The 113,478-nt window shown below is 37.4% G+C and overlaps 1 protein-coding gene across 1 annotated transcript; it reads right to left on the minus strand.

Annotated features, from left to right (window-relative positions):
• Positions 1-803: 803 nt before the first annotated feature.
• Positions 804-111,118, minus strand: MPP7 (MAGUK p55 scaffold protein 7). The gene is made up of 16 exons (XM_075143982.1): positions 111,020-111,118; positions 97,779-97,897; positions 67,208-67,285; positions 62,570-62,650; positions 46,420-46,551; positions 38,446-38,527; positions 37,423-37,508; positions 35,533-35,607; positions 34,747-34,943; positions 34,157-34,221; positions 14,668-14,838; positions 7,219-7,299; positions 5,292-5,385; positions 4,090-4,198; positions 2,467-2,610; positions 804-1,071 (listed from the first exon to the last, which is right to left on the minus strand). The coding sequence occupies exons 1-16, from the start codon at positions 111,054-111,056 to the stop codon at positions 892-894; spliced, it is 1,731 nt and encodes a 576-aa protein (XP_075000083.1). The 5' UTR covers positions 111,057-111,118; the 3' UTR covers positions 804-891.
• Positions 111,119-113,478: the final 2,360 nt, after the last annotated feature.

Raw genomic sequence — 113,478 nt, forward strand, 5'->3', positions numbered from 1 at the left:
ACTAATTGTTTGAAAATTTCTGATGGGAAAAATCTCCTAAAAGGATGCCAAAAATGTTGAAATCAATTTAAAGGGAAAAAAAAAAGTTACTCTCTACTTTATTGCTATTCATATCACTTTGTCACTGATTTTACAGAAGATAAATCCCACAGACTTTGAAGTTATATACATAGTAACTCACATTTTTCCCTATTTAAATAAATATTCCTGTGAGTTTTCTTTGTTGTGCCACAAAGCATGCATGAAAATATTTTCAATCCATGCATGCTCACAGCAGAGTATTTCACAATTAAGCCACTGAATACATCTTTCTTTCCATGACTATAGAAGTGCAAAGGAATACTAAAATGACTCTGTACATATAAGACAAGGTTCACATCTAGAAAAGTAAAAACACTTATCTTGATACGTAATTAAAACTACGATGTCTTCCTCATAAAAATGTTGGTCACTTTTGCCTGTTTCAGTTCTCTCAAGCACTTAAGGGGTAATAACTTCCAAGTGCTGACGTGCTCTTTATGGGAGCAGTTATGCTTAAAACCATCGAAGTGCTGATGTCCAGTAGTAATTAGTATCTTCTGCAAGCTCTCCGTTAAAAAAGCTTACCTTGGAAATAGACAGATGATGATAAAGAGGTGTTTGGCAGTTTTGTTACACTCTATGGAGCATAGTAAGACTTCACTTTAATCTGACTGTTCTGCCCCAAAATTGTGGGCAGGAGGATTGAAGACACAGGAAAACAAGACCAGTTCCAAGTGCATGAAGAGTGTACCTGCTGCTCAGGTAGAGTTAGAAAGCCCTCCTACCAAGAAAACGGCCATCGAGTAATGCCTAACCATGCCTCATATTTAGACGCGGAGACAACAACAGATGTTTTGTTTTAAAACATTATTATGAATGTAGCCAGCTGACGGGAACCCAGAAGGTCTCGGTCTCCAACCTGTCAAAAGTTGTTTTAAGCTCACTGTAAGCTGTAGCGAGGTCATCGTTGACTATCACCTTATCGAAAAGGTGGCCATACTGGCTCTCCATCACATGGGCAGATTTAATCATTTCTTGAAAATCTTCTTCCTAGTAAGATCAGTGCAAGGCATAGTCAGTCCATAGCAGGATCACATAAACTCATTCTGTGGTAAATGCAAAGCTACTTGCTTATTTCTCATCTCATGAGGAGATGGAAACAGTACTTTTACTAAAAAAAAATTATAGAAATTACCATTACAAGTGATCTACTTCTCATGAGTAGACTTTGCTCAACAGGCAATTCTTTCATCTCTCCCCTTGCAGTGACACAATTAGTCACTGCATGGTAATTAGAGAGACATTTTCTGTTAGCAGTACCAGTGGAAAATGTTTCTAGCTGTTTACTTTGATGATACATTTAAAGTTTCATTACTTAAGTCTCAGCTTGCTATTAGCATGCGATATATTACAGTGCAGCCTTTATTCTTTTAAGAGCCTGGTAGGAGCTGTGTTCCTATGCCTGGTTCAACCTGGCTCAGTGGATTTCTCTTCATGTTTGGGGAGTGAACAAATCTTACGAATTTAATTGTTTATGTAACTCGGAGATTAAACCTGTCCTAACTAAGCAATGTCCTGAAGGTTGTTCTTAAGAATGAACTCCTCTTACATTTTATATACCATAGAAGATATTCTTATAGCGCATTATTTCCAAACTATTTCAAATGCATATTCTGCACAGATACAGCCTGTATCTATAGCCGTGGCTCAGTTTGAAACAAAATCTTAAATATCCTAAATAACATCTGAATGAGGGAAAATGATACACACCGTAAATGTAGATAAAAAGTCTAATGATGATCAGCTTTGCTTTAGCTTCAATTAAAATATGATTTCATTATATTTCAAGGAAGTAAATAAGTTACTGTTGGGTAATCTGACTAATATTTTTTTCTGATTATTGACAAAAAGCAGCATTGTTACTTGCTCAGATTTTTCTCCTGCTTTCTTACAGTGTTCATTTCCCTATAACATTTAAAAAAATTGTTTCTCTTATCGACAAATATGGGCTTTTTATTAAAGTAGCATTTACTTTTTTAATTGATGCTTTATATTTGAGCTTTCGTCTAAATTTAGACCCAATAATACACTTGATAAAACAAGGAAATTCTTAGAGTTGAATAGAAACATCTAAGCCCAGATGCAAATTTTTTAAAGGAAATCCACAGCATTATTTCTCATAAAAATATACTTCCATTGTGGGGGTTCTTCAATGCCATAAGATCAGAGGACCACAGAAATGTAAATACCCAGGAGCATATCAAACAATGAAAACATCACAGTAAATTTGCAATGTGGGAGAGGCTGGGAAACAACCAGATACTATGTGTAAGCCCTGACAAGTACTGTCGATGAGATCCAGCGATCACCTTCATTTTCAAGGTAAAGCACTACAACAAAACCCTTAAAAAGTTCTCATGTTTTACCATGTCTAAATATACTTGCCGTAAAGGGTTTTGCAGTTCCCTTATCATCTTTACTTGAAATAATCTTGGCATTTTTTCTGGTCTCTCTCAAACGGTCAAGAGACGGAGGCTTTATAAATATAACAAATGGTTTAAATTCGTATGTCCGTAAGTGTTTCACTGTCTGGGAAGAGGAAAGGTTTTAATTAATTAGTTTATTTTGCACAATGGAATTTACCGTAATAAAAGAAATTCTCCACTAACCAAAATAAACCCATAAAGCACTTCTAGAAGGCTATTTTTCATTTACTGCCATCCCGCCCTCGTGACCGGCATTGATTCATGTAAGGAGAATTTTCACGCGAACGGTAAGAAAAGTCTCCGTTTCGCAGGGACTGCTGATGAACCCCATCAGTCCGGCAAAGGCACTGCAGTGCCACCGGCCGCCGGAGGATGGAGGGGAGGAAAAGTTCAACACATTTTAGCAGGAATAATACTTTCTGTACCCATGAAAAGTAGCAGGAAAAGGTGTCCGTGACACTCTGTCACAACAGGTCAATGATTTGTTCTCTTCACTACTGTGGTCCACTACATAACTGCTCACTCCTGAGCGAGTCGAGCGATGCTACGTGTGGAGTAGCTAGAGATAGGTCTACAATTCAGATTGCGCAGAGGGTGAAGCAGGGATGGGATGGCCAGCAGCTTTCTGTCCTCTTCACACTGCCAGGGCCCACAGGAAAATGCTGTGTTGGACAGTGGGATCCCAGAACAGTTCACAAGCCTGGGTCCCCGGGAGAATTTGGTGCTTCACTGGAAAACACGGCCGTGCTGGGCATGGAACGGTCTCGCAGAGCAGCCTGGCAATATCAGCCCCAGGAGCCCCTGCCCAGCTCCCCTCCTCCCCGGCGCGGGGTCTGGCTTCCCCGGACGCTCCTTGCCAGCGCAGCCCCCCGCCCTGCTCCTGTGGCACAGCCCCGCGTCCCAAACTGCCCCGGGAACGGTTCACAAGCTGCCGGGGTTCAGAAGTCACAGGCCGGCCACCCTTGGAGAAGAAATACTTTGGCTGGATTTGAACAAACTAGCCCAGCTCCTGGAAGCACTGTGGTTATTAGTAGCATAAAAATTCCCAGTGGAGCTGTTCAGTGGGGTTGAAAGACAAGGTCAGTGCAAGAACAAATGGTTTAGAGAGGAATGTTCTTAACCATTATCCAGCCAACATCACATTTAGTGCGTTCCTTGACTCGTGTCCACCCTGCGTGGAAACCCTTTGCACAAACGGTCTGGCTAAACATGTGAGAGAGAGTTGCTCGACAGGGTGGTAGCTCAAAGCCATTCTGAAACTGAAGTTTCAGAGAGAACCTCTAACCCAAACCAGCAGAAAGATGAACGAAAATATAGGAGCATTTTGTAATTAAATCTTTGGTGTTATGCTGCAGGCTTTCAATTCAGTTAATTACTGAGCTGAATACTCGCCAATATGCATTGAAGCTTCCTTCCTCTTCTCCTTTCAGAGAGTCTTGCTGGGATAAAGGTACCCAGCAAGCCCACTCAACAGTCATTCAATGTGGAATAAAATATACCTTTTTAGAAACACTTTTTTTTTCATAGAATCCCAATATGCAATGTGGGGAACTACAAGAATCCAAAAGACGTGCTTACTTACATGAGGCTGCACATCCAACAAACAAACTTTGTTTTTAGCCAGAACAGATCGAACAGAATCTAAACTTGTACCATAGTAGTTGTTCTTATACTCGCCATACTCGATGAACCTGTGGCAGAAGGTGGAAACAACTGGAATAATTTCCATTTTCTCCAGAAAAAAGCTTATCAGTTTGGTTTATAAGATCTAATTCAGGAGCAAAAATATTTTACTTTACATGAGAGTTTTACCGTGTTTTATAAAGGAAATGCTGTCAAGTACTTCAGCATGTCAATTTTAAGAAATCTTCTACTTTACCACTTTCAAATCAGTAACACCTGCTTGTATTACAGTTAAAGAGAAAAAAGTACTGTAGTCCAACAGCCCACTAATGTTTTCCATCACCTCTTTTTCTGAACTAATGCAATGCAATAAAACAGTGGATAAGCTAAACAATAGAAACTACTGAAATTTCATTGCACACTACAGAATATCCAAATTCTCTGTCTCAGAAGAGGAGGAGGAGCGACGATGGTGCTAATGGAAGCAAGGCGGCTGGTTATGTGCTATAAAAGTAAAAGCGCTATTTGCCAAAAAAGCAAAGCACAGTTTGAAGTTTCAATAAAACCCACAGCTTTGTGTCTAATACACTTTTGCCCTCTGAAACACTGGGGCAGAATTTCAAGCTATGGTATTTTACAGGCTGCTGGAGAGCACGATGCTACCATTGTCTTCATTTTAGTTTAATTTCTGTCGAGTTTACAGGCAGGGGATTCACGGTAGATCTCTAAATTCAAAAGCAGAGGAAGTGCCTGGCCTGAAAGAGAGCAGAACTACGCAAACATTGACTCAGGCACGTTTGCAGCACTTCCAGGGCCCCCCCTCCTAGAGCTGCAGTGCTTTATTGCTATGACAGATGATGCCCTATTGCCCTAGTGCTCCCCCATCCTGCACACCTACAATTTCCGTGTCTTCTTGACGAGCTGAAGTAATGAAACTATTTGGAAGCTTAGAAACATTTTTGTTTGCACATACTGCTTTTTTGCTCTGTGTTTTTGCCAGCTGCTTTGAACTGCTTATAGATCAAAATGTAATTTTCACACATCTTCAAATGACTGCAACTTATATCCACTTTGACTTATCATCTAAAATTACAACCAGCCCCATTTTATAATGAAGCCATTGTTTTAACGGCGGTTCTAGTTAAAATCTCTTCAACATACTTGTTATTCTGTACGTCTGTCTCGAACAAGTGCTTGGAAATGAAAATGTATTCGACACCGTCACTTTCTTGGCTTCTCCTTGGTCGGGTAGTGTCTGCAGTTTCATTAAATATAAAAAAAAAAAAAAAAAGGAAAAGATGCACAAAACAATATAATGCAAACCAGTTCAGGAAACATTGAAAAGCACACAACCCTCGTGCAATACTAAGCGTAGCAGTTCCCTCACTTCTGACGGACATAAGGCTGCTCTGGATCTGGTAGGCGGCACTCAACCACATGACAGGATTGAGTTTAAAAGCATGCAGGAAAAGCAGGAAAAAACTCACTGGACAAGTATCAGATTATCATTTTTATTAACTAGTGGAAAAATCCAATAAAATGAGGACAGCTGAATAATAAAAGGAGCAGCAGTCCGTAACAATTACCCCAGCCTTGCCACTTGTTAAACTTATTAGCATACAAGACCATAAAGGGAAACGAAGGTCACCAACTTGATTTATAAAATATTACATTCATTAACAACACTTGTAGCTATGGTATGTGAAGCATGATAATAAAAAAATGGGGTGTGAATTTTATGTTTTAGTGCTTTTCTTTTTCTGGTGATCAAAACTGAATTCCTTTTTCTTTCAGTAGCCTTGTAGTATTTGCACTTCTTACTTTCAAGTACTACGTATAAAGGTTTTGCTTATAAATGAAACTTATTTGTGGGGTTGCCACTTATGAATAACGAACCCATTCCAAAGTCCTATTTAATACATGTCGTATGTTACAGCATCATGCATTCTCTGTCACACAGGAACATACACAACCTGCTTGCAGAAACACAGTCCTGAATGCCATTTGATATCACACTCTTTAGGTTGACGCAAAGAGAAACATTTCCAAGACAAGAACCCCAGTTCCCTCCAAGTCCTGACTTACTGAATTTCAGGAAGAGGGATTTCTTTACGTGTTTGTTTTAAATTATAACCACAAATTTGGAAGAGAAAAGAGAGAAGGCAGCTTGATGAATACTGGCAATTTTTAGAGAAATATTTTTTGGCAAATGATTGCATATGCTTCAATGTGTTAAATATTTGGGAACATCTGGCTTTTTTTGTTGTTGTTTTCAATACCCAGCTGAAGCAAATATGTGCAAATGAAATGACTTGCCAAAACCAAATGTATTAATTTTTCTACCTAGCAAATTCATTCATATATATACTTTATAGAATACCTCTACTTGCAAAAACCTTGTGACATTATCTCCCACATTCAGAATGTTGGACCCAAATTTTTTTTAATGATCCCAATAGGAGGCACAGGTACAAGCAGAAAGCAAACCAAGGAATGAACGTCTAACTAAAACTGTCAAGTCCTCCACATTAAAGAAAACCCAATAAAGTATCGAAGAAGTTAATATAGCACCATGTTATTCAATGTTATAAAAATTACACTACTTGGTCAGATAGGGGGAAAGGGGAAAAAAATCCCCAAATCAACTTTTCTAAAGGTAATCAAAGGGATTTAATTAATTTATTCACAGGATTAAACTGCTTATTATCAGTCTGAATTTTTCAGCCTGTCTAATATATAAAGGCCATTTTGCTGCAAGCAAGCATTGGTAACAGGGTATGTTTCACTGCTTTACAGCCAAATCCAGGGTGTTCTTCAGCTGAGTTTCATTTACTAAACCTCGCTGACATCAATCATGTTAAACTTGTACTAAAAGTCTACTGCAATGCCTCTGAGCCAAAATGTCCTATCAGTTTAATCAATGCTATTTAAAATACCACTGCAGCAGCACTTTTAAAAATTAGAAAAGTACTTGGATGCCAAGCATGCATTTAGAGACCCAAATTTGAAAGTGCCTTAAGGTAATGCAATAATAAAGGAAAATAATGCAAGTATAGCATTAGGAGAATAGAAGTGTATTTTTACTTACGTGGCACTGTTACCCCGTAATGCTGGGTGTCACTGATCAGCAATTTCCGTTTAAGTTCATTCAGTCCAACCCCCACAGGACCTGAAAGAAAAAAATCATGCTGTTTCCCAACAGCCAGTTCTCTCTAGTCTTCAGGTACAAGTACTCTCTGAGGTAAGACTACGTAGCATATAGCTATAACATATATTGGCTTTTAATCAGAGTCATTTGGAAACGCCCATGGTTCTAGCCTCTCCTAGAATATAAGCGCTGACAAATTTCAGGGGATGTAGTTGGCAGTCACTCTGCTCTGACTTTACTGCTGAGGAAAAATCAGTGAAAAAGCTGACAGCAAAGCTAACTCTTTTCTACGGCAACTACCCACAATACGCACCTACCTCCATCCTCAGCCCTACTACAGACCCCTGCACCCTAACTTGCAGCTTTCCAGCACAAAATCTGGTTTGGCTCTTCATTTTGCCGGAATATCCCCAACTCACAGAGTAGAGGCCCCCAGCTGACCTGCATAAAGTCCCCCCCAAAGCCTCTGCACTCCATGTGTCATCGTGGCCTTTGCCTCACTCCCTCCAGCTGCTGCATCCCTTGTCTGCACCGGACGCCCCGGGAGCATTGCTCCCACCTTCTCCCCGCGCCCTGGGAGCACTGCTCCTTCCAGCCCCGGCTGCAGGCAGGAACACCGCCCGGCCTCTGCCTGGCTGTAGCTGCCACCGTCCACCTTTTGACTGGGCCAGGGCGGCATCGCACGGGGAGAGGAAGGAACGGCAGCGCTCCCCAGGTCACAACCCGTTTGGGATGTTTGGGCTTCTTTGTTGTTGATTTAAACTATGCTCGTCTGCTGCCTGCTGTCTGAACTGGTCAAAGCAAATGTTTTCTTCTTCACGTGGCTGCCAAAGAGAGACCACTCTTGGAAAGAGGATGGCAGGAAGAAACACAGACAGCTCGGAATTTTTTTGACCCATCTCCTCCACCTCCATTTGAGTACTGCTGTCCTAGAAGCTACTGAGCAGACGTTCCTCTTGTTTTTCAGGTTGTCCCTAACTCTCAGCCATTTGCCAGTGGTGCTTTAGGTCTCAGTGAGGGCACTCTGTCCTGTGAGGTCTCAAAGGCTCCATGGGCAGTTGCTGCCTGCCCCCAGGAGCCCTTCGCGCAGGGCTCCAGCCTGCCTGGCCCCTTTGGTGGTGGGGCCACAGAGTCGTGTGCGTGGAGGGGGCTCAGCTCTGCGTTTCTGACAGTGCAGTGGCTTCACTTCTGCAGAGCCAGGTCAACAGCAGAACGCAGAGGAGGGGGCGTCATTGGAACCATATCCCAAGCAATACAAGGATAATACCTGTGGTTTTGAGGAAAATTCCTGCTCTTCTAGTAGAAGTGATACACATTTTGCATGGAGCGCTTTTTAACAGAGACATTTTTACACATCAGGAATACAAAACCTAATAAACATTTTAATGAAATGGTGATACGTTGGTTAATTACTAGTGAGAGTCTGATAACAAAAAGCAAAGATTGATGCTTCAGCAGTTTCAGGTGCCTGTTTGTAAAAATAACTATCCGCCCTGCCTGAAGAAAGAAACACATAATGATGAAAAGCAAATGCTTGCCACTTTGCTACTATCCCCAGACTACGGTCCCTCTGTAAAATCTTAGGGTTTCTGCATTTATAATTTTTATATGTTTCCATAAGTTAAACACACAACTACATTTCAAGTTCCATCTCTGACCTGCCTGTAAATTAATCTATCAGTATATATAAATGTTTATTTAATATGGTGTACAGCAGCCTCTACTGGTGCATGTCTGCAGAGGAAAAAAATGTGTCATGTAGACAATGGCACTACTTTTGTTCTTATTTTTTAAAAAACATTTTTCCTCTTTTTATAGTATAGCTATTTAAGGCAAATACGGATTTTTATAGGAAAAGTAATTAAAATTCTCAATATATCCTAGCAAAGTAGAATGAAACAAATGGAATTCAAGTAAAAAAAAATCATTGTATTCCTTTCAAGCAAAAGATTTTCCCCATCAAATCTACACAAATATATTTCCTCTGTCTACACGCTGTCAAATCAACAATATGCTTTTAGCTCTATTTATATATAAAGAATCCAGGCTTCACTTCCTGCAACAGATGCTTTGGAAACTTAGATCAAATTTGTTTCCAGACCACAACCTCGCTATTACTTTGTCTTCCCTTCCAGATTACCATTTAAAAATCATCTTTAAATTTAACTACTGGAAGGTGTAGATTCTTCTTTTTCGGTGCTGTCTTTGCAGAGTTCTCCTAACTGTAGCATATGGACACTGCAAGCTGATCCTTAATTAGCAATGCCATCCATTATGCTGATTTTTACACTATATCTCCAGAGCGTAATGTACATTTCTATTCTGAATACTCTTTTCATTTTGATGCAACAGAGAAAGATGCCGGTTTCTAATAATCATGAATCTGAACATGATTTGAACTCAAGAAGAGAATAAAGCATCAGGATTGAAAAGGACAATCCAGATTCTTATAGTAAAATGCCAGGCATGTGGGATCCACGGCTGTAGCATAGTTTTGGTTTACTACAAATCACCTCAGGCAGCAATATTTAGAGTTATGGCAACAGATTTAGAGACATTTTGTTTATTTTTTTAACGGAACATTTATGTTGCTTGCTGTTGCATGTTGAGTCACCTAAGCTAAGTAATGGTCGAATCCTGCACAAATGGGCTGTAGTGCCTACCTCGCTTTATTGAGGGACGCTTGCAGAATTAAACCACCAATCATTAAAAATTGCATTAAATTTTGTACTATTCAGACATGGCTGAAGAAAACTGAAAAAATTGTTTGATGTAAGTTCAGGTCTCAGGATGGTTAACCCAACCAGCCATTCCTCACCCACAGATACATACTGACCTCCTAGAAGTCTAGTTGAAAGAAAAAAAAAAAAATCTTCAGAAAAGATTTTGGGAGTCAGGTGACAACATTCCTGCTGGGATCATAAAGACCCTGGAGAAAACATGCCTTGACAGAGGTTCTGTGGTTCAGTTATTCCTTCTCTAGTACAACTGATCACTATAATGCAATATATTGGACTGCACATGCATGCCCAACTGTAGCTCAGTGAGATATGCGGTAGGAAAGCAAAACCTCATTTTTTTGTGTTACAGTAAATTACAACTAGCAGTGGAAATGTACCTCTAGATTTGCTGTTCACTGAAACAGGATCAGTGATTTTAAACTGCTGTTCTCATGGGCAAGGCTAGCCAGTATGTTGCATCTTATGTATTCATTCCTGAGCCATGCTGACCTACCCATGCCTTCAACCAGGAAGGTTTAATGAAGATAGCGATTCTAGGTCTCTCTTGCCGTTGTCCTGATGGTTTACTTGAAGTGCTATGGCCATGGTAGGCCATTTTCCTGCACTACTGCTGTAGACCTATTAAGTCTCTGCAAGCCACTACCGAACACACGGTAAGTCAGGAGATGTAGAAAACTAGGAGCTATTCCCATTTCATCCTCCCCTGCTCTGAGATAGACCTGGCCTCCACATAGCTCCTTCATGATAAAACCAGAGGTGATAGATTTTTTTATAAATGTAAGCAATACAATAATAGAGAACTCTTCCAGTCCCAGATTCCTTTCCTTTGTAGTGGTGACCAGAAGGACACAATTGTGGAGAGTACTGGCAGCCTAATTCAGAGACAGAGAGCCTTTTCTGATTGTGTCACACACTATAAATAACTGCTCCTTTGTGGGCACACACCTCTGGTCCTTGCTTCCACCACTGCCCACTTTGGACAGATGCGTCACCATGGGTGACCACAGCATCAGAAAGGTGCATGCCTCTGGTGACAACACCGCATGCAACTGCGTGCATTCTGGGAGACACGCTCATGATTTTTTACAGCTGACCTTGCTTTATCCTAGCACTGACCCTTCGAAAGCTCTGACTTAGCTGATGCTACGCCGTGTAAAGTTATAGCATGCGGTACATGCATTTTGACTCAGGAAATAAAATTTGTGCTAGTCTGGCCCTCACAGTTGCTGAAGCAGAAGCCTTTGTGAGCAGGACTTTTTCCTCATTAATGTAAATGAAAATTCTCGTGTTTAAATAATACATTTCATATTAAAACATTCTGCCTTTGCCTGCAAGGTATCAGGCTTAGGATGCAGGCAATATTTCTGAAGGAAGACTTCAAGGATTTGTTGGCAGCCTGGGAACAGTAAGTTACCAGAAGATGACTGGTGACACAGTATTGGATAATTTTGTTTTTAGCAGACTCATCACATTCACAACAACTAAAAGCACAGCAGAAGCATCTGTATCGTTACTGCTTCAGATGATCTGTTATTTTAGCCCCAAGGATATGCAGGACTTTATTCATGAACCTGCATTTGCAGACAACGTAAAATCTTGACAAACTAATGCATCTAGCTGAACCTGAGAGTAGTATATATCACACTACAGAGCGCTAAGAATTACTGTGTGTGCAATTTGCATTCTGTAAATTAGACTAGACCAATTTAAAACAAAGCCAAAAGAAATTTCCACTTCAGAGTTGTCAAACTCTCTCCCCCTAAAAAAGGGCAAAACAAAACCTAAAAAAACCTTCCAACAGTAAATTATACATTTAAGCCTAGCAAAACACAACAGACATTTAATGCCCCCACCAATTGCAGCTATAAATTAATTATCTGTCCCTTTGTTTCCTGGTACTAATATGCAAATTATATTTGACGGATTATATTGAATGCTGCTACTGGCACACAAAAAGCTTTTTAAATATGTTCACTTCTCCTATACCTGCGTTGCTTAGCTCTGCTAGTTTTTCCACATTTTGCCCAAGACATTTTTATGGTATTGGCCAGACTTAAGCTGCTCTTAATATCCAGAGAAAAACATTAGAATTACTGAAGTCTGCAATAAATTTCTGAACTGCTTTTGTTACTGAAAAAGCACACTTTCTTCATTTGATTTATTACAATAAAAATCAAATGAAATCTCTAGGTATTCCTTAGATCAGACATATGCAATTTGTTATAAAAAGTCTACTTATCACACTTTTGCACTGCACTCTGTTGATGTAAGTGTAAAATTAACTCAACCATGTTATTACTTGTTGTATATAGCCCACAATCTCACAGTGATCACACTAGTAGGTGGCTGAATTTTAGTGCTGGAGAGTGACAAAACTGTTTATTAAAAACTAAATTTAATGTTCCCTTGGATATGAGCGATATAAAAACACAGCTACTCAACAGTTCATAACAGTCCCTGATAGAGGGTCATATTTCTCTGCTCTGCTGCTTTCAGAATGGAGGAAACTTTACTAATGAAGCATCAACCTATGTGCTACTGCAAAAGAAACAATAAGCAATGAGACATTACTCATTGGTAGTAATGGTTACTCATTACTCATTGGTAGTCCAATGGTTACCTTTGAAAAATTTAAGATAATGTATGTTCTCTTTTTTTAGGAGACTGAAGCAATGCATTTTGGTTAGATAATAAATGCTGTGGGGAACCCACAGCAGTGACAGATTATAGAACAGAAAGCTAACGAAGGATGACATCTTGAGTCTTCTGCAGCTATGTTTACATCCATTCTTGGCCTACAGAAGTCCACCTCTCATCCACCTTTCTCTCTAGTTGTCTATTTACTTATTCTAACACAGTAGATGGTTTTGTTTCTTTCCACTTATATAATCTGTCTTGGCTGACCACAGGTATTTATTCTATTCTTTTTTTCTTCTTTTTTCCACACAGATATATTGATTGATCTCTAAGAGCAGAACACTGACCTAATTCTTTTGAGTTTTAGTACAGCTTGACTGCCAGGTGCAGATTAGTAACCATGGTAGCTATATTTTAATGTAATCTCCTTTTGTTTTAGCAAGGCTTTAAACATGGTCTCCTAGAGCATCCTTATATGCAAGCGGGAACATCCTGTCTAGATGGGTGGACTACTAGATAGGTGACAAACTGGATGGATGATCATGTTCAAAGGGAAGGGGTTATTGGTCTGTACTCTACTGGGCAACTCATTACAAGTGGAGTTCCTCGGGGGTCTACCCTAGGACATACTCTCTTTCATATCTGTATCAATAACCTGGAGGAGGATGCAGAATGGGCCCTCATCAAGTTTGCAGATACTAAAATGGGTGATGCCAGTGACTTGCTCAAGGGCAGGACTTACATTCAGAAGGACCTACAGGCATGGGCTGGCAGAACTTTGGGAAATTTGATGAGGACAAATACAAAGTCCTGCATCTGGGATAGACTAAGCCCCACAGCAGTACCGGCTGGGGACTGACTGCCTGGGGAGCAGCCTGGATGAAAAGGACCTGGGGGTCCAGGTGGGCAGTGAGCTAAGCATGAGTCCACAGCACACGCTGGCAGCAATGAAGGCTAACAGAAGACTGGGATGCATCAGCGAGAGCCTAGCCTGTAGATAGAGGGAGATGATTCTTCCCCCTTACTCAGCACTCGTTAGACCCTGTGAGGAATACTGTCGTGGTTTAACCTGGCAGGCAGCCAAATACCACGCAGCCGCTCACTCACTCCCCCCACCCTCAGCGGGATGGGGAGAGAATCGGAAGGGTAAGAGTGAGAAAAACTCGTGGGTTGAGATAAAGACAGTTTAATAGAACAGGGAAAAAAAAAAGGAAAATAATAATGATAATGATAAAATATACAAAATGAGTGATGCACAATGCAATTGCTCACCACCCGCGCTGACCAATAACCAAGTAGCGATCGGTCCTTCCTGGATCACGCCTACCCTTCATATACTGAGCATGACGTCACATGGTATGGAATACCCCATTAGCCAGCTGGGCTGGCTGTCCTGATTATGTTCCCTCCCATCTTGTGTACCTAGCTCAGTCAGTAGGCACGGGAGCTGTCCTTGGACTAGGAGGGCACTTAGCAACAACTGAAAACATCAGTGTGTTATCAACATTCTCCTCATACTAAATCCAAAACACAGCACTAGGAAGAAATTTAACCCTATCCCAGCCGAAACCAGGACAAATACTCTGTCCACGACAGACCCTGCACTACTACAAGAAAGCTGTTGATAAACTGGAGCAAAGCCAGTGGAGGGCCTCCAAGATGGTTGGGAGCTGAAGCACATGACCTGTGAGGAGAGGCTGAGGGAACTGGGCTTGTCTAGCTTGGAGAAGAGACATCTTCAGGGGGACCCACCAGCACCCTTCTGATACCCTTGGGAAGATGGAGGCCACTTCTTTACCGAGGTGTGGGGTGGGAAGACAAGAGAAGACATGGTGGGAAGACAGGTTCCCAAAGTTGTTGTCATCACCAACCTGCTCTGAACCCAGTGTTAATCCTGCTGAGTGGGAGGCTGGACCTCCTGAGATCCCTTCTAAACTAAATGATTTTGTGGTAAGCATTGCGCTAACCAGCAGTCCTCTGTTTTACGAGAGAAAGAAAGAAAACAACTTACCGACCAAAACTACAAGCCTGTATTTGTCATTAGGTTGTCGCCTATATTTTGCAACTTCTTCATATGTTGGGATATCTGCTGTATCATACTGATCACTCTTCTTGCACTCATACATAGATTTGTTTGTTTTTTTATCTTTTCTGCTAAGACGAAAGCTTCTTCTAAAACCAGCTGCAATAAGAACAGGATTTTTTCAAAGTAAGAAAATAAGTATTCTCAAAATATTTGAAAACAGTTTCTTCCAAACTTTTGAGGATTGGTGCATGGAATAAAAAAAAATATTATATGTTTAATAAGCCAGGTCATTAGAATGGTATTTTCCCACAGTTTAAAACTATCAGGTGCCTATTCAAACTGCAAAATTAAGATAACCAATAAAATCATAACAGTTGCAACAAAAAGCTGTAAAATATAATTACAAGAAGTTGCTAACGTATTGAGATAATTTGAGTATCTTATACATTAGTATATGTACACAAGAAAAACATTCATGCAATCTGGACTCTCATACCATACTTAATGCATTTCTGTTAAATCATCATGGCACACAGACATCAAATACAACATATGGTAGAAACACATCTGGTGGTTGAAAGGATTAATGAGAATTAACTCCTTGAACAATATTTTTGTGCTTAGCTCCATGCTGATAGCATAAAAAAAGTGCACAAAACCTGTCCCGAGGATGTTTAAAGGTAAAACCAAACACTGTTAAATTCCAAAACACTGTGAAACATCTTAGACAATACAGTACCCATATTATGGATATGTTAGCATGAAATTAAAAGTTAATACTCCTATTAAATTTGCATTTACAATTGCATCAACAGTGTGACATCTACAGTGCCTATCTAGAAGACTGGAAATTTCATATAGCTTTTAATTACTCTCAAAGCAGATAATCATAGGCATTTTCAAGCAGAACAGCACAAAAAAACCTTCTACACTATATGCTAAAAACCAATTTACTCCTCTGTTAATGACTACCTTACAGTTTTTCAAATAAATCCTTTACATTGCATTACATTACATTTTACTGGTATCTCTATGGCACCACTTTTGTTCTAAAAGGAACTACAGGAAGGACTGCAAAGAAGGACTGCAAAGCTGATTTCACTATTTGGGGGTAATAAAGTAAAACACAAACTACACTTTAAATACTGGAAAAATCCCAAAACCTTTTTTTTTTGCCCAGAACATTTCATAGGACAGTAAACACATGTAAACTTTTGGTGACCCCAGATTTTTCAGCAATATGTTTTCATAAACTTGTAAAAGCACTTATGTTTAGGTGTTTGAGAAGTAATCATATTACAATTTTTCTTCAAAGGTAGTATCTGGCAAATTCAAGACTCAGTTCTGCAAATGTTTAGAACCAGATCTGAAGCGAAATCCTACAAGGCTTAGTTACAGGCTTAGCATTTTGCACACACACAGTTCCACTTAGCATAAATCTTTGTGGAACCTGGATCACAGAGGATGTTAACCAAGTTATTTTATTAATGTGAGCCCCTACACCTATAGGAATCTACAACACATGCATACACATAAAAGGGGAAGAAAAATTTCTTTGAGAATACAGTGATGTCGACCCATTCATATTCAAAATATGAATAAGTAAAAACATAATGAAATAAACTGAGTTATGTTATTTTAAAGACCACCACTAACGCTGAAGTGACGGCCGTCAGGAAAGCCCTGTTGGAGTGCCGATAGCTGCGAGCGTACACACCCAAGAGAGGGCCGGGGAGACCTTGTCTGCCCTAGGGTGAAGTCCGTCATGACACGAGGATGTTTTCTTGCTACGTAACTACACCTAACTGTATAGACAGTTATATAAAGAAAGGTTAAAAGTAACATTAGCAATACAGACACATGAAGTGAGTTACAAGTTTCCTGAGGCCTCACCTAAAGGGCTCCAGATTAAAAAAAAAAAATTCAGTTGCCCTAAAAGCAAGCTGAAAATTGTTCTGAAATTTTTTCTGTATAATCATTTTGGGGGTGGGAGGGAAGAGAAAAAAGAAAAAGAAAGAATAATTCTTCATCATTCGCTACTAAATGGTTTACAGGATAAAGAGCTTTGTCATAGAAACCAGAATCCATATATCTGGAAAATGTAAAAAGTAAGGGTAGCGATGAAATGAAGCTAAACCAATCGTCTCCATTCCCGTTTGGCGTGAAATACCAAGAACTCCGCGCCTCTGTGTAGCTGTCTCAGAGCACCATCACCAACAGCTTCTTAACCTCGGCTTACACGTCGAACTGCAGAATCTTTAGGAAAAATATCCTTTCTGGAAAATCTTCATATCAATTCAATCTCTGCTGTTAGGTTTTAGTAGGACCATTTGTAACTTGTTTCTCTTTTCTCCATCGACTTTATTCAGATTTCATTACCAAACTACCAGGTGGTGGGTTATTTAAGAATTTTCATTCCTCCTTCTCTCAAAAGAGGGGAAAAAAACCAGATTTTTTCAAAAAGAAGACAATCTTTCAGTGCTGTCTTCAGGCAGATTCATTCCTTGTCACTTTTACAGGCTGCATATAAAGCATCACAAAGGCTCGGGTGATACGGTTCCACTGCTAAAATGGGCTTCCTTGATTAAAACGTGATATTTCTGTGACTGAAACTCACTGGTAAAATGAAAATAGTAATGTTGTCCTGTATATTAAGAAGGTTTTTCAACAAGTTCAACTAGGACTTAGATATTACAGAAAAGCTATTATATTAATTAAAAAGAACAAACACGTGAGCCAGAGATAACGAAGCAGATTTCCAGTATGGCTGGTTTCTCTGCAGACTGCTGGTGAAGACGCTCTGTAGAACTACTGAATATTAAAAACCTGTGATATGCTGATTGCTTTGCCACTTTAAGACTATTGTCAATTTGAAAGTTGTTTTAACTGTTCCTCAAAGCACATGTGAATAGCCCTACAGAGAAACCCAAGAAAGCTTACTTTAAGCAGCTTTCAAAACCAAGGAAAACGTACAGTACAGAGCGAAAGGATGAGAGTGTTTCAAATATATCCAACATTTTTATGATACTGCTACTGCATTCCTGGAAACATGATTCTCCCTCTCTCACATCTGCCATTATATATCCTCACATATGTGGCTTAACTTCACTACCTTCAGAAGCTATTTTATAAAGAACTGTTAATAAATATTTTTTATTGAACTCTGCATTTATAATTGCATTGTAAGTTGGGCAGCTATGACTGTGCAAAAAGATTAAGCTGAACTGAAACAACATTGTACTTGCAAGGAATAAAAACATTTATGAAAAAGAAAATATTCTGCTAATGTTTGCATATTTTACAGTTTAGGAAAGTTAAAAACAAACTTTGTATATTTAAATTAACAATAAAGCATTATTAAAAATATAGTGAAAATCACTATGGAAAACCAAAACCAATACTGATATGCAATAGAAAAATAAAGTTTCTATAAAATGATTAAGCTTAAAAGTAAATTCCTTTAAAGAACAAAGGGAAAAAGCATTGCTTGCCCAGAATATTTGATAATATAAACCTCAATGAATATGAAAGGAGCTGCAGGCTATAGTGTCTGTGGAATATGGATATCAGCAGAGATTAACCTGTTGCCAAGTATGCAGACTATAAAATAAAAGGGGAAAATTCTGTCACTAAAGCAACATAAAATTCTGAACACTGAGAAGCTTGCACCAGCCCACTGGATTCAGCTACATGACTAGAAGCCTACTGAACATGCAAACCCATAAACTACTGCTGGAATGTAACAGTTTGGTGAAATAACAACAGCCGCTGGGAAGAAAATATGAAGAACAAATGTTCTCAAACTACAAATGTCTCCAAACCTTATAACACTTCTCAACATGAAATAAAAATCAAAGGCCGCTACTAATAAACTTAATTAAGGCCCAACAACAATCCAAGAGAACCTACTTACATCTCTAAGAAAAAGAACAAAAAAAACCGTAGCAGAAAAGTGTGATTATTCTTTTAACCACTAGCAATTTGGTCATGTCAGAACAACATCCTTACATTTACACAGAGAAATCCACTTGGACCTCACACAGAAATCCAAACTGAAAACAGGCAATGCATGAACCTGTCTCCCCTAAAATATTTTAAAAGGGTGCTGATGTAAAAAGCTGTGCTTATTTAGATTTAATTATAGAATTCTAAAGAAGAAGTGAACAAACGATTGCGACCAGGTTGTGTGAATTTAAATCTAAATATATTCATGAAAGTAGAAAGTTAATTTCTTAAATTCAGAGAAATTACCCTAACAGGAAATATTATAATTTAAACTCACCTACGCTTCATAAATTCACCAATAAGGCTCCAGATTGCTATAAAGCATTTACACATGCTTTTGTTCATTTTCTTGTTCATTAAAACAAGTGCTTAAGGATGTGTTTAAATTATGTATATTCTTCACTGAATTTAGTCTAATCTTACAGAACAGAAATCTTGCAGTGAACAAATGCTGTTTATTTCTAAATGCATTTGCAAGTACTTTTTGTATTCATATTACTGACAAAAGCAAGTTTGGCACCATGGTCATTATCTAGGTTTGTATGAATACAATATTTTTACTAGATATTTCTGGATTTTTTTTCCCACCAAATATTGGCATTTTTTTATACTGGCTCGTATGCCGAGTATTTCTATTGTTACACAGGAACTGCACAAACACAAAGCAGACTTCTTACTCTGCTTGCTTCTGGACTGATTCCCAGCTTGCACATTTAGACAGGGTTAATAAAAATTTAGATTATGTCTGGATTTTTAAGACAAAATTGAGAATAGTAAACAGATGATATTCATCTATATTTACTGTATGTTCATAAAGGTTCAAGTAATGTAACTAGAATTTAAGCTTGGCAAAGGCAAACTCCTAACGTTCTCCCCAGCAACTCCTCAGGAAATTACTGTAGAAACATACAATACTATATTGTGACTTAAATATTAGAATTTGGTAAAAAATCATGAAATTTATCCGAGTCACTTTAGAGGGGAGAGTTCAAATTAACAGCAGCATAACCTTGGACATAAAAGACCTCACCCCAGATGGTACAGACATTCTGCTTTCTGAAAGCTGCCTCTTCTGTTGCTCTTCATGACCACCTCGTGTGTCTAAAGTACATATCCTTTCAGAGAGGGTCAGATGTTCACAAAATATCCTGGTTCACAGATTGAAATGCCAACAAATACAGAGCCCTAAACCCATAACGAGCCATAAAATCGACTGAAAATTCACTAATTGATATTAGAATTGTTGTAGTTCACTTGATGTGATTACATACTATCAAAAGCAGCACGAAACATGAGTTATTCATTTTGGTTTTAGGAAGTAACCGGTGTATCCATGCTTTGAAAACTGCTTCTAGAATTTAGACACAGGAACGATTTACCATACTTCAACTTACCTTATACTAACTGCTCATATGTGTGAATACAACCTGCTGTAAATGCAAGGTAATACGGGTCAACTCCTTCATCAATGGTTAAGCTAACTCAGACTCCCTTGTTCTTGTAACAGGCTACAACATATAGACAGGCATTTAATTGGGTGTCACTAAAACACCCTGAACATGTTGGTGTGACCGAAGCCCTTCAGTGACAATGTTTTAGGTTTTGTTTTCAGTGTCGTATGTTTAATCAAGACCTTGTGTTATAATAATGAAGAGACTTGCCTAGAAATTCTTAGTTACTTAGTAATCAAGGAGTGCCATACATGTCTATCATCTTTCAAGAACATGCACATTCAGAAAAATTGAGACGCTCAGGATTCACTCCAAAAAACAGTACTGCAAAACACAGGTGGAGATTCAGAATAAGCTGTTTTCAAAAATCAGACATACTTGTTTTCCCACTCTCCGAAAAAGCAACAGGCAGGAAAAAAAAGTATCTTTGAAGGCCTTCATTACCCTTGGGGTTGAAGGAATATATACTCAGACCAGTCCACCTAAGCAGGAAGTTTGATATGGTATTGGCTCCCATGTACGTAACAGAGGGTTTATAAGTGTCTTTGCCTAGGACCCCTTTACCTTATAGACTACCTGAGTTTTATATCTTGCACAGCCCATAGGTAAAAGTTTTGTGTCCTCCCTGCAGCTGGTCAGCAAGTTTAGTTCAAATTATTACATGTTAGGCAGTGCCATTTGTCCAGCCCAGAAAGTTTTTCCACAGCAGTTTGTTCCTTGAGAAAATACAACTAAAAAATAATTCAGGAGAAAAGCAACCCTAAATGTGTCTGAATAGGAGTGGGCTCCTAATGTTTTGTGAAACGAGGAGACACTGGAGTGCATGAGAAAGAGTGATAACATCAGCTTTCAAAAGCCTACCTGCTTGATCTTAAGAGAGGATAATTTTTAATGAACGATTCTTAGTGAAGAGCTCCAAGGAACCTCTAATTTCTAAACCAAATAGCTAGCTATTCACAACCAGTGAATATACTTGTGTCCTTACTCCAAAATTGGTCCTAACCTTAGACAAGTCTTTTTTTCTCCCTGTTGTTCTGTCTTCTGGCTCTCCTCTCTGATACATCATTTCCAACAGCACAGACCCAGCATGAGAAGGCTGAAGGTACCATTCTCTGGACCGATGGCCACACTCCACCGCGTGGAAGCTCTCAAGAGATAAACCATTGCCTGCACTGTACAGCAGTTCTCCAATAAATTTTGTAAAGTTTTGCCTAAGTAAACTACATTCCATCTTGATTTTTTTGTTCTTTGCATCTGGGACAACAGTAGCTTCTTCCACAAGACACCTCCTTCCTAGAAAGCCCTATACTGAAAGGGCTCCAGCACCAGGAAAAGGTCGATTCTGTTTTGCCACCTTCATTCTCAAATAAAGCATCAGCCCACTAAGATCTGATTGCAAAACCATGATAGTCTGATCTTGAGAATTCATGCAATCTATATTTGCAGACAGAAAAAAAAGATGGGGGAGAAGGGGAAAAAAGGTCTTTTCTGTTTCAAAGAGAAGATTTGATAAGGAAAATGCAGTTCATCTGGAATCATATCCAAAATATCATTTTCCAAGCATACTACAATCTCTCAATACAATTACAATTCAACATTAATTTAGTTGATTAACTAACAAAGGTAAGAAGTTTATTTTCAGCATGATCAGATGACCGTTTGTTCCACAAATACGTGATGAAATTATACCACACTAAGGTTTTGGAAAGAAGTCAAAGTTCTTTCAATTACATAGTTTGTGTGTTCCTGATGTAGTTTATATACCACATTTAAAAACAGTATAGTGCAATATGAAAACCACCTCTAATTTACAGTACTGGTCGAGGGTGTTTCAGTGAGCCCAGTGGCTTAGATGTACTAAAGCACTTTGACAAGTTTCTTCCCATTCCTCTAGTAGTAGGAGGATGAAAGCCTTGGGAAAAGGGCTCGTTGCCACAAAATCTGCTCCAGCCAGCCTTCAGCTGGCAGGAATTCCGGACAGTTTCAACTAAAATATTTTTACATAGCTTTTAAAATGGCACAAATTAAAAAGTTGAAACATATCATGGAACATTCACCTTTTTTAAATGTTACTTTTGTTTGAAATTTGGAATCTTGAAGCTGAAGCCAAAGGACTCCTTCCCCTCCTTTTCCCCCCCTCCCCGCAACGATACATTGAGCTCAGACGAGCTTTAAAGCTAAATTTAAGCTATTGAGTTATTATGACTTATTTTATTTTGTAATGTGGAAAAAGAACCAGTGCCTGCAAATTTGCTCTGTACCCTCATTGAATCCTCCCAAAATTGTTAGATAGACACGTACAAAGAAAGTGTAAGCAAAACTTAGATAAAACCTTGAAAATGTCTTTAAAGACTTACTCAAATTTTTCACGATACAGTAACCTTTTTGTTTCATTAAACACATTGCTCACTTAATGTACCTTAAAGTCAATATTCTTCCCAAATTTATATATTATATATATAAATAAATAAAATATTATATATTTTTTATTTTGACTTAAAAATCAAACCAGTATTTTAGAAGCTTATGTTTAAGCAGATAAAGGTGTACGCTACGTAAACCCTTTATGTCAAATCCAATGAGCCATTTTTAAAACCTTAATATTCATGCTTTTCTCATGCAGAGTAAGGACATTTATATGCAGATTACCCCCAAAAGCAAAGTGGACACAGTAGTTCCAGGAAAAAGGAGCTGAAAGAAAGGAAGAAATTGTCTTTTGTAACCAATTGCTCACCTAGATAGGATCCACTGTTGTGACCAGCACATTCAGCATCTTCTGGACGAAGGGTAAAAGCATACAGAATAAGAGCCAAGAAATAAAGCAGAATAGTTAGAAGCCCAGCAAAAAATACAGAAGAAATTACTTTAAAAATGACAACTGTACAAAGCATAGCATTAAAAAGCCTTCAATAAGCCATTTTCTTAAAAACATAAAACAACATTTATTGTTTTATATTTTAGCTGGAGATATTCTGGAATTTTGCAGCATGCACACTGATCTTTTTACCTTTTCAAGCAAAAATTGTGATGACAGCAAACATTCTAAAAAGAATTCTAACACTGTGTTATTCACACTTTCTCAGTTAATAGAAAATATGATGCCACTTAAAAGAAAGCAAAACGTATTTGATGTAAATCAAGCTTTTTTTGTAAATTATATATTATGAGACTTTAGCTTTAAGTTTTGGCTCAGTGGATTAGACAGAAAGGTTTTTGATCAAAAACACATCCTCTCATTTGATATAAAATAGCTATAATGTATATTTTTACATGCCAGAGGCCCTTTGATCAAAAATATGAGCTACAATTTCTAATGCCTTTATAAACAAAGGCCTCTTAAGTAAAAAAGAAATAAAAAAAACCCAAGAGATCAGCTGCTATTACTTTAACATATGCTGCAAGCATAACAGTAACTGGCTATACTCAGAGGGAAAACAGTGATGATGATACGACATGGATGAACTTTCTACCATCTCAGAGAAATACTTCGTCAGTATTAATTAGAAATGCAAGACCTCTCATGGCCATGTAATTAAGTCGGAACAATCTCCTTCCAACCCAGCCCACCCAAGTTTTGCTAATATTATTTTATGATACTACTTTTCTATGCATATCTTCCAAAAGTTTAAGAGAGAGAGAGAAAGCAGGTTAAAACAATAGTCCAAATTACTGATCTTTACATGAAGCAACTAGGAATATTCTGGTATTTTTATCTACTTTAAAAAATTATTCAATGTATTTGGTGGCAATATAAAAGCATTATATGTATAACATCTCTTAGAAACGTTGGACTATATTCCATTTAATTCTAAACACATGTTCTCTAAATAAAATTATTGGGCTATGCAGGGAAACTTTTGTACATGTACCTTCAATTTCCTCTGAGAAGCACAAAGGAAAAATAGGAAAGGAAATCATTAAACGGAGTGAAAACATAACTTAAGAAAGAAAAGTTAAATTGAAGAAGAAAAATGCACCTACCACACTCAACCGCTTCCTCATCTTAGAACAGCCAAAAAAACAAAGTATTATTGTTTAATACTTCATAAATAGGAAAAAATTTAGCTATGTAAGCTACTCTAAAATCCTCTTGATAGCACCTATTATATTGAGGCATATACCAACATACCGGCACTGAGTTTAACTTACATGTTTAACTACACTCAGTTAGAAAAGGACCTAAAAAGACATTGAAATATTATGTGCACTTTAAATTTCCTATATGAGATTCTTCCACTATTCATTTGGTAGCAATGACCTTACCCAGCTGCCATGGAAGGTCTCTTTGATATTAAATGCAAAGTTTGTTAATTCCATTTAATCAGTCTTAACCTAGAATTTTGAAGAATCACTACCATGAACATGATCTCAGTATTTTTCTGCACATACAGTAACAACTGCTACTGCCCTTGGAGCTAGGTTTTGGAGACGTTTTTTGTATTTTTTTTTAAGGTCTATAGTTGTAGCTGAAAAAATGCTGAAAGAATTTATATACTCTGTCATTTTTTCTCTGACACTATCCTCATATAATACATCTACTTAATTTCTGCTTACCTATAGTAAGTCAATAAATTTTTCCTCTGTGATAGTGGAAAACATACATTTTTACAATCATTTTTGGGCTTGCACAGAAAAGCAACATATATATAATGAATTTTTGTTCACAAAGATATTATATACGAAGGTCTAGATTTATATAGAGATTTTACAATCTACATCTTATTCAAATCTCCTTTGGAATCTGGATAAATATGCTTAAAATATAAATATTTCAAAAGTGTTTCCATAAAGCATGACTTTCCTCAGATTGTGAAGAAATTACTCAAGAGATATTCTAAAATCTTTCATGTGTAACTGATGTACCAAACAAAGGCGAGGTCGAAACTCTCCTGCCTATCTGATTACATAGAAGACCTTTCCCCCTTTCATGTCATGAAATGGATACAAGAGTCTTTTCTGCCAGGGGAAGAATACTGTTTTGCAGAATCATTTCTTCATACCTTTTTTCCTGAGCACTTATGTTTTAAAATATTAATTTGGAAGACTTCTCTGAATCCTATTTAAAGTTTATTTCTGCACTCGAGGTGACCATATGGTTTTAGTAGGCTGGAAAGTCCTCTAAGGTGAGCACTGCTTGGTTGACCACATCTGGTGCCTTAAAAGAGTGCCGACAGTTTTGTGAGTTAAGAGTGAAAGCACTGGATCCTTCTTCCTCTCCTGACCTTAAAAGCTCCCAATTCTTGAAGCGACAAACGCCCTAAAGCTGGACCTAGATGGCAGGCTGGCTTCCAAGTACTATTTCTTTCTCCTTCTCTGTGCCAAGAGACCTCTTACACTTCCTGATATGTATGACAAGTTTTTCTATATTTCTGTTTTCCATGACTTTCAGTCAGTATTCTGTTTGGTATTTTATCATTGGAAACAGACAAGTCCTCATCTATGAACATGAAAGACTGGACCAGGAGAAAGAGTTCTGTATATACACCCAGGTATACACTCACTCAACCCTGACCACTTCGGTTGACCTGTAGGTATGGGAGATGGTGGAGCTACAGCAGCAGAGCTGAGAACAGCTGAAGGGAACACAGGCTTCTGGGCTACCCCTGCTAGGAAAGGCAACAGTCTTATCCATTGATGCTATACATTAAAGATGTTAGGATTCCCAAGTGAGCCAGCTGATGCCAGAGAGCACAAGCCAAAATGTCTGCAAGTTGAGGTTTAATGCTGAGATAAAGTGAAGGAGTTTTGAACTTTTTGTGCTTTGTTAAAAATCTTCTTTCTTAATACTGCTCTTGGCTTTCTTGGACTACTCCTAAGGTTGAACATAACAGTCTATAATGAAAAGATGTGGGAAATCAGCGGGTCTTCATAGCTTCACGCAGCTATGAAACAGTCATCAACATGTAGGTCCCAATTTGAACTTTACCAGGAATTTTACCAGGGCTACTGCCTGTCCTAGTAAAGCCAGAGGTTATTTGCCAGGAAACTTTGTATTGTGATTCACCGCTAACTAACCGAGCTCTGTCTGCCTGAAGCAGTTGTACACATGCAGCAGACATGTGCAGGTACCTGCCTGAAGTTTCGAAGTTTAGAGACATGGAAAATTGAGGTAGATCTTTTCAGGCCAATATAGTTTTACTAAATTAAAGCAGGGTGAGAGAGGAAATAGAGGTGTTTATCTGAAAGGAACAAATAAGGGACTAAAAGAGGACAGAGAGTAAAGAGGAGGAAATCTGATGGGAAGCAGGAAAATAAAAGCAGTAACAAATGAAAAAAAACCATAACGCAACGTGGAACAAATAAGACATTGAGAAAAGAAGAAATATGATCAAATAAATGTAGTGTGATAAGAAGGGAGAGGAAGTTACAAAGAAAATAGTCATGGAACAGGCTCATGAAACAACAACAAAGCAGTACCAAGACATAAATGGGAAAAAGAAATAGGAAACATAAGCGCAATGGAAGCTTAGGAAGTAGGTGTTTTTATTCATTTTAGAAAGATTTCAGCGTAGCCAATATGCTAAACTATAACAACGCAAACCAGTATCACATACACTGTATTTTTGTATGTATTTTAACTTAAATATATTTAGATTTTATTTTGGGGGCCTCACCTAAATTATATTGCTTATGAAGCTCAAAACCAGTGCCGCTCCAGGAATTTCCTCAACTCTTTGCAACAGTCCAGCACCAGATTAAAATTTTTAACTTTTGCTGACTTTCAACAATATTTCCATCAATCTTACCTAAATGCTTCTCAGTCTAAAATTCGATCCAACTGCTCTGTTCTAGTTTCGTATCACAGGCAAGTTACATTATTCCTTAAACTCTATTTCACTCTTGTAAGCAAAAAACTGTGACGTACAACTATCTGCATTACAGTGAATACATTAAACACTCCTGATTTTTTAGTGATGAACAGCCCCACATAACAATTGACATTTATACTGTTTTGCAGTTTTTCTATCTTATAGGGGTTTTTAGATATAACGATACATACATCCATGCTATAGGAAATTTAAGGTGATCTAATTAACATCATCAGATAACAGTATCTCTACCAAGATAATTTGGAAAATGAAGAAGGATAGTCTTGCGGTGAAGGACAGAGCAAGAGTTTATGAGATCCATTTCCACTTCTGTCTCATGTGACCTTGACTCAAATATCATCCAGCTTCAGGTTTCCTTAATTTCTCTGTGTTTAGGAGGAAGTTAATATTTGTAAGGACCGTAGACTTCTGAACAAAGATGCTAATGTGCTAATTTAACTCTACAGGTCTGGTTTATCTTTTGTGTTTACTCATAACTACATGCAGGGGGGCAATCAACTTTCAAATATGAACACGGAAAAATACTGAGAAGAAAGGCAGAGCTAAGATTGTGCAGCAATTATAACAAGCAAGAGAGTCCTACTATACATTTATCCTAAATGTTTGGTCTTCAAATACAAGTGGTACAAAGCATTCATTCTTTTAGCCTGTTTAAATTCTTTTGTTGGCAGAACACAATCTTCAATTCACAAGACACTCATCTGTGGATAAACTGGGTTACATCTTGTTTGAATGAACACCATTTGGCTGCAGTTAAATATTTCCTCTTGCTCATACAATGCCAATCACATATGGTAAATCAAAATTGAAAGTAAAATGGGCTTTAAGCCCTAGAAAAACTATATGATAATGGCTTTGCCACAGTAAGTATTTACATTTAGCATTAAATATACAGAACAAATGTATTTTCAAGGAAAAGACATCTCTGAGCAGCTCTGTCATATATGCTACATACATATACATATTTATATATAACTATACACGCAGAGTATGGATATACACATATGCACGTGCTGCACAAGTTAACAGAAGTTACAGGCTACACTAGTATAAAATATAAAGTTACCACTAATTTTCATACCAGAGACAACACATATATAACATAAGAATAAACACAGTAACCACTGTGAAAGCAAAATTATGCTGAAGGAATATAATGTCTTGGCCGATTATTGTAGTTTATAACAACTGCAGAACAGTAAGTTATTTGGTTGTTATTCAAAGAAATTTACTTTTTTTCCTCATAAAAATAGGTGATCAGTGTTTTATCTACAAAATAAAGTAAGCTACAAATGCAAGAATGACCATGTTTGTTGGCAGTGACTATTACAGTCAGAGCATGAGTAGTCTTTGTATTCAAGTTAACGGACTGGGAACTATTAATTCTTCCCCTTACTGAGTCTCACGTCACTCCTAATTAGCCGGGATGCAGTGATGGGAGAACTCACAGAACCAACTCTGGCTACAAAGTTGTGCCCAAGCTAAGATAAGTTGGCGGCCGGTCACGAGCGGTGTTCCCCAGGGCTCAGTACTGGGGCCGGTCCTGTTCAATATCTGTATCAACGATCTGGACGAGGGGATCGAGTGCTCCCTCAGTCAGTTTGCAGACGACACCAAGCTGGGCGGGAGTGTTGATCTGCTGGAGGGTAGGAAGGCTCTGCAGAGGGACCTGGACAGGCTGGATCGATGGGCCGAGGCCAACTGTATGAGGTTCAACAAGGCCAAGTGCCGGGTCCTGCACTTTGGCCACAACAACCCCAGGCAACGCTGCAGGCTTGGGGAAGAGTGGCTGGAAAGCTGCCCGGAGGAAAAGGACCTGGGGGTGCTGGTTGACAGCCGGCTGAACATGAGCCAGCAGTGTGCCCAGGTGGCCAAGAAGGCCAATGGCATCCTGGCCTGTATCAGAAACAGTGTGGCCAGCAGGAGCAGGGAGGTGATCGTGCCCCTGTACTCGGCACTGGTGAGGCCGCACCTCGAATCCTGTGTTCAGTTTTGGGCCCCTCACTACAAGAAGGACATGGAGGTGCTGGAGCGTGTCCAGAGGAGGGCAACGAAGCTGGTGAAGGGCCTGGAGCACAAGTCTTGTGAGGAGCGGCTGAGGAAACTGGGGTTGTTTAGTCTGGAGAAGAGGAGGCTGAGGGGAGACCTCATCGCGCTCTACAACTACCTGAAAGGAGGTTGTAGCGAGGTGGGTGTTGGTCTCTTCTGCCAAGTAACTAGCAATAGGACGAGAGGAAATGGCCTCAAGTTGCACCAAGGGAGGTTTAGATTGGACATTAGGAGAAATTTCTTTACTGAAAGAGTGGTCAGGCCTTGGAACAGGCTGCCCAGGGAAGTGGTGGAGTCACCATCCCTGGAGGTATTTAAAAGACGTGTAGATGAGGCCCTTAGGGACATGGTTTAGTGGACATGGTGTGTTGGGTTGATGGTTGGACACGATGATCTTAGAGGTCTTTTCCAACCTGTATGATTCTATGATTCTATAACCTCCTACAGCCAGGAATGCTGTTAAGTATTATTGAGGAATACCAGGTAAGCAGGTTTCTGCGTAGCTGGCATCAGCCATGGCTCACGAGCTCAGACACACCAAAGCTGATGCATGCAGCCAGGTACATGTACTGTACCTCCCTCTGCACCCCACAGGGCTCCCTCACACCCCACATCAAGTACACTGCACGTTCACCGTCCCAGCATGCGGAGGGGTAGTCCTACTCACACGATCTCATGCATCTCTAATCCTTTACTTTCATTCCATTTTCCTATTTTCTTCTCTATGCTGCTTCTTCCTATCATTTTTCCCCAGTATAATTTTCCCACAGTATTAATGCACAAGCAATACTGCTTTTTGCTGAAAAGGCATTGCTGTTAAGCATTTTCAGCGTTTTTCTCAATACTTGAGAGGTTTGGTATCCCTCCATCATTTCTGCACTAACTCAGAGCCTGGGAAGTAGCACTATCAATCTTGTCAGCAGGTCAGTACATCTAACTGCCACTTATTGCATGCTTTTAAAACTTATCAAATATTAATGTTGAACTTATTGAGGTTTTCTACCAATAATAAAAAACCAAAACAGGTCAGAGTTTATATTAGTAATTTTTGCATTCACCATTTCAAAATCTTTAACAAAAGAAATATGTTAGTGTTTGATTTCAATGGAATAAAGAAACAACTATAGTGCAAATACTGACTATAGTAATGCTCTTGCATAATACTGTTAATTGCACTAATTTAATAACTTCAAAGCCCATCCTAAGTGGGGTTTTGCCTAATGGGGTTTACGGGCAGCTTTTGTCCATCTGTTCTTCCATTGCCCTTGTTGCAATACTTTCTCCTTCTCTTCATCCTCAACACGAAATTTCACTTCCCTCCTTTTCCCTTTATTTCTTTATTCTTACTTTTTCGGGTCTTCCTCTCAATGTAAAATCATCTCTTGTCAGCGTAGGGTCCATCTATATTATAAATTTCCTGGCACCTTACACCCAGGTACCATCAAACTATGCATCCTCTCCATTTCCAAATGAAGAAGTGTGACTTCACTTACCTTTCCATATGGAATGTACATTGTTTTGTCCCCTCCTCCAGTTACACATGTTAAAGATTTTTCACTTTGACTGGTGCAATGTGACAAAGGTTCTCTTATCTCTTTCAAGAAAATAGCTAAATTCTGGGAGATGCGTATGTATGTATCTTCCACAAAGCTAAAACATTTACTTTTACTTAGATTCACTTTACACATAGACACAATGAAACAAGTTGACTTGGCTATGAAAGTGAAACTAAGAATTGGCATTTCCATTATAAACTGATCCTTTTAATAGTTTAGAATTAAGGTTGGGTTTCTGTTGTTTTCAGTGCAAATAATTCTTTCTGAAAAAGTTCCTTGGAAAATATCCTTTACTCCCTTTCCTTGACATGTGTATACATACAAGCATGGACAGCATCAGCAAAAAAGCCCACTTTTTTGCTTCCAAATTTATGAGACACAAATATGTGTACAGATTAACAACTTTACACAACATGCATTGCTATGCTGAAAAGTATAAAAAATTTAAAATTGGAAATATAAAGAAGGCTTCACAAAAGTAACTCAATCTAGCTCCTCGCAGGTTTTGAAACATACTTAATTAGCAAAGCAAATTCTGATGGATGTTAATGTTACTATGAATACAGCTATTGACTATGTTTCAGACTGCTCTTTATCTAGACAAATACAACAGTCCTTCCCAGTTCCAGAACTGGCTTGAGAAGAGAGGAAAAAAAGAAGTTCTCATATGTTATATGATTTTGACTAATTTTTAGATTAATTTTCAAGTAGAATGACACTACTACCCTGGAAGCCCACCTAAGAAACCAGAGCTGACTCACATTTTCTTGGTATCCAAGAAAATAGAGTATTTCTCCTTGATCCTCCCCATTAAAAACAAAGGCAAGTACCCAGGTTTCTTCCTCGTTACAGAACATGGGATCTGTGGAATGAGTTGACTGAACAGAGCACGCCGACATCTAGTGCTACTTACCATGTCTCAAGACAGCTTCCTAGTGCAACTCCCAGTCCTGTCAGGAAAGGGACTTTTATTAGCAGCTCTGTTGAAGTCAACAGGTTTTCGTCTTTGGGAAGCTATAAGAGTATCAGCTGGCAAATTGCCCTTTCCCTCCAAACTGCTAAGGAAATTCAGGTCATATGATTGGATGGGATCAACGGCAACAGCAAGCAACCTCTCAATATACAGCTAGTTCAGGAAGATCTACAGAGCATTCCCCGACACAACTACCCTTCCAAATATTGGAGAACCCTATATCAAGCTGAAGGCCTGTAGTACAGGATTAAAAAAGAATCAGACAAAGTCAAGCATTACCTCCTTACATGGGAACTGGTTAAATAAAACTTTAGAGGACAATAATCAGTGGGCTGTACCCCACAATACAGAAAAGGGCTGAAGAAATCAGACCCAGCAGTCCTTTCCAATTTTCTGTTTTCTATGTCACCTTCCTTACATGTTTCCGATATTGGCAGTATGTTGTTCATTCAGCATCTCCCAATTCTGGCAAAGTGATTGCTCTGCACAAATACAGACACGGTCTCCACATCTCACGGCTTCACTGCCGTGCTTGGTAACATGAAAAAGCTGCCTAACTTTAGAAAGACCACACAGGCACGGAGTTTCCCAGCTTATGTGGAAACTTCTTGAAAAGCCAAGCAAGTGGAAGGTTTTCCTGTGAGCAACTTGAGCAACATCCTAGTCGCAACATTTTTTCTATAGCTGAATTCTGGTCCTTAAAATGCCTCCTCTGTGAAGAATCTGAATTCCCTCCCAGCACTAAAAACATATTTAGTCTTTCAATGAAGGGATGGACCTCTACTCAGAACAGCACTTCCCCTCTTCCCCTGGAAATCTGGCAGAAGTAGCAGCAGATTGTCCTAAGAAATGGGGAAGAGAGAAAATGACAAACCTACATTACTCTGCAGTCTTTCCTCCTTCAAGAGGCACCATTGCCTTTTAGAGCGTATTTAGCGGGACCTTGCTTTGTTTAAAGAAAGTCTAAATGAGAATGATTATAGGCATACTGCTTGACCCTAAGGCTCTGTCATGTTTTAAAGGAAAGGGGAGGAAGAGAGGAACTCTTCTCCCTTGTTTAAGCTAGTTAAGGCAAAGTCAGTGGAGTCAACAGAGACAACAATAGTAGACATCGTACTGTGGGTCTTCTTTGGGTTGTAATTTTGGTAATTCCCAATCAAGTTCAGGCTGCCTATTTGAGGGTGAGATGCATCTTGTAAAACCTTTCACTTGAAGGTCACTAAAAAGATGCAGTCCATTACAAAAGGAATCATGCAGTTTTGCGGCAGCAGCTGATTTACCTCTTCAAAAGCACCAGTGCCACATTAATGGAAGGCTCTTGTTGAGGGTATTATCCAGATTCAAGAATAGGGGACAGAGAGAAATAGCTATACCCTGGGATCAGACACTTTTCCAAAACTGGGGCAGAGCAACTTAACCTAGAACCTAGAAAAACAACAGATTTACTACAAGCTGGAGGAGCTCCTCTTTGTTTCTAAGATCTATGTAAATTAGAAAAGCTATAGTGCAATCATATAGTCTGTTATTGTAATTACACAGCTAATCAAGGGCTTTGGAGTTAACAATAGCATTAGGCACACAATCAAATAGTGAAATGGAATGAAAGATAGAAAATGCATGTTATTAGAAAACTAACAGTAATTGTCAAACTTCAGAAAACAAAAGCTATCGCAAGGAGTTAGGAAAATTGCAACAGAAACTTTGGTGAGAATTTTTAAAGTTAAAAGCATTTAGTTTTGCACTAGTGTGCCAGCATCCACTGTTTGCCATAGTATCCATACTTTTTGTTTTAATGTTAAAGAATGAAAGATGGTTGGAAATTCAGTTTCTGAATATTTCTAGTTGAACTCACAAACATGTTTGTATTTAAGATTTAGATCCTACTGAAGCATGATAGTTTCTTACATTGTACTCACTTTGTTATGAGACTGTACAACTGAAAGAAATAACAGGTCAAGTAAAATATGCAATAATACTTAAAACAGATGTTGATGTAAATTCCAGTGGAAAGAAAATATTTGTTTCGATGTATGCGCTTTCTTAGAGCTTATTTTTCTTATATTGTGCAACTACCGTATTTAAAAGCAGACACTATTAAGAATGAATTTGTTTAAAAAACAGTAAGAAGTGGTTCTGTAAAAGCCTGTCAAAGAACTGAATATCCTGACTTTTAAAAATTTGTGCTGCTTCATAGGACACAAAAAATCACCAGCTATATGGGAGAGAGAAGGGGAGATTATCCGATCTTCTATCTCACTCTCAATATAAATTTCACTGTATCGATGCAGTCCAAATTATATAAACTGTTGAGCCAATTCTGTACTATTTCAACGGGAAAAGAACACTCTTCAACCTTTGAAATATTATATATCAAAACATTAATTGGGCTCGGTGCTTCAAAAACAAAGACAGAGGGTTGGGAAAAATTGTTAGCTGCTTTTAAAGCTGTTAATTTCAGCTCTTACATTTATTTTCCTACTGATTCAATGTGATCAAGAAGCTATTGTGCCCAGGAGAAATGAATTCTGCAGTCACAGGGCTGAAACAAACTGCTATTTTATACAGTTAGAGATCAGGAGTAGGATTTCTATTCCAGCTTAACAAACTTACATGATTTTCTGTTAGAAATTTTCAGTGGCTGAATCTGCACTTCTGGTCTTCTTAGTGCAAATCTCCTATAAAATGGGAGGTGGTAGGGGAAAGACACAAAGTCCTCAGTTTTCACTGCAAGATTGGGATTAATAAACACTTAACATCATGAGACTATTGCAAAATATACAGAAGATTTTGTAAGAAATTAACTTAAAACAATGCAATCTATTCACAATCTAAAAAATTAAATCCTCAGCCTCAAATTTTTGCAAGCTCTCCAAAACCTGCTGCAGTTCTTATTTCTGCATAGTACATCAGTGTGAATACAGATACTGATGTGCTATTTTCCATATGTTTTTTCTTTCAATCTGGATCAGCATTATCCTATCAGTTTTTGTCATTATTAATTCTAGCCAGACAAATAAGGAAATCCAAAGCATTTCAGCAACAGGTTTCCAAGTTCAGTTGTCTTGCTGCAAATGCAGGTTTTTCATACCCATGTAATCTATGAGCATTACATATGACAACTATGCTAACTTAACAACTCGGCAAATAAGTGTCTTCTCTTACTACAAAAAATAGTGAAACTATGCTTCTCAGTAGCTCACCTCTCCTGGAAATGCTTTGAAGGGATCAAGCCTGCTCTGGGATTGGCATCACCTTCGTGTTTGGCCTGCCACCAGGTTGCATCATCCTGGCTCATGATCTGAAGGATATCTCCTTTTCTGAAAGCAAGTCCAGCTTCTTTACAAGGAATTGCTTTATCCTCATTAGGTTCATAGTCAAATAGAGCTCTGATAAACATCTGAAACAAACCGTGTTTTATCTTTAGAATCAAAATATTAAATGTATTCCAAAGGTATTTCCCTTTTTTGCTTTTACTGTTCAAAACCATTGAACTAAATAATGAAAAGCAATAAACATTTACTGCTGTAAAACATCCTTATGGATGCCTAACATTAGAAGTTCATAAGGGAATGTTAAATTCATTGCGTCTGCAACCGCAATCCCAATGTAGAAGGGGATTTTTAAAAAAAAAAAAAATTTATACAAAACCCAAGGCAAATAGGACTTGGCAGATGAATAGTGTGCCCATACCGGGAACAGAAGAGAAAATACTTTTGAACCAAGGTGCTATCAAGGGTCTTCTACCCAGTGTACAATGGAAGAAAAGGAGTACTAGGAAGCAAGCCAGGTCCTCGCAGAAGACTGAATACTACCGGTGTCAACTTCATGGCTGTAGAGTTAGGGCCTACCCACTTGTATTGAAGTGTACAGCGCGCTACACATTGTCACATTAGAAAAATCACATTCTTGGTTCTGTCATCCAAGCAAACAATATATATCCTCAGCATAACAGCTACTGCAATAGCTTCTGAAATAGTCTTGCCTACCTTGCCTTCCTTCACTGGCATTTCTTCCTTCACACTGGGTATAATTTTAAATGTAATTGCTCCTTGAGACTGAGCCTGGTGAACATCGAAAAGAAAAAGCACCGAGAATTAAGCTGTACATTTCAAAGAAATCTTAAAAGGAAAAGAAATTCAAATTAATTTAAAAATATTTAAATATAATGAATCTATCCTCTCCCAAGCATGATCCATGGACTTTGACAGCTTCACCATACCAAACTCTGCACTGCAAAGATTAAAATACCCACTTGAAATGCTCAGTTTTATTTGCTTCACTGGTGGGCAGAGACGGACTGTTAAAAACTAGGACCTGCATGTTTCAGAGGTCCCACTTCTGCACTGAAAGCAGGAGCAAATGCTACAGCTAAAACGTATATATATTAGAAGCAACCGTTGGACTCCTGGCACAGTTTGGACATCCCTGGAAAAATCCAACTAACATTTCATTTTTCAAAAAAAAACTGATAGAAAAATTCAAACAGGCTTGTGCCATATTTATCATATAAAACTATTGGGGGGGATTTATTCTTTTGGCAACTTTAAGAAACTAGAAAAGAAAAACATTTTTGAATAGACTACGTGTACTAAATGGAAAAAAACCCCTCCACTATAAATCTTAAAACAAGTTAGCCATCATCAACCACCTCATCCATTCATCTTTCCCTATATCCCTCTTAAAGTGTGTCTGGCTGCATTTTACTTATTAACCACAATATATTCCCACTGCCTCAGTGACATTTTGCTATTGAAGGAAGTGCTAATCAGCTGGAGCCTCTGCTACTATTGCATGCAGCCGACAAGTTTCATAAAACTAGCAGAGTGCAACAGCCAGCCAACGATTTAAGCAAAATGGAAACAGGCCTGTCCACTACCAAGCGAGACATACTTCTGCCGGCATGTCTGAGATCCAAGAGCTCACTGTTTGACAAGCAGCAGCCAAGTTCCTATTTCACCAGCCGTAGGACTGGAATCAATAATTCTGTTACTTTTGAAACACGCTCTAACTAGCTTTTGATGTTTATATTGTACCTCGAGGAGGTAAATGGGGAAATTGTTCACACCTTTTCTAGTGCTGTTGTGTTTCTAGAGATTTTTAAATATTAATTTTTGCAGGAAAATATGTTTCTGTAGGGAACACAAGACCAGAAAGCAAATATGAATATCAGCGGGCTAACACTTGAAATGAATCATCTCGGTTATTGAACCAAAACTGTGAGACAGCCACTCAATTCAGCAGGACAGCAAGGTATTTATGTGTATAGAAACGCCTACACCTGAATTTAAAGAGCTGTCATGACCCTCATTGGTTTCTTTGCTGTAAAAGTATTAAATATTTCTGAGAAAGTCTAAATGACTTAATTTGCAATACTGCTCCGTAAGTGAATAATTAGGCTGGCTTTAGAGATCGCGCAGTTCAGAGGAGTGCAAACATAATCATATATACGGCTACATACTGAAAATCAATATAAAATATAATCTTAATATACCAGTTAGTTTATTCTATCAAGTACATGTATTATGAATTAATTTTAACATGGAGTTAACGCGTTAGTAATGAATACATTTAAAATAGTTTGAATTCAATAGATCATGGTGTGCCTTAAAAACTGTAGATTATACATTGAGGTCTGCAACATAGTTATAGCCATATTACTGTCATTAACTCTTTACAAGTAATCTGTAATTGCATATATATGTGATGTATGGAAAATCATTCTTTAAGAGAAAGGAAATAGAGGTTTGTAGATGATGGCACTGGAAGAAATGGCATTATTGTAGAATATACTTTTTTTAAGAAATACACCAGAAATTGTAAATCTAATTATTTTTTCTTGACTCCCCTAAATTAATTCTAAAATGTTTGGTATTTACCAAAATGTGTATTATTTCTTCAGGCTTTTTATCATCTACGGGAATCCCATTGACTTCCCTCAGTTCATCACCAACGTGAATAAGACCTACAGAAGGCAAAGTGGAGTTGTTAAGTGGTAGCTACGTATTATACAAAAAATGCCATTAACATGCAGCTTTTTTCTCCCTTGTTCATCCACTTTAAGCTCTAACTTAAAAGCAGGAATATATAGTGAACACAACAACAGCTACTGTGCTCACAGATAAGTTTGAGATGGTTGGTTTACTCATCTCCCTTCCTTCCTCATGAAAATTAGTACCATTTCTCTATGACTTTTCCAGACTTCTATGCAGATGTTTGAAAAACGTCTGTGCCAATTCTTTTTCTACTCATACTACTTTCTTATTGCTACACAGCTGCAAGTACTGCAAAGATCACTTAGGCTGTGAGTGCTAATTTGTGGCACAAATGCTTCCTAATTTAAAAATATATATCTAGATTTACTCCATTACCCCATCTAAGTGTGAAACAGCTGTCCTAGATTCTCTTCAATGAAAGAAGGCCCTTTAGAGTATAAGTCAGGACCTCTTGCTTGAGTTCTTTCAGATTTTGAACATCCTAAACTAAACAATGGCAGTCAAGGATGTGCTAGTATTTTGAGAATTACCAGCTGAAACTCCAAATGGATGTACTAATATAAAATAATTCAGCTATCCTGAGTTCCTCCATCAGCAGGTTGTAATCTTGGCATATCCTAGCATTTCTAAAGTGGATGTCTTCAGCTGGAAACAAACCATGATACATCTTAAAAAAACCCTGTATCTGCTAACTCAAAGATACCTGGTTGCAAGTGAATTAGGGAAAAAAATTCAGCATGAATACTTTCACCAGTATTGAAATACCACTTTGGAAAGCTGTCCAAACGCCAAATACTTTTGTTTGTGATAGTGATGTATTTCGTGTGTACAAAATGCTCCCATTTTATCTCATCTTTTTATGAGTTATAGAACTTGAATGGCTAGTGGAAAACAGTAACACCTTACCACTTCTATCTGCAGCTCCTCCACGCATTATCCTGGCCACCACAATTGCACCAGTATGTTCATCCCTTTTAATAGTAGCCCCCTTTAAAAAAAAAAAAAAAGTTATTTGGTTAATCTTATTATAATTTTAATTCACTACACTGAAAAAAATTTGCTATGTAAAACTGCAAAAAGTTCACATTAGATCAATGTGTGAATAAGGCAGAAATGATACTTGCTCATGAAAAGAAAATACAAAATATGTTGCTCTATTACCATCTTATTAAAATGTGAGTTCTTTTCCCTTCAGAAGTGACTGATGCAGTTTGGGCAAATGATATAAGAAGTTTACTTTTCAACTTACTTGAGTCTGTTGCTAAAACTGTACTAAACTATTACTAAGAATTGATAAACTGTTTTTCCTGCATTAAAACAGGCCACGTTAGATACTATGGGTACAAAAAGTTTATCCGTGTTCGTAATAGTTGCACTTTATGCTCAGAACTGCCTGTGTAACCACTGATCATAGTTTTGCTTTCCAGCGTTATCAATAAATAAACACAAATTTGAGAAATGCCTCTGCACGGCAGGGCTCACCTGGAATACCCGAGGGACAGAAATGCAGAGGAGGGGAACATTTCCTGAGTTAGTCATGACTGTTTTCATACATTACACAAACACAGTGCAAGGCATTTAGGTAAAATGACATCATGTAGTTAAATTTCCAGCGAACAGCTGTCTAGATGAGAAAAATGCCTTTGTAACTAGAACTGTGAGGGTGCGCTGAAAAGAGGCACAAGGTGATGGGGAAGCAGCAGGCAGCAGCAGTGACAAGTGAGGGGACGGGAAGCGGAGGCACGGAGCCGCGGTGCCAGTCCCTTCAGGCAGACGGGAAGGAGTGAGGGGGGAAACGCTGGCCCTGCTCTGGAAGGCAGAATCCACAGAATAGTGAGGGGGATTTTAGCTAGATAAGTCGTACTGTATAATCACCACCAAAAAGGTTATTTGATCCAGTATTTTTAAAAAACAACACAAAAAAAAGCACCTCCTGGCCAACAGCTTTTTATCTGCACACGAGTACTTTGCCATATCAATGTAGTGAGTTACTGCGATAGCTCTAACTTTGTTATCAACAGAGATGTTTAGGACTCTGGCAGGTAAGTCAATTTTCTGAAAATTTCCATATTTTTGATAAGTGAATGAACAGTCTAGTCAAAGACAGTGGTTAGAATTTCCTTCCATCAGAGAAGTGGTGTGCTTGAAGTAAGGTACAAAAGTACTTTATAAAGTTCCTTGAATAACTAAATTGCTTTTACAGCTAGCTTTCTGTATTTGTTTAGATTAAACATGAACATCATGTTTATCACTACTTCAATTTTTAAGTATTTCATGGATGTGAAGTTGAAATATGTACAAGTAAATAATGGGGGTGACATTTTACTACAATTAACAATTTTACTGACTGTAAATAAACTTGTTTCCCTTTCCCTGTGCCTATAAGATGGAAATACAGCATAAGACGAAAATGGGAGATTAATTTATATTTTACTATACGCAAGCTGCATTTATTGCAAATAGAGAAAAATTAAAACAGTCACGACACAGTATTCTCTTTGACTGAAACTTTAACAGTAGCCAGCACCCCACAGCAAAATTGATGTGCTGTGTTTGTGCACTTTATTTTACATCTTAAATTTATTAGTATGACATTCCATCCATAAGCAAAGTAATTCTGCAATTAGCCAGCCTTATTCTTATGTGTTGTTTTTAATGTAATTGTATCAGTAAGCATTTGTTTGTATTACAGTTTCAAATGAGTCCGAGAGTTTCAAAAAGATAAAGATTTAGCTGCAGCTAATCACACTTTAAAAACTCATGATTAGACTTCTGTGCAAAAAGAATTACATACCATTAGGAATATTAAACAAGCCTATATCTCAATATTAAGTTCTGACCAGCTATTAATTTGAAGTTTATTATTAAAACCTGGAAAGTTACACCTGTTTAAAAGTACAAAACATTTTTTTGATGGATATATTCAGAAAAAAGAAAAAAGCAGCATTAGGATGCTAGAGCCAAATATAAATACAGGACTATATTTCTATTTCCACTATATTGTCCACATAAAACAGAGGCTCTCCTAATTAATCAGAGAAAAAGCCTTGAACAGAAAGGCTTTATGACCTAGAAGTCAAGACTATTAAATTCCACTGAATGCAAAAGGCAAGCAATGACTGACGGCCTTCCACTGCGATCACCCAGCTACCCCAGGCCCTAACGCTAATATCTGAAAACTGGTACTTCACCTTGTTTTTAGACAGACCCTAAAAAAAGCTTGTGTGGGATCAAAGACCACAGTATTGACCCAGCCAGCATCTGGAAGTAACGATAAGGCTCTTCTCCAAGTGGAACGGTCACTTTGTGCTTTATGCGATTATCACTGCCAATGGGCTGGCACAAAATGAATTCCTAGCGCAGATTAGCCGATTTGAAAGATGCCCCCCCTAACGATAACAGGTAATTTGGAATTATCTGGAATTATCAGAAGAAAATCAAGTTTGAATTTACAGGGAAATTATTTAACCCAAGTTAGCTCACTGTCAGTAACTCCTTTATGGCAAACTCAAAGTGAACGGGCAGACCATGAAAAGCGCTATTTGAGTTTATGTGTTTTTGCTGTACCTATAGTACACAAAGAAAAAAAATTCTTCTTCCCTCCCAATTTAGAATACTTAAAAAGAAATCAAACACAAGTGGATTTCTTTTTGAAAACCCAAAGAGTTGATTTTCTGAAAAAGCAGCTTCTCTTGTACTGCTGCCAGCCCTGCTTAAACTATGAGGTATATATAATCTGGCAAGAATTTCTCCTTATGAGATGTTCAGCTCCAGTACTTTCAGTTACATGTGCAGTGCAGCTCCTCATTTAGAGCTTTAAAAATGGAAGAAGGTTAGACTGGACCTTGAGAGCTGGAAAATATTTTCAGTGTTGCTAGCCAAAAGTGTAAGTTACCCTAAATGAGACATATACAGATGTAATAGCATAGCTCAGTTTAAAATACTTTTAAAGGGAAAAATAAGGAGTTTGGGAGCCATATGGTGATCAGACTGAGAAAATGTTTAAAGGTATACCATGCAAAAGCACTAAAAATAATACAAGCTCCTTCAGCAAGGCTCTTTCACTGTTTTTTGGGTTGGTTTTGTTTTGTTTTGTTTTTTTCAATTTTAGTGTAGTAACACTGACTGGTGAGCATCACTCAGGGTTTTCACAAATGTGAGCTTTATTAGTTCATCCATTTATCTGCTGGTTCCAGAATATAAACCTTATAAGCCTTTATTTTTAAAGAAAGAAAGACTAGCCTGTAAAATAAATTATTAATAAGAGAGTTTGAAACATCAGTAATATTTTTGCATACCTTTCTGTTAAACAAAGGCATATGCAGCTGTTGAATGCAAATAAGTACTTCAATAGCCTTATTTTAACTCATTCTCTATTGAAAATGCAAATAGAAATATCAGTTACCTACCTTATAGTGAAGAGTTATTTAAAAGTTGATGCCCACATACATGTAGACTATGCACACTAAAGCTGTCCCTACGCCCAAATTAATCCCACCTATAAAATAGTTGGGTTCATGCACTAGTAAGAACCGAGCTATGGGGACTCAGAGTGAGAGGCAAGCAAGAGCTGTAGGATCTGCATGGGCAAAACATGTAAAGGACTCTTTTAAATCACCACAACTCATTTTAACCAAGTTCAGCTATAGAAATCAGGTATCTAAGTTCAAGCTAGGTGTCTAGGCTCCTCCTATAGTTAATGAAAACAGATAGGCAGCTCCAGAGAATGAATCGGCCTTTCATTAAGGCACGCATCTTAAACAGATGGCATGGTGCATTCTCTGGAGCTGCCTATTTTTTTCTTGACTATAGACACATCATAGAGATTAGTTTTCAAATTACTAAATTTATGTGAAATGCACCTGTGTGACGAAGAAGCAACCACCTTAACGTGAAGAAGCATCCTATTCAGAATAACTGCATGACAGCTGTAACAAACCTGGAGTATCTTTCAGGAGCTGGAACTAGTGAGAGGACAGGAACTGAACTCCTGGTAGCGTGGTTGTACATCTCGGATATCAGGAATGCTAACCAGGAACATGGCAGTGGCTGAAAAAGCCCTGGAGAGGTAGGCACAAGTAAAAACCCTCCAAGCTATCGGATAAAAAGCCTAATTATAGCCAGGTGAATTTTGGACTATCTCAGAAAAAGAGATGTTTCTACTTCTCTTTACGTAAGGTTCATAGATGTTCTAAATTACTTTGTTCAGATCAAACCTCCTAAGACAATTTCACCTCGCTTGAGCGAGGCACTGCTCGAATGGCATTTGCTAATAGAGCATTTAGAAAAAACAAAAAACCTGTGGAAGGATTAACAAAAAGTTTAAATCATCTCTTCCAAAAAACTGGAGGAAAGTTCAGCACTGACTTCTGAACTGATGAAATCTGGTAAACAGAAAGCCCTCCCACAAACCATGTGTTTCCCTCTCTTTTGAGATGATTACTCCTGGGAACTCAGGCTTCATTAATATGTGATTAACACTGGCTCAGAACACTGGTGAGGTGCTTAACTCAGAGAAAAGCACGAACAAGTACAAGAGGAAATGTGGTGCAGTTTTATATAAAAATGGTCACTAGATACAGAATCATAGAATCATTTAGGTTGGAAAAGACTTTTAAGATCATTCAGTCCAACCGTAAGATCATCGAATCCAACCGTATATTCCAAAGAAGTTAAGAGAGTGCCTAATTTTCTTCACAGAGAGTACCGTTGAAAGTCATCCAAAGGAGATAACCAATTCAAGAACTTCCAGGGTGTGTAGCTGATGTAAAGCTTACTATTTTGCAGAAAAACAGTCTCTACTGTTTGCGTACAGTAGAGAATGAGAATGCACCTGAGGTGAAAGAAAAGTTCAGAGAGCTCAGTATCTTCAAGTCAAGAAACCAGACAATCTCCATCCCAGAAAAAATATTGTATGGTACCTGTAATCTCAAGTTCAGTAGCAAGAATCCTGATATAACTATGCAAGTGAAAGTCAGACTTTATGACTGGAGAATAGTGAATAGACAAACTGAATAAATAGAGGCTCTTTGATTGTACTCAGCTAAAAATATCTAAGACTTTAGAACTAGCTCCGAAGGAAAAGCCATTGAAAGACATGGAAATAAATAGAAAACGAAATTTTAAATAGTTTAGTAAACATAGATCATGGCATATCCTTTCTTTAGTAAAACAACTTCAGGAAGCATAGATGCAGTAGATCTAATATACCTAGCATAAACCTGTCTTTATTTATTTGATGTGCCGTATTCTGGTAAGACCTTATCTGAATTACTATGCATGTTTCTTCTCACCCCTACCTAAGAAAAAAAAATTAATCTGGGGAAGGCAAAGACACAAACAATAGGTTTGTTATGTATTGCAGTGGTGGTGTCATAAGAATAATCTGCCACAAAGAATGTTTGACATTAACATTAATAATGTTAAAATGGATTGAAGGTGGGTTATGGAAGAGGAGAAGGACACTATACCCTATTTTTTGAAGTCTTCCTGGAGAACAAGTAACATGCAAAACAGAACTCACCATAAGCTCTTCTCCAACAAAAATAAAATATCAAGAAAGGCTGGGGATTTGGAGAGACCACAAATAGTCCTTTCTCCTACAGATAACCCACAATCTTTGAAATGTTGGTTGAAGGGCAGCTTTTGGAAGTAATTTATGCCAATCTCCTGCTCAGAGCAGGACTATTGTCAATGCCAGATCAGGTCAGCCATTGCCTCATGGAATAGGTTGAAGATTCCACGTCTCTGGGCAGTCTGCTCCAGTGCTGTACTTCCCACTGAATGAAATACTTTTCTTAATTCTCAGTATAAACCTCTCAGGGCTGCAATGTATGGCCATTGCCCTGTGTTTTAGCATCTTTCACTGCTGAGAAGAATTTGTCTCTACTTGTGAGCTCCCCACTCTCAAGTAGTTGTAGGCTGCAATTAGCTCCCGCCCTTTGCTTCTTCCTAGTAATAGGTATCACAGATTCCATTATAAGGCTATTTTTGCCTTGGTAATTACACTAAACAGCCTTGACGAACTGAAGACTGAGTTCTGTCACTTTTTTTTTTTATATTTTCCATGGCTGCGTTCTGTCTAGTAAAAGAAAGTTCTAACTAAAAACCTTATTTGTTACCTCCTTAGCACAACAGTTGTACTAAGTTGGATGCACCTTTTAAGAGATTGTACTGGTTTTGGCTGGGGTAGAGTTAATTTTCTTTATAGTAGCTTGTGTGGTGCTATGTTTTGCATTTATGATGAAAACAGTGTTGATACTGTTGATACTGCACTTCGGCCACAACAACCCCAGGCAACGCTACAGGCTTGGGGAAGAGTGGCTGGAAAGCTGCCAGGAGGAAAAGGACCTGGGGGTGCTGGTTGACAGCCGGCTGAACATGAGCCGGCAGTGTGCCCAGGTGGCCAAGAAGGCCAACGGCATCCTGGCCTGTATTAGGAATAGTGTGGCCAGCAGGAGTAGGGAGGTGATCGTGCCCCTGTACTGGGTGAGGCCGCACCTCGAATCCTGTGTTCAGTTTTGGGCTCCTCACTACAAGAAGGACATGGAGGTACTGGAGCGTGTCCAGAGAAGGGCAACGAAGCTGGTGAAGGGTCTGGGGCACAAGTCTTATGAGGAGCGGCTGAGGGAACTGGGGTTGTTTAGTCTGGAGAAGAGGAGGCTGAGGGGAGACCTCATCGCGCTCTACAACTACCTGAAAGGAGGTTGTAGCGAGGTGGGTGTTGGTCTCTTCTCCCAAGTAACTGGCGATAGGACGAGAGGAAATGGCCTCAAGTTGCACCAGGGGAGGTTTAGACTGGACATTAGGAGAAATTTCTTTACTGAAAGAGTGGTCAGGCCTTGGAACAGGCTGCCCAGCGAAGTGGTGGAGTCACCATCCCTGGAAGTATTTAAAAGACGTGTAGAAGAGGCGCTCAAGGACATGGTGTAGTGGGCATGGTGGTGTTGGGTTGACGGTTGGACTCGATACAGGCAGTCAATACCAAAACTTATTTCTTGTTTATTGATGCCAGAAATCCATCAAGAATAAGAGTGATAGTAAGATATCTACTGTGGGACAAGCTACCCCTGTACGTCTAACAGAGGCATCGCTCTTCTGTCATCTCAAGTACAGAGTCATGGCTTTCTCAAAGTAACTTTGCAGATATTTCTTCAGGATTGCTATCCATTAAAACAAATATCCAGTACAACATAAAACAAAGCTCTTACTGGTTTGCAGGAGAAAAAGAATATAGTTAAATTTTATACAAGATGACTCCCACTCTACAGCAAATAAAAATAACCAAATCAGTAAAGCATTTTAATATTCTTGTAATACAACCTACGTTTAGTCCTTTCATTTTTCCAGATATCCCCATGAAGATATTAACTTTCTAGCATTCATAATCCAAAGTACAACAACAGACATCTTAAATTTGCCCAGATTTCAATTCAAGTATTTTAAAATATGTTTTTATGCTTTCTTTTCAGTGTATGGAAAGGTCACATTTTTTTACATGAATGCTAACAGGCACAGTTCACAACAAAGGTCAAGATTTCTTTGGGGATTCATTCTCCCTCTCTCATTTTAAAACAAGTTGATGATTTGAATTCAAGATAAAAGATGAATATATTGTTGATCTAAATGCTCTGACTGGCCCACATATATAATGCTCAAACATCATGAATAAACAAATTCTTATTATTCATTTCACGTGCTTTACTAATAATGACTGCGAATGGGAGTCATAAGTGTATTATTGAATGTTATGAACAAACATGTGTAATGTCCATCTACCCACATTTCAAGTTAATGTCACCCATTCATATTCATAATCTGAACCTGTTCCCACCCTGCGCACAAACATAAAAACCCAAAACAAAAAACACGGTTACTTACCAATGGTTCCCTGTTTTTGACGAGCCTGATTATTTTAACTGAATCTTCTTCCTCATCAATATCATCAGGCATGGGGGGCAAGACAGGATCGTAGTTCTTCTGAGCAACAGTATCATGTACAGAGAGCAAAGCCTGGAAACAATAATAGAATGTATATTATTTGGCATCTGAAAAGTTTATGAAAGACAAAGCAGAAGATATCATTTATAGCCTAACTCTGCTAGCGTGATGCATGTAGATTGAATACAAATCTTGTATACAACTTTAACAAATGCCAAACTGATGAAAGACTCCGTAAAGTATATGTTTTCATATATATAATGTATGCACCTAGTAAATTGTGGATACAGAACAGTGTCTTCATAGACATGAAAAAAATCGAGTGCTTTGCACATTAGCTTGAAATTACAAGAATTATGACCAGGAGAAAACCGAAGTCTCTTGAAGTAAGAACATCATTCTACTTGTCCTAAGATAAAAAGTTTCTTCGATCAGTAAGCAGTCCTATGAAACAAACAAGCATCTTCCAGTACTTCTATTCAAGCATGAGATGCATGACATTAAGCTGATGCCCAACCATTCCCTTCAGAGGGGCTCTGGAAGCTTACCTGGTTACAGGATGCCTTTCATACGAACTCCCTTTCATATGAACTCCAAATTACCTTAGGAATTTGTAATTTTTTGTGGAATTCATGATTGAGATTGAGGAACATATTGCTGAAACGATTTGGTTCAGGCAGGTGCTTATCACCACCTGTCGCATGTCTTGCCTCCTTTCTTTCTCTGTTGCTTCTGCAGTTCATGCATAGCTTGAACAACAGATTTTTCAAAGAAAGGCCTAACCAAAGCCTGACAAAAGGTTCAATCTTAAAAATAAAATAATTTATGAACTCGCAGAAATTAAAAAATCTTGAAAATCAAAGGAAGTTAGAAAGCTGATTCTCCTAAAGCTCTAAAAAATCTCAGCTATAATCTAAAATTCACAGCTTTTTCTAGATACAGAACTCAAAGTTCTTTTCTATTTTGAAAAGTCTTCATTATTTGTAATACCTTTTAAACTGGTGAAAAATGGTTAAGTAATACTTTTTGTTTTGTAGTGAAAACTATGCATTATAGCAGGAATAACAGCAACAGCCATACATATAATTCCATCTACTGCTTTCAGTTGCTTCTGTTTTATATACTGAATACTTGAATATTTTACACTTTGACCTGATATTTTTTCCAAAAGAGTCACTATTACAAAAGTTCTAGTCTGAATAGCAGAAGTAACTTGCAAATTGATAATCTTCCCAACAATTAAAAATAAAGCATTTTGGAAAATGTTGAGATGTTTAGGATAAAGCAGAACACATCAACATTGTTGACATGGGTGATATCAGAAGGTATCATATCAATGACTGTAATAATGAATCTATTATAACAATTACAATAATGATTAAGAAGAAACTCTTTATTAAAGAACAGAAAATGGTTACATTTCTCTGATGCCAGTTTACTTGCTACTTAATAAAAGGCAGATAATATTAGACCGAGTACACAAATGACCAGAAGCTATATGTTCTCAAGGATAATGCAAGTGTTTTAAAAAAGCATGACAGTTCCGTTACGCTATTCCAGAATTTTTTTCCTGAATGGAGGAGACTGTAACAACAGAAAACAATTTCCAGGCAATGCTACAATCTATCATGTCAAAAGCAGAAGGCAAAGAGTGTATGGTAATCTTGAAATTCTGAAGTTTAATTTTGAAGTTAGGTCTTCAACAAAATAAACAGAGAGGAAGATCATGCCTGCTTCATAAGAATTTGCTATTGTTTTACTAATTTCTATGCATATTGTACAAATTGATAAAAACATTTCAACACACGCTAACTAATTATTTCTGGTTTTCTTGCCAAGACACAGTTATGAATTTGTACTACTTACCATCAGAAATTACCAGCTCCCTCCCACCAAAGATTAGTTTTACTTTAGATCTGAGCTAAAAACCTCAGGCTAGCAATTATGGTTCCTCCTGGAAATGTGTATTATGAAGCATTACATATGTAAAAGCCATGCAATCACATGCAGTCCTCTAAAGATGTATGTGAAATATCAAAGATATACTAAAACAAAAGTAGTGTTTGCTTTTACTTCAGGCTACTTACAGTTAAGACTTCTAAAACTAGTCTTCTGCAATTACGTTTTTCCACATAAAGCTAGGGCACATTCATGGACTGGTTCAATTTAATGAGGTTCTATATTGCAGTTTAAAAACAATCAGGCAGATAGAGAAAACAGATGAAAATAATCTAAAGCACCACTTCCAGAGTAAAAGGTAGCAACTTAAAACATGTTCGAAAGAACCTACCCTTGACAATGAAACTTGCAAAACAGATTCTGTCCACTACTACACTGAATTATGCCACCAGTGTTAAGATGATACCTCCCTGCTCTGACTGCCAGATCAAGGTCCTGGACACCACATGCAAAAGAACAATGCAGGCCAAGTATTATAAACCAATGCCAATCAATGTCTGGTATTTATGATGCTTTTCTTCATTCACCACAACTGGAACTTATCAAGCCCTTCCCTCCTCCTCCCAAAAAACATATTAAACCACAATGTACTACAGTTTTCAATATACGATCTTTTACCCAAACTCTGGTATTATTTTATCTCGGTGCAAAGATGCATATTTTAGATAAGAGTATGAATGCCAGAAATTATGTGTCTTTTCTCAGTCAAGTTTCCAGGAGATCTTCTGGATCTTCATCACAAACTTGTTTATGCTGTACACTGAACATAACTAAGACTTCTTTTCATCATTGCTTCTTCTAACACACTACTCTCTGTCTACTGTAGTTGCTCTTGAAATAGTCAGCAGCATAGACATTGGGCAATAGTTAATCTGCAAACAAAACTTATAAAGCTATTTTGATTTCATTTAATGTATTCAACTACAGTAAATGCACAGGGCAATATAAAAGTAGTTATGTTCTCTTTTTCTACAGAAGAAGAGATCGATTTATTCACTGCAGTTTTATACTCCATGATACCGATTTTTACCTATCACGGGAAACTGCAAGAAGTGCAGATGACATTGTAATTTTTTTTTATGTTTTGTTTTTGTTTTCAAACACACAACTCTTCGGAACTATGCACATATGATCCAAGATTAGGGTCATGTATATTTAAGCACCTCTGGAGAAAAAGATTTTCTTTCAGTTCTAAGTTCTATGCTTATGATTCACTAATGTAAACACGGTCCGTATTTAGAACTTGAAAGAAGGTATGATTGAAACTCCTGCACTACCTAAATATAAATATTGATGTTCAGCTAAATTCTTAGACATGATCTAGCTGGAAATGAATACTTTCATCAGACCTCTGAAATGTCTAATAACTAGTGCTGTATTTTTCATATTAAAGCTATTACTGATCATTTCACAGTTTATAAATTGAAATTTTACACTATCAACTTACACAAAGAAAATCTGGCATTGGAAACATTCAAAGTTCTTTTTCTTAAACTATTCTGAAACGTTAAATGTTTATTTAAATTGAGAATGTTATTAATGAAAACAGTTCTATATTTTGAAAAATGTGTATCATTTAACTACACTGACTACATTTTTGCTCCTCTAAAACAATGACAGATTTTGTATTATTTTTTGCTTCTGTTTATATTTTGAGATCTGTAACAGGAAAAATACTCCAAGTAGCCCCTGACTCGTGAACACAGCTCCTTATATTTTTAAATTCTCATTATTTTAAAAAAAAAAAAAAAAATCAATTTAAGCTATACTTTTCAGAAATATTTTGCATTTGCTTTTTAGAAAACAGTACGTTAACTAAAGAAGCAAGACAGAATGGACAAAGAAACAAAAGCAGACTTTTTCTATACGGGACTTGAAAAAAACAAGGTTAGAAAATTAAATACTTAATAGTCAAGATTATCGACACAGAATTTGTAGGGACTCAGCCCAACCTTTATGAAAGCCAACAGCTGCAGCAGACTGCGACACTGCCAACCCAGCTGCTGGTTACCTTGCCTGTGGAGTGATTACTGCCCTGGCAGCAGAGTCAGCAAAATGGAACAAAATGGCCCATGACTTTGCTGTCCCAGTCCACAGCTTGGATCATTAGCACAGGCCACCTTCTCTGGCAGTTCAAGTTGAACCCTACCAGGTGAGACAGAGACATTTTCCCACCTCTTTGCTTTGCTACGGTGACAGTAACTTCCACTGGGGCTGGCACAGAGAAGTTACGTAGGAGGAGAAAAGTAACTTCATCAGCAACCACAGCAACATGCCCCTGACCTCGCCTGGCAGAGCTCGTCCTCCAGAGAGCTCTAGCCATACTGCGTTTTCCTTTGCGATAGGGTTACACAAGAAATACAAAAAGACAAGCTAAAAACGTTGGTGGAGAAAATTATTCAAGACTGGAAAGACTGATTTATAAGTAACTTGCATAAAGTTAAAATCAAGTGAGCTAAGTCATCCAGTGATAGATATCAAAGAAGGAAAGCTGAAAGAGCTGGGAGGAGACTGAACCCGCTGAAGGAAAGACCATCAGAACATCGAAAGGGAAGAAGCATAACAGACGTAACAGCCAAACAGTGCAAGAACTTAGAAAGCAGGAGAATAAAACCGGTAGAAAGCTGTGGCATAACGGTGATGGCATACAGGCTCTAGGCACAGAAAAGCAATTTGACTTGAGAACAGTTTGGAGGAGAAAAGAATAAAAATATAAGGTATTCAGAATCAAGCTATACATTTAAGAACAACTGGTAAGCAGCACAAAATTAACAGGGGAAATAGGAGATAAGAATTAAGATAAGGGGGAGGGAGAGAGAACAACCTTTCTTCTTCTACAGCAGAATTAGTCTTTGAACTTACTATCTTGAGTGCATAAGCTAGATTTTACATTGATGTACTGATGAATTCCATCCCATTAATTCCACTCTCCAGCAAATGGGTGGTAAAACAGCCATCAGAAAAGGGCAGCGCATGGCAGTCTCTTAACCACCAACACTGCCTGCTAAGGGAGTATGTGCAACCCTAATCCTGATATAAGGTAAGGGTTAACAAGAGGGCAGGTGAGAACAGGCATCTCAACAGATATGAACAACTGCATTAGCTCAATTCTCCAGCTTGGCTAAAGCATGAAGCACCATCTAGGAGCAGAAGCAAGCAATAAAACTACAGGCAGGAGAAACTCGGTAACGCTGCTGAAGCAACCAGGGGATGGCTGGGATAACAGTGAACTGATTCTTTTTTTGGCAGTAGAACTAGTGAACGAGTACACAAGCTACAGTAACCACTTCTCAGGCAGAAAAGTAGTAGTATTCCTTCTGAAGGTGCAATAATCTAATCACTTTCCTACAGAAATCTGAGATTTTCTGTTCTAGACAAAATTCCCAAGTTAAATATGTACAGTACCTAATTTTAAAGAAATCAGTTAACTTTTGCTACTGAAAATAATTTACACTATTCATTCGACATGAGCAAAAAACCTTTGACAGTGGTGATAAGAAAAATGAAATAAGGTCCTTTAAATTAAACATGATTTTCAGTCTGTAATCAGGAAACCAATGAGTGGACTAATCCATGGAAAAAAAAAACAGCGTTCATTTAATTCTTTCCATCCTTCAAATATTGTAGTTTTCCTATTCTCTGTAAATTCCCTAGAAATTATATATTGTGTGAGAAGACAGCAGTTAGGTATGTACAAAAGAGAAAAAACATTCCACGCTTGCAACTATCCCATCTGTACTTAAACCAGAGTTGCCCTCTAGTTCAAGCCTGTCCAGCTGGCAATTAAATCCTTTTCTCTTCCAATTTGACTTCGATGCAGTTAGGTCACAGTAGTGATTCAAAATATTGAAAACACATACTGTATATGTGTGGTTTTGTGTTCTTAATATTTACCATATATTAATGTTCTTAGCATAGCAACATCTCAGTCGGATCAATGTTCAGTAATATATTACTTTTTCCTCTTTCTATGGTGGACTTTATTTATCACTCTATGAACTTCCTTTCACAAAAGGGTAATTTCCTTGCCTGGAAATGCAGTTTCTTGATTTCAGATTCACCAATCTGAACTGATGGGTTTACCTGCAGCTGGTAGCCAGACGGCAACAGCCAACAGAAAAGTGAACTTTCTGCATCTTCAGACTCCCGCTTCCTCTGGCTCATTGTTCGCCGCCCCCGGAGACGCTTCCAAAGTCGAACTGTTCTTGGTGTTCATGGAAACACGCAGCCCGTCCGTGTCATCTGGTAAAGGTGTTAATATTCTTCCAAATGACAGCCTTAGGTTTTTCCTCAGTTGTGGATAATGGCAGAATAAGCTCTGATTTTAAATCAATAGTGAAGAATCTGAACAAAGTCTCTTTTACATTTGCAGCGTGATTCATGTAGCTAAAGTGTTCTTGAAGCTTTAAGTCCTATTTAAGTAACTTCCAAGAGCACAAATAGATGGTTTTCAGAGCGGAAAATGCCGAGACAGGAGCACTCTTCCAATACCTTGGCAATCCTTGAACAATTCCTTTTTTGAAGAAGTGGCAGCATTCTGACAATGTTAAGTGTCTACAGCGGTAGCATGCACCTTTTCTTGGTTGAAAACCACTTGAAGACACCCTGCTCCCCAAAGAAATCAAGTGAAAATATAAACTGAAGAAAAGTAAAACCTGAGGTTGCAGTTGTCCTTTCTGAAAAAGTCTCTTTTAGAAATGACCTGGCCTTTATTTGACAACACATGATATCTAAAGTCTTAAAAGAAAAGAAAAGCATCTACTGATCCATGAGGTTAAAAGAATCTGGATAAACTTAATCCCTCCAGAAAATAATAACATATATTCGTTTTTGATAAGGAGGTCTTAAATTCAGCTACAGAGTACTCATACTACATGGACACCTAACTAAAAATAGTTGAACCAGTTTAGTTTTTAAGGTAATTACTTTTGCCTGCTTTGGACTTTTCCCATATTGAACACTAGAAGTAGTATTTCTATATATCAATTGCACTAAATTCAGGTATCATTCTGGAGAACTGAAAAGCTGCAGTGAGTATTATCTTCACCATTATAGATAAGTAAATCTTCTATAAGTACTTAATAAAGTTGTAACTAAAGAATTATAAAATATTAAAACAGATGTGGTGCAATAGAATAAATCCTGCCTCTTAAATAGTAACATTCTTTTTAAAAGGCCAGCAAAATAGCAGGTATAAGAAAAAAGCTTACAATTTTCCAAAATATTTATGATAAAGATACTTATAGATTTACAAGTTACATAATCATGGAAAGAGAGTCTTGCCACTGACCAGAAGTCCAAGAATAAGCAGAAAGGGGGAAAAAAAAAATTACGAGACCAGACTGGACCATTATTGAAGATTCATCAATGAACTAGAAAAGAGAAGACTGTTGAATAAGTGAATGCAGAGTTCAAATAGAATATGGTCCGGCAAATGCAAGGGAAAAGCACCACTGAAGGAAAAAGCAGCATAAAAAGATGACAACTAAAAAAGGGACTATTTGCTTCTTATTGTGCAGTTTCTCCATTTTCATTAGCTGAATGGAATTGCTACTTGAATGAGATGTGATTTTATCCATAGTGGTTTTTTCCTCCTCCTAAATTACCAGCTTTAGTAATGTTGCCAACTTTTATGCGCTGTATGTGAATGCTATAGTCGCGTGTATGCAATTCAACATTCTTACAAGGGTTAGAGTTGGTTCCTTCATGTGGGAAAGTCTGTATATATAAAGGAAAGAATTTATTTGATTTACTTTTCAAATCTTTTATTTTCTGCTGCCAACTTGCCTGGCTTCACTTTTGTTTATTATATCTATCACTTTGTTTATTCTATGTTGTCTGCTAGCGAGCATTCTCATATCCATACGTTTAAGAAGACTGACAGACAAGCTGTCCATTGGACATCAGCTGAGTTATCACATGAGACGGACCTGAGAGCATTTCCAGGGTAACATGATGGTGGTTACTTAAATATATTCATGCAGTAATTCTTTCATCTCCTTTATATCATTTTATATCTATGCTTATGGTATGTTGTATACTGTTATATGTATGCTCTGTCAGCTCCTACCTAAGAGTGTGCCACAACTGCTTTCTGATTTTCTCTGCCTGTCAGATGTGAAAAATCAAGGCTTTTCTTGCTGTTTTTAAAAGGACTATTTTGCTACTACATTTTTGTTTTACTTATTCCATTCCAGTAACATGGACATTCCAAAAATAATGACAGCAACATATTCTCCCAGTGCTCCCCACCCAAAAAAAGTTTTCTATAATAAACTCCTTTGAATTATGGGTGCAAGTGGAAATGGAAATAGGAAGTCGAGGTCTGAAGCTGAAAAGAGTTAAGAATAAAACCTAGTTTTCCTCTAACAAGGTTGCCAAAATGCGTGATGGAGGGCTTCCCAAAGTGGCAAATAGTTTGAAGGCAGGAAACACTAGGCAGAAGGATCTCATTCGCTTGCCAACAAAGGTCTCCCCAGCACTGTCCCCTCTCCCCCAGCTTCATGGCTGGTGTTCTCAGAACATCTATGGGTTATCCATCAACCAATGTCATCAAACCATCAGTGCTGTGGTCCTTGCTTCTTGTTGTGATAATTTGCATACATTAAAAATAAAGAAATAAACATTTCTCTCTGCTGATACTTCCCAGCATACCATCCAAAATGAAGCACACTCTTGCAGATTTACAAATTAATGGCACCTGATTTACAAATGAGGATTAGGCAGGCAACTTTTCAGTTGACGTATGAAGTACAGTGTACTCCAGCTCACTGTATTAATGAAGTTAAACTAGTTTGTACAGCAAAATATCTTAATATAAGAGCACAACTCCTGTAACTGGTCCTACCAGCAAACCTCAAAGACCACTGATGAGTAAGTAGTTATAAAACATGGGAAATTATGCTTCCTGAACAGATATTGTAGTCTGTGTTACCATGTGTGAGCATGAATATTTCATAACGAGGAGGAGAACAGCCTCCCAGGACATGAACAAAAATAGAAAACGTGGGTGCATTCATGAAGACAGGTCTCTAAAGGGACAGGGCCAAAAGGTCCTCCAAGAGCTTGAGATACAGTAACAGCCCAAATGTAGCTCAGATGTTAACTGACCTGAAATTTGTATTGGGTTTTCCAGATGCAAAACCTGAACAGTTGTAGGCAAATCCCAACAATTTCCAGTGGAAAATGCTGACTTTGCAGAAACCGCATATGTCAATGAAAAAGCACTGATGGAAAATCCTCAGCAAGTCTAATTACAAAGGACATGTTGGAAAAAGGACAAAGTTTAGATTAAGATTTTTTTAATTACATGTTACAAGAAATGCTTCATGAACTTTTCAAAGCAAAAACAGATTTTGTTTTATATTATTATAGCCCAATATTTTTGACTGCTTTGTATGTTAAAGTTCTTTTAGAAAAATGCCTGCTGTTTCCTGCACAGTAAATTATATTGTCAATTTTTGCCAGTGACTGTAAGGCAGCTTTTATAAGCTTTATAAGGCTCTGCTGATAAAAGCTTAAAATGTTTGGTTTTTTAACATAACAAGTAGCACTTTGATCCAAACAGTCTATTAGGCCACTGTGCAAATCTAGTCGATGGCACGGATGATGGTATCAGCAATTGTTGATCAAATAAAGGCTAGAATTTACAAACTTCCCACTACATACAAGAAAACCAGAACAGGATAGGACAATGGACAAGGTATGCTTCAAGCTAAAAGAAGCACTATTTCTTTTTTTAAAGAAACCTATACAAATACAGGAAACATTTATATGAAGAACAAAGTGCTCTGGTTTCATTATCTGCAGTTTTAGTTTTGTTTAACTCATGGTTCTATTCCGAAGGAAAGCCAAGGAGGTACTTATTAGATGAAAATGTTTACAAATGCAAATTGTTTATGCTTTGTGAAACAAAGTCAAGTACACCTCAAATGAATTGCAAGTAAAACAGCAAGCATAAATCCTATTTACAATTTCCTGGTGTATGCATCTTTGCCATTTGAAAGCAATTTAAAAACAACTGAAAACAACTTAAAGAATCTGTATTTTCTCTGAACAGCACATTGAAGTTGTCCATGAATAAGTTAATCTGAAAACATTCCCAGTCATACGAGAGCGGTTTTCCCTTCACTCTGGAAGTTATCTTAAAATTACTTCCAAAATTCTATTCATCTGACAGTAATGAAAGAGAAGCCAAGAAAAATACTTCAAGGTTGTCCACCGCTTGTTCCCTCTATGGCTACAGGTACAGCACCCAAAGTGATCCAAATACTTTACATTCTCCTGTACCATGACGTACTGAAGTCATTCACAGTCCTGCCTTGTGCCCTTGTTTAGGTACCCAGTTTATGTTTCAGACTAGTAGCTGGTGAACCTTTCAGCGCACATAAACAGAAGATAAACTCCGCTGAAACAGGCAGAACCACCACTGGCATTCTTAGGAGGTTAAAAAAGTTTAATTTCCTCTGGGTCATAAGAGGTATAAACATCCTTCAGAATAGTTTTAGCACAGTGGCATAAGCTTTTAAAATAATTATTGTTCTGCCCATTACACTGACGACCACAAAGGACGTACTTTATATGAATTTAAAACACACTAAATTTACCCTAATAGGGATTAACCTCAAATGGTAAGTTGCTCATTTCAATATGTAATGATCAGGAGTGTAACTGCTGTAATAAACACAAAGTTAAGAGCAAGTAAGATCTGAATAATATATCCCGAGCCTGTCTCAAAGTTGTATAATTGGGATAAAATTGTTGAACGGCCTAAAAGATGTTCATTCTCTTTATAGTCTTCTTGTTTACAGCCACACCAACAAAATAAATGCCTAAAATGTTAATTCCTATAGTTAATTGTTTTAGTTTTTCAGATTTCAAATAATTTAAAAAATAAACAACAACTATGCTTTTATGCTATGGCACTGTCCCAAAAAGAACACAGCTTTTTCCAGCTTGTTAGAAAAGGAACTAAGAGCTACTATTCAAGAAAGCTTTTTAATTAAAACTGGAAGAGAATTTGAAAGCTTTAAAGTCTTTCATTCTTAGTTTGATCATCTGTCATATCTACTACATCTCCTTTCTTACAGTGTCTGTCACTGGGGTTCTGCCCCGTGACTGACAGAGTAACTCTAGTGTCCACTTCCCAGTTGTGTCCCACCCACCACGCCCATTTGTGTCCCTACTGACAGATAAGACCATTTTGCTGACAGATAAGACCATTTTGCTAACTTGCTCGTGACAAGTCCATTAAAAATCCAGAATTAAATTCCCTTTTAGATATTCTTTGTGTTAACATCTTGAATTGTAGTCTTCCAATTATATATTCCAATTTATACAATTGCATAACAATGGAAAATATTTTGTCTCTAGATAATGTAGCTAATTAAAAAAAAAAGTGGCGCACTCTGACAATAGCAATACTTTCAGATTCATAAAAAAGCCAAATTACTCTATAAAGACATCTCTCTCAATTGCAGTGATGCCTACCTCATGCATCATAATTTTTAAAATTTTTGTCATTATTTTCAAAATTCTGTACAACTCCCCTCTTCACATACATTCCGTTTGCTGCCACATAAGTTCCTTAAATTTCTCCAAATTATAAAACATTAAAGCTATGAATATTTACTTCTTTATCCTATTATTCATGTTTTTTACAAAAGCACACATAGAAGTGTCTTCCCTTAAATCACAAACATCCTTTCCTCATATATATCCTCACTATATATTCCAGTTTTCATGTTATAGAAAATATTAAGAAAAAAAAGCCTTCTGTAAGAGAGATGTTTAGTGTTACGTCAAGCTTCCTATGTCGTGTATTTACAGCACACATTAACTTTAATGTTGCCATTAGACAAGGAAGCTAAGGAACATTTGTTCCTTTCTTTCACACATGAAAAACAGTATGGAAATTCCTCATTGTGTCTCACTCAAGTATGTATAGAATCATGTAACTTCCATGTAAATGCCCTATCCTTCAACAAAATTGGAATGTAAACTCCAAATCTTTAAAACACAAACGATCTTTTAAATGCTCCCTTCATAAAATAAGCAAAGTAAGCTTGAAATAGGGTTTTTTTAAAAAAAAAAAAAATCTAATTTATGGTTACACTTCAGGAATTATAAAAGTCACTCCAGGAACTGAGGAAAAGTCCAGGAACGGGTGCAGTATCCACTCCACACAGGCCAGGAATTACCACCTTCAAGTGCAGCCCATTAGCCTGAATTCTACAGCATAGAACCTTCCATACAGCAACAGAGTCCTCCTTCCGTTCCTCGTTCACGTGAGGTTGTAACAGACACACCACACTACCTAATGCTTATAATGGAAACAGTGGTAGCACTACACAGATTAATATACAGTTAATTTAAAGCACCAGCTCCTATGCTGAACAAATGGAAAGGATTACAAAGAAGTCTAAACATCCATCAGAAGAGAGGCCAGCAGGCAGAGTCTGTGCTGAGCAAGTCCAGGTGCATCAAGGTCTGGTCTGCCTTGTGAGACCCGAGGAGGAGAGGGGAAGCCCGGGAGATGCTGCCAGCACGCAGGCTTCCACAGCCCGTCCCACCGCGATGCAGAAACGGTCGGTGAGTGCTGCTGCTACTATACCCAGGAAACACAGACAGCCGTGGAAGACCGAAATTTCACTTTCGGAAATCTAAAATATGTTTACAGAGAGCTACGGCAGGCAGATCCAAGCCTCATCTGCCGGCGTTTGAAGTCACCCAAGCACGTCCCCTGCAGGCTGGCCCAGCCTGACCCTGAATTTATATATCTTTGTATTTTGTATCTTCAAGGTATTTTTAATATCTATATATTTTATTGCAACTGAAAAAAAACGACCAAAGAAAATCCCAGCAATCCCCACATACCTCACAGCTTTAAAAAAAACCCCACAAGCACAGTTTCACTACATCTAGTTCTGGTTATTTACCATCATTCTAACTTTGACATGCTAAACTCTTTTAAGCTGTTTTTTAACAACCAACTCAGCAGATCTTTTAAAGTTACATACATATACGCTGGAAGTGTAAACATTTATTAACAGTTATCTTCCTCAACTGATTGCAAGCATTTGATTGCACACTTGTGGTTATGATGGAAGAGAGCTGAAGATATCCACTGCTGTACTTACGCTTGCTGAATGAGAGATAACATACGTTTCAAAGAGTTCATTTGTGGGCTGCTTAAAAATCAAATACCGCATTCAACTGGATTCAGGTTCTAAGGTACAGAAATACTGTTCTACTTGTTGGTATCTTTAACAAGGTATAGCAAGATTGCAGAATGTAAATTGTAAGTCTTTACTAAATGTTGGAAATTAAAAACAATAGATGCTGCTGACCTGAGTCCATGGGACTCTGCAATTTTATTTTAAATCTAGAATGCAAATGCATTATCTTCTACATAGACAAACAAATCCACTTGATTTCCCAGAGCTAAGTGCTTTGTTCTACTTCCAGAGTTCTGTTTTAATCAAATTAGATAAACCACAACCATTTAATAGCTCATTTAATTATGGTAAAGGATGCCACATGTTAGGGCAGAAAAAAAAACCACTCAGTGTAACTGGATATTGCATCCAGTTTTAAAAAGACCAGCAACGCCCAATTAATTTTTTCCCCGAAAGAAAATGCACCTGACAAAACCTTGGAATAACTTCTAGGACATTTTGAAAATCTCACATGTGATAAATATAATCACCTCAAAGAAATCATTTTCTTGTTTAAAACATTTCTCTATGGATGAAAACCATGAACACCACAAACTTGTCAAAGCTTTACTCATCTGATGCAAACACTCAGAAATATATTCAACAAAACAATTTTGTAACACAGAATGAAAATACAGAAATATTCATTTAATCAGACAATTGCTGGAAACCTCTCCCAGCCTTTTTTGGCATGTTAAGCAAACCTGTGAAGTTATAATCATCTTCCTAGACCTGTCCGTTTACACTACTAAACTTGTGGAAGCAGTGATGTAGTGCAGTAAATTAATCCTAACCACCCTTCATCGTACCGTGAACATTAGAGCAGAGCTGTAGGAAAGTGGAAGCTCTCCTGCTGGCTCCAGCTAACACTGCAGTTATAAGCCAGGTCAGGAGAGCAAAGTTTCCCCTGCAGAATAAGAGAGCCATCTTAAGTCAATCCCAAATTAAGCCGTATACAAGTTTTTAGATAAAGCCTATCCAACATCACTGGAAAAGACGTATCAGTTATCCCAAGTAATTTCATATATATGGGAAAGAGTTGTTCATTTTGCCCCAGGAATCAAGAAGGAAAGAAACAAAGAAACCCTCTCCAGCCATCAACCTAATAGCGAAGGGCTAGAAAGTCTTATGCAATGTATGGCATAAGCTCAGATACAGCTGAACAGACTCGAGGGCGTCTCTGGGGAGGAACTGGAAATACTGAGTCCCACGTTGTCTAGTCAACGTGATGGGGGAGGGAGCGGTGATATTCACCATCTCCCCAGGCATGTTTGCCTTGAGAAGGTATTCGGAGAAGATAATGGATAGGCAAAAATATCAGGCATACTGTCAGTTCTTTCCCCTAACTCACATGAACACCTGCAAGCTATGCAGGGCAGGGAAACGTGTGTCTTGTGCAGGATTAGGCAGTCTGGCCATGCAAAGGGCTTGGTAGCCTGCAGCTGGCCATCTCCTCCCGCAGCCAAGACAGGCATTTGCTGAGTTACTGCAGTTGTTCAATCACATTAACCACGCTGAGGGTAAAGCACTTCTTTTCCTGAAATCCCACTAAGATTATCACATTGCATTTAACTGCTTCCAAGGAACAGACAGCAAGAGTGAGTGAGTGACAGAGAGAGAAAGTGAGCGCGGGAGGGGGAGCAAGGCACCAAGGTGGGGGAAAGAGAAAGCAAAAAAGGGAGAGGGAGAGATGCAGTTGTGGCAAACGAGCTTCAACCACTAAAGCTTCAGAAGCATGAAGTGGTGGACATGTGGACAGTCACTAAGGAAATACCTAGAGTGAAGCTTAGGATCTCTGCAATTTGATGCACCAACAGTTCCTCTTGTAGTAAACCACTGTCACTGCTTACCCCTTCAGAGAAAAGCTTGTCACTTTGGAAACTATGGAATAACCATCTGTGCAAAAGTCTTTAAAAAGGAGGCATAATTGATCTTTAAAATTTTTTAGTACTTTGAAGATATCATAATGTCTCAGGTTTTGAGATCAGTATTTTACAAGGAATATAAAGAAGCAACTGTCTTAAAAAGGGCTCCTTTCCACTCTATAGTTTTCCTCTAAACTTAACTGCTGCATTTAATTAGCATTGCAATATGCATCTAGAGCACTAAGGTCTTCCTTCTCTTTAGACTGGAAAAATAATGTGATAGTGTGCATTAACACAGGGGATACAACACACAATGATACACAGGGGAGGTTCTCACTGGATATAAGGAAACAATTTTTACTAGGAGGATAATTAGGAATTGGAAAAGGCTGCACAGAACGTTTGTGGAATGTCTGTTCCCAGGCATTTTCAAGACCTGATGGGAGAAAGCCCTGAGCAACCTGCTCTGAACTCAGTGTTGACCCTGCTTTGAGCAGCACGTTGGACTAGACAACATCCTTCCAACCTGAGCAATTCAACGGTTCTATAGTCTACTTTCAGATAAAAGGGATCAAGTTCCCTGAAAGCACTACAGAGAACCCCAGAAGTTTTCAAAATTAGATTTTTTTTAAAATAATATCCATCAGGAATTTTGTTCCAAGTACCAGGTTGTGTCACTTATGCACAGTGCAATTAAATCAATGGTATGACTGACAACCTTTTAGTAAAAGCACATTTTGAATAAACTTGTGAAGTGCATGCAATAAAAGTTAGCAAAAGACAAAAAAAAATCAAGTATCTACGTTTTGAAATATCCATTGTAAATAAACAATGGCTTTCCACTTAATTCCTTTTATAAATCTCAGTAACAGCATAATAATTAACGGGCAACATTTAATGTGTTTCTTCATAACAGGTATTTCCTACTAACATTGCATCCCTTCTTAAAAGCACACATATTCGTTAAAGCAGACAAACCCCCAGGCAGCCCGAGGACACAGATGCAGACACCCATGCAGAAAGCACTTTGCAGGTGCAACACATCCTCACCTTGAGATTGGGTTTTGAGAGGAGTTTCAACAGTTCTCTGATCTCACTGCTCAGTGGCTTGCTCTGCAGCTCCTCAGCCAGCTGGGTGGGAGATGGAATCGACACAAAGACGGTTAGCAAAGCGTTGCTCTACCCGCTGCATCAGTGACAACCCAGAATCTATCTTGTTCAAGGTTATTACTTTCCAGCGTGTTCAAACAGAAGCCAGCATGAAGAAAAACACCATCAATCACCGCGCTTCTTTTTCTGGCCCTCGGTGGGCCAGATTTAAGCCAGGCCTTTTGGATCTGTTTAACACAAGTAATCATTTCTGGCAACGGTGCAGGCAGATCACATTCTGATTTATAGCGGTGGGGGCAAATCCCAGCACTTCATTTAAGTGAATGGTCCTTTGCGTGCAGACAAAGGACTGCTTGTAAAAATGACTGGATCAAACTTTGACACCGTCTATAAAAAACAGTTTCGAATGAGGTGGTGAAATCCACACTGCTTCCAAAAACCCACAGTAGCTGTGCTGTTTAGGACTGGGATAAGAAAGCAAAGTGGCCCTACAGTGCAAGCAATCTGAACCTTTTATTATGTTTACACATACACTGGAAGGAGCTTGTTAAACGTGAAGCGGGTTAATCATAATATAGTTTATAACAGGTCATCAGCAATTCAAGCCCCTAAAATGCACAAACTATGTCCTAAAAACAAGATCAGTAATTTATGTTTGGTTATACTACAAAATTGTGGTTTGGTGAACAATAGAGCAGCAGTCTAACGTTTAATCCCACAGCTATTTGGCTCATGTCTTGAGTTTTTCTTATCACGACATTCTCAACTAATTTGGACTCAAGAGGCATATTTGACTGCAGGATTTCAGACTCAAACTATTTTTCCAGAAGAAGGAAAAGCTAAAACATATTTCACAACACTGAACTTTAGTTTAAAATTCTGAAGCTACATGGCTCATAATCCAAAACGTGATTTCAGATAATCACTTATTTTCTTTGCATTAAATCAGTATCATAAAAATGTCTCAAGAAAAGATTGGTTATTTGCAGCAAGTAATCTTACTCGTCTAGCCTAATTTTAAATTTGTACTTTCATTTTGTATAAATGTTCATGATAAATGGATAGAAGCATATTTTGCATAATTACATATCATAGACAATTCTAGAAGCAATTATAGACATCAGACATGGTTTGAATACTTTTTTTAAACCTTCAAATTAATACAGGGTTAACATGACAAACAAAAATTCATCACCTGCAGTTCCACAGCCTTTTAAGTATAATTCATAGATAAAAACAATCATCAAATACATCAATGCTAATCTTAACAATATTTGTGTCTTATTACCGTAAGATTAGAAAACAATCTCTGTAGGAAAGGTCAGAATGAAGTATTTTAGGCACATAAAGCCAAGTACTGCGGTAACCTGACTGCAGTCTAGTCTGCATGTTCTATGGAAAAGCTCTGCAAAGCTGAAAATAATCTGTGATAGGAATGACAACAGGTATATGACACAGGTTCCCCTTGCTTCTCTTTTCATTCTTTAGCTTGTACTACTCATCATTAGAGAATAAAATCTATTTGTTGTGTTTCATTGGTGAAGACTAGTAATCACTCACTAAGAACAACTGCTCCAGCATTTCTCTCTCAGACGAATTGTGCACAAGCATCTATTAACTTCAGCAGAACTGGCGTTTGCTTTGGTGGTGCAAATATAAACGCAGGTACATAAGGTTTAGAACAGTGAGAAACAGAAAGAATATTTTGTTATTGTTTTAAACGGACTTTTTAATCTCATAATTTAGAAAATATTTGTTCAGAGATGAAATAATTAAAAATTTGTTTTCACTCATATAATTTACAAGGTTTTTCCAAATATTTCCATAAAAGTCTTAAAGGCACATGTAACACCCCGTGATAAAAGAGCAGGAGGAAGACAAAGATTGATAGAGAAAGAGGAAGACAAAGACGTGTTTCCAGATTATGGAATGAATATCACCAGAGCTGCTTGTTGTGCTTCTAGCAGTTTTGGACTGGGTTTTTATTTGTTGTTGTTGTTGAAGCACCGAGATTTGTGACAGCTACCAGCAGCAGTACCAACTATACGGAATACTTTGGGCACACTGATACAATGCCAATCACCTCCTATGCCAACGACTGCAGGAAAAGCTGTCAGAGAACCTCATCTATGATTCTCTGCTGAGGGAACCATAACATTTCACCAAACTCTTTATGAAGAGCTGCCACTATAGAGAGGGGAAAACAAAGCAAGGGAGAGGGGCAGATGTGGAGTGAGGCTGGTGAGATGAGGAGCACTAGAGCCTGGGGGTTTAAAGCTTCTGGAGAAAGTTCTGAAACTTCTTTTGCCAGAACAGTCTTTATAATAACCTAGAGGCCTTATTTGCCATATATACCTATGCTGCCAGCAATGTTTAGAACATTTGCATGACATCAGAAGTCCTACGTCAGACGCTGCTGCTCCAAAATATGAGGCAAACAGAATCTCTGATGGGAAATTCAGCCTAGAAGTCACTGGGGGTGAGGAGAGAGAAGGTATGGCAGCTAGGATCATGAAAATGTTTAGAAAAGAAGCCTCACCACAATTGTTACCTCTAAAATTGCTTTAAAAAATAACACAAGAATAAACCACACTCCTTAAACAGTTTTTAGTTACGTTAGCAGCACCTCAAATTTGGGTTTTAAATCAAACAGGAAATATTCACTTGCTAATAAGAGTATCTTCTTCTTTGTTCAACTATAGAACAGTTACTATCATTAGGAAAAGAAAACATTAATTTAAAGCCTATTGAAATAAAAGTGTGTTTTATATCACCAACATGCTCTTAAATCCCTGAAGCTGACAACTAGTCAGAAAAATGTGCCAAAAATTGAATAGCACTTTAATCCTGGAACTCCATGGGTTTTGGAGTTACAAAATCCACTGCATGTAAATTAACTTCCTCAAAGTTTGTTGATAACTACTGAAACACAGAAGATCCTGCGGCGTGCTAGCCTGACTTCAGCTGCCAAAGGACATCCTCATTCTATGGGACGGTGCCTATAAAACCAGCTGTTCAGCTACACATAAGCAAAAATGAAGAACCAGCAAGAGGATCTTTAAAAAGAAGCTGTGCATAAAAAGTGGGCAGATGTCTAGAGACACTCAAGTCCCAACATATGTACATTTTAAAAATACCACCATATATACATAATAATACATTCATAGGGTTAAAAACCCCGACCTCTCTCAACTGAGGAGTGACAGAGTACTTTAATTTGGGGATTTCCAAAAGTATACGTTTTAAATGGGGCTGAACAAAGAATGAGATTGCTCAGCATTTCTGAAAATATCAAGAACTAAGTTTTGCATCCAAAAATAAGAAATGATTCTTATTAAGAATTTTAGCCCAGAGATCCATAACACAAATGTTAACATGGATTATTAATATGTCACCAAGAACTTAATGAAGGGAATTTCAACCAGCTTTCTAATTTTCAAAATTACTATCAACATTATTCAAAGCTACTTGAAGGTTAAAAAAATATTACTAATATATGCCTGATGTCAAAGCTAATGCATTATTATATTTGGTATGTTACAGGATATAGCTCTCCTCCTACTGAAACATGATTAAATTACACTGTATCCTTTTTTCAATAGACTTCAAATATGTTTAATTTAGTTTTTCGTTAAAATGTTACCATTCTCAATTCACAATATCTAACCATTTGTAAAATTTAAAAATCAAAAGCTATTAATTATATAAAAAGATAGTTAAGATTTTAAAACATCTATAAAGTATGTGAAGTTTCAAACATGCCATATTTGAAACGTATCCTAATACATATTGCCTTTTCCAAAAAACAACCTGAGATCATCAATTGCAACAAAGATTTCTGGATCTCACCTAAACCACAGTTTATTAAACATTTCTCTATCCTGGCCTACCTCAGGTTCAGTCATAGTTTATACAGGTGTGTGCACGATTCATCTGAATCCTAGAATTAACCAAATAGCAAGAAATGGCAGGTTGGATTTTTTTCTTTAAAATAAAATTATAGTAACAGGAAATTAACTACTCCATCAATGCCGACCACTTTTACAATTTATTTTTTGGTTATGAAGGTAATTTGGAAAGCTCCAATATGAATAAATCACTACTGTACTTTTTCTTAAATAGTTTTTAATTTTTTTTTAACAAGCCTTCTTCCTAGGCATTTCATATGCTTCATTTCTGTAGTATTATCTGTCATTTTTCATGTTCTGTCAGCAGTGCTGCTATCTCATTTGTCTTTATTTTTCCAAAGCATTCCTCTTGTCTGTGACTTTCTCAAAACACTAATAGTTGACAGATTTTCCCCTCCCAGTAGAGTTCCAACCTGTAATTTCTATTACGTAGTTACTAAAGCAGAACAAGAGGCTATCTAGATGCAATGTTTTTATAACAGGCAAGTGAATAAAAATCAAAGTAATATCAGCAACAAGCACAGTGATGACAGCACCTTTGGAAACATTTGCAGCTTCTTATGATTTCAGCTCAGAGGATTATATTCATATGTTTGCACTATGAGGAGTTCTGCTTGCAGACAGTTTTTTGGGAGACTTGGTACCAGTGATCTCAGCAGGGGACACTTACATCATCTGCCAAGGCTGCTGCACCGTGGAGTATGGGCACTGGGTTCTGTTTTTCGTAATAATGCAGTTTTTCATGAATCTGGAAGACAATAGCACAAAAAGGTAAGTATACTTAGCAGCAGGAGAAATGGTACAAAATGACCCTGTTGAACTAACTGATCTGTTGAGTGTCTGTAACTAAAGAAACATCCTTATAGTAACCTACAGGCAGCAATCATGTAAATGTAATTCATCATCATCCTCTGTTGAAGTGCTAAGAATATGAAATCAGATGGAAAAAATGCTCAGTATGTAGACCAACCCACAGAAAAACTAAACATTTGTGATTTTTCTCTCCTCGCTTTCTGTGTCCATATTTCTAACATATTGCTTTAAGTATCAATTACATTTTATATTGCTGCTGAAAACACAAAGCATAAAGTGTTTATCCCCAAGATGGATATAAAAAACCCTGTAAATTATGATTTATGAAGTGAAATAATAGCCTGCCACCCACATCTTGACAGACAGCTTGGTGGAGCGGCTGCCGTCACTAAAATAATTCAGAAACAAGGGCGAAGTAGTGCTAATATGAATTCTAACACATCTGAAAGAAAAAGGCAGTCCTTCAGCAAGTTAAAAGTCATTTAGGAGCATTTAAAGTTTTTAATGGGGAGTTATCAACATTAAAAATGCAGTGTGCTTTGGTTCTTTCAAAAGGGGAAAGGATACACCATCATTTAAACATCCAGCCTCTTCCCTCCTCCACAAGTCATGCATTTCAAAATTTAGATTTTTCCAGTGTGAAAGCTTAAAAGAGCCAAAATATTTTAAAGCTTCTAACAAGTTTTTTAAAAGTTATTTCAGAATGGCATAAAATATTAAACATTCAATTTTATTTACATTATTTTCCTGAAGATACACAGATGTACAAATATTAATTAAAATTTAAAAAAAGAAGACAACAGTAGTCTGAACTGATGCAAACACACCCCATTCTTAGATTTCTACTTTAGTCCCGCTGCTCTGAAGGAGGCATGGGCTCCAGATGGTTGGAGGAGTTGCAGAAGGAGCTAAATCTGGGACTTCTGTGCTTGGTAAGGAGGGGAACATGAGGTCTGGCAGAGGCCGCAGGGCTCAGGACTTGGCTGGGGAGCCCCTCACATCCTTGGGGTACGGGAACCCCGATGATACCCTGCCCCTCCCCAGCACACTGCTGGGGGAGGAACGGGACATTCACCAGGCAGCAGGCACAGCTGTAAAGAGCAACCAAACCAGTGGTCTTTGCACACACAGTTTGGAGTTGACTGGCTCGTATCTGTTATGCACCAACGGTTTCCTCCAGCCTTCCCTCCTCTTCCACATTTGCTTTTCTCCGCTTACTTTTACCCCCGGCAGCACTCACGCCTCTCACTGCCCAGGACTCCCTCAGCCTTCTCCCCAGCCCTTTCTTTTGAATTTAATCTGAACTCCTAACAACCACACCCATAACAAGATAATGCCATGTCAACGACACTGGTGCTTGCCATTTTTCCTGTCTTCTGCTGTGCTTCACAACACTTTCTAAGTCCATGTCTGTTTTTACTATTTTAGACTATAGGTTCTTTGAAGTAAAGGCCATATAACACTCTGTTGATGTAACGTGGTATAACAAGATCTAAGACTTGGTCAATTCCTTCATCATTTCTGTAATCTTAATAAGATTATTTCTGTATGTGGTTTGTTAAAGGATACTGAAGTTCTGAAACGTCAAGGTGAAGCATGAAGACAACACAGTTGCTCAACTGCTAAGTTGTAAAATGATTTGTTCTGAACAGCGAGTATTTGTACCTCATCTGGAAACTAAATGCAAAGCACTTATCTCCAGAACGTGAGTCTGAACTTTACATAGTTTATGTAGACATTGTTTACTCAGCAAAGTAAGGCTAATCCATATTGGATGTCTCCAAAAGTAGAAGTGACTGGAAAACTTCATATTTCTAGCTCACAAAGCACAGAAACTAAACAAAACAAGGAGCTGCGGCTTCTGGAGTTTAGCAGAAATTTGTGATTTACTTAGACTGTGAACTTGAATAACTAAAAGGCATAATAAATCAAAAAGTCTCAAATCCATCATTTTTTTGATTGCTTCGGCCAACATCTTGATTTTATCCAGGCTGAGCTTCGCCAACTCTGAGGTTAAAAGGGATTGCCTATGCTACCTTCTGCTTTCTCAGAGAAAACGGAAGTGCTGCTGCCGATGAAGCTGTCTATACCCTGGACAACCTGCAGCTGTCTTTACCAATGAAATTAAAAAAAAAAAGAAGAAAAAAACCCCCACAAATAAAAATGCTGAGACATTCTTGTGCAACTCACCTTTAAAAAAAAGTTATAAAATTGTAAATTCATGCACAAAAAAAATTGGGTTTTAAGAGGAGGTACTGCGTAACTTTAACAAGTTACTGGCTCTGCCTATAACCAGCAAATGGCTGAAAACAAATTTTTATTTTCCTAACAGTGGATATCAGAATTCAGCTAAGCATTTAAGGAAAGTCATGAAGGTTTTATTTGATGATGGAGGAGTTGTAGAGTAACTGACAAATCAAATCTGGAGCAAACAACAGGAGCTAATCAAGTAAGCAGGAAAATTTACCTATTATTATTAGACAGTTCTAGATATTAGGTTTTGCTACATCAAGTTGGAAGTTTTATTCATTTACTGTACTGGCACTATGAGTGACCCCAGGGATAAACATTACATGTTCTGCAGTAACAGACACTGCAACCTCAGCACACTTCCATTCGAGATGCAATACAGATGGTGTTGGTTGGTTTGGTTTTTTTTCAAAAAGCATCTGATTTGATTTAATAGGTAATGTTTTGCCTTGTTTGCTAAATGAATCCATTTTTTTTTTAAATCAGATATTTATATGGCAATATCTGTCTTACGTAACTCCTTTAAATTACAAAGAGATGTAAGAAAATTAAAAAAGGACTGCTCTCTGCACAAAGCTGCAATCAACACAAAATACAGGGATTACCTTTCATATCAGTGTAAAATTATCATACGTATCATAAAAATGCTACTTCCTACTGCTCTCCTACGGATACCGCCTACCTCTAACTTCTGGATAACTAATGTATTCATAATGTATGCAGCACATATATAATAGCTTCCTGAACGCAGTAAGACAGGAGACTTGGTGCAATTCATCTGACAAAGCAAAAATTTCAGTGAGGCAAAAATGCATTTTCAGGCAACTTCTCTCCATGTGTCTAAAAATGTGTTCCAAGATGTTTTGGTCCATAATTTTTCCCACAGATCACAGTAAGGCTGACTGGCCCTTAGTTCCCCACATTGTATTTTTGGCCTTTTTTGAAAATGGAACTTGCCTTTCCCTAGTCACTGGGGACTAGGTCATCTCTCTTGCCTTTCAAGGATGACAGAGCACACTTGCAAACTCAGCTGATGGCCTCTGAATTTCCCAGACTTCAGGGTGATGAATGACTGCATTTATGACTGCCGCCTTTAGAAAAACTACCATGCACACAGCCAAACGTTTTGGCAACTTCTCCACATGCTGTCTTTCAGCTAATTATTCTCCCAAATCTGAAATTTGTAAATCATGCTAATATATGCACCACTAACCTTATATTTCCAAAATTGAATTCTTACACAAGTAGAATTTGAAATTTAAATATCTAGATTAAAGTGACCACATTGATGAAAATGAAGACAGTGTAAGCTAGGCAAACACAGAATTGAAAAGCAAAAGAGGACAAGGTGGTGCAAGTACTTTGCGCATTTACAAATCTCACTCAATGAAATTAAACTGTAACAGAAATTAAAACCATCCTGAAACACTTTGAGAGAAGTATGAGAGTGGATTCAAAATAGTAGAAGAGAGAGCATTTCTATTCAAAATAAAACATTTCATATTTGCAACCATTTGTTTGAGCTTCATTCTAAAGAATTCTATTTAATACAAAAGGCAAATTTACCTTGTATTCTGTGGCTATACCTGATGTCCAGTAACTTTAATACTATTGCCATGTCTCTAGTAGAAACCTATGGAATGTATAGAGAGTATAGGACTGTATCGTGCTTAAAAAACAGAAAATATAGTATGTTTGTTTTAAGTTCTTCTGACATTTAAGTGTAAAGCTTGAACCCTAAAAACCTCTTCACAGATGAGACCGAGTCTGTTAAAGCAAGAGTTATGTATTGTAAATAAAACATATAGAGCTGTTCTGCTGAACAGATGACTAAGTTGCCAGGGTTTTGTTTTTTGATTTTTTTTTTATGACTACCTATTCTTTTGTTGAGGTTTATCCTGGCAGGCAGCCAAATACCATGCAGCCGGCCGCTCACTCCTCCCCTCCTCCCCCCAGTGGGACAGGGAGAGAATCGGAAGGGTAAGAATGAGAAAAACTCGTGGGTTGAGATAAAGACAGTTTAATAGGACAGAAAAGGGAAAATAATAATAATAATGATAGAATATACAAAATGAGTGATGCACAATGCAATTGCTCACCACCCGCGCTGACCGATAACCAAGTAGCGATCGCTACTTCCTGGAACACGCCTACCATTCATATACTGAGCATGACGTCACACGGTATGGAATACCCCGTTGGCCAGTGCGCTGTGTTCCCTCCCATCTTGTGCACCTAGCTCGGTCGGTAGAGCATGGGAGCTGTCCTTGGACTAGGAGGGTACTTAGCAACAACTGAAAACATCAGTGTGTTATCAACATTCTTCTCATACTAAATCCAAAACACAGCACTAGGAAGAAATTTAACCCTATCCCAGCCGAAACCAGGACACCTTTTCACTTTGGGTAGATGTACGAGGTTCTGTGAAAACTGACAATCTACTGTGAAGATATGCCCCAAGAGGGAAAAATAATCATTTGCAAATTTATACAATTTTTGGCACATTTGTAGGCAAGGGAAATTGTTTCTGGATTTTCCCAGAGAGATTGAATTAAGCTTTCTATAACAAAGTATAACAGAAATACGTTTTCTGCAGTATGTCCCCAGCCTGGACTATTTCAAAACCCACAGGGAGCTTTCCGAGTCAGAAAAAACAAATATCTTAAGCAAAGAATCCTACAAAATAAGCTTAATTTCTCCTTTCAGATTTCTTAATTTCCAGGTACAGTTCTGATATCATATGGCTGAAAACAACACAGGGGAAGGGGATAAGCATGTACACAGAATAATATAATCAGTTTCCAATACCCCAGCTCCTTCTGGGAAAGAATCCGCTTAATACAAGAATAATTTTTTTAGAATTTAGTAGACTCTGGTACAGTTGTGTAAGCAGGACCTTTCTGAAAGGCTCTACAGAACAATACTACACACCTATAAACTACATACCTGGCTTCAGAAAGGGTAGCTCGTATTGGTATTACAGTCCAAGATTTATTAGCAATCTTTTAGAAAGTTTTCCAGCTATAACGTTTCTGGAAAACTTAAGACGGAGCTCTTATTTTTACCATAAGATGATAGAATAGAATAGACTATTTCAGTTGGAAGGGACCTACTCGGTGTGGGTATGATTTTACTGGATGAGATATCTCTCAGTATGGACATAAGGTACCTGCAAAATTCAGCTAATTACACACATGCATGAAAACATGCAACACCATCTTTGTCTAATGCAATAGAACAATTAGCACTGAGGATCTAATCACCACACCATATACATTTCTGTGGTTTTACTCTGCACTAGCCTAGTCTAGTCTCATCTGCTGAATACCCATTAGCAGCTAATCTCCTTGTTTTAGCAGAAAGGAATCCATCTCATGTACTGGACTGCTGATGCTTGCTAATGCAAACCAAAGCAGCACAAGTTGAGAAGATTTTAAAAAATGCACTCCTGATCTCAACTACAATATCCATAAAAACACACATACGAAGCACCAAGACATGTCTAGAAGACAGGCATTGAGTATATTGTTGTAAAAAATCCACAACAGTAGGCAGTACATCTCCCCTAACAGCTCTCTCTGTTATATTCTTCATAATGCATCAACGAGAGTGTCTGAAATCAAAGCACTGAGAAAAGCCATGCAGCTTCTGTACTTACTGGCTTAGTCACTTGCATGGATGGACAATGAAAGACCCTCTTATATTGAGAGTCTATTAACTGTCCACCACAGTTTTAGGTTCATGTACCGTTTGCAAAAAAGTCTTTAATTCCACTAGTGGCACCACAAACCAATGAGATGCTACTACAAAGAGGACCATTTTTACATTAAGAAGCCACAACAGACAAAGAGAATGGAAAAAGAAAGCAAAAGAGAAACTGGTAAGGCAGTAAGTGCCAGTTTTGGCACCATCTGCAATTTGTGTCCTGCATCTGTAATATCTGGAGCAAGAGAAATCATTCCAAGGCACTCATGATTGCAAAGGACACATTTATGACTAGTCCCAACATTTACACAGTGAGCTTTCAAGATGAGAATTAGGGTCTTCATTTGATCACTAATGGTACTACCTTAACTCTGGGATTTAGACAGTGAGTTCATGGTCTAAATTGACCAACAACTTTGAGTCAAGGTAAAACATATTTTAGAAGGAAAAAAGAAACGATGGGCTACAATAAAACAAATGAAAATAACCATGAAAACATTCACAAACTATAATTGCATACCATCATCTATGCTGAGAGAGTATCCATATTTTGCTTGATGTAGAATTTTAATTAAAAGATTGTTTAATTCCCTCCTTTTCTCCTCCCAGAACGCTACTGTATCAGCTGAAAGGAACCAGAATAATTAGCCAATTTTTTGCTTTATTTTCATCATTTAGTGGGTGTCTGTAAGATACTTACACAGCACAGAAATATGGACTGAATGCAAACATTTGTTCCCAAACCTTTCTATAGTACTTATCCTTGCAGTTTTGGCACGCTAATGAATTTAAATATATGAACAACTCTGCAGTAATATGGCATGATGAACACATGAGGTGTAGGAAAACTGAGCAGCAAATCAAATGCCAACTCGTTTCAAATACCCAATGCAACATCTTGAAAACTGAGTTTCTTAGAACACCTACAGCCTTTAAATCACATTCTATTCAGGCCAATTGACTTGAATTGCAGTTAGAGACATAGAATATTGCTAAGAATTTAGCATTATGTATTTTAGAAAAGACAAACAAAATAAAACTGCATAAATCATAGCTAACTACTCAAAGTTTGCAAAGAGAATTTCATTCCCCATAGTAATAGTAAATTGCCTCAAATATAAATTAAATGATTGCACAGTGCAGAAAGGCTTTTGAGAGAATGTTACAAGTATCAAAGCAAGCCTCTGAAGACATAAAACCAGATACTCAGATACCTCAACTCTGGCCCAATTTTCCACAGCAGAAGTTTCATCATAACAAATGAGCAATTCTCTCTTTCAAGCCCTTGTTCCAAAAAGCAGAAGCATTAAGTTCATAAGAATTCAAAAGCAGGCTAATGGCATGGAAATATTTCTGCCTAAACAGTTAAGAGTCAGTAGTCAGAAGTAATTCAGAACAACAATGTTAGACAACCTTAACAAAAGAACTAAAAACTTGCACTATAATAAAAGAATCATAAGTTTCTTTATTATTATAGCATGAAATCACTTCAAAAAATCAGAAAACCTGCAGACTGTCTGGTATAAATTGTTGTACTGGGCTTGGCTGGGAGGGAGTTCATTTTCTTCATAGCAGCCCATATGGTGCTGTGTTGTAGATCTGTGAGCAAACTAGTGTTGATAACACACCAATGCTTTAGCTATTGCTGAGCAGTGCTTGCACAGCACCAAGGCCTTCTCTGTTCTCGCTCTACACCCCCAGCGAGTAGGCTGGGGGTGGCCAAGAGTCTGGCAGGGGACACAGCTGGGACAGCTGACCCCAACTGACCAAAGAGATAGTCCATACCATATAACATCATGTTTTTCCAAAGCAGCCATTGCTTGGGGGACTGGATGGCCATCGGACTGGATGGTCAGCTGGTGGTGAGTGATTGCTTTTGCATCACTTGTTTCCAGGCCCCACAAACAGCTAGAACAAGGGAATAGCCAACAAGGCATCTAAATTCTTTGATGGAGACCCAAAAAAGCAGACTCCTTAGCTTGAGCTTTATCCCATCTGCTGCTAAAGGGTGTTTTCTTTTTGGGGGGAGGAAGAGGGTTGTAACTGGAGATGTTAATACAGTTTGAAAAAGGAGGTGTTTCTAGCCCTGATAAAACTTGGTAACTAGTTCATTTAGTACTCCTTTAAGTAAGCAACTCATTCATAGAAATGAAATGAGGCCCAAGAGAAATCTTGATGGGATTTTGTTAATTTCTGTCAGCTTAAAACATTGAAGATTAAACCCACTCATGTCAACATTGCAGGCAACATTCCAGGTATCCCAGGAAAGAAGCCTGTTATCAAGGTCCTAAAGTTGCAAAAACCAGATGTGATTTCTGCTGAGTTCATTTTTGTGCTACAGCAGAACACATGAAACAGAAGAAACCGCCAACACTCTCTCTTTGTTCCAGGTCATATGCATACTTGAAGTCCATTATTTGAAAAGAGCCAACAAATAAACATGCATATCGAGACCAAAGTGCTCTGAGATGATCAAAATCTTTGCAGTTGTGTTAAAAGAATGCAAACCAGGCTCCAAGCATAGAATCATAGCACGGTTTGGGTTGGAAGGGACCTTTAAAGATCATCTAGTCCACCCCCCCTGACATTGGTAGGGACATCTTTCACTAGACCAGGTTGCCCAAAGCCTCATCCAGCCTGACCTTGAACACTTCCAATGATGGGGCATCTACAACTTCTCTGGGCAACCTGTTCCAGTGTCTCACCACCCTCATCATAAAGAATTTCTTCCTTATATCCAATCTAAATCTACACTAGTATCTGTTCAGCCCTTAAAGATAAGGTTGCCGAGTCCAGGATAGTGCTGGACACTTAAAAAGTGTTCTTTACCCAATATTCGGAATGACCTATATTCAAAACAGAACTCCTTCAGAAATTTCTAATCGCATTGCAATTTCAGAAATAAATTTTCAGAACTGTATGCACAATTACAGTAATTTTCTAAGTTACAAAATGTGGTAATAGAGTTATATTAGATCATATTTAAGGCCATTTTTCTTGTCAGATTATGTTTTGTAAAAATTATACAATGGTGTATTATCTACAGATTTACAAAGTTATTGGAGCAGCATTAATTTAAATCAGGTCCTATCAATGCAAATCTGCAGCGCTGCCTGGAGAGGCCACAGCTTCAACTCACACTCTCAACAAGCACTTGCTGCTTGAACTTTGGTTCAGCAAGGACTTGGTTATGGAGTGCTTATATGTGTGACAGAGTCGTTCGGGCAGAAGTGCCCAGTTAACAGTGATGGCAAATATCATGCGATTATTATGAATTAGATTGTTAAAGCCAATAAAAGAAGCACAGCATGCTAGAAATGAAAGAAAGCAACCTCATGGGGAAAGAAGGCAGCTTTTTTCAAGCTTTTCTCAAATCAATATATCAAATGATATATTGATTTTGTTAAGGACAAAAAAAGAGCCTCGCTAAAAATTCAGATCATGTGAGTTATTAGTCATCCCAGCCAGAAATTGCAAGATAGAAAAAATGCCTGTGCAGTAAGTTGTACAGTAAAATCCTGTTCTCCATGGATGTTTTTTTTTAATCTGTGGTTTCAGAGTTTCCTCCTCAATCATTTAACACTGTGCCTCATTACCTCATTTGCCTGTCCTTCACCCTTGATCAGCCTTGACGAGCTGGGCGCATCTGAGGAAGCACAAAAGAGAAACGCAAAGCTTCAGGAAGAGGCAGGAAGAACACCTGCACTCCGGGGCTTACTTGAGGCCGTCTCACAGACGAAGCAGTTCTGAGAGCAGACTGACAAGGTCACGAGGGCACTGCCAGATTTGATTTTGTCTTAAAGAGATCTAATCAAAGTCTCAGGCCTGTAAGGACCCATCTCTTGATTTTTATTGTAAAATGAAAATGCATCTCTTCCACTCTTTCTGTATTGAGAAAACCAAGACAGACAGTAAGTGAGCAATTGATGATTCTGGTGATCCTGCTCTTGCTTCTCTGTGCCATATACACTGTCCCTGTGAACTTAAATTGTATGTATTTCTACATGTACCTCCCCATCACATTTCTTTTTTATTGGAAAAAGTACTTCATTACCTGCTAAGTGCCTAGCTATTGACACTTTTAACAAACACATCCTTCATGAACAGTGGGGTATACCTGCATATCTATGTCTTAGATCTATGTCTTAAAATATTTCTAATTTCAGAATTTCCTGTTTTCATTCCAGTGTCACCAAAGCCTATGAAAGAAAACTACTAAATGCATCCATTATACTCATATACCATACCTTCTCCTTAGCTCAAAAGCAAAGAGATGAGAGCCATTAAAATTAAATTCAAAAAATTAAATTCATTGGGAACATTTTAGAGCAACAGCTGTAGCACCAGAGAATCAGTTTTCCTAATCTGGAGAGCACAGCACATTGTAAGCAAGCAGTTGTTCACCTGTCAATAAGATTTAAATGCAGAAAAAATACACCCGACAGAGAGGACTGGTGAGATTGTTTTTATTATCCATTTTGAGAAGAGACAAGAACAGATAGGCAAGGAAAGGTGCGAGCGCAGTTAAGTGTGGAATTAGTGGCACAGAAGTTCAGCAGTAACATTTAGTCCAGACATAGTCATTTTAAAGCAAAGGTTCTAGGGTATTATAATGTGGTGAGCAACCAATTTCCTGCTTCACCACCACCTTCCTGCATGACAGTCCATCTATTCTCTATTTGTAAAATGGAAAAGTAACATTTCCTTGCTTAACGTGTGGTTAAAAGCAAGACCAGGTAAGTACCTTGAAAACAGTGTGCCACATATTTAAATTCATTTGGGTGCTGTGGAATTTGTTGGGGTAGCTGATGAAGACCAGACACCTTCATCAGAGAGAAAGGAACAGATGTATCCTGAAATTTTTGTTTAATGTGGAAATTTGACGAACACAACCCCTCTATATGCACGTATAGAAACTGAACAGAACAACTTGAGAAAATGACAGAGGCCATATACACAATGGCAACATCCCATCCAACCCCTTCTGCCCATAGCCAAGTTCTATAGATTTCTAATGATACAACATGCTCCGGGTAAGGCTTGCTCATGAAACTGTGTTCTGCCAACAGTTCTGCGTGGCAGCTCCTCAGGGGTGTCAGCAGAGCAAGCACCATGCACAGGCTGGGCAGGGCACCTCCACGCAGCAGGAGCCAGGCGTACCTGCAACACGCAGAACCAAACCATCGCTCGCTAGACCAACAGTTTGGTCTAGCGCCTGCAAGGGAGCACCTTCTAACCTGGCTTCCAGCCCTTTTTGAGATCCTACAGCCATAGGAGCAGCAGCCTTGCACTGGACTCGCGTTTTGTTGTAAATTGATTTCCTGACTTCTCATCCGATCCTGGAGAACAAATTATTTGCTTTGTCTTTATGATGGTCTCTTCAACATGAACATTAGGTACTTCTCCAGTCATTTTTAAGCTAAATCCAAACTCTTTCAACCTTCCCCCATGGATCATGTTTTGCAGCCCTCTTGTCATTCGAACTGCTCTCTTCTCAAATTTCTACAGTCTGCTTAACCAGTGGCCTTATCTGCAATCTGCCTGTGATCAATACATTTTTTCCTTAACTGCTGATAGTCCACAGCACACCATCTAGTTTTCATACAGTTGATAATTATTTTTCAAGTAGGATCCGAAAACTACTAGAAGTTTAAAGATTAAAATAGCAATTACATGGAACGTTCCTTATTCATTCCTATTTGCAGAGTACTCTAACATGCTTATTTGTGATTTTAACTCCTTTATAGCTTACCTTGTCAGATGCTGCCCTTTTCATTCCTTCATTTTTAAAATCTTTTTTTTTTTTTAATTATATTTTAATATCTCAGAGGCTTATTTTATTTAGTCTATATCACAAAAAAAGAGAAAGGACTCAAGAATAAGAAAATTTTGGTCTGAATGAATATGAAAGCACATGGTAATAACACTAATGTATTAGCTATTTTATTTTTGCAATGTTAAGCAAAACAGATTAAATACTGGCTACAAACCCAGTTATTCCTTGCAGAGTTTCTTAAAATGTTTATTTTTCTGTAAGAAACACTTTTCACTTGAATTCATTGTTCCTTATACAATAAAATAAAGCTGCTATTATACGAGATTTCACAGGCTTCATTCAAAAGCACTTTTTTTTTTTTTGTCAGTAATAAGAAAAGGTTTTGATGACTTTGCTTATAGGAAGAGAGTCCCTAGGTAGACAGAGGAAGTTCAGACCAAAGCCAAACAAGTTGCACTTGCTCCAAAATAAATTTCCCTGACCTTTTAGAGCCAAACAGCCTACATGGCTACTGTATACAGTATTTTCAGTATTGTTTTTCTGTACTTTTAACCCCATTTCCAAAGGAAGGAGCATCAGAACAATTCCAAATTTGAATGAAGCCACTCTCTTGTGTGAGCTAAGGACATGAAGTCCTTGAACAGAAAGAACAGAACAACATAAAACTTTTTCTACTTTGAAACAAGCAGTCTTGAAACAAACTGGAGTCCACAGATGCTGAAAGATCCCTACAATTTTAATGCACTACCCTTCATAAATGCATTTTCAAATAAAACAAAATCTGAGCAGTAAACCCATCAAGTACCAGTGTGAATTGCACCAGTCTGAATTTGCTAAAATAAAAGCATAGCAATTCTTTTCTCCAAAAGCACACACTGATCTATATAAAACCATCTTAAATTTGGTAAAAGTTTGAGGAAAAATTTCAGAAGAGCAACACTGAACTCAGAATTCCAGGTCACAAACTGCTCTTTCCAATTTATAGCTCTTCATCCTTCTGTCTATATACTCCAACCTTTGCCCACCCACCCCCAGTGGGTATTATTACTGCAATAAATATCACTTTTTGAATAAAGCATTCAGATTTAAATGCAAAAGACAATTTGGGGTCTTTATTTCTCTCTCATCCTTTCATCAAAACAATGATAAGGATTCATCATTCACAACACAATAGACCAAATTTTTTATTAAAGACAAATTTCATCTCTCTTTCTCTGCATAATTTAAGTTTCTATGTTCATGCTTTATAAGTGACCTGAGGAAATACTTCTGTGCAGTACTGCAGACATAGCAAATTTATCACACATACAACAAAGCTTTCAAAGTCATATATAAAGAGGTTTAAAATGGTAACAATACTCAGGATTATGACACCATTTTTTATCCAAAGATGTCAAAGCACATTACCAAAGGAACTAAGCATCAATTTCCTTATTGCTAAAAGGAAGACAAGGATTAATACAGACACAAAATGTATTTAATTTTCAAACCAATACTACTAAAATGACTTCTAATCAGAAAAAAACTATTGTAACCTTAAATTTTTTGGTCTTCCAACTACTGATAGTGAGATACCTGTAACAGCAATATTTTCCTGATATAATTGTCATATAAACAACATGTCTTTCCAAGTAACTTTTAAAATATACTTTTACTTAAAGAATAGTTCAAGTAAGCAAGAAAGGAATTGCAACTCCCTCTGAAGCCCTTCAGTTTTGCGAAACAGCACTCAGTCAAGTTGCACAGTTGTAATTAAATACAGATGGAAATAATCCTTACTGCAACGATCAAAACAGCTGATGTTTTTACAATGGTTCCAAATACAAAACTTGAGGAAAAACTTATCTCATTCAAGACACTAATTAACTTAGATTGATCAGAAGCAAAATATATACGTTTACAGTATTTCAATCCCACATTCCAAAAATAAACTTGTTTTTTCTTTCTTTAAGGAAATCTTCCATTTTTTCCCATTTAAATACTCTGTTGATACTTCCTTTTTAGGTATCACCTGACTCTGTGTGTAAGTAATGCAATAAAGACTTGAAAATGTATGCCTAACTAATTTGAATTATTATTATTATGTGTAACAAATAATCCAAAGAATTGATCTAAACCATCAAAAATTAGAAACTTCTTCATGTCTTGCTATTGGTCAGATTTTAAGAAATGTAAAAGTTTCTTTAGCTTCAAGACAAACCTTTTCTAAATAGCACAAGTATAATATTACTGTTTTATATAGCAAAAGTGTTACTCCATTTGGGCTTTGGTACTTTAAATTTAAAGATCTTAATGAATTTGAGAGGAGGACTTTTTCTTAGAAAAGTCAGCTTTCTGTACTACAGACAATCAATCGTTCTTGCTCTTGAATATCAGCTTTGAATACTTCAAAGAAGAAAATTTATCTAAAAGAGATAAAAATAATTATACTCCTAAACATGAACTGAAAAAGGAAAGAAACAGACTGAATGCAGCTAGAAGTAAAGAACAAAGATCGTGCCAACAGCTGACTGATTGGGTTTTGGAAGCTATCATTATCTGAAGTCCTTCTAAGCACAAAATATACTAGCAACAACTGTCATCTATTGCTGAGAGACATCTAGGAAAACTGCAATCCTGAACATTTCGTGACTTGTGATTAAACTAGATTATCTAATTCAGCAATTTAAAAACCACCCCAATATTCCATTATTTCCCACTGCTTTATGCTGGTATGTTGATTAGCAAAGAAAGAGCCATAAAGTGAATTCGAACATAAATTTACAATACTTTCTGTGCCAATACTAATACCTATTTATGTTAAATTATTCCCAGAGTCCGAATTAGAGGACTGAAGAGGTAACTTGCTAAGAATATGGAGATAGCACTTTAAAAAAAAATGAAAAGAATACTTTTCCAAATAAAGAAGCTATCAGGACATGCTTTAAATGAAGAACTGTATGGTCCTTTGTCAAACAAATGCAGCTGAAAAAGAAGCTTTAAAATGAGACAGAACCGAAAGATGAGAGTTGTCTTTGGAAATCTGCTAAAAAGGGAAAGAAGCACTGCACAATAAGAGCAGGTAGTCTCAAATTCACCGCAAATAGACTTCCCTGAAGCCAAAGTTCAAGATTTCATGTAGATGCTAGAAACAAAACATATCTATGCCTAGATTTAATACTTCTCTCAATAAATGCCTTGTCTGTTCCTTCAGAAAACACAAAAACTTACATAAACATTAAAAGGTTCTCATTTGCCCACAAGTATGTTTTACTTGTAAACAATTTGCTTTGTAATCTTCATTTCTCCTGATATTTCTGTTTTTAAACACTCATCACAAATTTGAATCGAGGTCTTTACTTTTACATCATTATACAGAACCTGATTTCCAGACATTTTTCCAAAAGCAAGTGATTTCCACTGTTCTGTTAATATAAATCCAAAGGAAAGAACATTCTTAACCCTGCTCACCAAGTAAACAGATTTCTAACATGAACAAAAGCTAAACTGCTCTTCTGGTTGTCAGACGGATATTTTTTTTCACCAAACTCCCTTCTCTGCATAACTAAGGTTTTACAGGAATGCCAATTAAACATTAATTAAAGAAAATAGACAAAAAAATAGGATTCGCTGCATACAGACTGAGAAACCTTGGCATAAACTTGTGCTTTTTCACTTTCACTATTCAGGCAGAGCCTGCTAAATTTAAATCATGAAGAGTTTGCTTTATTTCTGCTTAGTACAGTAAACACCATCCTTACAGTCTCTACTCAACGCAAGTTAGTCCAAGATCCAATTCAATTCAGGTTCCCTGAATTCCTAATAATATTGAAGAGATTGTTTCTGTACAGCTCAACGATACAGAATTAACCCGTACAAAACCCAAACTTTAATCACAGACAGGGACATCTATGCTTTGAGTTAAAATTAAATATATATATACACACACAGAGGCATACATTTATCAATTAGCACCATCTAGTGGGGTCAGTACAATTTATGTGATATGAGAAATATGTAGCTCATTGTTCAGGTTTCTCTACAGGCTGTGCAACATGTTATGATACAGCACAGGTCAAGTAATTAATAAAATTCAGATGTGAAAAACACCCCAAACAAACCTTAAACTCTCTCATTTTAATTCATAACATCATGTTATTCCACTATAAATTACATTTTAAGAAAAATACTAACACTGTATGTACATACATATGAAAATTTATTGATAAGAAGGAAAACCCCCCACCTTTTAGGCCTTCATACATATGCAAAACACAATTACAATTTAATTACTATTTTCTATTTTTACTTTTCTGTTCCCCTATCACACACCTCAAGAAAAATCGGCCACTCTTTAAAAGAAGCTCCTCTGAAGCATGCAAACAATGAAAAAACCCCTTTTATTTAAGGCCTCCATCATCAGAGCAGAATTCTGCTCCAAACACAACTTTCGCTAAAACTGGATCAAAGTGCCACAAACACTGGATCACAACCCAAAATGCTAATAAAATGACAGATTAAATACTTTTGAAATGTTCAAAGTAATTAATTTAAAAGAGGTCACCTACACTAAAAACAGCTCCTAATAACTAACCATGCTCATTTATACCATTTCTCAAATACGAAATCTAGAAATAGATTTTCAGTCAGTTTTACATTAAAAATTGTAGGGACTTAAGTTGTGCAAATAAATAATGCTGAAGAATTTCAAATACAAAAGCTAACAGTAGAAGACCCCCCATACATCAACCGTATGCAAGAAAGACTCACAAATAAAAAGCAGCAGCACATGGGGGTGCTTAAATGCAACAGGCAAAATCTCTACCAGCCTCTGCCAGCAGGCAAGCGAGCTAAAAACATTACTGTTCCCTTCTCCTTCTGCCTGCTTACAGTCCGGGTTAAAAAACAAAGCAAAACAAATCAGAAAACAATTAATCACTAAAATTAAGTACATGCTTAAGAGTAATAGGACAAGTTGCAAGTGTGAAATCAAGCATTTGCTTAAATGCTCTTTAATGAAGCCATGGTCACGAAAGCAAGGAACCCCTCAGAGGACATGCTTTGCATTCAGGTCTTCCCTTGTTTCTAAAAAAGGTGATTGACAGTTAGCACAACTTTCCAAACGGATCACAACAAATCAAGTGGAACTTGGACAATGAGGGACAGACGCATGTCTCGTGAAATCCCAGACCTAAGGTTAATATGAAAATATAAAGTTGTGAAATCTTAAAAAATAGATAGCAAAATTAAAAAGCACTTTATGGTGGTTAGTAAAGGATGATCTTCTGTTCTTCCCTGCTACACTTGGCACTAGGTGAAAGTCCATTTTATTTTTGTTTCTGGGAATAATGGTAAAAGTAGGTGAAAATTCAGAAAAATAGAAAAATGTGGAGAAAATATGTAGACATGGGAGAAAAATTAAGATCAATAAAAACCAGCAGTGGAAGACTTGCAGTGAGTACTTCAGAAGTCACAGAACGTAAGAACAGAAGATGCGGAGGCCTGCACAGTACAGCCTAGTGCCAGGCTACAATTTAAACTAAACGGAAATCAAAACAAAGAAATTCTAATAAATTAATACCAACAAACAAGATTCATAGTCAGAATTTTATTTTTAAAAAAAGATGAAGACAGCATCTGAATTTTATTTAAAAGCATAGAGAGATGTGTTAGGAGGAAAACATCCCAAATAAGTACAACCAGGCAATTACAACAGTGTTAATGGATACAACTGATTCTCAAGCTTCCCTGCAGAGGACAGAGAAACACCAACACTGAAGTGGAATGTGTGTTGTAGGATAAAGAGAAGTATGAAAAAAACCAACACAATATTGGAAAAAAATTGCATTAATTTAGGAGAGATTTACTGCCATTTCCCTGTACCTTTTCAGACCACTGCACTTCAGGCTTTTGCACTAAATCATCCAAACATGCAAACCCATTTCACAGGAAGCTTCAAATCAAAGCAAACATATTCATTTCTTTTTATATTGGAAGGAGTAACACAAATGTATTTGTACAGGTGTACAAAATTACAGCCATGCCATATCTTTAAATTTTGGAAAGCTGCTAGAAAACAGCAGAAATTGCCTAATGACAGAGGAGACGACAGTAACAAAGATAAGGGAGCTGTATTGGCACTCCTACTAATATAAAAAAGAATACAGAGATAAGTTTAGCAATTTTATTCTTCAAGAAATAAGGGATCTATGAAAATACAGACCAGTGATACAAAAGTATTGACTACTGGGATGTCAAGAGATTTCCTGAGAGTTTCCAACCAGAAACTCCCCCCCCAGCCCCAGCCCCGTTTTTTCAAGTAGGAGGCAACCAAAGCCAGCATGACCTAGCCTGATTTACACTGCATTTTAATATGAAATCAGCAAAAATTTAAATAATATCAGGAAGAAGTATCATTAACCAGGGAATTTTTTTTACATTTTTATGCCGTAGGTGAGTTATAACATTAACAAAAGGCAACACATTTCCTTTTATATCATGCAAAAATGTCAATTTACGATTACAAATATTGCTCCAGCTTAACTCAGTCGAGCTCCCCCAGCTCAACTGAAATACACTGAAGTACTCTCTAGCTGTATCCATCTTCAGATGATCAACGTTGGTGTATGAGACGTCACTCTTACCCACACTCTTAAAGGTTTGGAAAATAAGTGGAAAAGCTGAAATAAGTAAAAACCTGCACGATAGTCCCACAGAGAAACCATGAAAGAATGGTTATGAAAATGTTAACAGGAATAATAAAAGGAGAATAAATGCACATAACACAAAGGGAATTAAAGGTCTCTCATACATTAAAAATTCATTTAGCAGTAGAAAAATAAATAGAAAATAATCCAGTTCTTATAAATTAAAAGACCGATATACATACTCAGAAAACACAGAGACAGAGCAGAAGCAGGACAGAAGATATGATGAAGCCATAGGTCTTACTCAGTGGTTACCTGATATGCAACAAGAGGAAAATACTGCTTCCCCTTTGGGAAAAGACAGTAATAAAATTTGGTCAGATTATTAGTTAGAATTAGAAATTGGTAGAGAGTGGATGTTTCAAGATGAAAGAGCATGGGCACACAGCTACAAATATTTCGTTGCTTGGCATGTGCTATGCTATGATTTGTAGTTAGCCTTTAATGACATACCAAACTTCAACATGACCAGCTTAGTATTTCAGATGCCGATTAACATGATTACAATCATGGGTTACTTTTTCCCTAGGATGTTTGAAACTTGGAAATTCAAAATTGCACCCTAATTTATGGTTTGATCCTGATTAAAGCTGTGTATGTCTGTAGTGTCATTACTGGATTATTTAATCACTAAATCTCAACAAACACGGCTCTTTTCCATGAAACACAATCCGTAAAGCACATTAAAATTCAAGACACTTTATGAAGATGATATCCATACTAAATGTAAAGCAGTACTGAAGCTCTCCCATACATAATCACTAGCATTTATAGCTGGCACGTTTTCATTTTTTTTAACTCTTAAATGTCAATATAATTGAGGCAAACTCATGTTTGTGAATAATTGACACTACTGGCATTTACCTTGCACAGGTTGCCATTTCTAGCAAAAGTCAACAAGAAAAGTTCGGAAGAGACAGGGAAACAATACAGATTTACTTTCCAATGGACAAAATAAGACTCACTACCCCACACCATGAAGAACGTATCTACTGAGTGGTGGGGATGAAGGGTCACACTGCACCTGAGCCACTGGGGCAGAAAAGAGTCAAGTGGCTCCAAGGCTCAAAATCTTCCTCCTCTTGGGAGCAATGACTTCATGTTAGAGGTTTATGAAATAGGGTGAAGGAGAAAGGCAGCAGGACGGACATCAGAGGAAAAACAATCTAAAATTGAAGGAGAGAGCACAGAGTGCCTACTTGGCATAACATTCTCTGAAACAAAGAGTTCTGAAGCAAAAATGTGTCCTTGCTGACCAGCAGATGCATCAAGAGGGGCATACTGATGCATCTAGTACAGTGAATGAAAGTACAGATAATGAAATTAAAATAAGAAATGGAATTCAGAAGTCAAAATGGATGATTATTTTATTCCTTTGCATCAATAATATTGGTGGGTGTACGTCTGTGTGTGTGAGATCCAAGTCCAGAAACTGATGAGAGCAGGTGTGTTTATACTTCCCCAATGAATTTAATCATGTGTGTACTTCGCTAGCAATCTTTAAGCTGGAGTAGCCAGCAAGTAAGAGGAGACCCATACCTGGAAGGACTTAACCAGTGGCTGGGTAAAGGGCCCAGGGTCCAGGCATAGCTATTTAGTTGGACTTGGAGCCCGTGCTGGTATTTGAAGAATCTGTAAACGTGGTTCTGCTTAGAAATATAGAGACCGAAGGGGTGTCTGTTTTCAGCACTGAACTTCAGTCCTGATCAGCTGGAGCGGAGAAATGGGACCAGGCTCTCTGCTTTTTTATTTATATGAGCACCATTGGTGCTTACGTGGGTAAAGGCACTGCTCTGCCTGTGGTAGCCTTTCTGCCCAGCTGGGCTAGGGGCATCCCTACTCGTTGGACCTGCAAATGGGAACAGCAGCAGCCGCATCCATCTCTCAGTGCACCAGGCTGGGCTTCTGCAGCCGAGACAGAGGAGTCCTCACGTCCTGGGGTCAGCTACACTTGGCAACTCTCATAACACCTTCAAACTCCAGCACTGATGGAGTATGAAAGATTAAATATCTCATCTAGTTTGCATGTAATGAAATAGCGTAACTTCGCAAATACATGCAAACTAGGTGAGAGTAATGCTTTCCCTAGGAATTTACATGGCCACATTAACATGGCATACAAATATTTCATCTTTATTCACTTACTATCCTAATATCCCTAAGAGACCAAGAATTAATCCAATCCTTATTTAATAGATGAGAAATAGAAGAAGCCTGCAGACATAGACGGGAGGACACACTGAGGGAAAAACTGGGTCCCAGTAAGAAAAATGGAGAGGGGGTAAGACAGCTGCAAAATACATGACCATAATGTATGCATGTGCAACTCTAAATGGCCCACTGAGGCATCAGTGTTTTTTGAAAACAAATCCAGAGATAGCTCTAACTTTAGACAATTTAATGTTTTTAAAACTGTCTCTACAGGAATAGGAAAGATTTTTACACCATAGGTACCTTAGAGTGGGTCAGCTGGAGCAAGAAAGCATGAAACCCTTCTCTCTGCAGCACGGAAACGGACTATGTCACCATACTGAAGATGCTACGTCAAAGTGAATCTGTACGTTTAGGTTTTGCTATTGCATTGAAGGCACAGTCAAGTTATAGCAATTGCCCATTGTAAATTACTCATCCTTGATTTGCATAGACAAGTAAGCCTTATGCTTTGCATGTTTTTAAATCCTATTTCTTCAGCACCTTATTAGTTACTCTGCAGTGGCTGTGGATCACATGGATAGCACCAGTATGTTAAGTGCTTACATGCTGCAGCTCTCAACTTGATGTAACTTATGTTTGAAGTGAACGTCCACTGACATCACCACACCTGCAAAGAGAGCACTGGATTCTACGAAGATACACAGAAATGGCTATTAGAGAAACAACCTGTGGTTAAGAGAACAGTGCTAGACAAACAATGCTATCTGTAAGCCTAAAGGAACAGTGCGCGTGGAGCATACTATGTTGCTCTCTTCTCTCCATGCTTTAAAAAGGAAAAAAAGAGTTATAAGAGAGATGAGTGAAAAAAGTTTTTTAAAAAAAGTGCTTAAGGTGGCACAGAAGAAAGAAAAGTAATGGGGAACAGAAAAAGAAAAGATGAGTAAAAACTGTGCATGTATGCCTGTACCTCATACAAAGAAAGAAAGATAGTAAGGATGTATATAATATTACACATATTCCCTAACATTACAGTTACTGAACACTACAAATTATCTTCACAAGGATTAGGTGGAGAATGGATACAACCAAGATTTCAAAACAAAAGATGGAAAGTTAACATAAGCAGTAACAAAACCTGCCGGTAGGAAACACAGGCAGACATTTTTACTAAATCTTATTTTTAAGACTTGTGTTAAATCTTGTTGTATCAGTTTCCATGCTTCAAGAAGATTTTATAACTACCACATCCTTCTTAACTCTTACAATGTTTTTGCATTGCAGAGGCTTGTTTGGGTAGTTATGACTTTCTGTTCTTAAAAGGAAAATAGTCCAAGACAGTAACAAAAAAAATTGTTTTAAACACTCCCTCACATGTTCTGCCGCAGAACTTCTGGTCCAAGGGAAAAGAACATTGTAGAAAAACAGTTTAAAATTACATTATCCTTGGATGTCTTGGATTTATCAGACTACTATTACTGAGCAGATTACGAGACCTTTGATTGGCCTCAGTATCATAGACAAAAAATGTATCACTTTGGTTAAATAAATACTGTACAAGCTTCATAAGACAAGAAAAATCTGGGTATGAGCATAGATTTGGGTTCTAAAACTTCTCTTCGAACTGCTGCACCAGTTTTGTCACCAGACTGGTACATTGCCCCCTTGGTAACAATGAAATTACAAACTATTTGTCTTAGAAGGATTGATTTACTTCTTTTAGGTCCAGTACATTTTGGCTGGATTTCTGCTACTCTTTGGAGGTTTCCCAGCAGAAACTTTAAATCAATTACCACTGATCCAAAAAAATGCCTCCGTCTGGATTTTAACCTAAACCAAATTTTTTTCACATTCCAAAGCACTGATTTATTCACAAGTTTCAAGTAATAGTCATAGACCAACACTTCACACCTCTGATTTAATAAGCTTATCTGCTTTATTTTTCATTTCAAAAGTTTGTTGGTACACCATACCTGTAAAGACTTCTGATATCAACCCAACTTCTACAGCTTTTATGAGACTAAACTGTCAACAAGACAGTTTAATTGATACTTTGGAAACTGATCTTTGAATTGTTTTCTTATTATTATTTTTAACAAAGTGGGCTGAAAGGAGGAGTTGATGACAAGAACAGGACTTCCTTACAAAAATCTAGATTAAAAGTTGCAAGTGTCTATTATTAAACATATTAGCAACTCTGATGTAGAAACTGCAAGATGCTGGAGAGACCAAACTTCTGACAAAGAAGTTAACACTAGGTATCCAGTTAAACTTCCACCAAAAAGTACAAAATAAAAACATATGAAAAAAATACAAAAAAGTACTTACCACAGGAGAACCCATTCAACAGACTTCAGGACAAAATGATTATTTATGTCCACTAGCTGTCTGTTTCCTAGTAAACGATCTATTAGCTACAATTATAACAAATTCTCTTAGCTGAACCATCACATAGGATTCGTATTTCACCACAACAGCACTAACCCATCCATTTGGCATTAACTTGACGTGCATCTTCTTATAAACAAGGTTACACCGTCCAAAGCTATGCCTGATCACTTTTTCAATAAATTGGAGGTGCATTTTAGCACTTTATTAAAGGCACAAATAAGCACAGGTATGTATGTGTGAACACACATGGCAAAACAACTTTGTCTTTACTCAGAGAAGAAACAGTAAACCTGTTACATGTTATAATATGTGGAAAGTCGGGGGGTTTAGCTATGATTTCAAACAGGAATCCATTTTTATTTTGCTTATTTTTGCCCAGTTATTACCTGATGTACTCCATTTCTATACAATAAGAGCACAAACAAGTCAAAGGGTTCAACACACACACACACGAACCAGAAACCCCCCCAATCTCAACAAGAGAAGCAAGTGTTTGCCTAACGCCTGGCTGCTAGCTACCTTTTCCCTAATGTTTCCATGGAAACAATATCAGCCTCAATAAAGTAAAGATTCTGTACTATTTTCTATAAAACTTCAATTACCTTATTTTGATTAATCTGATCACTGTTCCCATGGAAATTAAGTTTAAAGGCAGCTGACTGCCTCCAGCTAAGAGCGATCTCCTTACTTGCAGATTTCAGTTGCTGGCGATTGAGCAAGTCTCAAAAAAATCACTTTGGCTTCAAAAGTAACACTTTAAATTTACGTGGCATTTTATAAGGACTAACACCTTGCATTACACTTTTTTTGAATGCAATAATTTTGATGGAAGCAAAACGACTCATTGCTTCAGTGTTTGGAGTAATTACACTCCAAATGCGAATTCAAATTATTGTCAGTCATCAAGAGGCTTTCTTACAGAGCATTATTTTTTCAATAATTTTCATCCTTAGGTAAGCAGAAAGCATGTGGCAAGTCTATATTTCAGTTTATGAATTAGACCATTACCTACAAATACTTTGCATGAGAAAAGCACTGAAATTCTAGCACTCCTCCATATATATTCTGTACATACAACTCATGCAGGAAGCTTCAAAAGTTAACTGGAGATCAAGCTTCCTCTCCAGACAATGAGAAAAAAAAAAAAAGAAAAGCCTTAAATCTTCTCCATGCAGCTTTCATATTTCGTTGCAGATTCAGTATCCTAGTACTGTCCATATATACCTTACTGCTAGATAGTTCTCTCGGGCTGAAAACATTGCATATCATGTGTTTTGCCAAAAGGATTTGAGGAAAGACTGTACCACGCGCCTCCTGCAACGAAGACATCCTTACAAAAATTAAGATTTCCTAGATCTATGATGATCTGGATTTAAAGAATGACAAATAACTACCACCTATTATCTAGTGGTGGTAGACCTCAGTATTAATACCTCAGTATTAATAAATTCAGCTATAGTAAACTCCTTCTCCCCTTGCCAGAAATAGTAAAAGTTTTCAAACCGGCACAACGGACCACATCTGTGCATTATTTGGACAGTCTGCATAACAGGAGTGATTGCTTTACTCTTGCCATCAGTAGGTTTTGCATGCTTTCTCTGACTGAAAGATGTAAACTATAACATAAGAAGCAACCTTGCCTGATTCTCCTCTAGAGCATGAAGAACAATTATTTTTCATTGGCCATGAATTGTTACCAGCTGCCAACCACCACACTCACACCTCCTCCTCCAGATGGCCAGGTGGTAAATGCTTACTCACACCGCCTTTTTCTTCATTTTTTCCCATCTCCAAAGCAAACAGCACTTCAGACCTCCACATGAATTTACAGAACTGGAGCCTATTCCATTTACTGGGGAGGCACAGATTTTTTAAAACAAATATGGTTGAGAACTCAGCAGTAAAGAACCTTAAGGACTTGAATTATCAAAGCAACTTTTTAGTGAATGAGCTATCAGTTCCAGTAATTCCATTCCGTACACCTTTCCAATTCTACAACGCTTTCCCCTGAAACCACAATCCACTCACTCTGTTTGATTGGAGGTAAGGTGCCACCTATGGTCTACCAATCCCCAGTCCCCCTTACTGACCCACGCTTTCTTCTAGTGCATTTTCCAGGCTTGCTGCTCTTGGGTAATGCAGCTCCTCTGAGCTCCTGAGGTAGCCCTCAAATCAGAAACCCCCCCTCACCATTCTCTTAACAGGTGCAAACATACTAGCCATCAAAATCCCCTCACAAACACACCCTCTCTCTTCACCTTCTATATAACATAACGGTTAACAGAAAAAAAAAAAGAGGAGCTGTGACCTGTAGACTCAGACAGTTTCAACAATAAATTATGAAGATTGTAAAAATGTTAGTTCTGGAGAAAGTGTACATAAAGAACAAAGTAATGGGAAAGTAAATAACTTCTGTATGTTCAGCAAAAAATATTTCAATATCAGCTTTAAACTTGAAGTACGGAAGCAGTCAACATTAACATTGGGCTGCCGTGAAGAAAGTCAACTCCATCTCAGCACAGTCTCCAACCTTCATTCCATATCATTGTGTCATGCTCAGGTCTTACACTATCTAAATACATCCTCCTCAGCCACCACCACCCTCCTGGTCCTTTGACAGGCATGCAGATATCATTCCCTCCGTCTGTTGGTCATCCCCATCAAACCATCCAGAACAATGAGTTCAGAACAATTAGCTGTCACACACGACTCATCGGAACAACTCATATAATCTGAAGTCTGCTTCCTCTAAGTTCTTTCGGGAAGAAGATCCAAATGTGGGGATGCTTGAGCTCATGCCCAGGCAGGAGCATTCCCCATTCGGATGCATGACGCGGGAGGTGAACACACATGATCTGTGCAGCGCACACCTGGATGTTGGCTGCAGAATGTCTGACACATCAGAGGGTAGGGGAGGCTGCACCATACGACCCCTCTGAGTGCCAAAAGAACCTGCATAGCTGTTCCCAGGTGAAAGGTTGGACAGTTATGAGTTAGTCTATCCTCTAACATGAAACAAGCCATGAAACCTTATTGAGATTTTCTGATTCTGTACTGTAGATGCAAAGTTGTTCATCCTACAGATTAACAGCTTTTTACATGGAGTTTGTGTGTAAAGCTCTGGGTAAAAACTAAAAGAGTGTATACAAACTTGCCTATGAACTAGGCTTGTACCAGTCCAGACGGAAGATTTAGCACATCATTTGCAGATGCTTGATTTTATCACTGTAAACATGTGCCAAATCAATCCCTTTTGCTTTGCCCTAGTCAGCTCATTTTTTTCAAATGCTATCTCTATTTTTCTCATTACCAACAAAGGAACCACAGTAGGCTGAAAGCAGCTACATTTACACATTGAAAAATCTGAGTCTTCACACTGAAAATTTCCAGTGCACCACAATGATTGTAAAATCTGGGCTATGTAATCATATGATTCAATTTACATGCCAAAGAAATTACACCAGGATACACTCAACTATTTTATTTTTAGAGATTAGACTACTTAGAAAAAGCAGTTAGCCATCAACATGGACAAACATTAGCGCATATAAATAATTTCTCAGAACCTCAAGCCAAGTCATATCCAGGTGAAACTTATAGAAAATTAGCACAAATTAAGGTCTTACAGGGCCAGCTACCAAAATACTATGCAGTTATTAAAAAAAAAAAAAAAAAATCGGACTAGATTCACCAAATATTCCTTACTTTGCAGGAGTTATTTTCTTTTCCAGTGCCACATACTGCTTTTTGGATGTACAAACGCTTCCCTATCAAGGGAACAGCAACACCACTTGCTGTGGATTCTTTTTCTTGATGCAAACTACCATAAGGGCTAAAGAACTGTGCCTGCTCTGAGCTGGCCAAAACCAATCAGTAAAATGCAATTGGTTAAGAAATACTTCAGTAGCAGCCCAACAGATAAGCTGACTCAATCCTTGGGCATTACATCCACAAACAGAAATGTTTAAGGCGACAGCGCAAGTAGAAGCTTCATCTTGGAGCTAAACAGACAAACAGTAAAACATGTGTCCAGTGCACTAACAGCAAGCAAACACACATGGAAATTTTTGCAGCTGCTCTAAAAATAAGCTAAGAGTAGTTAGAACAGATCTTTATTTATCCCTTCTGTTCCTCTAAAAAAAATCCAAGCAGCGCACATGTGTACTATTTCAGGTTTCAGCTACATTAGTGCTCATAATTACCCTGAAGGATCATCTCTTCATGTTTCTTTTCTATAAACCTCTACAGAATTACTGGGATCTCTGCTATATAAAAAGTAATGAGATGGCTGAAGATTTTTGGTAGAACTTAAGAGAGTCGTGTAATAAGACAAGGAAGTAACAAATTGAGGGAAGCAGAGACAAATTTTAAACATTCACTATCCAGAGCCAGTTTTCTCTTCCAAACTGTCAACAATGGTTGTGGGTTCCCTCTTCTCTATACTTCACAAACTAAAATCTAATCAACAGATTCCTTTATTGAGAAAAAGGACAGCAAGAACAGTTGCATCAGTTTTTGCTGGTTTTACTTACTACAATAGGAATGTACTGTAGGGAACAATCCAGTATTTGCAGGGGAATGGACTGGATGATCTAATACAACTTTTCCATTTCTGACTTCTTAGAACAGCTCAGACTGATCCAAGTTCACAAAGAGATTTCTGTCCAACAATACTGAATGAAGAGAACTCCAAGACAAGGCTTGAGGCTTTTTTTTTTTTTCCTTTCTTTTCAATATTAAGAGTGCCAGAATAGCAAACCATATGCCATTGTATACAACCATACAGAAAACTATGATAATTAAATACCCATAAAACATAGAATACCTGTAGAAAAAGTAGAACGTTCATTTTATACTTAAACCTTTCAAGTAATTTGGAGCTTTTTATCCATTTTATAACTTAGGAAAAAAGCTCTTTTCTAATATTTGAAATTATTAAAGGTAAGAAGATCAGCGTAGAAATTTTTATGAAACAGTGTGTCTATCTGAAATAGAGAAATATTGGTGCCTAATTAGTAGTATACGCATGCTCATTTTCTTCTAAAACCGACACATACCAGGATCGCAACATCCTTGGCTCTAAGCTAGTGCTTTTTCTTTTTTTTTTTTTTTTATTACAAAATATCTGTCATCATTCTCTGCCTGAGGAATTAAAAACATTTGTCTTTGCAAGTACAGTTGACTTTAAGAAGTTATTGCTAGGAAAAACAGTCTTTCAAATAAGACACCAGAACCCAGAAAGAAAGATTTGGCACTTCTGAAACCTTGTAACAGGGAAAAACTATGGCAGATGGGGTTCGTTCTTCTGCTCTTACAGCTCTCTTCCAAAAAGGCTATGGACTGCCTTCTCTGAAACTTGATAGGATACTGAATAATTCTTCCAAAAAAATGTGTTAAAGGTCAAACAAATACCATGAGTTTCAGATGCAGTTAAGCCCGTCTTGGGGCAGGGATATGAACTAGATAACCTTCTGAAAGCTCTTCACGCCCTACTTTCTACAACCGAACACCACAGAAATCAAAAGGTGAGGTTCAATAGCCTGTGATATGCTCTGGGTCAGACCAGATGCTCTTAATAGTCTCAATTCTTATAATTGAAAAACTTTGTCTTTTGAATGAAATTAGTATGGCATATTAAAGAAGTGCAACTAGTGAACACTAAAGATGCAGTTTCAAGAATTAAGTCTATTTTAAGTGTGGGACTTAATAGGACATTAAAAGAACTGCTCACAGGGTCAGAGTTACATGTACATTTAATACGTGACCTAAAACAGACAAGATAAATAATAAAGATGGTTGGAATACTTCAATGTGTTCTTGTTGTAACTAGAATAAAGCCACCATTCACTGATCCCCAAAACTTTCTATCTCCCTCAAGAAAGTTTTCTCATGAATTCTTTTTTGCTAGAATCAGAAAGACCAATCCACCCCGCAATAACAAACAACATGGTAACTAGGGCACGCAACTAGAAGAGCCAACTTTTCCAAACTGAGAGTATACTCAAGGTGAGTAAAATAGTTGCTGTTGTTCTATCTTTGTCTTCTTTTGGGGGAAGGGGCAAAAGGGAGCAAGTGAACAAGTTTGAAAAGATTTAGATTTTGCCTCAATAGAAAATTAGAGCAAACGTTGACATTTCAATGTTTTGCAGATCGACGCTCATTTTCAAAGCAGCCTTCTTTCATTTCCAATCCAGAAAGAAAACTGATTTAGCTACTGACTTAACATTTTGCTTAGATGTACACCACTGTCAGCCTATATTAGAAAGAAAACCAGTGTTCCCCTTTCAGTGATCATCTTAGCCACCTGAAGAGACAGCTGCAGCAAAGCAGTACGGAGTCTGGAAATCACCGCATTTTAGAAACTTTGATGAAATTCCTTAGGCAAGCGACTATTGCCAAGCACTGTTCCTCTGTTTGTTGGTTTTGTGTATCAACTACCAGAGAGTACTTGTGTTTATTTTATATGTAAATTCTCAGCCAATTTGAAAATAATTTTGGCCAAGTATCAACATTATGACATCTTTTTCTGGAATAAGATAGCTGAAAGAAATGGAAAAAGATGACTCTTAAAACCTACATTGAAATAATCCCAATTTTAAGCTTCTTCTAGATCAATGACTGACAAGAGTAACAAATTCTGCTCAGTTATGTGCGAGTCTGGATATATTCACGGCACGTGTTACTACCACCTACTGACTCATTTGAGACCTCAGAATTTCCTTCCAGCATGAATTAGCTCTGTATGGGAGACTGAAGACATACTTACTGCTTTGTAGGAGTGGAACATTTCTAACCAGCTGATTGGTCTCATTTTTCTGCTATAAGCAATTCTAACATTATCGGGGTAGCTCTGCATACTCCCATGGCATGCTTTGATTTCTTGTTGCTGATCATTTTCATAGCAGGACACTTTACTGAAGTATTCTTCCAAACTTATTTTAGGTCGTACTTTAGTCCAACATATTTATGTGCAAAACAAAATTTTAAATGGAGGCAAGCCAATAAAAGAAACAGCTTACTAGAATTTCAGTTGACTTTGTTAAAGGAAATTATTTTAAATTAATGTGGCTACTGAACTGTTGCCATACTTGACCTCAGAAAATATATTCCTTCTAATTTTTACTGTGAACATTTATTTATTTAAGCTAAACTCCAGGTCTTGAATGTTGACCATAAAGAAGTCTCAGATTTCCTGCTACTATTTCGTTCTCTTTTTTTCTAAACAAGGGCAAACAACATATGTTTGCTGCATTAGCATTACACTGCCAAAACATCACTCTTAAATGAAATCATCTATGTATTTTTGGTAGAATCTTATTTAACAACTTCCACCCCTGACAGAAACAGAGTTAAAACAAGGCTGTTTTGTCTTCACTGAGCAACAGTTTGATCACTGGTTTACTAGATGGCGCTCAAAACATTTTTCCATATGCTCTTCTCAAAGAGAATCTGACTTAAATGTGGTTTACCTTCACCAGTGAATGAAGGCTTTTTTCACCAAACATATCCCAGAGGAAGGTCAGGTCTTCCTGGCTGTCCACATGTGGCTGCAGCTGGGCTGGCAATGCAGCCAGCAGCTCGTACAGACCTATAAAATGAAAATAAAACACAAAGTGTAATCTGGGGGTGATCTCATTAATCTCACTTAACAGTTCTGTGTAATTGGCTGCCTGGAGCATGTCATTTTAACTGAATAGGGAGCCTGGAGAATCCAGCATAACATTAACTTGTAGAACCAAAAGGAACATTTTAAAAAAAATACTAAGAAGCAAGTATTAGCAGTGTACTTTTTACCTTGTCACAGTTGTCAAGCTTCTACATCCATATATATTTACACAAGGTTATGCAGAAAATTCATAAAGGTTTTGAGAAAAGGACAAAACCAGAAAAAAACATACATTCCTTTGCTTAATCGTTATTCCATTTCCCTTGTTGTTAGCCAAAGAGTGAAATGAGTCATGAATAGGAAAAACTTCCTTAAAAGAACAGAAACTGGATAGGGTGGTCCATTAAAAAAAAGGTTCGTGGTTTCTCTAAATATTTCTTGCTAATATATTGCTTAATATTTTTTTTTATCCTGTGTTCAGTAGGAATCCACAGCAAGACAAAAGGAACTGCTCTGTTTTGCAGGATTAAACCTTAAAAACCAAAACCAACACAGTTTTCCCAGACACACACGCACACAGAAATATTTCAGTAACATTTTTAATTTGCAGGTATTTGAGATTCTCCATAGGGTTAAAGCAATTGCTGTTCCCGGTTATTTGTGGCACACCTCACCAGCAGTCTCCAAGGGGCAGACAGTAGCACACTGTTCCACAGTAGCATACAGCATAAAATATCCATCATGCACACAGGCCATCAAACTGCTGTCCAAGAAATGTAGCAACAGTGTTTGCAGCAGCCCTCTTTAGGGAGGTAACCTGGCATGGGTTGATATCGATTCATAGCACATGTTTAATTTTCCAGTGGGATTACTTGGGGTAAAAAGGACAAAATGCCTTTTTCTCCTGTCTGCTGTCTACAAAAACACCAATAGTCTCCTGGGATCCAAGATACACGGTCCTGCTATTATTTTTAGTCTGAGTAAGTGCTGCTGTTCATCACAAGGACAAATTTACAAGATAGTTTACTGGTAAAGAACACTGTTGTAAGTTATAGGTTACCTATCGTTATTATGGCTATTATCTCCCTAAAACTTATGATTTAGAATATTTACTAGTAAACATGATTTCACCACCTTTCCAGGCACTATATATCCCTTTCAAAATTACATACAGCGCCTTCGGGATCCGATTATTTAACATTTTTGTCTTTTTACTGCCTTTCTGGGAAAAAAAAGTTTCTTCCATATACATTCTTCTTGTGGTCCAAGCATTTTTGGTGGTTGACATTCATTTCTCTTAGAATCTTGCTTTTATTTAAATCTGCTCTTGTTTATGCTTCAGAAATACTGCAAAAAGAGGATACAACTCAAACCACTACAATTTTGCATGGATAGAAAAAGAATGCTGAGTCTTTCACACAGTCAGGGATTGAGCTAACATCCAGAGAACAGAGGTTTGAATGGGACTCTTGGCTCCGACTTTCCAGACTATTAGAACTTCAGCACTTAGCAAAAATCATTGTTTTTATCACGCAATTTATACTTCAAAATAATTTTCATTTAGAAAATTTTAAAATTTCTTTACAATCAGCCTTATATTTCTGCACATAGCCACTTTTGTCACTGCAAATTCATTTACTTCAGAGTAACCTGAAGGTTGTTAGAAAATGGAATAGAAAGTTCAATGTAAGCTTACACTGTGACATAACTGCTTAGGAACAATTCACATGTGCCATTGAGAAGAAAGAAAATATTAACTTCAGCCACTCCCTTCAAATAAGAGATATATAACAGAGTAAGCTTTCTTTTCCTTGATCCATCAGATCTGCTTACATTTCACATATAATCAACCATAAACTATTCTATCCTTGTAACTTGTTCCTAAAAGCTTTGATAATTAAAACCCCAGTGAAAATAAAATGAAAGTTCGTGTTTCCTGATGGATTAACTATTACAGTAGTGACACAATGAGACTGAATCTGCCTATAATGAGACTTAGGTTTTATGCACAGAACTCCCAGAGAAAAATCCCGCCTGCCAGCACTCCAGGACTGACTAACCCTGCAGGTGCTTACACACATTAAGGCTTCCATATCCAGCCCAAAAGCATCTGTGGGCTTTACTTGTTCATATAGCCCTGAATTGCCCCTTCTAGGGAAACAGGTGTCCATGTCCCCAGTGCGCTACTGATAGCTTCGACAGCAATGCACCCAATCTACGCAACTCTCCCGGGAAAGTGGAGAAAATTAGACAAGTGCTGACCGGTTTTATCCAAGCACATGGCTATGTTTGTAGTGCTGCCCTGCTTTGGCTCTACAGTCCAGTGTTTATAGCTTTCAGCCAGAAGGAAATCAGAATCCCGCCCTTCTCCGCAGCAGCAGAACCCGAGGACTACGCCATGCAGCGTGCTGGAGAACACCACGCTCCCACTCTTCAGACTCCTCTTGAAACCGAGCACTATGTAACCAGGAATAAAAAAAACTCAATCAAGGAGACAAATGGAAATCAGGCAGAAGGACGACTCAGGGTATTTAGCTGGGAAGAACAGAAGACAAAAATCCGGAATATGTCTAAAGTTAAAATTGTATTAATTCCAAATCATATGACTCAGCTATAGCCTCCTTCCAAACAGAAGGTAATGGCAGCAGAAGGTGCTAGCACTTGTAAAGGTTTACCTTTACAGAGAGCTTCATTTTCTCTTGTTCCTTCTGTGGTGCCCGGTACCATGGAATCCAAAATTTTCAGATGGGCATTCACATTTTTATGTGAATTATTATTTTATTATTCTTTTATACGAAGAAAAACAGTACGTGGTTCTTCTACACACACCCCCCTCCAACTAAAACATCACATTTTATTTGTCTCTCAATTACACAGCGTGCTGTTCTTATTCATTGCAGTGTGAAGAAACAGTGAAAATTGTGGCTGGCATATGACTTTAGTAGCAAATGGGATTTAAAAGAAAGTGATTTTAAAATAAAATAATAGTAGGGACAATATAATTTGTCAAGTTACTGTAAACTGGTAATGAAGTTGAAACCACTACATTGGCAACTACACATTGGCCTAATTTAAATTACCAGATCTGATAACTTGTCACATCCATCTTTCCAACATCTGAAGGGCGGTAGCTCACATCTCTGCAGCCCTGTAAGATGTCGCTGTACAGAGATGCTGCCATGCGGCAAGAAAAGTAATCCAAATTTAACAGCAAAGACTGCTTCAGCCCAATCTCAAACCTCCTGCAAAACTTCTAACTAGCATCGCAGGTGGTTCTGCACCCCAGAGCCAAAGGCCACTGAAATAAATGCAGGTTTCTCACTGGTTTTAATACTGCCAGGCTGTTGAAACCAGATTTTTTTTTTAATCTTTTCAGTAGCAATTATAAAGACTGAAGTGATGCTATACTGAACACTTTTGATCACTTCTAAAAACAAAAATTAACTTTCAAAAAGGTCATAGGTATACCCTCTATATTCAGATGAACTGTTTTGTAAATTAAAAACGCATGTTCATCACGTAAGCCAAGGAATGAGATGTATCTCAGCACCTCAGAGCTGAATGCTACCTTTGTAAGCACGTGGCTGCCAGGCCTCGGTTGTGCTCTTGGTCTCAATTTGATATTTCTCTTAAAGTCCCACCTCCCTGAGTCCTATGACATGCATGGACCTCCTTTTAAAAAAAAGTATTTTGCACACATTTTTTTGAAAAATGCCCACAATTTAAACAAACACACAAAAAAAGCTTTTAAAAAAGTACCTAGAAGTTGTGTTTAAAAAAAATCATGAAAAGTCAAAAAAAAAATCTGTTTTTTTTTAATGCCTGATGTTGGCAACACTATAAAGAGTCTTGTAAAAAAAAAAAAAAAAATTTGCTTTTTTTATACACTGTTGCTATTCTACTCAGGTTCTTGCAATTTTTTTTAGTCTAGTTTGCCTAAATTTAACCAGCTTTTATATTTAAAAGGAATCATATGCCCACTGGGATTTTCTAGTATCAAAATACTTCAGGTGTCAAAATTCAGTAAAGTAAACATGACTTACACATGAAAAAACTCATTTACTTCGATTTTTAAAAGCAGATCATTTTTTCAAAGGTCCCAGAAGACCTGAGCATACATAAAAGAAATTAACAATGACCTTAAACATGGAGATGCAAGACTATTTTGCAATTATAAGCGGGGATGTAAGTCCCCTCCAACTGGGGGGGGGGGGGGGGGGCGGGAAACCACAACAAAAACCAACAGATCACAATGTAATCATCCCTGGACATTCCAAAATCATTGAAATGGAGAAGGAAAAAGGGCCCTTTCTAGATTAAACAAGATCACATAATCCTGTGGCAGTAATAGGAGTCAATTCCAGATAAACAAGGGAGCTCCTAGTTTTAGATACTAATGTGCTCCTACTTCTATTAATGTTATATAATTTAAGTACAGCATCTAACACTTATGTGAACTAAGTAAAAGCCTGTAGCATGGAAATATTAATAAAAGGAGACAAGCATTGCACATAGGAGTACTATAAAACTCTTGTAAAAGTGGAACGGGAAGGGGGTTGTTTGAAGGTGCTTATATAGTCTATTAAATCTGATTACCTGATTCAAGAATAAAGAAATTTAGAAGTAATAAATTAATACTGGACCTACAATACACTTTTCATGAAATTTAGTTCAGTCAAGGAAAGTGACGCAGGGAATTAAAACCCAATAAGTAGATAACCTTGCCTACATAAATAGTTCCTATAAACGATATGCATGTAGATAATCTAAATACACATACATTATCTAAAACTAGAATTTACAACAGCTTGTCATGGATAAAGAAACTACTCTGAAGATTTTGGACTTGTTGCAAGAACAAGTAAGATAAAATGGCTGCAGAATAAGGCTTGTAGCATTCTACCAGCTTGGACTAAAGAAATAATTTCAAGGGAAAATCCAGCTATATTTGAAAACTCAGCACTGTCCCTGCTTAAAAAGGCAATAGATAAATTTCAATTTGTTCTTTTAACACACTTAAGCAGTTCCTGTCTTCAGAGTATATTCAGCTTTTCCTAAGCTTGATTAATACAATTTAGTTTTATTCTATCTGAAGAACAAAGCGTATAATCATGGCAATTCCAATTTAAAAATGTGTACGCTAAATTTGCACATGCAATAAGATTTAAGACTAAGCAGCAATGGAAAGCTTTTAAATCAGAAACAACAGGACAAAGAATTTTTCCAGTTTTAGAAAATTGCTTCCTTCATAGTGTTATATTCTGTAGAAGACTGCTTGTTCCTAGGAGGAGAATAAATGGCTAAGCAATTGATGAAAGTGTTCCCGCACTGAACCGCTCACACTGCAGATTCCAGATGCTCTACATTCTTGACATCAGAATGGAAAAATTTACTGTTAGTCTAGAGAAATTTAATATCACCATTCTTGTCATATCCTTCATAGCTTCATTATTAGGACAAGTCTGTGGAAGCTATAAACTAGTGCTAAATGATAAAAAACATGGTCTCTGCGTTCCATCACTCTTGTATATTACAAGAAAACACCAACTTTGTTTCGGTTAGCGTAAGGAAAGAAATGGAGACAAATGGATGTCCATTTGCTTTCATATGTTAATTAATTTCCTGAATTAGCATTCTGAACAATGATGCCAGACTTCAAATCAAAAATTTTTACAGTAACTGAGGGATAATAAACACTAAAGAACATATATCTAAGCCCAGAACAACACTGTAAAATTTTATTATATTAATAAAATGGGACACACCAACCTTTAAATTTTCCACTTTGTCAAAGGTAAAATAATCAGCACCATTTGCTGCCATGTATAACAAGCTGACATTTTTTCACATTTGAACTATACTTTACAGTTCTATAAAGGCTCAGACAACACTTGCCTTAGACAAAAGCAAACAGCATTGCAACACTCATTCTGACATCCTTGCTGCTGCATAATAAAATCAGTCACTAACACCAAATATTGAAAATCATTTCATTCTGAAGTTTGAGATCAGTATTTATGCACAGGTTGAAATAAAAACATATGCAGTACACATATGCATTAGGATAGACATACTGCACCGTCCTATCAAACTCCAGTTGTAAAAAGACCACTATGTGCTCAATTTTATGTGCTACAAATAGTTCTTTTTTATGTTCTCTTAAGTAATTCCACCAAATATATGGGCTTCCTGACACTGCAAAAAGTTAAAGACTAACATTTTTTCTTTGCAGAACCAGAGTGATTAACTCATTCCAGCATGTACCTTTTTTTAATTTTGCAGTTTAGTGTTTTAAAAAAAAAGATTAATCTCATTTTCAAAGGTACAGAATACTGAGTAACTAGATAATCATGACATACAAGTGATCAGCATCTTTGAAAAAATATCTGTTTTGATTTATTTGCTAATTCCCAAAAAAAGTAAAATGCTGAAATCCTTATGGATGGCACAGCAATAAAAATGTCAATGTTCTATTTTTTTCCTAATGAAAACAAGAATTTTGCCATAAGTGTCCTCAAAGAACAAGATTACATACTCACTAAGGGCAATACAGTCTTTTAACTTAAAAGTTGTACCTAATTTTTATTCCTCCAAGCTACAGTAATTTGTTAACCCACCTTAAAACAACGTTATGACAGAAAATGTTGAAAGCGAGCAATCATTTAAGCCCACCACTTTTAAAAATATTATTTCCTTAAAAATGGAAAAGTCCTTAGTTTTGGAACTTGGCTCCCAGACCTAAAGAATCCGCAGTTGTTTGAAACAGTTATTGGTCTTTTAGGAGTTGTCTCAACATGTGTATTTCAGATTTAGCATACCACATACCGTTACGTTCTGATGCGAGTTAAATAGCTGATCCCTATTTGCATTCATACAGGGCAAGACTGTTGCTGCAGAATTCTTGCTTGTACAGCTCATCAAAGCTGCTTCAAAATTGAAATACCTCAAAATGTAGTTAGTAGACGCTGTGTCAACAAGGATACTTTGAAAGTTCATAAAATGTACTTTCATGAGTATTCAAAAGCTCTCCTATTATCTGCAAGAATAACACACACATAAAACTGATTTAAAGTGACCTATTAAGCACAAATTAATAAGCAGCTTGCGGAAAGCTCATACAAAGATCTGACATTCCTATTGTTTTCAAAAACTCTTGGCTCCTCCAACAAAGCCTGCATACTACGACACCTTGAATAACCTTGACTAATTGACTGGTCCTTTGAATAGACATCAGCTTGGTGAGTCTTTAGGATTTCTATCTAGATCTTCATCAACACTAGAGGAGGCAATAGCAAGTACCTGGCAGGCAGTCAGGAAAACTCATTCCAGTGCTAAGATATCACTGGGCATGCTCGCCATGTTTAACTCTTCAGTCACAGTTTGCAAGGTTAAGAGACTTGGCACTGGGGAGGGGTGGCAAGGAATACTAAATGTGGCATTTTACATCTGCAAAAGGAGGACACAATATCTCATTAAGAGACTGAATAAAGACTTCTAACAACAGAAGCCAAGACTATTTTCAACTCGGTTGTGCCTAAAACTACTGGAAACACCATTTGATTACCATGTATCTCAACCTTTCATATTGCGTCCTGAGAGCAGAAGAAAAAGTCCTACAATCCTAGGCAGTACTGATGACCGAAAACGTGCCAGTATATTATTTCAGTGTTGTGATTCACTGTATGACTGAGTTTAAAGTTTAACACTCAAAACAAGTTATGCCATTACATCAGTCATATATGCATACAGACACATACACTTGATATACAAGTCTATAGAGGTATATAGGAACATACAAAAGTTTAAGGAGTCAAGTACATCACCATCTTATCTTGAAAGTAAGTTTAGAAAATGAGACTACTTGAAATAATTAAACTATTTCATAGTTTATCCCTAAGATTAATATGCTGCATTGAGGTGTTTTTTGTTTGTTTGGTTGGGGTTTTTTTGTTGGGGTTTTTTTGTTGTTTGTTTGGGGGTGGTTGTTTTTTTTTTAAACCAATATATTATTTGAAAAGCAAAATTATATTTGAACTAACAGCTAGCAGAGAAGCTTCTCACTACTTCTTAGTAGTACTAAATTTACTTCAGATTAAGAGCTTTAGTTTTATTAAATCAGCCAATACTTGACGTAATGTTGGGCTGAGAAGTCACAGAACCTTTCATGTGACAGTAAATGTACACAATACGTATGTTCAGCTAGCTAACCTGGACGCTGGCACAGCTACACTTGCGTGGTACAGCATGGCAGTCTGCTCTCAGCAAAGGACATGTGGCATCACTAGGAACTGTCAATCATTTGTGGAATTACAGCTTTCGGTCCAACAAACATACATTTAAACCTCTGGTTAGAAACAATATAGGCTGTCGTACTTTCAAATTTACCACTACACATTGCTCACCAAAAAAAAAAAAAAAAAAAATTGAGTAAAAATTGTTGCAGCTGCCAGACCATTTGAATTTAAATTTGTGTCCAAGAACTGTAACAGTTTTAAAGAGTTTACCATCAGTAAATATAATTGCACACATTTTCTGATTCCACACTGCTGAATCAGTCTAGCATAATATAAAATATTAACCCAAAACAGATCAGTTTAGAGAAATTTCATTCTACTTTGAACAAGTTTTCCAACAGTCACCATAAATATGTTGATACCAAAATAAATACCCTTTCCAACACCAGCAAGTTACATTTTTAAAAATTAAATCTGAGAGCAATTAAAGCTAGCCACACGTCTCATACTTTCCCAAATCTTTCATATTAACATTAGCCTACAAGCCACTTAATGCCTCTGGCAGCTGGAGATGGGGAGAATTCAAGAATGCACGGTAAAATATTGGCTCTATTTACTAATTCAGTATAAATTTCGCCTCAGCTAGCGTATCGGTTTTCATGAAAATCTAGCCCTATCTGTGCATTTCAACACGGTGAGAAATTTAAGTAGCCTTGACATCATGATGCAGCCAAAGGCATTTACATACTACACTTGTGGCAGCACACCTAAGTCGTAAGCAATGGTGTGAAGCAGGCGAGCAACGGCTTTCCCACTGCTCCGTTTCCACCGCGGCACGTCAGCGGGGAAGCAGAGGCAGTTTGGAGCAGGATTCAATCACCCTGCAAGCCTTCGCCCTGGCAGCCTCTGACGGAAGAGCTACTCCCAGGAATCTTTCCCTTCATCACTCTCCTAAATCCCCTTTCTCTTCATCTCATAACAACGAGCCCAGATCTTTGGCCACCATTTTATGTTATTACATTTTTTAAACAGGCTGTAAAAATAGAACTCCCTGATTTCTATCTCCCTCCTCATTATGGAAACTGGTTTAAAAAGGCTAAAATCTTGAGCTACTTCAGCTTAATTTGTCCTTCTTCCCCTACAGATGTTTCTGATGTCCCCCTCTCAGCTCAGCCAATTATTCAGCTTTTTCTTCATGTTATTAGTTTCCTTTTTTTCCTCTCCACCTTTTTATCCTTTTCATTATCAAGCATTCTTAGAAAAGATTATGTTAAAACCGGCAAGCTGATTAAAATGCAGTAGTAGTAAATAAATTCATCTATATGAAAACAGTAAAAGCCAGGATAGCATCTTTCCGTGTTCAGATGACTGCAAAATCGTCTTTGAACTTCACATTGCTTGCAGTGGTCTTGCTTCACTGGGAGGTAATCCATATGGACTATGGAGCTATCATATCAACATAATATTCTAGCAAAATATTTCTACCAGTGTTCAGTACATCCACATCAACAGCATGCAGCATCAGAGGTCGAGATAATTCTTGAAGAATCACAGAATACACTACTAAAAATGCAGTTTGGAAAAACAGCCGAGATTTGAACAAATTTTGTATCTTTATTTTGTATTATTACAAAACAGAGAAGAAAACACCAAAACTGGGGATATTTTAAAGGCCATGTGAACTTACCATTTGGTTAGTATCAAATGTGTTGGGCTTTTTTAATTTAAAAAACTAACATGTATTCAGTTTTACAGGCTTGTAATACTGAAAGAACTCCATGATCTGGCACAGCATTAGCTCCTATATGTACTCAAGAAGAAACTAATGTAAGCCCTGCACATTTTTTCTTTCTATAATTTACAATATTCAAATTCAAAAACTGCTGCTGACTTTCATTATATTTAAGCAATCTCACACAGTTTTACTCGGTGGCCAAACTTGGCACATAAATGTGATTTTCCTGCTGACAATACATGAATCAAAAACACAAAGTCTGCTTTGCACATTCATGCACTAGTTTTTAAGGACAAACAGAACAGCTTTTTTAAACTTGTGAGCTGAGCAAGCTCGATACAGGGTTGAGAGGAAAGAAATCTCTAACAATTTTATGATGTTTTTCACACTAAAACAACACTTAAAGCATAATGATGTCATCTTGGCTCCATCAAAGTCAGCAACGAAGCTGCCATCAACTGCTGTGAAGCCAGGACTGCAAACTTAAATCTTCCTAAATATATCAGATAACTGAATGCCAGATCTCGCAGACTTGCTTTACCTGCAAAAGTGCAAGTCTTCTTGCTCGGTCTTCAAACTCTATTTGATGGGCTTGCGCACAGAGTTCAAGCAGACTTTTGCAACACTGAAAATATTTAAAGCTTCAGATGCAGCCTCAGGCGGGAGCCCAGCCGTCCATTCAAGATGGTTGCTTTAAGAGAACTTTGACCTGACACTGACAGGACTATAAGCCTTAAGGAAGGAGCAGGGTCATGCACGTGTTATAAACAACAAATAATTTTTTTTTATTATTATATAAAAATAGGGGTTTTATATGCCTAATGGAGAGTGGAAGAGAAAGAAACGTGTACACACATAAGCCTTTCTCGTCTTGTCTTAACTTTAAGAAGCTAGATCAGACTGGTAAGGTACAAGAATAATTTAAAGTCACTTGATGAATCTAAATTAATTAAAACAAATGTTTTAAACAAAAGATTGCAAATATTATAGCCATGCTTTTGATTATCATAGTTTAAAGTCTGGTAAATGCCTCTCAAAACTGATTTAATAGGCATGGTCTGTGTTCAGAAGAATATACAGGTTAAAACGTGGTGGTATAACAAAAGCATGTATAAGTATATGAAGGAAGCAGCTGCAAGGACATGGTGACATCCCTAAAAGTCTGTTGACAAAGTAAAAGCAATGCAATCTAAGAGTGAGAGTAATAGCAGAAAAACAGGGCTCTGATTAGAAACCACCTGTACTATAACCAGGACAGAAAGCACAGTTTGATGTAATAAATCAAAAAATACTTAAATACCTATCATCCCCATTAGGAAATACCGTAAAGGAAGTGGAAGAAAATAAATAATTCTCTTTTCCCTCCAAAAGTTTTTATTTAAAGAAACAATTTACAACTTGCAGCAGAAAACAAACTGGATTTAACGAGCAGTATTATTTAACAAGATATTAATGGTGCATATCATATTTTACTATATATTTCCTGGGAGAAAGGAGATAGTTGAGTTTTATCACACACCATAATTATTAAGCATGTATTTGGAGCATCATATGCATTAAATAGCACAGTAAAACATGTTTTTAGAGACATTTTAACACACAATTTTAAAATTAGAATTTTTTTCCACTTTTTGGAGCCCTTTTCTTTCTTTATTCAGAGAGTATGTCCATAACTATTACTTTTGGACATATTAACTTTCTTTAAACAATAAAACGAGCAAAACTGTCAGCATCAGGCACCAGTCATCACACATCCCCCTGCTGTTCATCTCAACATGTTCTCGAGACTTCTGAAATGTCAGAAAGCATTTGGCCAAGAAATAATTAAAAAAGAAAAAAAATTAAGGTGGGTTTTAGAAGGACACAAAAGGTTGCGTGATAAAAAAAAGCAAAGATCCAGAGTGGAAAATCAGCCCAGAGTAGACCCTGACAAATCTTCCAAAATTCTGCTTTAGCATACTAAACAACTTCAACTGCACTTATTTCTATGGGAGAAGAGGGAGAAAAGAAAGATACGTAGGGTTTGGTGAGATGATAGTCAAACACCTTAAATACAGGAATAGGGAGACAAAAAAAGCAAATAAAAACAAACACAACCCTCCCTCCCCACAGTAATAAATAAACAAACAAACACACACCCAACTCTGAAGATTAATCTTTTCATCTCAGAGAAATTTTACATGGATCTGAAGTGTGGAAGAAAAATCACTGCACTGTGCAGTCTATTTAAAATAAGAATCAAATGCAGTTCCTTACATACTTTTTTTTTTTTTGATTCCTGACCTGAAATCTCCCTCTTCGTTTTCAAAATCCTGCTGTTACTTCTTGTACATAAAACTGTTTTCCACCCATAGAATAACAAGCACAGGGGTGGAAAGCAGGGATCTTTGTATTGTAACCTCAGCTGGATCACCTATCAAGCAAAAATACTAACTTTAGTTGTCCCTAAAACAGGGACAAAAATATTGTCAGACAGAGAGAATGTATGCATAACAGCAAGATGAGATTTAAACTTTGAATATAGCCTAATATTGCGACGAAGAAGCTGAAAACTATGGAAAGCTACATATCTGCACTCCCACTGCCTGCAGTCAGTGATAGGAACTGGACTCTGACGTGGAAGGCAAGGGAAGGAAGAGAACTTGAGACAGTATTTTTCTTCTCCTAATTTGTTAAAGAAGTGTCAAAACTAAATACTCTGTGTTCAGAAATAACTCCACTGATAACTAACTCACAGAGGGGATAGTCTAGACTGCTGCAAATATTAAGGCATGTATGATATCATCTTTTTTTTTCCTCTTCCTTTTTCAAGTTAACATTGTAGGAACCGTGCTCAGAGGTGAATCCAAATTCTTCAGATCCATACATAATATCTGTTTGGAGTTGTTCTTTTTTGGGGGTTGGGGATGGAGGGGAAGAAGATGGTGGGGGACTTTTAAACATTAATTTATTTTACCTGTGGTGTTTCATATATCTAAAGCAACTTCAGGGAGAAAAGGTTATGTTTTAAGTGTTAAATTAAGCATCTGTTGAGACCATAATTAATTATCTTATTTGATGATTTCTTGAAACGGAGACCGTAGACTTAACAAATAAGATCTGGAGGAAACATGTAGTCCTCCTTGGCTCGCGTACCTGTGTCACTTCCAGATCCAGCTGATAACGCTGGCATGATTTAGTCTGCAGAGTATCACACAGGAACGTCAGAGTAGCACTCTGCAGCCAGAAGGCAGAAGTTAATTTCAGTTTAACTGCTTGCAGCCAAGTTGTCTACGAAGATTTATGCTATCTCCCAGTTTCTCCTAGAAAGAACAGAAACAGAATTTTACAATTAAGAACACTGTTAAACTGTAAATTACTGCAGCTAACCAAATCCAATCATTATCACAAAATAAGCTTTTGATTTAAGACTCTCAAAACAAAGTGCTTTGCATTTATTTATGACTGTTAAGATTTTTTTCCCCAGGTGAAACAGGTTTTGTTTTCTTCAGTCTAGCCTATAATCCCATTTTGCTATAAAAATAATTTAACACATTTCTCTGATGTAAATTACACTCTTTAATTCTAGCGTGTCAGGTATTTTGGAAATAAAGTCTAGGGTTATTTTATTAAAACAGTGAATAATTTAAGTCACTCAAATTTTGCTACTACTCATCCCAGAAAAAAAAAAAATCGCTTACTAACATGGTAATTTATTCAGTGGTCCTACTTAACCTCCTTTCAATTGTTTTCAGTTCATTTACGATCTGACATGCAATTTTTATTTGTAATCTGGAAATATAACCTAAATTTTAACTGAAAGTGTAAAAAGCAGGACTGGGACAAACACTTCTCTAAGGTAAACAGCAGTTTGATTCGTGCAGTTGATGCAGCCATTATCATGCAGACCACATAAGGAATTTTTCTGTAATTCATTCTATAAAGTCAGTATTTTAAGACATATTTTTTAATAATTGCACAGGCCTACTGATACTAAATTTTGCGTCTTTAGTTTATCCAGTTCTTGAGGAAAATTCAGAGCAAATGTAACAAAAGTAAAAACCAATTTCAAATATAGGTGAACATATTTAAATTCAGGTTATGTTAAAATATGAAACTGGAACACAAACTTGTGAAAAGAAATTCAGAGTTAAGACTGGAAGTGTTTCCTAATAGCAGGGCAGGGGCTGATGTGCGAGAAGGAAGGGAAAGGGGGAAGTAGAAACTAACAGAAAACAAGGGTTTTCTCCAGATTTCAGTAAACAAGAAGGATCCTTGAAGAAAGAAAGCAGCAAAGTTCTGCTTTAGCAGAAGAAAATAAACAAATAGAAGAGCATTTTGCTGCTGCTATTGCTGGTTTGTTTTTTGTTGGTTTTTTTTTTTTTTTTAAACACATTCATATTAATCAGAATGACTTTTGAAGTCATCTTGGCTCCAAAAGTGCATATTTTGGACGCATTTGTACTTGGCAACAGTCCTGTGGAAGAGTAATATACAGGTGCTGTAAACACTGTACGCTGTTCAAAATTGTTTTTCACCAAAAAAAAATCCACACATTGCTAAAAGTATTGCAACATATTAAGGGCCATCCACAAGATTTTGTTTAGTAAGTTTTAAATCAATTATTAGATATAAGCTAGTTGTTAACTCGTCTCTAGGCATAAACCTATAGTTTAAATAGTCTGGCAACTTTTTAAAGTTCTTTTTTTCCCTCCCCTAAGCATTTACCCGAAGAAAGATTTTGCATGTCAGCTTTCAAACTCCAGTGAATCTGAGTTTTTTCTAAGGCGGCAAATACAGCAGAAGTTACAGCCCTGGATAACTTCTTCTATGATGAAAAGGACCGAATAAAACCTAAAAAACTATCTATTAGGATTTTTTTAGGGTTGAGGGTTTTTTTTTTAGTTATAAAAGTTTGTGGTGAAGGAAAAAAGTAAGTTTTCACTAAAAAAGCATCAGCTTCCAAAAAAATGTTTTGACATTCATCAAATCAACACAAAGTCCATTAACTTAAAATTTAAAACAGATAAGGAAGTTAAGTATTTCAGAGTGAAAGCTCGTCTTATGATGACAAAGTTGTAAAACATCTATATGCAAACCTAGCCAGGGTGCAGTTTAAAGGGGGGGGGGGGGAGAAGACATCGTAGCCAAGGACATGCTGTACCAATTAAGAAGAAACATATTCACTTTGCATTAATTCTGTTTGTTTTCTTTTTAACACATACAAGCCCCAGAAAGGAGACGTCATGTTCTAAGCTCACTTACAGTCCCCAGTGTGAGCACACCACTACAGCCGTACAAAGGATGGAGGCATTTTTAGTTTTTACACGTGTAAGAAACTGGTTAAACCAAAATGATTTACTATTAATGGGACATCTTTGATTTATATGCAGCTTAAAGTACTTTCATCTATTAAAAAAAAAAAAACCAAAACAAAACAAACATGCAAGGCATTCTCATTATAGGTGCATTATTATCAATCAGAAATTCAAGTTCCTTAAAAAAAGTTCATTGCGAAATGTGGAAAGTCTTGTTGATCTACATACATGTCATGTATTTAAACTCGATCAGTTTCTTTATTTTTCTTTATTTCACGATAAATCATTCAATACTAA

The sequence above is a fragment of the Calonectris borealis genome, chromosome 2, assembly GCF_964195595.1.
Source record: "Calonectris borealis chromosome 2, bCalBor7.hap1.2, whole genome shotgun sequence".
NCBI classification, from domain to species: Eukaryota; Metazoa; Chordata; class Aves; order Procellariiformes; family Procellariidae; genus Calonectris; species Calonectris borealis.

What these genes read in the sequence shown, in the direction of transcription:
- MPP7 (XM_075143982.1), bottom strand. Translation starts at nt 111,056, where the DNA reads ATGCCAGCGTTATCAGCTGGATCTGGAAGTGACACAG. An exon ending in AGGAGCTGCAGATAGAAGTG is followed by an intron (nt 37,509 to 38,445) that starts GTAAGGTGTTAC and finishes TGCCTTCTGTAG; the next exon opens with GTCTTATTCACGTTGGTGAT. An exon ending in AAGAAATAATACACATTTTG is followed by an intron (nt 35,608 to 37,422) that starts GTAAATACCAAA and finishes GATGTTCACCAG; the next exon opens with GCTCAGTCTCAAGGAGCAAT.